This window comes from Natator depressus, chromosome 18 (assembly GCF_965152275.1).
Source record: "Natator depressus isolate rNatDep1 chromosome 18, rNatDep2.hap1, whole genome shotgun sequence".
Lineage (NCBI taxonomy): Eukaryota > Metazoa > Chordata > Testudines > Cheloniidae > Natator > Natator depressus.
In genome coordinates this window covers 13,308,367-13,450,714 of record NC_134251.1, presented here as the reverse complement: position 1 = coordinate 13,450,714, position 142,348 = coordinate 13,308,367, and the positions used below count along the sequence as shown (strand labels likewise).

Sequence of the window (142,348 nt, the reverse complement as noted above, 5' to 3'; positions counted from 1 at the left end):
TAGACGGGCAGAAGCACATATTGGCGTTGCAGATCTTAGAGCATCTGCTGCCGCAGCACAAGTAGCCACCCGAACAGTGGCGAAACAGCCTTTTCATGCCATCCCGCCTGCAATCAGGCAGGCTCAAGGGAATCTTTCATCAGTGAGTCACGGTCACGGTCAAGCTACTTTCACCGCTGGGAAACCAACAGGGCTGTCAAATCCTTAGCGCAAATGAGACAGACTTCAATAAGTTGTTTTACCTTTTCCATTGCAGCAATGCCCCCTCTGTTAGGGCATAATGCAGGACATTCAAACAGCTGGTGAATGCAGAAGTCAGAAGTCATCTTCGGGTCTTTCCATCTGTCTCACAACCAACCTCCTTCTTGGAACTCCTGCAGGTGCAAGACGAATCAGGGGTGGGGACCGTAAGCCCCGTTGACCACTTGGCACTTAGAGAAGACCTCCTTGGTAGTTTGTGGGAAGAGACTCCCCGCAGGGAGCAGAGCTCCGCTCTGGGTTAGAGGGCTGAGGTGTAGCCCCCATTGCATCAGTGATGGGGCCAAAAGACAGCATCCCCCAGGGGGCTAATGGGTGGAAGCCCCATCATTTGGAGCCTTAGAAACTGGACAAGTGATGTGCTAGAGAACACAATCCACTTACAAAAAGAAAAGGAGGACTTGTGGCACCTTAGAGACTAACAAATTTATTTGAGCATAAGCTTTCGTGAGCTACAGCTTCACTTCATCCACTTACAGCGATCTTTCCTCCAACCAGAGAGCGCTGGGTGGGACTGCTCTGGAGCACTCCAAAGTCACACTGGCCAGAGAGTAGAGTGGTTACAGAGTAATCCATTCCCTTAAGGGGCGGGCAGGGGCATGATCTGTGCAGCACTCAGGGTTAGCAGGGGCTGGTGTATATGCTTGGCTGCAAAGTCACTAACCACTGTCTTGCTGGGTGAATGTTTCTTTCTGGGAATCTAGGCATTGCTATGGTTGCGCTCGAGAACCCAGGGTACTGGGTGCAGAGATGTGGCTTCTGGGAGTGGCATTCCTGAGATGGCCTGGGGAACTGAGCTAAGCCCTGCATGAAGCTGTCCCAGCCGAAGGAGCACTTCCTTCTGCTATATGTCTGATGGGTCCCCCCCAGGGGAGCTGATCCACCCCTGCAGCCTGGATAGGTTCCTAAGTACTGGCACACGTAATGCACTGTGCTGCTGCGTGTCCAGCACCACGAAGGGGCATAGAGAGCAGGAGTGGAATCCGAGGCCTCTGAAGTGCGCAAGCACCCAGGGTAACTGCGCAGGTCAGGGAATCAGCCACAGCGTCTTCAGTGTATAACAAACAGCTACAGCTTGTGATGGGAGGCTACATGCTTTGGGGGAGAGGCCGACTTTGGTATCGAGCCTCATGTTCCAATCTTGAACGCTGGACAAACAAGGGAGATGCTCTAGATTTCTCTTCCATCTTCTCCACATATGCACGGAATCCGATGGGCTTACACCTGGGATGACTTTGGTCCATTGCATTCATTATGGTAAATCAGGCCACTGCCCTTCTCCCTCTTACAATTGCAGCCCCTTGGAACTCAGGGCGGAGGAGCTCCAGACAGGTCTCTGCTGTGAGATTCAAACCATCAGGTACAAATCAGCAAAACAAAGTGCCGGGAATTTCCTAGGCCAAAATTAGCCCTGCTGTAACGGCATTTGACAACAGAAGTTGTTATATCAAGGATGAACTTGACCTCTTATTAAATACGCCAGCCCAAAGCTGGTGTGAAACAGACAAGCTTCTCAGAACAAGGGTGCTGAATTACATGGTGCAGCCACAATGCTTCAGGCTGTCCTCCTCCACGCTAAGCAGGGGCAGGCTAGGCCAGCACTGGGAAAGGAGACCGAGTCTCAAGAGGCTGGTTTTGGGAGCAGTGTAGATGAGCGAGTGTTGAGAGAATGCTGAATTGGTCAACGCTACGCTCAGCGGATGTGGCAACTCATCGTGTTGGACGCCACCATATGGTCCAGGGACATCAGCAATACCAGGAGGGATGAGCTGAAGCACAGTGGGGAAAGTAACTGAAATATTTCCTCATGGATTGTATTTTCTAGATGAACAGCCAACCTAAATTCTCAATTACTGAGGGACAATCTTCACTCATTGATATACAGTATGTGCTTTCCACAGCCAACTCTCTGTATAACTTCTCAGGAGTGATATACCCGAATACTTGGATGCAAATATCTAAACTGTATTCTTCAATTTATTCACCTAAATTTGGGTTCCTGCTGATTATGCACTATATGTATCTTATGACTTCAAAAACAAACTTTGTATTTGTGGATAATCTAAGCACTATACCCAGATGTATAGACACTCTTTTCTCAACCTGTGTATTATATAATTTTAACATTAGCTTTAATAACATTTTTAAATAGTCCATATTCCTGCCCCCAGGTCTGATATGAGACAGAATCTGCCTGGCAGCCACATTTGTCAGAGTGCTGTATGCAGATGCTTGGCTAGTCTCACCATGCTACAATTGCCAAAGACATGCTTTGTTCTCCCTAAGGGCCATCTAGCTAAACACAAAGGGTTAAAAATAAATAAATAAAATCAAGGTTGATGCTGGTGGAAAATAGTTACATTGTCCTTTGTGATTTTTAAACCATATTTTAAACAAGGAGAACAGAGGAAATAAAAAAAATCTTCCAATGCGGGGAAATGGAGTGTCTCCCAGATCATTGCTAGCCCTCACTTCTATTCATCCTGCTGTATTCAACCCCCGCCAATATGCAGCAACTCAGATTCAGTTTCCAATCCCATCACTCCACAACTCCATCTCCAAAGAACCTGTTTAATATTAGCATAGAAAAATGGTCTCCCATGAGCTTTTGGGTCTCCGCTATGGCCCTGCTGATCTGTGGTGCCTCCCTTCCAAAATGGCTACGTAGCTAGTTAGCTAACACAGCATCCAGTGGGTATTATCCCCATTTTACAGATGGGTAATCTGAAGGGCAGAGAAGTTAAGTGACTTTCCCAAGGAAAAGGAGCGAGTCAGTGATGGAGCCAGAGATAGAATTCAGATCCCCTAGCAGATAGACCCCTGCTCTAGCCACCAGGTCATGCTTCCAATGGCTTATTCAGGTTGGCCTTGCTAACAATAGGGTGACTTCCTTGAGTATAAGGCTGAAGGAGCGAGACTTTGCACTCCTGCCTGGGTTAGTTTTCTTCCCTTCCAAGCCAATGTGGAAAAAAGCAGAGAAAATCCCAATAAAGCACTTTCTTCACGCTGCGTAAGCAGCTTTATTAATAGTACTACCTAGGAGTCCTTGTCAAGGATCAGGACCCCACTGTGCTAGGTGCTGTACAAATACAGAACAAAGACACTGTCCTAATCCAGGTACCTTGAAAGCTACAGGTCTGAATGGTGCAGGATCCCCTTGGTTACCACCCAGCAGACAAGTGGGGATCTCACCAATCTCAGCCATTGTCCTGCATGCAATGAATCTCTTTTCTATCAATTGCCACAGAGGGGACATCCAAAACTGCTCAATCCAAGGACCGCCATCCTCACTGACTGTCTGGACAGGCCAGCCAGAAGGGACAGCATACAGGAGAAAGCCAGCAGCAAGGAGATGAGGAGGAAACTGCTAGCAAGGCTGCTATAGACACTAGGTAGTGAAGGGTTCTCTAAATGGGGTCAAATCCTTCGAGGCACTGACATCCCTAATGCCTATTGATTAGAACGGGGGGCAGGGGGAGATGTTCAGAGTTTAGCATACAGATGGGCCATAGAGACCTTCACTTCCTAAGGGCATCCACTGGCAGTGTGGTCTACTGGATGGGGGCTGTGGGAGTCAGGAGATTGGGGATGTCAGTTCCAGGCTCTGCCTTAGATTCCCTGTGTGACCTTGGGCAAGTCACTTAGTCTCCCATGTGGCTCAGTTCCCCAGCTGTGAAATGGGGATAATACTTTCCTACCTCACAGGGAGGGTAAAAGCCATTCACAACTGCCAGGCACTCAGATACCTCGGGGCACTGAGGGACATGTAAGTATGTAGACCAACGCTGGCGTGGAACTGCCAGAGCTCGGTGCTCTGCTGACAGACTCCTTGCAACAGTGTTGTGCACTGGGGTGCAGCCCTGGTGAGACATCATCCACGGCGACAGTGAACGGGTTACATGGGGGGGAGGGGGAAGGGTGATGTCTCATCCCTTTTTAAGGGCTGCCACATTCTCTGGCTTCCTTCACTCCCCCGCATTTCTATGATGGTCAAGTCATTCTGGTCCACCAGGCAATAACCTGGTGACATGCAGACAGAGGAGAACAGAGGTAGCACCGTGGCTGTGTTCCCATCCGCTCTCTGCGGTACAGGAGCCTGCCCTTGCAGCCCCACGGAAGGAAGGGGGTTGTTCTGCGTAGGACACAGCAATCCTGTGCTTTCCAACTGAGGAGCAAGCCTCCAGGACAATATGGGGACATTGATCCTCTCGCCCGTCGGTCACTCACAAGCACAAGGCTCACACACACAGGGCTGTTGGCTAGTTGCAGATGGAATATATTGAGAAGAGCAGACTGGAGACCCGGCATCAGACACTCTAGACAGGTGAGTGGACATGAGATTTTTCCACTAGGTATCACGACCACGGAAATTAAGAGACAGCAGAAAACTCAGGGGGTCACCTAGCCTGTTCCTTGGTCAGTTCAGGATTGTTCCCAATCTCATTCATCCACCAGCCCGGTTTTAAAGTGGCCCAAGAGATGCCATGTCTACCACTTCCCTCGGGAGTGGATTCCACCCCCATTTAATCGATCTCGCATACTTTTACCCCTCCGGAGAAATCAATGGAGACACTGGTTTTCTTCCTACCCGAAGGAGACACTTTCTTTTCCCATGTATTTGACTGTAGTTTCTTTATCCCTTAAAGCACACAGCAGTGTCTGAGGTTTTCCCTAGATAGACTGAAAAGCATCTGCTCCCCTTCCCACCACCAGCACTGTGCCAGAAGCCAGGGCAGCATTTATAGTCCTACATGCTGCTGGCGCCCTCTGCTGGGACATGCCCAAATTGCACCATATCAAAAGAAGGGACTTGTCCTCTATGAGCAAGAAACCTAGTTTTCCCTCTCTTCAGCCTAAGTTATTAGCCAAAGAACTGTCCGAGTGTCCTTGCCCCAGTGTGTGCTTACAGTCACAGGGGTGCAGCAGGAAAGATGGGTTAATGCAGCTACACTGATCTCCTTTGGAACCAGAAAGGGAAATGAAGGGGTCATATCCCCTTCTTTCTGCTGCTGGCAGCTGTCAGCACTTCCCCGGCTGGGACTCTGACAAAGGGACACCTTCATGCGCGTCTCATTTTATGGCTCACCCGGTTACAGATGAATTTGGTCTGAGTGCTTCTGGGCCCATTTGCCACAGGGGCTGCAAGCATTTCTGCTCAGTGTTGGCAGAAGCAGAGGAGTTTGCAAGGAAGCCGGGGTGAAGATTAAGTTTCTCTGGGCACACACACGGTTATCCAGGCAGAGGTGCAGACACGTGCATATGTCTACAGGGCCTGTGCACTTATGAAGAGAGACAGGCTGATTTAGACACAAAGAGGGACAGGGAGTCAGGAGGGAGGGTCTCCAGCATTCTTCCCTCACCCACCCTTCCTGTCTATCTCTGACATCATCTCTGCAAGGGAAACTCAGCCAGCATTACCTATTCTTTATCCGGGGATGCTGCATCAGTCTGAGCTAAGGGGTTAACTCCCTTGTATGGCAGAGGGACACAGTTACCCTGCGAAAGGAGCCCAGTGGGCTCAGCACATTTCCCTCCCCACACCGCAGGCAGGCAGAATTCTGCTCAGCTAACAAGCTGTGCTGCCAAGAGGTCTGGCCTGGAATCAGCACCCGGGGACGTCCCCTAGCGAGGACGTTCTCCCCAAGTCCCTGCAGAATGCGGCTAGCAGGCCCTATGCTGTGGCACACGGTCCGTGGATCAATGGAGGCCTCTTGCTTCCAGAGCTCTCGGCATCCCACCTCCGGTGCAGCGAGGACAGTTAGAAGAGCAAAGACAAAAGGCTGAGCGAGAGCGCGGGCTCTGCAGATGCTAGTTCCCTCTGCAGCCCAACACCGCACCGTGGGGGAAGCCAAGGGCAGATGTGGCTGGTGTCAGTTCATTGAAAGGGGATGGATGCCCAGCTAGGGAGGAGCTCACACTTCAGCAAACCAAGGGGTGAAGGGAGACACAAGAAGGGACAGAAGAGGGGGTGAGGGGAAGCCTCTAATGCACACGTAGAACACAGCAGCCCTTATCTCAATACCACCTGTTCTACAGCAATAGCCTAGGACCCCATAGATCCTGCAGTCACAGCGCTCCAAGGGCATTCTCAGCCATTGTGACCCACAAGTAGAACACCCCCTTTCTATAGGCACCTTCTCCACAGCACAGCTCACCCGCCCTGACACACCAAGGACACTCAGCCTGGGACTGCTACTATCTCTAGCCAACTCTGTTGCTGTAGAAGGATGGAGCGGGAGGTGGTCTGAGTCTCAACCATTCCTCATGCGGCATGCAGCTCCCTCTCCGCCCTCCTCCCTGCATCAGACAGGGCTCCTGCTGCAGTGCCGGGCATCACAGGGAAATCATGCTTTGCTGGCTAGTTGGGTCTGCAAAAAGGAAGAGTGTTTGCATTCATCACTTCTTCTGCCCTCCTCTGCCCCCTCTGCGGCTGGTGACGTGCAGTAATTAGAGAGAGAAATAACTAAGCCGGTAGTTGCCCAAGTCTTATACTAAGGCTCCTTTCCACCTCTCTAGCAGTATAAAGAGGCATTACAGTGAGCGTAAGTATTTGATGTACTTTACTTTCCCTCTCCGCTGTCAGAGTGGCAGAAAGGGACCTTCGTATAAAAGGACAGTTCCACTGGGGCTTCAACCTTTTCCCTTGGTTTTCACAGGCAGGTAGATCTCATGATTAAGATTTTTTTTTTCCCTGCTATTCAACCTAAGGTCACCTCTTCTTGACCGTATCCCATGGCTCCTATTTGTGCACCATTGCAACAGCCAAAGAAACTCTAAAGGGGAGCCTCGGCTTACCGAGTTTGGATATAAACTTTCCCCCAAGCTCAAGGTCCTTTGGATCCAAGTTTTGCTCACGGTGGTCTCCTTGCCTGGAGCACCTCAAGTGCCTCTCCTTGGAGCGTAGCAGTCACTCTAGCCTAGCACTCTATCAGCTTTTGGAAGATTAGCATCATTCCCTGTTGTCGCACTGACAATGCTGTCTCACTGGCAAATCAGTATCAGCTAATCTAGAGAGAGCTTTCCGCCTCATATTTGGTTCAAACTCTGTTGAAGCACGTCCAGTGTGCATGCTTGTTCAGCCCTCAGGAATAGGATGTGGCTGTCCCTCAGGGGTTATGCCAGCATGTACCATTTAAAAAAGACCTGATCCTTCCCCAACCCTCAGCGCACCCCAAATCTGGCAGCTTCCCCGAAGGCCACAGATGACTGTCCATTTGTGAACATTTGTTTTATGTCCGGCACATGCACACTGTGGTCCAGACGCTACCACGAGGCGCTGGGTCTGCTCCACACCGACTGGTTGATTTTTAAAGGGAGGGATTGTCCAGAGGAAAATATTGAAGATTGGTGTTAGATTAAAAACCATGAACATTTTTAAGCCAATATTTCTTTCCACCTCCATTTGCGAAATACGGAAGCTGGATCATAGGTTAGTTCTGTGCTTTTAACACAAAACACATAATTTGTCTATACCTGTTTGTCAGTCCTGTGGTTTTAGACTGTAAGATTTGGGGACAGGGACAATTGCCTATCCTGTTCCCAAGGGACCCACAGCAACCTTGGTTGGGACATTTGGGTGCTACCAGAATACAAAAAACAGACTGCTCTGTTTCTAATGACTTTCACTTTCTGGTTCTAAACAAAGGACAGGGTTTATCCTGGGCAGCGTACCCAAGAAATATCCCCTTGACTCATTTTTTTCTTTAGCTATGTATAAACACAGCAGGTCACTTTACGCTTATTACAGGAAAGCAAGTTGCAGTCAGAAGTTCTTTGTCCCAGTTTCATATACACACGATTGTTATTTGTTGCAAAAGATTGTTGAGGTCGATAGAAATAACGTTTGCTAGCTCTCAGTGGTTCTCTCCCATAAATGGGGCCCCTCTCTCTTGGCAGGAGATGAGGGGAAAGGCTAGAGAAGAGCAACTGGATGGCAAGCCTGCCACAGCTTAGCACTCACAGCACAACCAGAGATTCTAAGGGCTGAGCTGGAAAAGTTAGCTCTGAAGGACATTTAGACCCAGGCCTGGGAATAAAGAAGAAAACCATTAAGATTTTTGCAGGGTTCCTGCATCAGACAGAGAGGGGTAAAACGCCATTTACCGTAGCTGCTGAAGTACTTTTTGTAAATTTAGACAGTGGTGCATCACGCTGCACAACTGAGACAGCCAGTTTCTCCCTCCCACTCCCTTGCATCTGTGATCACTGTGGATTCTGCAGCAAAGCAGCCAACTGGAAGAATCTGCAGAGGTTTTGAGAGAAGTGGCACTAAAAGCTCACTTCCCTTACCCCTCCCCCCCCGGCCCTGCTCCAAGCCTTTCAGGTTTGCGGGAGAACAGGCTGGTACTGGATGCATAAGCACCATTTAGATTCTTCATGGGAAACAGCACTGCCAATAGGCCTCTCATTTTGGAGAGCATTTAATAATCCCTTCTTGAAGTGGACAAATAGCCTCTCCTCTCCATGGCTGCTTTCACCCCCTACCTCTTTAAACCAGCTCTCATGGAAACGACTGATTTATGGACATGTACATTTGCTGCAGGGCTGGACAGTGCCTGGAGAACATGCTGCTAGGGGGGAGGGTGAAGGGGAACCCAACCACTCATTTATTTCCAAGGCATCCCCAAAGCCTGTGTGTAGCCTCTGGTTAGGCCACACCACACAAGTGTCAGCAGCAGCAGCGAGGGTGACAATTTATAAACTGCAGATGTACCAGAATATTTAAGGGGTACACTTCTGCGAGTGGGGCACCAGGAACAGCATCCATGACCTTCAACTGCAAAAACAACACAGGCGGCTGCCACTTAAACAAATCTCCCTCCACCATTTCCAAACCCTTCTCCCACTAGAGGTGGGGAGAATTACAAACCAGTAGACAGGAGTGATCTGCTGCAAATTCCACTCCTTAAACATGCAAACCAAAACCCCCTGGGCTATGCCAGCAGCCAGGTCAGCTATGACCATGCAGACCTGGCTCTGATCTCTCCTTGCCCAACCTCATCAGCCCCAAGAGGGGGCAAGGAGTGTGCATTGTGTGCACTTAATTTTGGTCAGCACTTCATGCTAGGACTTATAGAGAAGAAACAATTAGTCATATCTAAGAGACAGAGACTAGTGCATGGGTAAATGAAATGCCATAATAGTCCAAAAATAACACAGCTCACAAAAGTGTCACTCATTACACCACGAGTGTCGGCTTTAAGGATTGTGATTCAGGGTGCTACGGTCTCCTGCAGGTCGAGATTTTTAGGTCATGATTCCATGCAGAGAAGCATAGACTCCATGCCTGTGCTTAGAATATTCCGAATCCTGGATGGCTTTAGATTCATGTCAATTGCATGTGGATTGTTCTGTGTAATACCTATAGCGGGCCAAAATCCAAGGTGACTCAAAGGGTGCGCTTGGTTAAGGAGTCTAACTCGCACTAAGGACGGCATCCAGTAGGTGATCAAAGCAACCGTTACATCTACCAAAAGGGAAAAAGTACCAGCGGGATGTCAGATAAAGCAACCTCTGCTAAGTTATCTTACACTCCCCTAACAGTTTGTCTGCCGCATTTCTCCTTCTCCTCTGTTACATTCCCGTACTAGTGCACGTTGCACAGTGACAGGAGGCATAAATGGTTACATGTAACTCATCCGATTCTTCACCTCCAAATTTGGTCCAGAGACTCCAGTCTGAGTTGAACCTGCTTACACCAGTACTGAATTTGGCCCACCTTGTCCTCTATAAACCACCTCTCTTTTCTCTAGGATCTGAGGCAGGGCCATCTTGCCCTCCCTGCTGGGAGGCAGGAAGGAACAGCTTTCAGCGGGTATATTCTTCTAGAAAGCCAAACTCCTAGGCACATGGAAGCTGCTCTGCTCTCTGTATCCCCTGGATCTCACATGCTTTGAGTAGATGGGCATATTTTCCCCCTCCTGGTGGAATCCTCCCTTCTCCACGACTCTTTATAAAGGTATCTTATTTCATACGGCAGTGGCTGATGACAGAACCAGGGTTTGGTCCTACAGATTCTGCAGTGCAGCCCATTCTTTGGAACTCTGCATCATCAGCTCCGGCCCAGTCTAGGAAAGTCACTCATCCCATAATAGTCTGTCCCCTATTAAAAACCATCAGCCTTTATGTTAGTCACACACGTGATTACTAGTATACGGTAATTTCTCACTATGAATTACGCAGTGCCACTGATGAGGAACCACACAAATGTATCAGTGCATTAATATTTTTGAAAAGACCAGTCTTAATTCTTGGTAACTGTATGATAGTCCATGGGGACATTCAAGATACGCACTATGAGCCAGTGCAATCCAGAATTATTGTTTGCCATCATTTAATGTTTTCGGTACTTTAGCTTTTGATTTTTCACAGCACACAAAGCTGATCAGGTTCTTTACAACTTATCTAGGACTTAGCCAGAGATGCAGAGCAGACACGAGGACAAATTCAACCCTGATATAACTTAACATCTGCAAATTTGACCCGCTGTGCCTGAAGCAGACGTGTCAAACTCAGGACACCTTGGTTCAAGCCCAGCCTCTGCCACTGACTGGCTGCATGACCTTGGGAATTCAGCCTCTGATCCTCAGTTTACTCCTCTATAAAATGGGGCTAATACTTACCTTTTCCACAGATCTGGGGTTTACTTGATTGGCATTTGTAAACCATCATGCAATCTTCAGATGAAAGACGGCAGTACAATTGCCAGGTATTACTATGACAGATCAAAGACAAGTAAAGACACTCCTCTACTTTCGAAGAAGTTATGGACAAGAAAAGTCACTCAGCCGTCAGTGGAGACTCTTTGCAGAAACGTCCTCATTGGTGCCGAATGACATCACCAAAAATGCAGACAAAAACGTGGCCATGGCAGGCCCCGGCTAAATGTCACCAAGTGCTTTTTCCTACAGCAGCAAGGAACTAACTTGGTGTTTTCTAAAAACCACTTTCAGAGCAGCTTTTCTCCCCCTGATAGACAGGGAGAGTATGTGAAATATTTATCCCGAGAGATTTCAACCCAGCTGACTTTGCTGTTATTACATTTCACTAGAATTAACAACTGCTCAGAGTTCAATTCCTCTCCAACCCCCCCCCCCCCGCCCCATCCATTCACATTCCTATCAATCTCACAGAACTGGCAACTGACAAAATCTGCGCTAATTTTTAATTGAGAGTTTGTAGCTGTATTTTTGCACTGTGGGGAAGAAACCCGCATACTAGTTAAGAGAAAGAATCACGTCCCTAATGCCAGTTATTGTGGTTTATCTTTGAAAATAGACAATAAAGCATCATTCAAACCTCATTCCATTAGCAGATTTTGTCCAGAGTCACATCCCCCCAGAAGAAGATCCAGGTCTTGCACTGACTGTACCAGCACGTTCCCAAGATAAATTCTACTTTTCCCTCCCGTGGCAAGGCACTGATGCTCAGAGGTCATGCGGCTCTGTATCTCCTGATTTCATAAAGCAAACACGAGACACTTGTTTAAAAAAAAAACCAACTCAGTTAGTTAAACAGGACTGAATGCACCAGGCCAGGATCTTGCTGGAGGCAGGAGCTGCGGTCCAAACTTGAATAGGTCACAGCAGGACCTCCATTCCCTCCCTTGACATATTTTTAAAACAATAATAAATAATAATAAAAAGAGTAGGGGAAACTTGAGGCTGATCGTGCAAAGGCCTGATGGCTGCGCTTCCCTTTGCTGGCTGGCAGCCGTGGAGAGCTCAGAGCATCAAGGAAGGGGGAAATCCCCTGGCTGAGGCTGCTGCTGCTCCTCTGCAGATCACTTGAAGGAGAAAAGCTTTCGCATTACGGCACTCTTAAAGCGGCAGTGTCCAATTTCTCCTTCAATCTCCTGAATCTCAACCGGCAAGCGCCCGCACACAGGTAGGGATAACAACGGGGGCGGCTGGGGGAGGACATGGGGTAGAGAGGGACCCAGGAAGACACCCTCCCCGCCCCCCACGCCGCTGCCCGAGTGGGAAGGCAATGCATTTTGATGCACTCCTTCCTGCAGCCAAGGCTCTGTCTGCAGTTTGCCGGGGAGCTGGGACTGCAGCAGGACTGCATCAAACTGGGGACATAAAAATCAATCCATCCCCTCGGCCCAGAAAAATCAAACAGCGAAGATATTGCAACCTGGAAGCCCCAGACAAGCGGCCAACCAGTCTCAAGCAATGCTACAGAGCAGGCTTTAACATCCCAAATAATCCATTTCTGGACGATACTGACCGACCCGTCCCTGCACTGATCCCCAGCCAGAGTTCAAGGCAAGAAAGAACGGAACCGGGGGCAGCTCATTAGCAAGCGCCCCTAGAAAGTTTAAGGGGGGGGGAGAATCCCAGATCTTATGAATTTCGACAAATTGCATGAAATACCCCGACCCTTGGGAAGGAAATATGAACACTCCTTTAACAATGATCATTGCTAACGGGTGTGAAGGCAAAGCAACAACAAGCCACTGACTCCAGCCAAGTTCTGAATCCCCCCGGAAAGTTACCTCTCCTCTTCCCGCAGATCCGCTTTGCGCAGCTCGCTTCCTCGCAGATGGGTCCTGGCTGAAGCTGCAAGAGTCGCTGGCAGGCTGCTGCGGCTCCCAGTGGGGAGGCAGGACCTCCAATAAGGAGTGTCAGGTGGGTGCTTGCACTGAAATGAGGCCGGGAGAGGCCCGAGCTGCTCTTCTGACAAGCAAGCCAGCGGTGGGGGGGGAGAGATTGAAATCCCTGACATTGCAAGAACGCTGATCCTATAGGAAGGCACCCCCCCCCTCCCCGTTTTCTGGCCAGGTAAAGGCTCCATTTGATTGCCTGCTGGATGGGCTCACGTGGAGAGGCACTTCTGGCAAAGCCAAAACCAATCATGCCTGTGCAGAGACTGTGGGGCCCTTTCCCCTCCCTCTTGGGTCCACGTTTTGGGGGCAGGTTGGAACTTGTTCGAAAGTTACTCGTAGCGCTGGTGCTCAGGCCAGCAGGGGCTGGGGGTGGGGTGGAAATGGGCTTGACATGGATAATGGAACAAATAAAGAAGAGAGTAGAGGATATAAAGAAGAAGGGAGAATCTCATCCAAGTTTAGGAACGCTGCTAATCCCCATCTTCTCCCAGCCAATTTAGAAGGGCGGCAGGAATCCAATGAGAGGTTCTATCTGAGAAGAAAAGCCCTCCGCTCATCTGATTGCCCTATGTTTTAGTCCTGACGTGCAGGACAATACCAAGCAAGGTTCCAGACCTTGATCTGGTGTAAATCAACATCACTCCGTTGACGTCAGTGCTGGTGCTTTACAGCCTCTGAGGGTCTGGCTGGATTCAGCCCACACCAGCACTGGTGCAGCGCGTGATTTCTCTGAGCCGCAGACCCATTTTGTGCAAGGCTCTTTTTCCTCTTTTGGGTCTCAGACGTGGACAGGGAGAGCGGTGCAGGAGGCTCTCATTTCCAAGAAAGGGAAGATCCACTTCACCTCTTTGAATTGCTAAGATGATTTAGCTGCCCCCTTGCTGGCTGTGGGTCCATGGTCCCTCCACAGCACTGGGAGATGGTGGGTTAGCTTTAGCTCAGGGCACTCCAGGGCATGGTGTGTATATATGTGTATTAAACGGTGTGGCGTAAAATTCCTATCAGCTGGGTGAAAGCCCTATGCTAAGCCGTCCTTGATCAGACAAGCCCAAATCCTGTGTTCACCTCTAGTCAAAAGGCTTCTATTGTGGATCCTTCCATTCCATCTTGGATACATCCAGTTCCTCAAAGGTATGTAGGCTCCTTCCATTGAAGTTCGGAGGCTACATCCCTTGGAGGCCCTGGGCTGGTGTCTGAGTCTCAGTCTGGTTCCGTGCACTTACAGACGCTGCCATGTGGCGCGGAGGCTATTGCAGAATGCGCTGGGACCTCTTAGATTCAGCAGGAACAGGACTTCACGTGACTGAGCTCAGGTGACGGGAGCCCTAACAGGAAGGACACAGCACATTCTAAGACCCTCCAGCTCCGCCCCCCTCGGAACAGTAAATGCCTCTGTTAGAATGTCTGATTTGTAATGCAGCTGCCCAAAGAGGCCCCAGTCAGGTGGAATCCCATTGCACGAAGTGCTTCACAAATGTATAGGGCCCAAATTCACTCCTGTCTGTACCCTGTGGAGTAATTTACAGAAGGGCAAACCTGGGTGTGACGTGCAACCCGCTCAGACGGATTCCATTTTACACCCGCTCTGCGATGGTGCAAAACAGCTACCCAGGTGCAGGGCAGTGGCAAACGGGACCTACAGTGGGGGACAGGCTCTGCTCTGACATGCTTCCAGGCCAAAAGCCTGAGCCTGCAACTGGATTACACAGGTGGACCCCTACGGCTGCAACGGAACCCCACTGAACTTAATGCAGAGTGCTGGCCGGGTGGTGCCAGGTGCAGGAATGGGGTCTTAATTAAGGCAAGCTGCAATATGTTGGTGTAGCAAAGAAGCAGAGAGAGTGGGGGTGGGCGGGCCAGGGGGATAGGTTTGAGGCAAGACATTAACCAATTAAATACTTTTCATCCATAGATACCAAAGCCCTTTATGAAGGTGGATGGTATCTTGATGTACAGAAGATGCAGAGACACAGAGAGGGGGCAAGGCCAAGAGGACAGCCATCAGGAGTGCCTCCAGTTTTGGGTGCCCAACTTGAAATACTTTAGGCCAAGTTTTTGGAGGTGTCGAGCCCCTGCAGCTCCCAAATCAGAGGCGACTTTTGAAAATCCCTCCCCTGACTCTCATCATAATTGCACCCCCCCCCCTTTGGTAATTGGTTTTAGGTCTGAATGGTTTAATTTTTCCACCCTCCAATGCCATCTTGTTCATTTTTCATTCTGCAAAGCTTGGGGGAGGGGGTGTATAGTTTGTTATGAAAAAGCCAATGCACAAGGCAGCTATAATGCTGGGTATTAAATGGCCAGTAGCTGAAGATGCATGGGCCAGCGGTGTACCACACTGAACTACACCCCAAACAGGTCTCCAGAATCATGGCTTCTATGCAATCCTGCTTTCCCAGAGGCTCAGTGGAAGCGACAACAGACACGGTGCGTCTCCAAATCTCTGGGATCATTTATAGGGTGGATGCAATGCACCAAAGTAGAATCATAGAATCATAGAATCATAGAATATCAGGGTTGGAAGGGACCCCAGAAGGTCATCTAGTCCAACCCCCTGCTCGAAGCAGGACCAATTCCCAGTTAAATCATCCCAGCCAGGGCTTTGTCAAGCCTGACCTTAAAAACCTCTGAGGAAGGAGATTCTACCACCTCCCTAGGTAACGCATTCCAGTGTTTCACCACCCTCTTAGTGAAAAAGTTTTTCCTAATATCCAATCTAAACCTCCCCCATTGCAACTTGAGACCATTACTCCTCGTTCTGTCATCTGCTACCATTGAGAACAGTCTAGAGCCATCCTCTTTGGAACCCCCTTTCAGGTAGTTGAAAGCAGCTATCACATCCCCCCTCATTCTTCTCTTCTGCAGACTAAACAATCCCAGCTCCCTCAGCCTCTCTTCATAAGTCATGTGCTCTAGACCCCTAATCATTTTTGTTGCCCTTCGCTGGACTCTCTCCAATTTATCCACATCCTTCTTGTAGTGTGGGGCCCAAAACTGGACACAGTACTCCAGATGAGGCCTCACCAGTGTCGAATAGAGGGGAACGATCACGTCCCTCGATCTGCTCGCTATGCCCCTACTTATACATCCCAAAATGCCATTGGCCTTCTTGGCAACAAGGGCACACTGTTGACTCATATCCAGCTTCTCGTCCACTGTCACCCCTAGGTCCTTTTCCGCAGAACTGCTGCCTAGCCATTCGGTCCCTAGTCTGTAGCGGTGCATTGGATTCTTCCATCCTAAGTGCAGGACCCTGCACTTATCCTTATTGAACCTCATCAGATTTCTTTTGGCCCAATCCTCCAATTTGTCTAGGTCCTTCTGTATCCTATCCCTCCCCTCCAGCGTATCTACCACTCCTCCCAGTTTAGTATCATCTGCAAATTTGCTGAGAGTGCAATCCACACCATCCTCCAGATCATTTATGAAGATATTGAACAAAACCGGCCCCAGGACCGACCCCTGGGGCACTCCACTTGACACCGGCTGCCAACTAGACATGGAGCCATTGATCACTACCCGTTGAGCCCGACAATCTAGCCAGCTTTCTACCCACCTTATAGTGCATTCATCCAGCCCATACTTCCTTAACTTGCTGACAAGAATACTGTGGGAGACCGTGTCAAAAGCTTTGCTAAAGTCAAGAAACAATACATCCACTGCTTTCCCTTCATCCACAGAACCAGTAATCTCATCATAAAAGGCGATTAGATTAGTCAGGCATGACCTTCCCTTGGTGAATCCATGCTGACTGTTCCTGATCACTTTCCTCTCATGTAAGTGCTTCAGGATTGATTCTTTGAGGACCTGCTCCATGATTTTTCCAGGGACTGAGGTGAGGCTGACTGGCCTGTAGTTCCCAGGATCCTCCTTCTTCCCTTTTTTAAAGATTGGCACTACATTAGCCTTTTTCCAGTCATCCGGGACTTCCCCCGTTCGCCATGAGTTTTCAAAGATAATGGCCAAGGGCTCTGCAATCACAGCCGCCAATTCCTTCAGCACTCTCGGATGTAACTCGTCCGGCCCCATGGACTTGTGCACGTCCAGCTTTTCTAAATAGTCCCTAACCACCTCTATCTCCACAGAGGGCTGGCCATCTCTTCCCCATTCTGTGATGCCCAGCGCAGCAGTCTGGGAGCTGACCTTGTTAGTGAAAACAGAGGCAAAAAAAGCATTGAGTACATTAGCTTTTTCCACATCCTCTGTCACTAGGTTGCCTCCCTCATTCAGTAAGGGGCCCACACTTTCCTTGGCTTTCTTCTTGTTGCCAACATACCTGAAGAAACCCTTCTTGTTACTCTTGACATCTCTTGCTAGCTGCTGCTCCAGGTGCGATTTGGCCCTCCTGATATCTTTCCTACATGCCCGAGCAATATTTTTATACTCTTCCCTGGTCATATGTCCAACCTTCCACTTCTTGTAAGCTTCTTTTTTATGTTTAAGATCCGCTAGGATTTCACCATTAAGCCAAGCTGGTCGCCTGCCATATTTACTATTCTTTCGACTCATCGGGATGGTTTGTCCCTGTAACCTCAACAGGGATTCCTTGAAATACAGCCAGCTCTCCTGGACTCCTTTCCCCTTCATGTTAGTCCCCCAGGGGATCCTGGCCATCTGTTCCCTGAGGGAGTCGAAGTCTGCTTTCCTGAAGTCCAGGGTCCGTATCCTGCTGCTTACCTTTCTTCCCTGTGTCAGGATCCTGAACTCAACCAACTCATGGTCACTGCCTCCCAGATTCCCATCCACTTTTGCTTCCCCCACTAATTCTACCCGGTTTGTGAGCAGCAGGTCAAGAAAAGCACCCCCCCTAGTTGGCTCCCCTAACACTTGCGCCAGGAAATTGTCCCCTACGCTTTCCAAAAACTTCCTGGATTGTCTATGCACCGCTGTATTGCTCTCCCAGCAGATATCAGGAAAATTAAAGTCACCCATGAGAATCAGGGCATGCGATCTAGTAGCTTCCGTGAGTTGCCGGAAGAAAGCCTCATCCACCTCATCCCCCTGGTCCGGTGGTCTATAGCAGACTCCCACCACTACATCACTCTTGTTGCACACACTTCTAAACTTAATCCAGAAAGTAGGGGGGTTGAGAAAGTTAATCAGTAAAGCCTCCAAGCTTGCCCACGTATCTAGTGCTAAACTCAGCCTGCTGTAGCTGGGCCAGCATAAGGGAGTGTCCATGTGCCTTTATCTGATCTTTATTTCATCAGTAGATCTGTATTTTTTTCCAGTGGAACTGAGTGTTTGAGAAAAGTGCTAGCTTGGCACCTTGGGAGTCTGCAGCTCTCCAGGCACAGCAAGGGCATTAGCAGTGCAGGCTTCTCCTGGGCTGTGCCATCCGTGTGCCTGAGTCCATGCCAGGGACTGTCCTCCAGGGGCCAGACGGGATTTCATTCTCCATGGCTCACCAGGTCCCAGTCCTACAAGGTACTGACTGCCCGCAACATCACTGGGAGCCTAGGGCAGTCAGCACCTCCGAGAAGGTGCTCAGCACTTTGTAGGATCACACCCTTGGTCCTTGACCTCCCTGCCGCACTTTCAAATGAAGGTGCCAACGAGTGGTAAATGTACTGGTGAGTTTGTGATGTGTGCTCGTGTCCATGGGGAACTGGGCTAACACCCAGCAGCTCATGTAACATACTTAGAAAGAGACACAAGCTGGTCCAGTGGCTAAGGCACTAGGCTCGGACTCAGGAGACCTAGGTTCTGCTCTGCTGCTGACCAGGCATGTGACCTTGGGCACGTCACTTCTCCTACTCCTACCACCGTTTGTTTGTCTTGTCTATTTAGATGGTAAGCTCTTTGGAGTAAGGACTGTCTCTTATTGTGTGTGCATGTAGAGCACCAAGCCCCCTGGGGCTCTGATCTCAAGGTGGGTCCTCTAGATGTTATTGTAAGATAAACAATAAAATAGTAATAGCAATATCACCTTCCTTGAGGATCTCAAAGCACCTACAAACATGAAATATGCTTCACAGCACCACCCTGTGCAGTAGGTAAGGGATATACAGAGCTTGTCACTTCACCCACCACTGAATAACCAAACTCTTCTGGTTCACGGAATGAGATGGAGAATAACAACAGAAGAGAAGCTGGAGAATAATAAAGCATCACATCACTGCCACTGTGATATAGCTCAGCCACCTTGCTTCTGTGCAATACATTGAGGCGTGCATTTAACAGCCTGGACTGTGATCCAAAATCCTGCAGTGCAGCTCAGTGAAAATAACACAGCTGTGCAGTTTGGCCCAGTTAACATTGGTGTGAGGACTGTCGCTTCATTATTTTCTGACCTTGGTGCATTTTTAAATTCTCATCCTTAATGATGCATTAACATCAGGTTTCTTTGCATTAAATTATCACATGTTCAGAAGAGGCCATTGAGTTTCCTCGGCAGTATTCATGCAGTTCAGCTTTTTCCAAGTGCAGCACTGCGCATCAGATCTGCATTGTGGAATTCAGTGCAATGCAGCTCCCTGCAGCACCACGCCATCACAATGGGGACATCACTGACCTGCTGGCTTTGTGCTTTGTCCTCAAGGTGTTTCCCAGATATAATGCCGTTGTCTGTAACAAAATAATTAGCAAAACTTCTCAGACAGTACAAATAAAGCTACTGTGATTGTTAAACCTGAATCAGTCAATCAGAAATCAATACGAAAGTAGAAGCTGGTATTCAAAGATGCACTATCCACATGGAATAATAAAAATCTTGATTTAAATGGACACTGAGCTTTTTTAAAATCTCTCTGTATAGAATCTATGTAAATCCTTATTTGGGGTTTTCTCCCCATAATAAGTATGTCAATGCAGTTGTTTACAAGAAAGGAAGGAAGGAAGGAAGGAAGACCTCAATGCCAGCAAATTAGCCCTTAAGAAAAACTCTGCATCAACATTCTTTGGAAGGAAATATCCCAATCCTTCCCCCACCGATGTCAATGACAAAATTCCCATTGACTTAAATGGGAACAGGGTTGGGCCCAAAATTTCAAGACAGATATTTTTGCGTGTATACACATAGAATCATAAAATATCAGGGTTGGAAGGGACCTCAGGAGGCCATCTAGTCCAACCCCCTGCTCAAAGCAGGACCAATCCCCAACTAAATCATCCCAGCCAGGGCTTTGTCAAGCCTGACCTTAAAAACTTCAAAGGAAGGAGATTCCACCACCTCCTTAGGTAACGCATTCCAGTGTTTCATCACCCTCCTAGTGAAAAAGTTTTTCCTAATATCCAACCTAAACCTCCCCCACTGCAACTTGAGACCTCTACTCATTCTGTCATCTGCTACCACTGAGAACAGTCTAGATCCATCCTCTTTGGAACCCCCTTTCAGGTAGTTGAAAGCAGCTATCAAATCCCCCCTCATTCTTCTCTTCCGCAGACTAAACAATCCCAGTTCCCTCAGCCTCTCCTCATAAGTCATGTGTTCCAGTCCCCTAATCATTTTTGTTGCCCTTCGCTGGACGTTTTCCAATTTTTCCACATCCTTCTTGTAGTGTGGGGCCCAAAACTGGACACAGTACTCCAGATGAGGCCTCACCAATGTCGAATAGAGGGGAACGATCACGTACCTCAATCTGCTGGCAATGCCCCTACTTATACATCCCAAAATGCCATTGGTCTTCTTGGCAACAAGGGCACACTGTTGACTCATATCCAGCTTCTCGTCCACTGTAACCCCTAGGTCCTTTTCTGCAGAACTGCTGCCGAGCCATTCGGTCCCTAGTCTGTAGCGGTGCATGGGATTCTTCCGTTCTAAGTGCAGGACTCTGCACTTGTCCTTGTTGAACCTCATCAGATTTCTTTTGGCCCAATCCTCTAATTTGTCTAGGTCCCTCTGTACCCTGTCCCTACCCTCCAGTGTATCTACCTCTCCTCCCAGTTTAGTGCCATCTGCAAACTTGCTGAGGGTGCAATCCACACCATCCTCCAGATCATTTATGAAGATATTGAACAAAACCGGCCCGAGGACCGACCCTTGGGGCACTCCACTTGATACCGGCTGCCAACTAGACATGGAGCCATTGATCACTACCCGATGATCTAGCCAACTTTCTATCCACCTTATAGTCCATTCATCCAGCCCATACTTCTTTAACTTGCTGGCAAGAATACTGTGGGAGACCGTGTCAAAAGCTTTACTAAAGTCAAGGAACAACACGTCCACTGCTTTCCCCTCATCCACAGAGCCAGTTATCTCATCCTAGAAGGCAATTAGATTAGTCAGGCATGACTTGCCCTTGGTGAATCCATGCTGACAGTTCCTGATCACTTTCCTCTCCTCTAAGTGCTTCAGAATTGATTCCTTGAGGACCTGCTCCATGATTTTTCCAGGGACTGAGGTGAGGCTGACTGGCCTGTAGTTCCCAGGATCCTCCTTCTTCCCTTTTTTAAAGATGGGCACTACATTAGCCTTTTTCCAGTCGTCCGGGACTTCCCTCGATCGCCATGAGTTTTCAAAGATAATGGCCAATGGCTCCGCAATCACATCCGCCAACTCCTTTAGCACTCTCAGATGCAGCACATCCGGCCCCATGGACTTGTGCTCGTCCAGCTTTTCTAAATAGTCCCGAACCACTTCTTTCTCCACAGAGGGCTGGTCACCTCCTCCCTATGCTGTGCTGCTCAGTGCAGTAGTCTGGGAGCTGACCTTGTTTGTGAAGACAGAGGCAAAAAAAGCATTGAGTACATTAGCTTTTTCCACATCCTCTGTCACTAGGTTGCCTCCCTCATACAGTAAGGGGCCCACACTTTCCTTGACTTTCTTCTTGTTGCTAACATACCTGAAGAAACCCTTCCTGTTACTCTTAACATCTCTTGCTAGCTGCAACTCCAGGTGTGATTTGGCCTTCCTGATTTCACTCCTGCATGCCCGAGCTATATTTTTATACTTTTCCCTGGTCATTTGTCCAATCTTCCACTTCTTGTAAGCTTCTTTTTTGTGTTTAAGATCAGCAAGGATTTCACTGTTAAGCCAAGCTGGTCGCCTGCCATATTTACTATTCTTTCTACACATCGGGATGGTTTGTCTCTGTAACCTCAATAAGGATTCTTTAAAATACAGCCAGCTCTCCTGGACTCCTTTCCCCCTCATGTTATTCTCCCACGGGATCCTGCCCATCAGTTCCCTGAGGGAGTCAAAGTCTGCTTTTCTGAAGTCCAGGGTCTGTATTCTGCTGCTTTCCTTTCTTCCCTGTGTCAGGATCCTGAGCTTGACCATCCCATGGTCACTGCCTCCCAAGTTCCCATCCACTTTTGCTTCCCCTACTAATTCTTCCCGGTTTGTGAGCAGCAGGTCAAGAAGAGCTCTGCCCCTAGTTGGTTCCTCCAGCACTTGCACCAGGAAATTGTCCCCTAAACTTTCCAAAAACTTCCTGGATTGTCTATGCACCGCTGTATTGCTCTCCCAGCAGGTATCACACACACACTCATGCATGTACAGGTGTCAATGCCTTTTCTCACTTTGAGGTGCCATTGTAAATAAGAAACGGGGAGAATTATCTCCTGTAAATGTAAACAAACTTTTTCCTCATAGCGATTGGCTGAACAAGAAGTAGGTCTGAGTGGACTTGTAGGCTCTAAAGTTTTACATTGTTTGGTTACTAAGTGCAGTTATGTAACAAAAAAAAAAAAATCCACATTTCTAAATTGCACTTTCACAATAAGAGATTGCACTACAGTACTTGTGTAGGTGAATTGAAAAATACTATTTCTTTTGTTTGTCATTTTTACAGTGCAAATATTTGTAATCAAAAGTAATATAAAGTGAGCACTGTACACTTTGTATTCTGCATTGTAATTGAAATCAATATATTTGAAAATGTAGAAAAACATCCAAAAATAGTTAATAAATGTCAATTGGTATTCTATTAACAGTGTGATTACAACTGTGATTAATCGTGATTACTTTTTTTGAGTTAATTGTGTGAGTTAACTGTGATTAATCGACAGCCCTGATTATTATTTGTATTGTCATAGAGCCTAGGAGCCTGAATCATGGTCCAGGACCCAACTGTGCTAGGTGCCGTACAAACCCAGAACAAGAAGATGGTCCCTGCCCCAAGGAGCTTACCCTCTAAGACAAGAGACAAGAGCTAGATCAGGGATGAAAAGGAAACCATGGGATATGGGTCAGCCTGACAGGCAGTGATCACAGCACACCAGTAATCGAACGGTTGTCAAGTTTTTTGTAGGCAACATGGCAAAGGAGAGTTTGGAGGAGGGATCTGACGGTGGCTAACAAGGTAGCTTTGGGGAGGCTAACTGGGAGCTGTTCCCAAGCGTGTGGGGCAGCGTGGGCAAAAGCACCCACGGCTTTGTTTCGAAACTTGACAGGTCCTGTGGGCTCTCCAGCTGCTGGGAACTTTTGGAAATCTGGCCAGCTTCATTTAAGTGCTCAGATGGGAGCTAAACTCTTTGGGAAAAAAAAAACATCTAGCCCCTCTGAGACTGGAGCTGCCTCGCTTGGGGGCGGGACCCACCCTTGCAGCTGAATCCCTAAGAATCCACGTATCCAGTCTTTCTGCCCCCTCCCGCCTCTCAATAGCGGGAGCCAGTGCAGCGTGAACCATAGACTTTACTTGCAAGAGGAGGAGCGGAGCCCCGTGCGCCGGTGCGGGAGGCGGAGGCCGCAGCTGCAGCCGGCCCGGCCCAGGGAGGGTTTTCCCGTGGCTTGGCCCTCCGCGTGAGTACGGCGGGGAGGGGGCTCGCGCGTATCCAGGGCAGGGGAGGCTCTGCAGATCAGTGGGGGTCGCTGCCCGGCTGCTGCGTGGGGTGAGCCGCTGCGAAACGTGTGGTGGGAGCAGAGCCTGCTGCAGCGCCGTGCACTCTGCCCAGCGGGCAAACTGCTGGGGGGACCCAGGGGGCCAAGCAGCGCAGCGTGGGCTCTCCCGGCACAAGAGCACGTGTCCGCTGAGGTGCTGTGGCTCTGCAGAATTAGACTTGGGGGTAGCCCCACTTCTAGGGGAGATAGGGGTCAACTAGTGCTTTTGGGGCGGGCGGAATAGGGGAAAGTTCCTCCCCTCCCCTGGCTTGGGCTGCATGTGGAATAAAGCCCCATGGCCTCGGGCTCTTTCTTCTTGCACAAGTCAGTTTGCAGAGTGCACTTGGTTTCTGTTCCGTGGAGAATGCTGGGACCGGAGGAGGCGTGAAGGGGAGGAGCTCAGTCAGTAGTTTATGGGTAGAGAGATGGTGTGTGTGAGGAGTGATTTATTTATGGGGTGTGGGTTTTGGTGATGCCTGGGGGAGGGAAGGGAACAAAGTTATTTATGTGTAGGTTGTTTCTGGGGTGTACGTTACAAGACATGCCCCTCTTCTAAGGTAACTTTTCCTTAGATCTCACCGAAGGAAATACACTTCCCCATTTCTGCCTCTGTAACTCTGTGGTTTGTTTTTTTGTTTTTGGTAAATTGTTCGCTAGTTATTGCCCATGATGACACTGGTTACCTCTGTGCATGGTTCCACAACCTCGATGAAATTCTTCTCCTGACCTTTGGTGCTGAGGGGTTTAACAACTAAATTTCTGGGTTGGAATGAGCCTGAGGAAGGCGGATGAGGAGTAATTTAGATCTCCACTTAGACACGCTGGTTGGAGTAGCAAGAAACACACACTTCAGATGTTGGCTAACCCTTGTATTGCCAAGGGTTTGCCTTCTGTGTCATTGAGGAATAAATGCTATGCTGATTTGGGGTCTCTATAAATGCGAGACTGCTCCTCCTGCTTGCTGGAAATTCTGTGATTCAGTTTTCTGGGTCTGGTGGCCTAAGTTCTGTCTCCTTTGTGTGAGGGTTGGAGGTCACGGCTTTGTCAGAACAGTTAATAGAAAGGATCAAGTGCTAATTTGAATCTCTCCTTCTGTACTTTATGGGATCTTGGGCATTAAACTTCTGACCTCTCCAGGAACTGATGGTGCCGGTTCAACCCATTTCTAATACTCCCCTGTGCAGAAGGCTGACTTTTTATTCCTGATTCTCACTCCCCCTTGATGACGCTTTCCTTTATGTTTTATTTATGCCCAGCCTTACAGAAGGATTAAGCCATGCAGTGTTGTGCGGTATATCTCTTAAATGTTTTGCGGAGCGGACTGAATGCTAATTCGCTAGTGAAAACCTACCACTCCATGATCATTTTGTCATTTTTTCATACAGCAGTGAATTGGGGGACTGAGACTTCTACCCAGTCGTGACAGTAGAGGCTGTTTTCCCAAGGCTGTAGGTGCTTTTCTTTGTTCAGAAGACTGTGCTTTTCGTGTGTATGTGTGTGTGTGTGTGTTGAAAAGTGATTGACAGGTGATTTTTTTCTGCAGCGCTCTCCCAGACGAACCAAAATCAATCTTACTCCCTTAAAGAGCCCAGCACTAAAGACGTCAGGGTGATCTGTGCCCCACTGTGGGTGGCTTTTTGGTTAGCAGAGGCAGAGAGTTTGGGATAACATCTTTGGCCCTGATTGTTCAATCAGCTCCATTTGAAGGGGTCTGCACTAGTGGTCTGTAATGAAAAACTGGGGCCTAAGGCAGTCTCTCAGCCTCCCCTGGGTACCCCATTGGACTGCTAACCTAGAAGACAACCCATAGTTTGACAGATCATCGCAGGATGAGGGCCTTAATGTGTATGTCACAGTGGTTAGGGCCAAGTGGAATGCTCTCCGTATGGGTCCTGAACTGCTGCGAGCAGTGACATCCAGGGTGAGAAAGCCCTTGGGATTGGTTCCCATTTGCTGGTCAGTAGGGTCTAAGGCCCTCAACCTGCAATTGGTTGTGTGGTGGACTCCTGCATCCACGCATGGCAGCGTTACCCTCAATGGATTGCCTGAATGGTGCTATTGCAGGACAAGCCTTTATGGTCATGTTGTAAAATCCATTTGTTTTAATCGTGCTGTTTATTTTCAGGTTTGTGGCTGTCAGGGCGTTTGTTATAACAGGGTTTAATTTTGCACCGGGGCTGCCTTATGCCCATTTGATAGCAGTTATTTTGGTTCTTAAGTTTTGGGAATTTACCCAGATAAACCCAAACCAGCTATTCTTCAGCCAGAATAAGAGTGTCTGCACAGGAACCTGCACCAGTTAAACTAACCCAGATTTAAAACTGATTTAAGTTAAAATGTTGCAACTTTCTCATATAGCTAAGCGTTAGGTCACATGGGAAAGGAATCCTTCTTGGGTAACATAATCCTGTCTGGTTTTATTTTTACATGGGTCCTTTTTGTTATATGATATGACAGCAATAAACCAGGGGAACTGGGTTTATTCTGCTGGCTCTGGGCATGGCAGGGCGGTGTTTTGCAATTGGAAGTATTGAGTAACCAGTTTTTAGTTGGAAATGTGTGAGACTGTGTAATTGAATCCCCCAGGAGTCCGCTTGGCTTAAGACAAGTCTACGCTACCACGCTACGTTGGCGCAGCTGCAGCGCGTCTGGTGAAGACGCGCAGTGCCGATGGGAGAGTGCTCTCCCGTGGGGGTAATTACGCCACCTCTGCGGCAGGCGGAAGCTATGTCCGCGGGAGAGTGTCTCCCACCCACGAAGCACTGTGCACGCAGGCACTTATGCAGGCACAATTTATATCACGCAGGAGGGTGTTTTTTTCACATCCTTGAGCGACAAAAGTCTTGCCGACATAAATGCGAGTGTAGACGTGACCTAAGTCAGCTTACATACACTGGTGTAAGACCCTTCTGTAGACACACTTAAACTCGTTTAAAATATGCTCACAACAGTTTAATTCAGTTACCATATTGAGCTAAATTAGTATGATGCACTTTAAACCAGTTAATGTGTCTACAGTAGGGTGTGACTAAACTGACTTTAAATTGGTTTTAATTACATCAGTGCAAGTTGTCTAATGCAGTGGCTCTCAACCTTTCCTGACTGCTGTAGCCCTTTCAGGAGTCTGATTTGTCTTGCGTACCCCCAAGTTTCACCTCACTTAAAAACTACTTGCTTACAAAATCAGACATAAAAATACGGAAGTGTCACGGCACACTTACTGAAAAAAATGCTTATTTTCTCATTTTTACCATGTAATTATAAAATAAATCATTTGGAATATAATATTGTATTACATTTCAGTGTATAGTATATAGAGAAGTATAAACATGTCATTGTCTGTATGAAATCTTAGTTTGTACTGACTTTCCTAGTGCATTTTATGCAGCCTATTGTAAAACTAGGTAAATATCTAGATGAGTTGATGTAGCCCCCTGGAAGACCTCTGCGTACCCCCAGGGTTACATGTACCCCTGGTTAAGAACCACTGGTCTAATGCAGAGAAAACTCCAGAAGGGTTAGCTTAGCTTTGGATGCCCGGGGTTGAGATGCCCAAACTGTGTAGCGTGTCAGATTCTATCCCTTTAGGGGTGGTTCATCCTTCCAGTGTTGGAGTTGATAAATTATGCCCTGTAGTTTATGTGGGGGTATTTCACACACAGCCGGGGGCACAGTGGGGGAGGCGGTACCCCAGCCCTAACTGGATGACGCAGGATTGCGTGGGCCAAATTTAAGTGAGTGGTGTTGTGACCTGGCACACCAAGTTGCAACACCACTCAGATTTGGGGTGGCTGGGCAGGTAACCTGGCCCCCTTCCTTACACACCTGTATGCAGCTGAGATCACTGAGGATCCCATGGCTTTTTATTATAAGAGTTGAGGGCTGTGCCAGGGTCCTTAGCTGAAATCCTTGCTCACCCCTCCTCAGCTGTCATGCACTATATTGTGGTCTAGGTGGCTAGCCCCCTGCACCCCACAAGGTGGGAACATTTCAGTTGTGCTCTATCTAAATACATTTGAAGCACTGTAGAGGTCCTGAATAAAAGTTGCTGATCCAGGTATAATAATATTGTTCTATTATATTTCCATAGTGGAGGGAAAGACTATCATGTACACCTGCAAAATAATCTCTCTCTGTAATACCATAGGCAAGGGGATTATGTTTTATGCTTTTGGCCCTATGTGGTTATCGGTGCAATTTGATGGGTTACTTAAGTGGCTACATCGAGGTTAAGTAGACGATGGTGGAGAAGCAAGGAGGGAGGGGTAGGAGAGTTACAGTGGATGGCTGGGGAGAGATGATATGAGTTAGATTGATGAGCGAAGATATATCTTGTAGTAGCTCCCAGGAGAAAGAGAATTCATCCCAGATTGTCTCCTGAGAGAGCATTCCACACTGTGGTAAACGCTGAAGCTATCTCCTGTTTCCCTTCGCTAAATGTCGGCGCAGGTCAGGTTAGACCTGCTTTACCTGTGTTCAGCTAATGTGTGATATTCTTCCTCTGCAGCCACGGGGTGTTCTTTCTTGTGTTTGAAAAACGTCAAAGAAACGCCTTCTATGCTGCTCTGTGTGCCCGAAAACCCCACCGATCAGCCAGGGCTAGGGGGAAAGCACAGTAAGTAGCATTACAGTGGCACCGAGAGGCCCCTGCCGTGTCTAGGTGCCTATCGCGCGAGGTGCTGTGCGTGCCAGTAATAGGAGACAGTCCCTGCCCCAAAGAGCTGATGGACCAAAATAGACAAGACAGACAAAAGGTGGGAGAAGGGGAGTGGTGTTGTTCCTGTTTATGGCTGGGGACCTGAGGCACAGAAAGATTAAGGCCTTGTTTACAAATGCAAGTTATAGTGCTTTAACTTAACTGGGATAGAGAAAGCAGCACAGCACCCAGTGTGGATGCAGTTACGCTGGTGGAAAGGTGCCTTCTACTGGTATAGCTATTCCTATCGGGGAAAAGGAATGAACTATTCCAGTATAAGGCATCTTTATACCGGCATAACTGGTAGGGGAGATACCGATTGAACTATTTCATTAGAAAAATGACATCCCTCAAGAGGGTGACATTCTTATTGGCTTAACTATGCATAGACAAGGCCTCAAAGTGACTTGCCCAAGGTCATGTAAGGAGGCTGTGGCGAAGCTGGGGCAAGAACTCAGGTCTGTCTACACTAGTGCCTTTCCTCCATCTTTCCACACCATCTTTCCTCATCTGCAAATTCAACTCTGATCAAGGGCATTCAGAATCTCAACAGTATTAAACCCTTATTTTATTTTATTTGTGTGTGTGTATTAAAATGTACCCTTTTTTTCACTCAGTTTTTGTGACTTTGGGAAGTCTTTTCTTAAATCCCTCTTACTGAAGGCTCACTATAAGCCATTACCACTGTTTCTCGCTCAAGTGTCTTAACTAATCAGATGAATGTTTCAGAGAAAATTCTTGGGAAGTTGGACTTCCTGCCTGGGCCAGCATTTCACACATCTGCCGCTAGCCTAGGTGCAAGTATTTAGCTTTAACCTTTCTTGGGTTCCCCTCCCACTCTTTTAAATAAAAGATCAAGAATCCACGTTGGAAAAAAAAACAACTTTCCCTCCCACCCCCATTCCTGGACAGCTATGTAAAAGGAACTTGGTTGGACCAATGAATGTGAAGTGCTGAGTGGGGACGGGTACAGGAACGTTTGTTTTTTCTCTGCTGGGAATGGGAGGTTCAGGTTTGCCGTTTCCTCTCCTTTACCAGAAAGTGCTGAGCTGGCTTATCATTAACGAGGCCTCTTGTTTGTCTACCTATTGATTGGTTAGCTAGTCTTGTGTGTGCTGGCATAGCCTGTCTCTGGCTGCAGGAGAAGAAAGATCTGTGGTCAGGAGTTAACAGGAGGAAGTCAGTTTCCAGAGCAGTTTTCATGTGTTACTGGGGTGAGTCTGCTGGGTGAGACCAGCGTGCGTTTTAATCAGGTTTATTCAAGATGGGGCGGTGAGGATTTCCTGGGGCTCCCTGTGTCGATTTAGTGAAAACACTAGCGCTGAAGAGGAGACTTTTCCTTGGACCCTGTTAATACGGAAACCCATTAGAACTGTGCTAGGAGGGTGGGACCCGCTCAGCCATTTGCCTGGCAGGGGATCAGAGTCCAGGTCCTTTGGTCCAGAACCAGGGCCTGAAGTGGGGCTTGGGGAGGAGGAAGGGAAAGGACGTTGGTGCAAAGGTCACTGTGTGTTGGGAGAGAGGGGAGCTGTGTGCTGTCGCTAGCCAGGGATTCTGGGAACCTGCGGAGAAGCCTTTGTTTCCCATCTCTGCCCACAAAGTGGTACTTGGGTACTGCTACATCTCCACTTTCCATCCATTCTCAGTCATGCTGTGCTGGCCCTGCCAGAAACATTCCATTGAGCTGCCAAGCTCCAGGCAGAAGCTGGAGGAGAGGAGAGATTGCATGGGGATGGGGGTGGGGGAGTTTGGGTTTTGTTTCTCTTCCTTTGCCTTTATCCTCCAAACCTACCAGCTCTCCCTCACTCCATTCTCCCTCTCCCCTCCCTTCAGATGCAAGCCTGCCCACGGGGTCAGGGGAAGCTGGCGGCAGATTATATGAGGCTGTTGGGGGAACAGGAGAAAAATCCTAAATACCCAACGCTCCCATTTCATGCAAGAATCTTGACAAGACCGGTCCTTACATTTGACCTATATGGCCTGAACGGGGACTGTTGGGGTCACTGACACCAGAGGAAACAGGCTTAAAAAACCTGCATCCTTCATTATGGACCATTTACTGTGTTGGTGGGAACGGGTGTTTCCTGTCTGAGGAGAATGAATCAAATACCATGGGGTGATGCTCTCTGCAAGGTAGTGCAGAGCCCTGGTGCAGTATTGCTGTAAAAAGAAAATCGGGTTGTTTCAAACCCTAATGTGAATGGAAATATTGTCACCTGTTTTTTTTTTAATTTCTGAAATGATATTTTGCCAGGGGCTGGGAGGAACGAGGTATTTGGGGGATTTCTTGTTTTCATTTTTGACTAAAATTTAAACAGGCCCATGCACTGGAGAAATCCATCCTGACCAGCTGCTACAGGAGAGCTAGAAAGTGAAACCGACTAGTTTCACTGCCCCAAGTGCAGAACGTGCGAAAAGCTAATTGGGTCTGTGGGGTCAAATACGTTTCCTGTTTCACTGAGACACTTTAGAACCTCGCTCGTTAAGGCCTGGTGTAAACACCAGTTTTGTACTGGTGTAACTATGTCAGTTAGAGGTATGGGGTTTTTACCTAAGTAGTCAGGCCAGTACATAACCCACTGTGTGCACAGAGTACAGGAGTAACTATAGTGGTCTAACGCATTGTTATACCAATATGACTGTGTTCGCACTTGTGGGTGTTCTCATGCTTTAATTACACTGGTGTAGCTAAAGCGACATAACTTTCTGTGGTAGATACGGCTTAACTGTTTGAAATGCCATGAAAGCCCTGGGTTATCTCAACTGTGCTATCATTGTGGCTGCTCTCCAGTAACACACAACTCCAGGAAACTAGGTGAATAGAGCGAGATAACAACTGATGCAAGAGATTATGAATCAACCGTTGTGCTGTCCTCATAACTTGTCCTTCTGGGTTCTCTCTCCTGGTTTCCCACATCACTGCTGTGCACAAAGAACAAAACCTGTATTTTTGTCTAAAAAATTGCTTGTATTTTGGTATAAAGAAAACAGAAGCAAGAAGGAACAAAAGCTAAGTTTCTTTTGGAGAGCGGACTGTGTGCGTCTCTTCTGTTATAGGCTGTAGCAACTCTGGGAACAGAATGGGGGATCTCTGCAGACAGGCAGAGTGCTTAGAGATATAAAGGTGCAAGTACACACACAAAATGCATCACTGTTTCATAGCTACATATACCAGACTTGTTTCATCAGACCGATTGGTCCTTTTTGGCATAGAGCCTTATTCAGTGCCCTTCATTGGGACATAGTTACATGTAAGTCTTAAACTGGCTGCGTATTATGGAAGTGAACCAAAGAGCTAGAAAACTGGGACAACCAGTTGTGGTGCCTGTCTCTGAAGTGCTGTGACAATATTGATGCAAATAGGTGCCAAAATGGAAGAAAAGCCCCAAGCAGGAAGTAGCATCCTGCATGCCTTGACGCACACATTTGTTTGCAGCAGACACTGAAACTTGTGTAAGAATGGATTTCATTTCCACAGCTCAAAGCCAGCAGCTCCCGCTCAGAAACCTCACCATGTAGGGGTTAGTGCTGACACAGCGGGAAGGTCTCCGAGGCAGGTGCTGTGTTCTTCTTTATGTTTGTCCAGAGCCCAGTCCTGATAGGGGCATGTGAGCCCTGTAATGCAAATATTTGCTAGCAATAATCATACACTCTGGCAAACTGCAGGGAAAGTAACGAGGCTTCCTGCACTAATGCAGGATTCTTGTCCTGTGCCGCAAGCCCCACCCCCCCAACCTCCGGCAGTGCTAGCCCACTGGGGGCCCAAAGCAGGGATTTTTTGGGGGTCCCGCACATACAACACATACGAAAAAAGTGAATAGAGCAATTGCTTAGTCTGCTTATGCCTAGTGCCAGGTCTGCCCACCCTGTTGCTCAGTGCTGATGGCATTGATCCCCTCTAGCCCATGAGATCTGGTCTTCCTTGTTGACAGAAGCCACCTGGCTAACACAGCGTCTGGGTCCTCAGCTTTATTTGATGAAGGCCTTTCCTTAGTGAATAATTAGGGCTGAATCAACAGAGCTGAGATCACTCCCGCCTGTGGCAAACCAGAAGAGAGACTTTTGGGAGAGGAATCCAGGTGAAAATTCCTGTCTCAAGTGCTGTGGAAGAACCAGCACCCGGGGTTGTGTTTTGTGGCATCATATTCTGTGCTAATGTAGCTTGATGTTTCCCTTCTCTTCTCCGGTCCTCTAGGTTCCCTGGGTCCCTGTCTCCTCCCCCAGGATGCTCAGGGCAGCCCTGTGTGCCATCTTTCTCTTATGTGCCCTGCCATCATTGGCCAAGGAGTCCCGAGGGCATGTCTCCGTGGTCTTGCTGGGAGCCACAGGAGACCTTGCCAAGAAGTACTTGTGGGAGGGGCTGTTCCACCTCTACCTGGACCAGGTGAGCAGTGGCCACAGCTTCACTTTCCACGGGGCTGCGCTGACGGCACACGAGCCAGGGCAGAGGCTGATGTTTGAGGTGCTGAAGAAGCTGGCCTGCCCGTCAGATGTGTCCCCCGACAGGTGCGCTGTGGTCAAGGACCAGTTCCTCAAGCTGAGCCGGTATCACCAGCTGAAAACGTCCGAGAACTACACTGCCCTGAACCGGGAGATTGGGACTCTGCTCCAACAGGAGGGGCTAGAGGAAGCTGGCAGGATCTTCTACTTCTCGGTGCCGCCCTTTGCCTACGCGGAGATCGCCCGCCACATCAATGGCAGCTGCAGGCCGCGCCCTGGAGCCTGGCTGCGGGTGGTGCTGGAGAAGCCTTTTGGCCATGACCTCAAGTCAGCCCAGCAGCTAGCCATTGAGCTGAGGACTTTCTTCCGGGAAGAGGAGATGTACCGGGTGGATCACTACCTTGGCAAACAGGTGAGCAGACTCTGAATGACTCTGTTGCCATGCTGGATGGGGTCTTGGCGGGGTGGGAGCTTGGCTCGTGGGAGGTCCTTAAATTTCAGCCTTTCATTTAATGTGGGCAGCAGGCTGCCAGGTGCACCAATCACAGCCCAACTGAGCTGCTCACCTAGGTTGCTGGAGCAGTGAAGAGACCTGGAGCCTATTAAGTCTTCTTATCACTATTCATTTGGCTGGTTCCTTGTCCCCTTCACCAAGATGCGCAGGGCTGGAGATGAAGATACAGCTAGCTATGACCCAGTGAGGCCGTCTCGGTTCCTGTTGATCTGACTGTCTTGTGAAATGAGGGCCACATTGGCTCCTCCTCACTTATTAATACTACTGGTCATTGCCCAGCTGCATAAAGGATCCATGGCTGATATTCAGCATCAGCAAAATAAACCTTAGTAAGACTGGCTGGTGGGCCAAGCACATGGACTGTAAAGGGAAGGCAGGGAGGGGTCGGAGTGCAGGCCACAAGCTGGATATTTCCACCCTTCCTTTGGGTCTGAGAGTGCAGCAGGATTTTAAACATGCTGGGCAGAACCTCGAGCCTCCCCCCTCAAAATCTGCCTGGCTCCTCGTGTGCAATTTTTATCTAACAAATGTAGGGTTGGTGCAATAATGTTGTAAAACGTAGCTGTCGCTCGAGGGCCATGTCAGGTGTGTGTGACATCACTCGCAGGCCGTGATGTCCCATTCCCATCAGACCTATGGAGTTCTGAGACACTGGTTGGTGGCTTCATTGCTCCCATGTTTCGTCCTAGTGAATGCCAGCCTGCATGTCCTTGGACTGTGTTACCTTACAGTGCCATAGGTGTGCATGGAGCTTTGCAGATGCAGAAGAAGGCAAGGTGCCTGAGGAGTCGAGAGTCTGTTGTAGATCAGGGCATACAGACAATTAAGGACTAGGTGCAAGAGTACCAGAAGGTGGGTTACCAAGGTCTATGTTTTTTCCCCTGCTCCCACCCCAACCAATCCTGGAGGGCTTATAGCTACAGATATCCTTAGGCAGCTTCTCTCTTCCCTTTCTGCCTTCAGGCAAGAGGGTTCAGCCCCATCAATGAGTTTTGTGCTCTTGGCTCCTAGTTTTTGTCTTGATTGGACTGTCCTATGCTTAATAACGGAAGCAGGTTGGCCTTGTGGCTACGGCACAGCTACTGTGAGTCCGGACTCCTAGATTAGTTTCCAAGCTCTGCCTCCTAGAGGCGCCATGACTTGTCCTCTCTGTGCCTCAGCTTCTCCATCTGCAAATGAGGATGGCCCCTGCCCGCCAGTGGGGTCTGGAGGCTAAATGGATCCCTGTTTACGAAGCGCTTAGAGCTCTTTTACTGCTCTCACAGTGTATCTGGAACCTGCCACCCCGGTGTCTGAGGGGTCCATCTCTCCCCTTGGGATCCCAGGCAGAGCAGTTCAGAGCATGTTTCAAATCCTCCCCTTGCCGAAGAGAATGTGTCCAGCCCACTATTCCGGGCTGCAGCCGAGTGACCTTGCGGTGACTGGCCATTACTTTTCCCCTGTACTGCTGGCCCATCCCTCACCGAGGTGGGTGAGGAGGAGGGAAATGTGCAGACAGAGGCAGGACCTTTCCATGCCAAAGTGATAAGGGTCCGGCTCTTTGTTCTCCTCCTCCTAGCGAGGTGGCCACATATGGGGGTGTGTGTCAGATGCAGAATCCATCTGGTCTTCCAGTCAAGGTCAGGGCTTGTATTTCGCTGAGTAAGCAAACCCTTCCCTTCCAGGCAGTCCCAGCCTGTTAGCACCAGCTTCTAGAGGAGGCTTTTAATTTGATATGATGTGCTCTTGCTTGCTTTTTTTTTTTAAATGATCAGCCAATTTTTCAGGGGCTGGTGCATCTGTGCGAGTGACTGCAGCAGGACAGAGTGAGGAGGGGGTGGTAAAGGCAGTGAACGTAGCCCTGCGGCAGAGGAAGTCACGTGTCTCCTGCTCTCGGCTGGAAGAGGGGGTGGAGGCAGGAAAGGGGTTCATTGCTTGATTCTCTTGAGAATCAAGACTGTTCCCTCACCCCCACCCCCATGAGATCCTGGGCCCTGAACTATGGCCTGTATGCTCTCTGCTTTTGACTTCGTTTGTCCTTTCCCCTGCGCCAGATATTGCCAGATCCAGCAGGTAAATTACTGGTACAGACCCGCTTGGGATCAGCTCCCCTAATTGGAAGGCAGCTGACACATAATCCAGGTGATTGTATCTGCCACACCGGGAGACATCTTTCTCTCCCTGTCAATCCTGCGTACCCAGGGGCTCTCCTCTAGCAGTAGGTGGATGGAACAGGGTTCTCTCTTGGATCTGCTGGGACCTTTCTGGTAAGGAACTAAGAGGGGATCACCATTCTGGTGGTCCATTGTGCCACTACCCCATCTTTTGAACTATAAACATGAAGTAGGGAGTGGTACCTGATCAGGATCCATCCTGAGCTGGGAGATCAGTGTTAACATCATACTTGAGAACCAGTCCACAGATGCAGTGCTTTAATGTTTCCCATTTTGTCCTCAGTTTCTCCTGCCTTCTCCCAGCGGTTCCCAAGCAACTCCACATTATCCACCATCCACCTACAGTCCCACTTCCCACCGCCTGTTATCCCTGTAAACCATTAGTTTGGGAACAGCTGGGTTGCGCCAGAGATGTGATGGTTAGCTTTATACGGAAGTTTTCCTGACTTTGTGTCTCTTGACCTCCATGGGTTTTCAGCGTGTCTAGCTCTGATAGGGCTGGTCAGCTAGAGATACTGGAGTCCTCTACATAGAGGAGGTAAGTGTTGCCATCCACACGTTACAGATGGGGGAAGGGAAGAGATTGGCCCAAGGTCCTCCAGCAGGCCATTGTCAGAGCCGGGAACAGAACCCAGTTCTTCCGACTCCCAGCCCAGCCCCAGATCCACTAGACCACAAGTGATTCGAGGGCCACGATGCTGCGCCTTCCTTGATCAGGTTGTTGAAGACCTCAAGTGACCTTTCCCTTCCCTCCCCTTCCCACGCAGCCTTCCTCAGCCAGCCGACAAGGTGTCACTTTCTGTAGCTGTGGAGCGGGCTGAGCTGACGTTTCACTCTTGACCCCAGAACACAGGGCTCTGAGAACATGCCGCTGCCCTGTCCAGATATGTCTGAGCAGCTGCACGGCCCCTCAAGGGAACACGTGTGAGGTGGACGCACTGCCCTGGCCTCGGTGTGCTGTGACATCTCCTTTTCGAAATAGCCTTGTTCCATCCATGGCCCCACGTCCCGGTCACAAGGGGGCGTGTCTGACTGCAAGGAGAGCATCTCGACTAGAATTTGTTTTGCCCTAAGTGAGAACAGATGGCTCAGTGATGTACGCGGCCCCTTTGATCGACCTCAACTTCCCTGGAACCCTGGCTTGGAATCCTAGCAGGGTCTGACTCAGCCATTTGCCCTTCTGAGGGAGAGAAGCTGAGTGTCTTGTGTTTTGTGTGCCAGTCTCTTTCTGATGAAACCGTAAAACGTTTGCCTTGTCCAGGGAGGCCTTTCATGTTTGTCCCACATGGACATTAGAGACCCCATGGTACTTTCTGCAAGAGTCAGGCTTTATTTACCCTGCTGTTTTTGTGCCGATTTCTTCTCTTCCTCCCTGTGCTGGGTGCTCCCTAGACCTCAGACAGGGCAGCGTTTCCGTGCTGGATGGGGCAGTGGGATGGGAGATGCTCTAGAAATGCTGCTGGCTTTGGATTTTTGTTTTTAATGCTGATCTTTCCCTCCCTCCCTCCCTTCCTTCCCAGGCTGTGGCCCACATCCTGCCTTTCCGAGACCAGAACCGACAGTTTCTGGACCCAATCTGGAACCGGCATCATGTGGAGAGAGTAGAGATTGTCCTGAAGGAGACTCTGGATGCTAAAGGTCAGGGAGCCTGGGCTGAGCTAGCCAGGGGGAATCTCTCAGGACCTGGTTGGCTTTAGTGTATCTGTGTGAGAGCGACCCCTGTGGCTGAATGTTGCAAATGCATGAGAAGGAGGCCAGGTGGGTAGCTGAGTGGTGTCGCTCTGCGTGCGTGTGTGTGTGTGTGTGTGTGCGTGTGTGTGTAAAACTGATCTTTATTTTCCAGAAATATACAAACTTATTCTCTCATTTCTTCTTCTTCTACTCTGATGGGTACTTGAGAGGCAGAAATGTGATTCCCAGTCATGGCTGTTACCTCCCTCAGCTGGAGGGGGAACCTGCCCCTTTCTCCTGCTGCAGAGGTCGGGAGCCTTTCCCATTGATGCCCAGAGACCCTGGGTTCTGCTGCAGAGGGACTCGGAGAGGGCCCGGCTTGGGTTCAGGTCTCATTTGGTGCTGTGGCATGAAAGTTTAAATCAGGGTTAGGCTGCAGCTTTTGCCTGGGGGAGCTACTCGCACCCACCAGGCTGTGCTCGTCCATCCCAGCACAGGGGCATCTCCCTCAGCAGCTGTTCAGAGAGGGAGAGAGGAGCCGCGTGCCGCGGGTCTGTTGCTGAAGGACGTGGCTGCAGTCCCTCCCTGCAGTGCTACAGCCCCACGCTGCAGTGCTGAGCGGAAAGCACTCTGGTTTGGGCTGCCACCGGCAGCAGTTCTGGGCACGCCAGGTGCCCTTATTTCTGCAACCTCAGGATTGTGTCTCTGCTCCCCTTTCCTTCTCCCTCCCCCGCCCCTAGCCACCACACAGGCAGTGTTAAATAAGGTAACTATTAAAGCCTGGTCATTGATCATTTGACACTCCCCCCACCCTGCAGCCCAGCTTCCAGAGAGTCTGCAGCATTGATTGCGTTAACAAATGTGCCTTTGGATTAGACAGAGGGAGACAAACTATATCAAACCAAAGGGGAAACCCAGGGCAGGGGCGCGGTCTGCAGCGCTTTGCCTGCCCCTGAGCAGCTCACTGGAGGCTTTGGTTTGAATCACCTGCATTGAATAGGACATGGTCCTTCTCCCTCCCAGCCCCAGTAAGAAATCAGCCCAGGGCTGTATTGAAGCGGGTAAAGCCCAACCCCTGCAGACAGGGCAGGGCTTAAGTTGATGGTCCGGGGGAGTATTCAAGCGCTCGGAGTGGACTATGCACCGAGTGGTGGATGGAAGGGTCCCAGTGTAATGCAGACAGCTGCTGCTTTGTTGACCTGATCCGTTGCTGCGGAATCGCGAGGGGTCCCTGGGTTTGTTCTGATCCGTCTGTTAAGGCTTTGATGTGGATTCACACCCCAGCTAGAGACCCCAGGCTCTGCTGCCCTCCCTCCTGCCCCTTGAGATGTGCCCATCGTTGCTGGGGTGAAAGAGATGCCTGGCCCTGCACAGTCTTGTGTTGCTTTCCCAGTACATCGGCTGGACGCTGATCCCAGGCCCAGACTGAACACACGGACTGTGCTGCCGGCCTGGTCAAGCAAAGCCCACTCCCCCACCCACCCCTGACCCCGGTCTCAGGAAGCCCCAGGCAAGGCTGTAATTAGGGTTGCCTTAATTCTCCATTGGTGCCTGAGGAAAGACCGGATTTGCTGCCTCCTCTCAGCCCTTCTGCTCACCCAGCCCCCACTCTCCCGTTCCGTTCCTTCCTCCAGCGGAGGTCCCTCCTGCTGCTCCAATGAGGGCAGCTGGTCTCCTGGGAATTTTTTATCAGCTGCGGCAGCGTTTCCTGGAAGGCCCTGCTGCAGTGGGCGAAGGGGTTGCGGGGCTGAAGTGGTTTCTGAGGTGCCTGCAGAGGCAGCTGGCCTTGTACCCAATCTGGGGCTAGAGACGGCTCTGTCCCTGGGCCTGTCCCTTCATTCCCTCGGGCACCAATATTCAAGCTCCTTTCACAAGCTGGGGGCTGCCGGGGGGTTTCTTTTTCCTGCCGCTCTGACTGCTCGTCTTTCGCCTCCTCGTCGCGCTCAGGCCGCACCAGCTTCTACGAGCAGTACGGCGTCATCCGTGACGTCCTCCAGAACCACCTCACCGAGGTCCTGCTGTATCTCGCCATGGAGCTGCCGGCCAACATCAGCAGCGCCGAAGAGGTTCTCCAGCGCAAGCTGCAGACCTTCAAGTCGTTGCAGGGCCTGGAGAGCACCAGCGCGGTGCTGGGTCAGTACCAGGCCTATGCTAGCCAGGTGCGGGAGGAGCTGCAGAAAGCCCAGGACTACGTCAGCTGGACGCCAACCTTTGCAGGTGGGGGCAAGACCCAGGCTGATGACGTCATAGGGCATAAAGGCTGAGGCAGGTGGGGTGTGGTCAGAGTATGGGACTAGGCGACGGGGAGCGGCCAAATCCTAATCCCAGCGCCGTCACTTCCTCTGTGGCCGTGGGCCAATCACTTAACATCTGTCTCTGCTTCCACAGCTGCAACACGGGGACAGTAGCTGCCTTGTTTATTTCTAGGGCCTCTGTCCCTGTAGGACTGAAAGAGCCCAAACGTTTTCAAACTGTCCAGCCTCCCAGGGACCTATAAGGATCTGTTGGGCCATGAAGCCACAGGTGGAATTATTAGTATAAATGTCTGAGTTATTTTTAGGAATTCATTCTATAGTGGCTTAGCTCCCTCCCTTCACTGTATGGGGATGGGCCGTTCCATGTCTCCAAAAGGTAAGAAGGGGGGGGTTTCTCTGGGGCTGGTGGATCTCAGTTCATCACAAGGCCATCTCTGGCCACACTGCACGTGCTCAGTGTTTTGATTCTTGGCTAGGGAGTGATGAGATGGCTCATCCAGAGAAGCTGCTGTCCTAAGGGGAAGCTAGGCAAGCTGAGGAACGCGGTGGGCTAATTGGGAGGGAGCAAGGCAAATCCTTGGGGACCTGGCAGGGTGATGGGGAGGGCTGATTGTGGCGCAAGGGAGGCTCCGGATGCCAGGATTCTTGGGACCCACACAAAAGAACAGTGCTTGGGCTCGGGCCTGAGGTTCCCCTGTCATTTCAGGTGTGTTGATTCAGCTAGACAGCCTGCGTTGGGAGGGAGTCCCCTTCCTCCTCACCTCTGGCAAAGCTCTGGACGAGCGGGTAGGCTACGTCCGCGTCCTCTTCAAGAACCGGGCCTACTGCACCCAGCGTGAGAGCCTGAGGGAGATGGGGAAGAGCCAGTGTGGAGCCAAGCAGATCATCTTCCACATCGGGCACGGGGAGCTGAGCTGTCCTGCCGTGCTGATCAGCCGGAACCTCTTTAAGCCCATCATGCCAGAAGGCAGCTGGAAGGAGGTGGTGGATCACCCACAGCTGCACCTCTTTGGGCTCCCGCTGTCGGATTATTACGTGTACAGCCCTGTGAAGGAGAGAGAGGCTTACTCCGTCCTCATCTCCAGCATCTTTCACGGCAGGAAGGACTCCTTCATCACCACTGAGAACCTGCTGGCGTCTTGGGAGTTCTGGACCCCGCTGCTGGACAGCTTAACCCAGCAGGTCCCGCGCCTGTACCCGGGGGGCCTGGAGAACCAGCACCTCCTGGACTTTGAAATGGTGGGCAGGGAGCTGTCCTTCACGCTGGAGGAGCCGGTGGAACTGCTGCACACCGATGGGCAAACGCCAAGTGACTACAGAACCATCCAGGCCAAGTTTCGGCAAAGCCCCTTGGTTTCGGCTTGGCCAGAGGAGCTGATTGCCCGGTTGGCGTTGGACATTGAGACGGCGGCAGCCAAGGCTGTGGCACGCTGCGGTGAGTTCCACCTGGCCCTGTCGGGCGGCTCGAGCCCCATCGTCCTGTTCCAGCGGCTTGTGAGACACCACTACGGCTTCCCGTGGAGACGCACCCACTTGTGGCTGGTGGACGAGCGCTGTGTGCCGCTCGCCGACCCAGAGTCCAACTTCCGCAGCTTGCACGACCACCTCCTCCAGCATGTCCGGGTACCCTACCTCAACATCCACCCCATGCTGGTGCACCTGAACCGACGGCTGTGTGTGGAGGAGGACCAGGGGCCAGAGCTGTACGCCAAGGAGATTGCAGCGCTAGTGACCAACGCCAGTTTGGACTTTGTGCTGCTGGGGCTGGGCTCCGACGGGCACACGGCCTCGCTCTTCCCGCATTCATCCAGTGGCCTCGAAGGGGCCAAGACGGTGGTGCTGACGGAGAGCCCTGTCAAACCCCACCAGAGGATGAGCCTCAGCCTGCCTCTCATCAACAAAGCCAGGCAGGTGGCTGTGCTGGTGATGGGGAAGGGGAAGCACGAAATCACAACCCAGATCAGTAGAGTGGGGCAGGAGCCCAGAAAGTGGCCTATTTCAGGGGTCAGCCCCAGCTCTGGCCAGCTGGTGTGGTACATGGATTATGATGCTTTGCTTGGATGATCTCTTGGTTTATTCTCCCCTCACACCTGTCCCGTTGCCCCCTGGAGCCTGTATTTTCCAACTCTGCACACAGGCTCCTGTGTTTACAATAACAGCTCCTGCTCTGAACAGTTTCTCTAACTTTTGTGAAGATCCGTTGGCTGTAACGACTCTGTCATCTGAGTCTAGAAAGGGGGGCGGCTCAGTGCTTGGAGATCAGCATTGTATTCCTGACTCTGCCCCTGACTGCTTCTGTGACCTTGGGCAGGTCACGTCGCTGCTCTGTGCCTCAGTTTCCCCCACACACCATGGGGTTAATAATACCTACCTACCTCGCAGAAGCCATCTGAGACAATTCTGATTAATTGCCTGCAGAGCTCTTCAGGATTCTCAGAGGAGCGGAGCAGAGAGAAGCCCAGTGTTACTGACTGTTAATGTTCACCTCGGATCAGACAGGTTGACAGCGTCATTTTCACGGTAGCCAGAGGCCCAGGCCCAGTCCCATCACAATTGTGCTGTAGTCCTGTATGTGCCACCCTTTACTTCAGCAAAATGCTGACCATTTTCCCACTCTCTTCCTTATGGAGCTCTCCTAGTCTGTCTTCTGGTGCAGTTCCTGTTTTAGACCTCTCCTGTATTGGCAGGTCTGAGGCCCTGCTTCATTGTAAGGGCGACTGATGCGTGGCCCTGGCTCCGATTCAGCAAAGCACCAAAGAATTTGCTGATCAATGGGACTTAAGCGCGTGCTTTGCTGAACCAGGGTCTAGCCGTGTGTTGCTGTGTGTAACTGTAGTATCCACCCTGAGGCATGAGACTTTTAATGCTGAGGAAGGGATTGGGCTGTAGTCTAGATCAGCCCCTTGGGGTGCTGGTGAGCAGTCACTAGCTCTTGCAAACTTGGCAAGGGGGGTGGCCGTGATTGGGTGCAGTCATCGGGCACTGGAGTTTTCTAGACCCTGCCTGCTTGCCTTATGCCATCCATGGGATTCGTCTCATTTTAACCTTTGTCAATTGCATTGGTCCTGTTATTGATTTCCCCCCTTCCGCTCCCCCGGCCCCCCAAAAAGAAAAAAATTAGTCCCCTGCCCTACATGGGTGTGTTTATGCAGCCCTGGAAGCTGCAGACACCCAGGGACTATCCCTTGTGTGACCGACACTGCCCCCTCCCTGGCACTGAGCTGTGTGCTGAGTGCCGGTCTGAGGCTTTAGAAATTGCCCTGGTGCACAGGCGCAGTCATCAGTAGCAACTGCTGTTCTTCCTAAGTGGGGAGCCAGCACCACAGGGGGGTGGAAAAGGCAAGGGATGTTTAGGCTTTCAGGATTATGGGGATTGGGCTGAGAGCACTGCAGCTCAGCGCCTGTTATTCTGGAGATGTCGTTTGTCTGCAGCGTGACGTTACTGCCGGATGAAGCTTCCCTTGTCAGAGGATCAGGGGTGGAGGGCAGAGTTAGCTGAAGATGGAATTGGGTTTCCTTAAGTATCCTGAGGCGTGTTTGTGTTATAGTCCCCGGGAAGAGCCCTCCTCCGCCCGCGTGGGCAAGTGCGGCATTGTTCAGCGGCTTGTGACCTCTCCCTGCGAGGCAGCTGTATCCAGTACTACTGTCTTCAGCAGTCATGATCCAGCGCTCACGGCAAGGATACTGCAGTGACTGGGGCTGTTACTCCCGGGCATTGGGGTGCTGTGGGGTAAGGGGAGGGAGTTTTCTGTCTCCTGGGTGTTTTCCAGCCAATCCACACGTTGCCGTCACCTCGTAGGGAGGACACGTCCTCTGAAAACATTGGAGGGGGTCAGAAGAGCGTAGACCAACGGCACAAAAGCGGGGGGTGCAGTCCTATTTAGTAAAGGGCAGAAGAATCTTTAGAACTCTCTTTCCCCCACTGCCTAAATTCCACCTTGCCCGTGTGCAGATTGTCCTTTATATAAGCCTTTGCCCCATATACTCTAGGGATGCTATGGCCTGCTTTAGTGGGCTATTTACTGTGGCGTGCAGGAGGAACGTTCTTTTTTTAGATAAGGAAACCCAGATTCTGCTGACTATACTGGGAGATGTTGAGCTGCCCTGTGATCTGTGGGGGTGGAGGACAGAGGTAAATCCACCCAAGCATTGCAGGGCCAGAAGTACAAAACAGAGTCGTAGGAACCCAGAATAGGGACATTCTACCAGTTCCTGGCAAATCCAGATCTGCTGGTGTCTGATCCGCACCCAGCAATGCCACATCCTTGACCGGCAGAACTGGAGAAGGGAAGTAAGTGACTGTTTTCAGAGGGATTTTTAGGAGCCCCCTTTTGGGAAGGGTGAATTGCTGGCTGCTGACTCTCTGATGTTTGCAGCTAGTGAAAGAATTAGTTGTCCAGTGGTCCAGTCTTGTCGGAGTCCAGGTGGATGTCGTCAGTCAGTGACGGGTGCGACTGCAGTTCAGTGTAAAAGCTGGAGTCTGACACAAGGTGGCGCCAAGACCAAGCAAACCGAGTGGTGATAAATGGTGTGTGTTTTCCAAGCACCAGTGTTTGCGCCTGAAACCACGGGAGGCTGCTCCTGTCCTGCTTTCGAGAGTCTCAGGAGCCAGCCCTCGTGACTGACACAGATGTGAAATGCTGATGGAATGGGGAGGGAGGAAAAGTCTATCCGGGGGTCTGGGAGGTGGATATTGGGGCCAGATTCTGCCTGACTTGCACCCCACTGAACTCCATGGAGGTTGGTGGAAGAGGGCAGTCAGGGCAACAGTCAGACAGCTGGCCGTGTTGATGATGCATAAGCTGGGAAGGAACTGGGTTCACTCTCATGGCTGAGGGGCTAGCAGGAGTAACAAATTTGGAAAACCATATGGGTCACTAAAATCAGCAGCAAGGATTCAGAGTATAACAGGGCTGCAGGACATTTCACTCTGTTTTTCAGAGTTGGACTTCACTGTAAGCTGATTTGGAGTTCTGAGAATATATATTTGTTGCGGGTGTGGTGGGTGGGTTGTCAAGATGTTTCGAAGAGGAAGGCATACGGCTAACAAGAATATCCAGTGTTAGCTGAGTTAATACCAAAAAAGCCTTGGAAGGGATGTAAAACCCCTCCTCTGTAGAGTCGAGCCAGCCTCAGACTACTAGAGATTGGGATGAGATGTAATGTGGGGGGTTAGATTATCCCACATCTGTGCGGGTCCCCTGCACCTTCCTCCAAACCATCGGATGCTGGCCGTGGTCCGAGACGGGGGGGACATGGGTCTCATTCAGTCTGGCAGTTCCTGTGCACCTGTGTTCCCACTCCTGGTCATTCTGAATGGCTTTTATTGTAGCACGCAATCCTCTTTTAATGGTGTGGATAAAAATAAAATGGGGAAGCTCTTGAGAACCAATTCCTTATTTTCAGACCTAGGGTAGACTGAGATAGAGCAGTAAGCTGTGGTGGGAGATGTGTTCTAATCTCAGTGAAATTCAGAGCTGAAGCCTATCCTCAATTAGGGCTGCTTTGATTTCTGCCTCTGAGGTCACTGCACCAGTGCAAGCACCAGTGCAAGCATCTAGTGCAGAAAGACCAAGCTGCAGTTTGCACGGGTGCCTCTGACCAAGCTGGGATAAATTGCTCTGGTGCAAGGAGCTTTGCTTGTCTACATTAGGGAGGTTGCACTGGTGTAGCTACATCATCGGCTGAAATCCCCAGAGGAGACAAAGGCTGTCTAGTCAGAGATGAGCGTGGGTTGGAATTACCTCCTCTCTGGATTATTATGGCAGGCGGGCCTACCTATCGGCCTCAAAACAAAGGGTAAGCGTAAATTACTGTGTAGTGGGGAAACCCTGTTGGTTGCTTTTAGGAGGGGCGATGGGCCAGGGGTGCCTCCTGCAACTTTGGGGGCTGTGGGTCCCCAGTGGAGGAAGCCAGGGGGAGCTGGACACCCGCTGCTTGGCCTGCTAGGCCAAGCCTAGCCTGGGTGGCCACTGGAGGATTTGGGATGGTCCTGAGGGCCAGCGGCTGGGCGCAGGGGGTCTGAGCGACTCTGTGCGCGTCCACCCTGGGGCTGGGGTGCCTCCTGCAGCTTTGGGAGCCGTGGGTCCTCGGTGGAGGAAGCCGGGGGAGGAGAGGGGAGGGGAGCTGGACACCCACTGTTGGGCCTGCTAGGCCAGGCCTCGCCTGGGTGGCCGCTGAAGGATTTAGGGTGGTCCTGTAGGCCAGTGGCTGGGCGCAGGGGGTCTGAGCGCAGTATTAGAAAATGTTTGTGGTCTTCCTTGTCTCCATTCTGTGTCTCATATCATCACCTACATTGTTTTCTCCAGACAGAAAATCCTCCAGCTTCTGAAAGCATTAACACAGACTGCCTACCACCATCAATCCCCCTACAATAGGACCTTGTCATGGGATGCTCCCTTAGCTACCCGCTGTGCCTCACTTCCTGGCCTGCTTCCTTGATCCCTCAGTCCCAAACCAAACAGAGGATACAGGTATACTGCATGTGGGGCTTTCCATACATCTGAGTTCCCCCCTTCCCAATCCTCCCATTACTGCCAGTTATTCCAATTGCCTAGTAACTACCCCCCAGGTGCTCTTAATCTCCTAATAGAAAAGTGGTTAATTGCTTCCAGCTGAGCCTGTGGCCTTTCCTTGTCTACAACATTGTCACTGCTCAGGGTGGTGCTGCTAGCCGGCTGTCACAGACCTAGAAAAACACAATTCCGCCTGCTCTTGGCTGGCTTGAAGTGCCAGGTCGCTAACAAACACTGCTAATTCCAGAATGTGCCCCTGTGGCTGAAGCAGCTGTGTAAAGTAGGAGGTTTTTAGGCCTGGGATGGCTGAAAATTCAAAGCTTCATTTTTCTTTGCTAAACAATATTAGCCGTGTTGCCTTCAGCTTCATTCAAATGGTGTGTGTGGTGTAACAGGTTTAATGTTTTAAAAAAAAAAGGGGGGGGGGGGAATTCCAGGAGAATAAATGTAATGGCTATCAGCAGAATTTCTCTCCAGATGACAAGGGGTTGTGACATTGCAGGGGTTAGGGGTGGGGTGTTTCCTTGGCTCTTTTTTGAAGAATTTGGCTGCAATTTTCTAAAATGACTAGTGGTTTTGAGGTGCTCCACTTTACACCTCAAAGAGGCCTGATTTTTCAGAAGTTGGGTGCTCAGCTCTTTCTGAAAATCAGGACCCCTTAAGATATCTTAGGTTGGGCACCCCAAAACTGTAAATAAAACCTCAGGTTTCCCTTTATAAAATTCCAATAGAAACTTTGTATGTAAGTGTATCCTTAGTTAGTAATTGTGCTCTGGAATATATCTGTGTTCTTCACTGAAGATCTTTCAATGTATTTCTCAGAGCGATGTCTTTTTCAGAAGCATCTGTTTTAAACTCTTTAATACTTTGTTCATATTTGCCAAATGGAAAATAACAGAGTGGGGATAAATATTTTTAAACCTCCAAAGTTTACCAGCAAGAGATTTGGGGAGCAGGATGTGAGGGAGGGAACGTGAAACTCTAAAATAAGTCTGACACTGAAAAAGACAGTGTGGTAAAGAGCTACTTCAATCTAGGCAATGGAATCAGCGTGCTAGTTACATTTTGGGAAAGCTATTAGAAACTGTTGATTTTTATTTTGAGGGAATAGTGAGCTAGGAATGCTGTGTGCAGTTGTGTTGCTGAGTGAATGTGTGTTAAACATCCTTGCAAAGAGGAGCCCATTGAGTGACTTTTTGCAGTCATTTTATCACACCACCAATTATTTGTATTGTCACGGCGCTTTTTTTAAAAGGAAGAACTATTTCTTAACAGTGTTCATACAAAGCAATGATGTGACCGTTTATATGTATTTACAAAAATCTAACACTGGAAACAGGCCATTTCTCACATGGTTTAACTTTTATGAATCAAGCTGTAAAGAGTTATTTTCCTGCTAATAATGAACCATAAAATGTTTGGGAATTGATGGAAATTTATTTTTAAAAAACAAATATATATTTTTGAATAATAAAATCTTTTTTTTGGCCAAAAGCTGCCTTTCATTCTACTTTTGTTTATTCTCTGTTTGGTGATTGTATTTAAATGGTACTGGTTCTTACAAAGACAGTAGGCCTAAATTTACAAGAGTTCGAAGAGAGTAGGTCCGAATTTTTGATATGAGTATTCATTTTGACTCTCTCAATTTTTGCCTTCCTAACCTGAGCCATTTTAAAAGGGCCAGGGTTTCAGAAAGTGTTGAGCCACCCTCCTTCTGAAAATCAAGCCCTTTTTAAGGTGTCAAGTCGGGCTCCCAAAATCACTAGTCTTTGAAAACATAGGCTGTAATTCCTGGAAGCAGCTCTATGCTGCTTGGGGAAAATCTCCACTGATCTATTGATTTATTCTATGCATTTCTGTAGAAGCCATCACCATAGTATATGGTTGCTTAGTAACTTAGGCTTTTATTGTGTCTCAGACTCATTCAGGTCCAGCGAATCAAGATTGTGTAGCTGAATTTTAAAGTGAAATCTGTAGACTTGTCTTCTACAGAATATGTTGTCTACTGAATAAGAGAATTCCAGTGCTGGTGCCCAAACCAGCTCTGTGTTCTCTGTTTCCCTGAATTCCTAACGGCCACTGCCTGGAACCAGCCCCCTCCTTGGTTAAGTGCCATCACTTGAAAAATTAAATACATTATAATATGTTAGTGAGATTTTTCTCTCCATTAGCAAAACAAAAAGGCGTTGGACCTAGTGGGGGGGGGAAGGGAAGAGAAGAGAGGAGCGGAAAAAGAAACTACATCATTTGGGGATGGGGAGGCAAAACATAGCAGTTTATGCCGTTGCCCCTTTTGGGCCCAGCAGTTTGTTAATGTACGGGGGTAAATTGTTTTTATTAGGAGGAGAAACGGATTATACAAGTCAGGTATTTCTTTAGTGCAATCCTGCTCATTTAAAAAGAGTGTATGTAAAGTCCTGTTTCCCTGAACACAGTAGAAACAAAGAGCAGCAGGCTGTTTCCTTGCTCATAAATCCAAGTCTGCTTTTCCATCAAGTACTGTGCCCAAAAGCATCTCTGTCTCTCAATTCCCTCTGAAGGCCACACTCACCACTGCTTTGCTGGTTTTCTGCCTCTGTTACATACAGATACCTACTGCAGCCAACCAATCCCCTAGTGCCTGCATTTTACAGTCAGCCCCAGGGAAACTCCTCAGTCAACATGGCTTAACTTCTTATTGGACTTATCCTAAGACCCATTGTTTTGGGTGGTGGCTTCCTCTTGTTTGCAGCTATCACTACATAAAGGTGCATTTAACGGCTCCTTCCATTCAGCCTGAAAGAATGATGCACAGCACATGTATCATCTTTAACCAGGCCAGTGATTGTCTACAGATCAAAGACCTGCTTGATGACAGCCCATGACCTCTTCCAGCAGAATACTGTACCATCTGAAACACACATTCGACTAGACTATGGAATAGTCTCCCAATGGAAGGAGGGGAAACTTTCTGACTTGACAAAGGGCTAGCTTCTGTGCTGCATCACGCAGGAGGATGGGTGACAAGTATGAGTTCATGGTGCCTGGATTCTGGGTTGTTGCAGGGGCCAAAATGACCCTGGGGTAAAATTAGTATTACAACAGCCACCCCAGAGCTGCCCATGGGCTATATTGCAGACGGGGTTCTCTGTAGCACTAAGTACTAGGAGGACTTCCCCTTCTGCCCCCAAGACTCCCTCTAACATGCCTCTACGCCAAGGCTTGCATGGGAGGGCAGCATAGGGCCCTTACAGCTGCCTTATGCTGCTTCTGCACTTGGGGAATTCTACCCTGGTCCCTTGCGCCTCAGTTTCTGACTCTATATGTTGATGGGGCAGTAAGTATGTGTCAGAACGGGGTCCAGAATTGGCCCCATAGTATGAGAAAACGTGGAGTAAAGGAACAGTGCTGCACTGGCCAAGGTGGGGGGGAGTGATAGCCACATCCTAATAGCCCTTTGATGTCCCCCAGACTGATGTCTAACCGTAACTAGGGCCACACATGAGCCTCTCACGGACATGCTGAACGGAGATAACAGCCTAATACATTAGGATTCAACAAAACGTGTAAGTTGATAAATCCAAATCGATTATTGAAAACCTATGTAACAGCTCAGCCGCACGGGAGAGATGTCACTTCCCCGGTCAGTCACAGACGTTTTTAAATCCCTTTTGGAAAGGCAATTCTTGTTCAACGCATATCGCTGACAGTGGATGCTTAAAAATACTGGCAGGTTTTTTCCAAAGCCAGGTCTCCTCCCCTCCCCTGCCATTCACAGAGGCAGTACTGATGGAAAGGATTGAAGCTCTGAGACGCTTCCCCATAGTAGCATCTTAATCATTTCAGAAATCAATATCTCTTTTAATGCTCGCCTTGGCTTCTCCGCAGTCAACTGCTAAGGTTGTCCTTTGCAGATCTGGAATTCCAGGCTCCTCTCTCTTCTTCGTGATGGTTTGATTTCATTTCCCCTCCCCTCCCTTCCCAAAATAGTACAATTGAAAATGGCTCTTTCATAAAAAGGGGAGGAGAAAATGCAGAACAAAGGAGGAAAAAAGTGACACATCTCAGGAATCCCTTTGATTCCTAAACAAATTGGTGGATAGAATTGTCTGTGTGTGTTTTAAATGGATACAGTTCATCCCAGGTCCTACCTCTGCAGAGCTGGCATGTTATCCTGTAGCAATGCAGCACGAGGCTTTCCTGTGGGCACTGCTGCAGACTCCGGCAGGCCCGTGCCCTTACAATGCTCCTTCCGTTGGGACGCATTGGCTCCCCCTTGACGAATTGCTCTTGGGAAAATGTCCTTGGAAAATATGTCCCTGTAATGCGCAGAGCAGACATGGCCTCATTTTTTCCTTCATCAGGGCTCCCTTTTGTAGGCATCAACTTGTCCGCAAAACAAGCTGTGTCATGTGTGAATGACACTGGGTCGGAGGGTCATTCACCATTGTTGAGTTCGAGCCTGGTGCCGAGACTGAGGTGAATAAGCACCTTGTGGACATGCGTTTTGGGGAACACGCTGTAGCAAAGCAATGGAGCAGGGAGTGCGGTATGTTCGAGAGGGGCTGGAGCAAAGCTGTGTGCTGAAGGGAGGGTCACAGGGTGAGCCAGCTCATTGAGAGATTTGGGGGTTCAGCTGCCTCACTTTGCCAGGCTCAGCTCAGCTCCCCAGGGGAAGGGAATGAGTCCTTGGGTCACGTGGTAGAAGCTGAGTGGCTCAGGCTGCCCTTTATCCCAGGGGCCTGGATCTGAGGGCAGGGAGATAAGGAGATAAAGAGGCTCTCCTTTGTGGTCAGGTAGCTGGGCTGGGGTGTGAGGAGATCGGTGCCTGCAGGAGACCCTGGGTCAGAGGCAAGGGCGTGGTTGAGAGGTGGAACTTAGGTTAAACTTTTATTCGGAAGAAATAAAACGCCAGCCCTGAAGTAAAGGGACTAAAATTGTGTGGCTACTGAGTGGACTTGATGCACTGGCTGGTGAGTTGGCCCGCTGGCTAACCAAGGGGGAGAGGTGAAATGGAACCAGGCCCCCTTACTGATCTTGACGTGACAAGTTGTCTGGGGGGTTAGAGCAGAGAAATGGGAAGTCAGGTCTCCTTGGTTCTGTTCCCAGCTCCAAAGAAGGAATATTGTCTGACGGTTAGAGCAAGGGAAGGCGGCCAGGATTCAGGGAGGGCAAGTCATCTAACTCGTCTGTGCCTTGGTTTCCCATTCTGTAAGGTAGGCAATTTATTAAAGGCTTAGTGAAGATTTGTAAAGTGCTGGATCAAGGGTGTTAGATGAAGGGAGAGCATTATTATAGAGTCCTTGGGGGGTGTCTGTGTGTGTGTGTAAAGACACATTCACCATAAAATACCAACCAAAGTACTAGAAGAACAGCAGCAAGCAAGATCTTTTGTGTGCCTTGCCTGTGTATTTCCTAGCTGCTGAGAGCAGATGCAGCTTCTTCTCCAGCAGCAGTATTCTGCCATGATGGTCAGACCGTCTATTAAACAAACCGCCCACACGCTGCAGTGTTATGACTTGCAGAGGGACCTTTTTACAGATACTTTTCAAAGCTTGAAGCTGCAGCCTTTCTCCAGGCACTCCAGGGTCTGGAGGCAAATGTGCTTCTGAGTCAGGCATCTCGCCAGCAGGGGGTGCTCTTTCCTAACTCAGAGAGAGCAGGACACCGAACCAGTTATTTTCTCCTCCCAGTGCTGCAGTGCATTGTACACAGGCCGTGCAGAGCGCAGCTGTCGGCGCGTCACTGACAGCACAATTACTAGAAATAAACTCCTCTGGGCTAGGCTGGGACCCAGTGTTTGCTTTAGTGGCCGCTCTTCTGTGGCAGGTCCCAAGCAGCCTGTAAGAGCACCATTGACTTTCTGTGGCTCCCTGTGTTTCCTCTATCATTTTGGGTCAGTAAGACCAGAAAATATTTTCTCTATTTCACATTCATACAGACTCCTTGTGCACGAACAAGATGACTCTGTGTGCAGGCCGTGACAGTGGGGTCCGCCTCCTGTGCACAGACTGGTGATGGTGCTACATAATAATGGCTGGGACAACGCTATATGCCCAGGGGATAAAGGAGGGACAGCTGTCTTAGCTGTTAAGGTTATTGCAAATGCAGCGGTGATGATTAAAACCGTGTGCTTGTGAAGGGGCCCTTCTCTGGAGCAGTTTATGCATCTAGGCCAGTGCCTCAGGAATGCACACCCATTAAGGAGTCCAGAAGGGGTGTTATGACTGCTGCCCATGCATCCCAAGTTTAACTGGCTGGCTACCCGTATAAAAGATTATTTTAATTATCTTTGATGAGCATCTTTTATGCAAAGAAGTTTAGGGCTCTAGATGACCAATACCAGTGCAAAGTAGCCAGCGGGCATATGGTGCCCTGTGCAACCGGGGTGAGCAAGAGGAAATGGTGATCCAGAACATCAGTGCAAATCCCAACTCTTAAGAGTGGTGCCATAAGTGCTTTAGTGTTTGTGCAGAGTAGACAGGGGCTTCCTTTAAAGTCTCGCTTGAAAAGAGCTTGTGTGGAGCTTCGTTTATTTGCTTGGCAAAGGTTGAAGTTCTGGGTTGACCCTGTTGGGATCTGAACCTGGGACGTGCAGGAGGCTGGCTGGCTGAAAAGAGCAAGGATTATGTTTGGCCTGCAGGAGTTCCCCTGGGATTCGCCATCCCCACGCCCTCATTTTTACTTCCTTCTCTATCACAATGACCCATCCTCTAGCTGAGGAGGTCTTGCTGATTGCATTATGAGCAGCCTTGGCAGGAATTCTACCTCCTGGGGATGCTGCTGTTTTAATAACGTCTTTTTCCCTCTGTTCAATAGAGTACTAGGTTACTCTGGCTCCAGCGCTGTACAATACAGACCCTCATTGTTCCGCCTGTCAGATTGTCTCCCTAGATTCCCACATGCAGAGCCTGCATGCAGCACGTAGATGCTTCCGGGCACTGCTCAGCCTTGCTGTCCCTGGGAACACCACAACTGTCCCCAGGCAAAGGGGGGTGGGAGGCTAGGAGAGATCCGGCTCCCTTAAAACAAGCTACATGGCTGCTGGGCTGCAGACTCTTTACACCAGGAGCCAAAAGGCAAAGTGCTGGGATTTATTTTAGATACAGTCTCCCAGCCTTCTGCTGATGGAGTAACTCCCGCAGGGCAAAAGGACCTCTATAAATCATGTAGCAGCATTTGGGCCAGTGCTTTCAAAAGCGAGGAGGGATAGGGTTGCCACCAGGCAGGGTTTTGACTCGCTTCTCCAGGGACTTGCTGGTTGACAGAAAATGTCATTTGCCAGGTTTTTTGCTCCATGCACATGCAACGGTCTTAACTACTGGCTGGACGCTTCGCAGCTGGGAGTGCACCGCAGCTGCCTGGCTGGCACCTGGGTACTGCTCTGCATGCATGTGGTGTGCAAAGGGCAGATATCAGCTAATGGGGAAGTGGTGACCAATCCCAGTCCCAGATCTCTCCAAACCTCATGTCATTTTCCGAGAGCTGAGCCTCTTCGCTGCAGCCCTGGGACCTAGCCTCTCCCACAGACCAGCCCCCCAAGTTGGGACCTGACCTCACAGCCAATTTTGCTGTGCCTCAGAGGTGGAAACACCATAAGTGATTTTGGGATCCCAACATGAGACACCTTAAAGAGGCCTGAATCTCACAAGACAGGTGCTTCGCACTTTCTAAAAGCCAGGCCCTTTTAAGGTGCCTAAAGCCAAACATTGAGGTACCCGAAAGAAGTAATAATTTTTAAAAATCTTGGCTTAGGCCATGGGTAGAGCTGGAGAAGACCTGTTCAATCAACAGGGTCCACTCCCCAGCCAAGGCAGAGTCTAGCTCTTCAAGCAGATTCAGTTTTAGGCAGTGGGCAATGGAATTTGTCAATTATCCCTTTCCTCCATTTTTTTCATTCAAAATTGAAATGTAGAGGGATTTAAAAATAAAACAAACAAAAAAGACCCCTCTCTTAGGAGCTGGTTGGATGTGAATATTAGTGATTCTAGCAAATAACTCAGTATCTTCATGGCCCTTGAGGATGCAGGAGAGTTAAATGTGACAAAAGTAAAGTGCACCTGAGACCAATTCTGTAGAAGCTGGAATGTCATCTGGAAAGAGGTTCCAAAATCCCATCTGCTCCCAGAGAAGGTGTCCATCTTCAGAATGGACTGGCCAGATGTTCCAGAACCGTGTTTTCACTGTTTGCAACCTGGTATTTCCTCCAATCTGTCTGCTCCCCTTACCCTGCAGTTGTACCCTTCTTGTATCTGTAACAAAAAGCTAGAACTGAACGTTTCTATCACCACCACATGCGTAACAGTTCTCCAGCAATCTGCAAATCACAGCCAAGTGAACACAAAAAGAGCAGGACAGATTAAGGGTGCTTAGCTCGAATATGCATTAATATCTGTCTGGCTAAGACCCCCTGGAACAGAACACCCTGGGCCTTCCCAGCTGTTAATCCAGAGATAACAGTATCTTTTGGTTAGAAACAGCAGGAGACCTTCATATGCCAGGAACTGCATCAAAAGGACATCCAAGGTTTGTGAGACAATCCCTCAGAACGAGTAAACTTGCACAACAGGTCACAAGGGGATAGTGATAAAGCCCTCTCTAGGGTTGTCTTTGACTTAAGAGCTGAAGACACAGGAGCTGGTTTTCTTCTCAGTAGCAGCATGTGGCTTGTCTACCTTGCTGAAAATATATGACATGGATATGTGACATGTAAGGGCAAACTCAACCCCCTTGTGGGGCCTGACTTTATTTGGGACTCAAAGAGCAAGTATCCTAGGAGACCTTGTTTCTGTTTCTAAACCCACCCATGACTAGAGGGCTACCCCCATACTTGCTTATATCACTGAAGTTAACGTGCTGCACCTGCCATCGTGAGTCAGCAGAATTTATCCCGCAGCTTTGGGCAGGCTTCTGAGTCCTGGTTACAGGGTGAATCAGTGAAGGAGCCCCGCATCCCTATGGGAGTGGGCGAGAAAGCCTACTAATCACATCCACGTAGCCCTGCTAATCACATCCGTGTAGCCCAGCGTGGTGTGGTTGCACCCAGTGTAAATCAGAGGAAAAGTTAGTCCATATTGTCTACAGAATAAGAGGCCTCATCTGGCTGCTGTGTTCTCTTGCAGTCTATCCATGCTCAGAGGCCAGATATTAAGAATAGGGTGTCTTGAAAGAAGGTAATAATTAATAAAGTGACATTTACAAGTGTCAGCGTGAAGGCAGCATGGTGCATTATCATGAGAAAGAAACTTAAGTTCTCCCACAGAGTAGGGGCTTATTTTCTGCATGCTGGTTCAAACAGTCCTGATGGAAAAGTGTCCTTTTTCGCACATGAACTGGTACAGCATTCCCCCTTCCAGGCTGGTGCCAACTGCTTTACCTTTGGTCTTTCTGGGCAATACCCTTTCAGACTGAGAGTGGGGAGGGTTTTGTGGTTATTAAGGAGCCAGACCGGGCCTTGAGACCTGTGCTCAATTTCCCAGTCTGGTGCAGACAGTATATGACTTCGGACGTGTCATTGAATCGCTCACTTTGAAAAGAATACTTCTTTACTTACCAGGGATATAATGGGCCCTCCACAAGGTAAGTGAGGGGGTGCATATTGCATCAATTTAAGTTTTGGAATGGATGTAAAGGTTAGCCCCATGTAGAATGCATTGCAACAGCCTAATCTCAGTGGCCCAAAGCATCAAAGGTATATAGCTGCCTAACTCCCATTGGTAGAGCCCTGCATGGATACAAAATTTGAAACCACATCCGAGCCACAAACGTGGTCCGTGGATATAAAGCGGATATTTGCAGGCCTCTACCCATTGGGGGTTAGGTACCTAAAGATCCACCTTTGAGGCTCTGGGCCAAGTGACAAAGGCACGAATTGTCCAAGGTCCCACTGAAAATCTGTGGACAAGCCTGGCATGCTGACTCCATATCCTGTGCTAAGCATTACAGTGCCTTCTACATATAAGGTACTACATTTTAAAAAGTGACGAGTGATTTTGGCTGTCCAACTTTCAACATCTTAAAAGGGGCCTGATATGCCCACATTGCTGAGTGCCCCTGCTCTGAAAACCAGGCCCTTTTAAGGTGTTTCCAGTTGAGCACCCAAAATTCCTAGTCACTTTTTAAAATGTCAGCCAAGAAGCAGTGTCTATTAGGAAGAGGAGGGGTGGAATAATTTCCTTAGCTGTCTCTATTTTGCATCCTGAAATCCGCCACTGCACTCTCTGCGGGCCAGATGCATCCCCACTGTAACACTCCTGAAGTTATCCAAGGTACACCAGGGATGGATTTGGCCCAGGGATGGATTTGGCCCAGTACATCAGGAAAGGGTTTTTTCCTTGTAGCTTGTACTAGGTTGGCCTCTCCAGTGGGTCTGCCCTGACCTCATCCTGCAAGAGAAAGAGCCACGAACTAACACATCCTTCTTGCCATTTTGATGCGTCTTGTGCTGCACACCCCGGCAGGTGGGTTAGTTGAATGGGATCCCCTCATGTCCGCTGACAGAGGAAGCCAGATCAAATTTCAACTCCTGTAGGGATTTTCCCCCCCCTCCTTCTCTCCAGCAGGCAAAAGGACTAGTAGTGTCCATCATACAGATTAAGAGAATCTTCTAACAAATGCCTAGTGCCTTTTCTCTCTGCTCTCTTGGTGAGTGTCTAACCTTTTTTTTTTTTTTTCCAGTTAAAGCCTTATTACTTCCCTTTCACTGTCCAGTCTTCCATGGAGCTGGTATCCCCAGTGTGTACATTGGGAGACCTGCCTATTCCACTGGAGAGCAGCTAACTAAGCCGTGGAGTTCACAGGCAGATGGGTGGTGTCTTCGCTGTAGAATTCTCCCACCTGAGTAACTTATTTTTGGGAGTCATCAATGACTTGGCCTCCTTCTCTGCAGGAGGTGCAAACCTCACACTGGTTCACAAGGCAGCAAGGGAGCAGTAGCTACGGGCTCCTTCGGAATCTCCATGCAAGAGCTTTTAAGTTCACGCAGGGGCATGGTTCCCCTCCACGGTGCTGCAGCACTCTGTTGCCTCAGCTGTACTTCCCCTGGGGCACAACGCACATGCGGTGAATGAGGGACTTTCCCAACCCCTACGGTTAAGCATCAGTAAATCCAACGGGCTCTTTGTAAGCGATAGGGACTTAGAATCATAGAATATCAGGGTTGGAAGGGACCTCAGGAGATCATCTAGTCCAACCCTCTGCTCAGAGCAGGACCAATCCCCAATTTTTGCCCCAGATCCCTAAATGGCCCCCTCAAGGATTGAACTCACAACCCTGGGTTTAGCAGGCCAATGCTCAAACCACTGAGCTATCCCTTCCCTCGAAGCAATGGGTCTTTGGAGATTTGATCTCTAGTCAGTAGTAGATATTAAAAGTTTTAACCTCTTGATGGCTGTTTGGTGGCTTATGTGAAATGAGGTGGTAGGCTTCTAGCAGACACGGTCAGTGGAACCCTCACTGGCAGCATCAGGAGAGTCCAACAGAAACCTGCTCAGTGCCACATGTGGGACCTCCAGGTCAGGCTTGCAGGGAGACTGGCACTGCTGCTGCCCTGGCTGTATCTATTCTGGGGGCCAACCAGAGACCTCAGACCTGATCCAACATCTTTCACAAGCAAAACATTCCAATAACAAATTAAACAGTGAGCTGAAGGTGACACAACTACCCCTTTCTGGATTACAAGGCCTTTTCAGCCTATGTTAACTTCCATGGGTCAGATATGCATTACATTAAGACCCCATTGACATCTTTCTGATAGTATAAAAGAGCCTTAAAGTAGGTGTAACGTAATTTAATGATGTCTACACTGCCAGAATGGTGTAAAGAAGCCTCAGTGTAAATGAGAATGAGTTAGAGTGGTATTGGTGTTTTTAAATACCAAAATAAAGATAGCCACAGTACTGAGCGTTAGTATCCATGCCACAATTTTCTGAGCAGAAATTTCTGCATGGAGATGTGAAATGCATGTGGGGCAGGACAAGAGACTTTAACAGCTGCAAAGAATTGATTCCCAGACAAAGACGGATTAGCTCAGGCGGCTGTCACTGCAGTCCTGGCTAAACTTGGAGCTGTTTACACAGGGCAAAATCTTGCACTCCCTACTCATTCCTTCTTCAGGCAAAACTCCCACTGACTTCAGCTGAGTGTGGAACTTCAGGGCTTGACCCACCACCTGTTCAAATAAAAAGCACACAGGGGGAAAAGTATGTATGTGGGATTTTCAAATCATCTCAGTGCTGCCACGGAAATGAACAGAAAACTTCCATTGGCTTAAATGTGGAAGAGTCAAGTCAATACAAAGTGGTTTTGAAAATGCCACCTACCTATATATTTTTAACATTTGTTTCTCCCTTTTCTTTCCTGCAATACAGCGTGTTAAAGGATTTTGTGCTTTATCTTTAAATTCCCAGGTCCTACTAGGCCGCTAGAATAACTACCTTCATGTCATGTAAATGTACTCTACTCCTAAACTCACCTAGTTACCTTGCAGTAAAAGCTATAGTGATTTGTCTCCACTAGGATTTTATAGTGGGATATATATAGTTATCCCACTGTGAAAACCTCCTCCTTTTTTGCAGCAAAGACAAGCCTATGATGTGCACAGAAAAGAATCCCCTTACGCGCTTCTGAACTTCAGTCATCACTAAAAAGAGCACAGCAACACTAACAGGAGAAAGAAAAGGAGGACTTGTGGCACCTTAGAGACTAACCAATTTATTAGAGCATAAGCTTTTGTGAGCTAAGCTCACTTCATCGGATGAAGCTGTAGCTCACGAAAGCTTATGCTCTAATAAATTGGTTAGTCTCTAAGGTGCCACAAGTCCTCCTTTTCTTTTTACAGATACAGAGTAACACAGCTGCTACTCTGAAAACTAACAGGAGAGAAAGTGTTCTAACTTAAACTGCATTTAGGTAGGCACAACACAGTTACACAACTTGAAGTATGATTCTTAGTTAAACGAAGGCTCTGCAGTGTAAAGATGCCTGAGCATAGATGAGAATCAGGCCCTTTCAATTTAGCCAAGCCATAAGGACTAACACTGTTTTTCTTGGGGAAAGTGTCATGGGATCTTTAATGACCACAGGCGGTCAGGACCGGATTTGAATGTCTCAACTCAAAATCCACCACCTTCTGCACCAGGATGGGGTACTGGTTCAATACTGACTCGGATGGCAGAGTGCCACCTACTGAACCATTCAGACCACTTCCTGCACCCCCTAGGTGGCCATTGGAGGTGCTCCATTCAATACTGATCAAGTTCAAGCTTGCTTAATTTATGAGAACTCATAAGTTCACAGCCCTAAATCGTATGGTTACAAACAGACCTTTTGCTTGGGAATACTGAAAATGCACCTCTTAAAAGGAGACCATCAAGTCAAATTTGTCCCACAATTTCCATTTTTGGAGAACCTAAAACCAATAGAATTGTTTTCATGATTTATTTTTTAATTAAACTGCGTTTTTTTAAATACACCTTCCACTAAAGTGTTTGCAGTGACTAGACAGTTCACAAACAAAAGTGGAACTGGGTTTATTTGTCCACAAATAAATAAAAATAAAGTGTATAAATAGTAAAACAAAATGCTTTGTGCATTAATAACGTAAGGTGTTATTTGTGACATAGGTAAGGAATTAGACAAGTAGAAATTTTTACCCTGCAGTGTTAGAATCACAGAATCATAGACTTTAAGGTCAGAAGGGACCATTATGATCCTCTAGTCTGACCTCCTGCACAACGCAGGCCACAGAATCTTACCCACCCACTACTGTAAGAAACCTCTAACCTATGTCTGAGCTAATGAAGTCCTCATATGGTGGTTTAAGGACTCTGAGGTGCAGAGAATCCTCCAGCAAGTGACTTATGCCCCACGCTGCAGAGGAAGGCGAAAAACCCTCTGGGCCTCTGCCAATCTGCCCTGGAGGAAAATTCCTTCCCGACCCCAAATATGGCAATCAGCTAAACCCTGGGCATGTGGGCAAGACTCACCAGCCAAACACCCAGGAAAGAATTCTCTTTAGTAACTCAGATCCCACCCCATGTAACATCCCATCACAGGCCATTCGGCATATCTACCACTAGTAGCTGAAGATCAATTAATTGACAAAATTAGGCTATCCCATAGAATCATAGAATATCAGGGTTGGAAGGGACCTCAGGAGGTCATCTAGTCCAACCCCCTGCTCAAAGCAGGACTGATCCCCAATTAAATGATCCCAGCCAGGGCTTTGTCAAGCCTGACCTTAAAAAATCATCATATCATCCCTTCCATAAACTTATCAAGTGTTGCCAACTCTCATTCTATTTGATATTTTTCTCAAAATCCCAACTCCTGGAATCATGTGAGTAGGCGAGAATCTCTGTCTCTTTTTTTTAAGCAAGCCTCTCGCCTTCATGGCAAGAGTGAAAGGTTTGAAAATGTGTCCCTAGGGTAACCCAAAAGGTCAAACAGGAGAAAGCCAATAAAAAGAACTGGCAGTGTATTATTTTTTAAATCTCATGATTTTTAAGCCATTTTTCTGATTTTATGGGGCCTGACTTGTGGCGTTTGAATGCTTGGGGCCGGCAGTATGCACTGCAGCCCCCATCCTGCAAACGCTTATGCATGTGCTCCACTTTTGCTACCAGAGGTGTCCGGAAGACATCCGTGGAACTACTCAGAGTAGTGTAGTTAAGCGGGGTGCATAAGTGTTTACAGGATCTAGCGCTTTGGCTTGCAAACTCGTCAGTATCCGTTTGTAGGGTGCCTGGTACAATGGCCTTTTAGACCCCACCACAATCTGGTAAAAATCTGGATTTACATCACTTCCTAGCCCCCCCGATCCTACCCCCAGTTCACAGAGGCATAGAAACGTACGGCTGGAGGAAGGGACCTTGAGAAAACCGTCCAGCCCCCTGCATTGAGGCAGGACCGAGTAAACCTAGCCCTAGACCATCCCTGACAGCTGTTGGTCCAACCTGCTCTTAACCCCCCCCCCCAGTGAAGGGGATTCCACAGCCCCCCAGCGGGGAGGCCGGGTTGAGAAACTTTTTCCTGCTCTCTGTAGCTGGGTGGGGGGCTTTTCTCACCTCGGCACACCCAGCCCCGCTGCAAAGGGCAGGCGCGGCGCAGCGGGCCCGGGCAGAGGGCTCTTCCTGCTCCCGAGCTCGGCGGCGGGTCCCCCCGCCCCGCCGAGAGGAGGGGCCGGCAGCGGGGCGGTGCCAAGCGGCAGCTGGGAGCTATTTGGCCCATGTGATCCGCCGGCCGGAGCTCTTCGCGTCTGGCGCCCAGGAGGAGCCCGGCGAGTGCGGCTCCAGCCCTGACATTGTCCGGGGTGGGGCGGGGCGGGCCCCCACGAGGCGGCGGCCGCCCAGGAGGAGCCGGGCTTGCGTGCCAGGGGTGGGGGGCTGGTTTCCCCCCTCGCAGTCGCTTGGGCATCCCAGCGGCCCTGCCCGGGGAGGACGCGGGCGAGGCGCCCCGAGGGAACCTGCCCGAGCTTCCCCCCGAAGGACCGCGGAGCGGCCCCCCGGCGGAGCCCGGAGCGGGGAGAGCCCGGCCTCGGCCGCTGCCATGCTCCGCTGCCGCGCCCCGGCGCGATAGGCAGCCGCCCTGCTCGGGGAGGAGGGCTCGCATGGTAAGAAGCGGGGCTCCCTGGGGCCTGGGCTGGGGCTGGAACTGGGGGGGCGGCGGATGTGCCCCTTCCCCAAGGGCCAGCGGGTGCCGGCGGCGGGCTGGCCGAGCCTGCCCCGGGCGCCCTTGGCGTGCAGCGCCCCGGCTGCGGCCGGGCGGGCGGCCCCCGGGACGAGCCACCGGCTGTCTCGCGGGGCGGGCAGGGTGCTCGTGGGTGCTTGGTCGCCCCGGGGGCAGCCGCCGGGAAAGGGGCCTGCCCTGAAGCTGCAGGGCGGGGGGGCGGGATGGAGGGTCCGGGGGCGGGGTGGAGTAACGTGGGCATCCCTCGCCCGTCGCAGGAACCCGTGAGCAGCCCGGGAAAGGCGGCGTGGAGCCGGTCGGCTCCGGCGCGAAGGGGTTAATGGAAACTTGGCGAGGGACCGGTCCTCTCTTCCCACCTTCTGTGGCTTCAGTTTCCTGTGGAGCGGCCCACGCTGGGGTAGAGACAAGTACCGCGCTTGTGTGCCGGCCCCTCTCTCTTCTCTGCCGCCCTCCTCCCCCAAAACGCCCCGCTTTAAGGGAGCTCTCACCTGTGGCGCTTCTGCTGAGCGGGTGAATTCCCTTTCCTGCTCCATCTCCTCACCTTGCCAACAGTTAATATTTCTCTTCTCCGCCCTCCCCCGCAGCACCTTAAGATGCAGCTGCTGTGCAAACACTGGCTGTTGAAAACTTAGTTGGCATGTGGATTTTTCCTCCCTCTTCAAGTTCACAGGGAAGAACTTCTTTTTTTTTTTCTTCTAGTAACTGAACTAGCTCAATGCAAATCTTAAAAAAAAGAAAAGAAAAGAAAAAACCCCAAACTAAACAGTACATAACTCTGATTCCTCTACGCTTTATGCCCTTATTTGTGCAACTTAAAGGAGCTGTTGTAGGTGAACTGCTCTGTTGTAGCATCTTCACCATAGGGCAAAAGGGAATGGCAGAGTCCTTTTCAGATGCAGATTAGTTAAGATTAGCTGGGCTAATGGTAAGTGCCAGTTGTCAACAGAGCTGTCAGCTGGGGACCTGGGCAAATGCTTTATTTCCTTTATCAGAAAATCAAGTGATTGGGATGCAAGGAAATGTTTAACAGCCAGAGGTCATCTTCTGCCCTGGGTGTGTGTGAGAAGGGCAAACACTGATAATGTCGATTTAAACTAACTAAGGAAATAGGTTTGTTTGTTAAGTGTATGCCTTACAGCGCTGCTCTGAATGGTCTGTGGAGCACACCTTGCAAATCTAATGAACATGGTTATTTTTACAACATGTCATCTTGGTAGTATAAGAAGACCTCAGCCTGGTCCTAAATAGTTGGTGTCTGTCATTTCCATGACAAAATACTCTTGACAAGTAAAGATGAAATGCCGTTAATTCGAGACACCAGGTGGGTGAGGTAATATTGGACCAACTTCTGTTGGTAAAAGAGATGAGCTTTTGAGCTTTCGCAGAGCTCTTCATGGTGGGGTGGGGGGGGGAGGGAATCTCCTAGTTTGTTTGGCGTTTGTAGCTTCCTGACTGAGCCAATGGCTAGTGAACAACCGGACACCTCATAAGCTACACCTCAACTAAGTGTTCATTGTAAAAGGTCTACCTTCTGTCCTGCTTGAAGCGTCCTTTTGGGTCGGACTTAGGGCTGCTCTACACTGGGAACTTGCATTGGCATAGCTCGTGCCTCAGGGATGTGAAAAATCCACACCCCTGAGAGACATAATTATACTGACCTCAGCCCCTCTGTAGACAGGGCTGGGTCCATGGGAGAATTGTGAGAGAGCTTTCCCACTACTGTTTCTGGTGTAGTTGTCTACACTTGAAACGCTACTTGCAAGTATAGACAAGCTCTAAGTGATTGTTGTCATTTTTACAATCAGCCTTCCTGAGGGGGAATTGAGCTTTTTACTCCTGTCAGCAATGCAGGACAGATACAGCTTGGGGAGGGGAAGGGTTGATTTAAAAAAAAAAAAAATTATGTATATGTATATGTTTTGCTTCATCCATTCAGAATGTAACCAGCAGGCTCTGTAACAGAGAAATACTGTTTAAATTATAGATTTGCAGCATTGCTGTAACCATGTTGGTCCCAGGCCATGAAAGAGACAAAGTGAGAGAGAGAATACCTTTTGTTGGATTAACTTCTATTGCTGAAAGAGCAGATGTGAAGAAGAGCTCTTTGGAGATTGAAAGCTTCTCTTTAACCAACAGAAGGAGATTGCCTCACCCACCTCTTCTCTCTAATTTATAGCCTCAGGTTGAAGGCCTGATCCTCTGAGCAGTCCATGTGCAGAATTCCCATTCACTATAACCAGGGATCTGTTTACATGGGACTGTAGAATGAGATGGGGGATGACAATTGTAGGGGTGGGTGAGGGACAGCCCTGTGAGCAGAGCCGGTTGATATGAAGTGCATTGGGAATAAGATGGAACTATTCCACTTCTTATAAAGTAATCTAAAAGTTAAATGGCACCTTCAAGAGGGACTTAAAAATTGATACACGGAATACACTCTTCCCCCCCCCCCCCCAATAGGGTGACATTTAAATGGTAAATACACTGAACTGCTCTGTCAACCTGCCTAGCCGTGCCTTGGCTGTTCTGGCTTTATCAAGAACGAAGATGACTGACCTATTGAGGTGTAATTTATTCCTCCCTCCTTTTGCCCATTCATCTTTTTGGTATGGCAGAGGCAATAGGAATCATAATTGTTTCACAGCAGAGTATTCCCCTGGAGGGGGACTGTGCTGGTGCAGCTTAGTGCATTGTCTCCGTTTCTTCAGAGATCACTGAAGTGCATTATAATGTGATTGGGAGTTTGTTTTTTTGGATCCCGTATGTTGGATGTGTCTAAGCTGTGGTCTGATTTTCCGGGAACTAATTTGCTGTAATGGTGTATTGTCCTGTGGAGTCAGGTGGCTTCACGTGGATCGTGGGCACAAAATGAGTTGGTTTAATATTCAGTCCCTCCCACCAGTAAGCTATAAATGGTGCACTTTAAAATGGGCTGGTTACGAATTGATGAAGGCATTTGATTTGTAGCTGAGCCAGTTAGTACACTGGGATTCCTAGCCCCATGGATTTGTACATAAGCTGCTGCATACTATGGCACTAACACTGCATAAACTGATTAATTTTCAAGTTCAAGGAGTCTTGCATTTTAATCCAGTAAGTTTTTATTTATTTTATTTTCATAGTTCAGTGGTATTTACAGGGGACCCTGAGGATATCTTTATTTGTATTAGAGTGTTTGATTCATAGTTCATGGGGGGGGAAGGGGAGTAGAATTGTTCAACATTTCCCCCAGAACTGTTCAGGAAAAAATCCCATAAAGCATGCATTCAACCTGATGTAATTATGACTGACAATCTCTTTAACTTTCAAGACTCAGTTTTGTCTCCATTTCTTTTATCTGGTCTCTGGTCTAACACTGCAGTGTATTGTACTTCTTGTCACACTTTTTTCCATGAGTTTTTAAAAGTGAAATGAAGCATGGCCACTGAGGACAGTGTCCCCATTGTCTCCTGCCCGGTGCAAAGATGTGGGCTGCTTGCCCTGGAGGTCTTGCTTGTCTTGTAAATGTAGCTGAAGATGCAGCTGATTCTTCAGCTGATATGATGCTGTTCATTCATGGGTGCAGCATTTGCAACAAAGAGGGTAGCAATGGCTTCTTCCTCTGTGTGTGGTGGCGGGGAGGGGAAGGTATTACATGCCGGTCTAGGTTCATGTGGTAGGCTGATATGGTGAGTGGTTGGAGTACTCAGCGCTTACCTATGCTCTTCCTGCACCAGCAGCACTTACTTCAAGAGTAGCTGGATGGAAGTTAATAAGGATGGAAGCAGGTTCTGACTTGGAACTCTAAACCAGCCTAAAAGCAGGGCTCCACTACTCACATGTAAGAAAAAGAGACAGGGGTTGGGATGAGATGAGAGTTGCTCCCAGTCCTCGAGGGTTTGGTTAGATGAGGGAAATCTGTGCCGATGTGCATGCCTCAGGCTCTTTCAGTCCAGCTACGCCAGTGCAAAGCTCTAATGTAGATGCTGCACCAGTGCAGTTTACACCTGGTGTTTAAAGGGGTAAGTCACAACAGTGTAATATCTACAGGAGAAGCTTGCACTGATATTGTAGTAGGGGCAGTGGTACCACTAGAGCTCCCTAACAGCATGGATGGCAATGATTGATTTGGTGCTAATTTCCCTGACATAGACATCACCCAAGATGGAGACCTGTCAAATGAGCAGCCCTGCTCTTCATGTGAGCAGACTAATAATGGGAGAGTTATTTAATCTCTCCCACTAGTGGCTCCTGTAGAGGGCTGGGGCAGGGCACTAATTAGTTGCATTAGTTGCATGATGAGCTCCTGAAGAGATTGTGCAATCAAGGGCAATGCTTGTGGGATATAAAAAGTGCATAAGTGTCTGAGAACGGAGGCTTCCAAACCGTGGTCTGTGGAGTTCTTGCTGCTGGTCTTCAGAGTTGGCTCGTGTCAATGTGCTGACACACTTCCAGCTATTACATTGTATTACACAGCAAACTACTTCCCTAATGACAGGTTTCAGAGTAACAGCCGTGTTAGTCTGTATTCGCAAAAAGAAGAGGAGTACTTGTGGCGCCTTAGAGACTAACCAATTTGAGCATAAGCTTTCCGGAGCTACAGCTCACTTCATTGGATGCATCCGATGAAGTGAGCTGTAGCTCACGAAAGCTTATGCTCAAATAAATTGGTTAGTCTCTAAGGCGCCACAAGTACTCATTTTCTTTTTACTTCCCTAATGTTGCTCTTCCATGTAAGCAATTGCTGGAGTTACCACAAGGATGATGTTGTTGCACATGGGCAAATGGGGGAGTGACACATGCTATTGCAAGTGGGTCTGTCCAAGAGACTATATTTTTATGGAGATGCAGTCCAAAGTCTGGAGAAAGCTTGAGGACCTTAGAACAGGAGTGGAAACCAACCCAGGGCAAACTCTTGCCAGATGATTGTAGTTACCTTAAAGCCTACTGGCCCATTCCACTAATGCCACAGGAAACGTTGCTCTATCAAACAATGCCTTTTGCTGTGGGAGGAATATAGGAACAGGCTTCCAAAGTAAGTAGCTAATAAGTTTTGTACTGGTGAGACCCACCTATCTGAGCTGAGTGGCTTGCTGGAGATCTTGGCAGCGGCATGATTGAAGGAGACTTTTGTGTGTAGAAGGATGTTTCTAGGGACAATTCATGGTGGGTCATTGAATTAAATGTAACAGAAAACTGTTAAAAACAAAACAGGAAGTCTTGAAACTTGGGGCTGGAAAAGAACAAACCCACTGAGGCTGGATAAGAACTTCAGTAATGGGATATTTAAGACCACAGACTTTTTTTTTTAGCGTGCAGTTGTGTCAAAACAGCAGAACACCTAGTTCCAGTGTGCAAGTAGGTGATGGACTCTAGCAGCCAGGATCCCTGGGCTCACTTTGAAATGTGCAAGTTTGGCATTGACTTTCTCAGTTTACAAATAATTGTACAAACCACACATATGGGCACTAAATACTGTCGCTAAAAGCAAAAACCCTTCGTAACAAAATCAGGAAGGGCACACAGCCAGATTCGGTGCAGATGTTCCACGCTCAGAATACTGAACAGTCTGCTGCATGGGCTTCCGGCCCCTTACCACATCAGATTTGAGCTCCTGTCCTTCACTTTCAAGGCCCTGCACAATCTCTGCTCTAACTTCCTCCTGCTGATATCTGCCTCTTAGGCTGTGCTTTCACTGCAGAAAGGGTGAGTGTGGCTTTTTATTTTGCATCAAGGAAGCAAACAATGTAAAATCCCAATGCAGACAAGGCACAAGTAGTTGCCTTGATATGGCAAGTTGAGGTCAACCCTACTTAACCTCCTTCCACTACCTTCCATCAAGCTATCTTGATGTAAAAACCCTCTTTTGCTTTTTTGCAGTAAAGACAACCTCAGGTTTTGTGGCTTGTTTTCAGCTTGGCCTCTTCATGCTGCTCCCCTGTTTGGAACTTACTCTCTATTTTTGTAGGGACGAACTCACTTTGCCCTCTAAAGCACATCTTACGCTAGTATAAATCAGTAGCCATTTTAATAGCCCCCCGTCTCCTCATATGTTGACCAACACGTTTCAGTGACTGAGGAGAGATGCATAAATGTAGCCTGGCACGTTTCTTTTCAAGTGAAACTACACAGGCAAATCTGTGTCGAAGCAAATCTGTGCTTGTAAAGCCGAAAGCGAAACTTGAGTCACTGTTAGAACTTGCTCCAATGCCTCTCTCCCTTTGCTCAGAGTCCCATCTTAGTGGCTTTTAAAGCCAAGGTAGAGTAAAGCAGTAGGTCCTGCATAGCCACGTGATCTCATAGAAGACTATCCAGCAGATAGCATGTGCACTAAGGCAAGTTTAGGGGAATTAAACACTAGCAAGCTTCCACGTTGTATGTGATACAAGAAAGGAAACTGGAACATCTGGATTAGGCTATTATATGCCTAATCTTGGGTTTGGGGTCACATGTCACATTCCCCTGACATGGCCCTATCTGTTACCACACTATAAACTTGGCTGCCATTCTTCAAATGCAAATGAAGAGGGGGAGGAACTTAGAGCTAATTATATTGCATCTCACTACTGGGTTGATTAAGTGCTCATTAGTATGCTTGGCCATAGGCCTGTGAGGATCTCCACCCCCTGCCAAATCAGTGTGTCTTGCTTTGTCCTGATATAACCACATTGTGAACTCTCGTTTCTTGGCTGGAAGGAGGCTGCTTTGTGCCATATGGTCACAGTACAAACAATTTTCTCAGTTGAATGGGGATCAGATAGGCTTCCAGGTTCTTGGTCCTTGTGAAAGAGTCATTGGAACCTCAAGACAATAGGTGCTGTCCTTGGTACATCTTCTTAAATAGCTGTGGCAGCGTAGCTGTAAGTGGGGGTTGGGAGACGTGTTGCACAGCTGCCCTGTGTGCGTGCATGATGGTAATAAAAACAGGACTTTAGATAACTGCCTCCCAAAACATCTGGATGCAGAGCTGGAGTTGTACTAACTTGGGGATCGTAGCCTTCTTGAAGTGTGGGTTCTGAAGCACGGAAACTGCCCAGGGTTTTTTTTCCAGATGAGAGGGGCATGGTGGGAAGGAAAGAAGGTTCTCGTATGTTTAAAGCATCCTTTAGGACAGAGGGCTTTTCTTCTATTGGGTGGGGAGGGGATGGGCAGAAGTGAAGATCTGGTCTAAATTCAGTTTTCCCAGCATAACTATTTTGGTTAGTGGTGTGACTTTCATTTGACCAAAATAGTTGTACCTGTACAACCCCTAGTAGGGGCATAGCTATATTGGTATAACTTATTCCGGCACAAGAAGGGGGAGTAAACTGGAATAAATCACTTTTATATTACTGTAACTGTGCTCACATTGGGGAACTGCTTTAACTGTACTGATGTAGTTAAAGCCGTACAAGAGTAGATAAAGCCATGGATAATTCTGATTGACACAAGTTTCCTGGAACCCACTTCCTTACTTCATTTTGATGAACAGTCCTTGTGTTCTCTGGATACTACGGTAAAAAAATGACCATTCCTCCTTCTAGCCACCAGGCAACAAAGTAGTGAGAATAAGTCTATTCTCCTTCTACCGAGATCTTAAAGATTTAGGGAGTTATTTCCAGCAGAGCTGGTCACATGTGACTTCCAGACAAGGTTACAGCTGCTTGATTACTTAGCAATCATTTATTTATAGGCTAATGGAAAGAGCCATACTCATTGACCAGTTTCAAGTTATCCTCATGGATCGATTATTCCTGCTTTCCATCACAAAGAGCTTCCTCAGCCAGTGCCTCTTGCGTCCTTTTGGTTTATGTTTAGCCTAGAACTTCATTCAAAATACTAGTCAGTGGTGGGGCACAGGGCTGGAGCCACTGAAAAATTTATAGCTTGATGTCTTTGTTAGAAGCAAAGCACCAGCAAACTGTGGCTGGGGAAGGAATGCCCTTGTGGGTGCAGGCTGATAACTGAATAGGGATAATAGCGTTTTGCAACAATAGTTCTCTGGAATCTGAAATGGAGTGGAGAGAGATGGTTGAATTTCATGTCTTTGTTGGTCTGATAGAGTGTGTAAGCCAAGGCCTGAGTGGTGCTTGTGTTTTGGAGATTCTCAGACAGTTTTCTATTCCTTTGGGGTTTTGTTAACCTTATCGGGTTCAGCAGCAAGAGCGAGGGCTCGTATGGATGTCCTCTCTCCTTAATGGATACTGCTGCCTTCAGCAGCTCACTTAGCACTCATCAGCTATAAATAGCCTGGTTGGTGGGAGGCTGCCAGGATCAGGGAGCCATTTACCACTGCAGTAAAAGCCCTGATACGGGTGCTCCCCTCTCTCTCTCTCTCCATTATTGCTTAATCTTATCACTGAGACTTTGTTTTAACAAGAATGCTCCTCTGGTTTCACTTAAATCTCTTAGAAATCCTTGTGTGGACACACTTAGTTTGGCTTAGGTTAAGTCAGTTAGGAATCTATTTAAGCTGAAATAAGCCACCCCTAAACTGAAGCGCGTGTACACACAGGTTGCCCCAGTCGAACAGCCGTAAAAACGAGGACAAGGCCTGCGTTTCAGTGGGAGGTTCTGCTGGCAGCTAGCTCGCTCCAGCTGAATGAAGAAACTCTACCAAAATGCAGTGGGTCTGTATATTATCCAGTTTGTGAGGCCTCTTGCGTGTGTTGGGCAAGCAGTTGTTTGCTCTGTGCTGAACCTTGGACGTGGTTGTGAGGGGGTAAAGAGCACTAAACTGGGCTGCAAGCCAGCTCTGTCCTGTTTAGAGCAAGCTTTAAAAATAAGCTGTTGTTGATGATAGGTAGAAATGCTCTGTCGCCATTCTGTGGGGAGGGAAAGAATATCACGGTCAGGGGGATGTCTGCATGGCCCTCTTACCTCAGAAATGAGTGGTTGGGGAAGTCTGTTTTTCAGAGGGGAAACTAAGTCGTAATAAGTGACTTGCCTGACTTCACGCAGGAAGTTTCTGGCAGAGCTGGGAATTGAACCCAGATCTCCACAGTCCCCTGCCTTAACTGCAAGGCCATTCTTCCGGTGTCGGACACCCCTTCCCACAAAAGGCTGGGAGAACTGTACTGACTCACAGTGTGCACATTTTTTCCCATCTCCAGCTCTTGCTTAGTCACAGTCATGCTGCTTGACTTCTCCTCAGCTGGAAGTATAGGGTAGCAAGTTGCTATTCCAAACACTTCATCATTTTCCTTGAGTCCAGTGAGCTTTAAACCTATGTTTCCTAGTGCTGGCTTGTCCAGCCATCTCAAATAGATCGAGGTTAAGTGTACAGCCATTTAGTTGGCTCAAACTGTTCATCAGGTCAGCCTTTCAGCCAAGCAAATTTCAGACTGTTCTGACCAACGTTCTGCCTGTCGGCACCTACCTTGCTAGTTTGGGAAAATCCTGTGTGACAAACCTTATTGAATTAAGTTTAAGTGTTTTAGGAGCTCATTGTATTGAAAATACAAATGTTTGTATTGTTGTAGGATTGTGTGTAACTTCTTTAGGAGATGTGGCCAGTGTAAACCTTTGGGAAGTGTTATGAGCTTCAAAGGACTCTGTGAAACAATGGGCTAGACAGACCAAGCAAAGTGGGATACTTAGGAAGTACTTGGGAGGCCGGGAAGGTAACTTTGGGTTTCTCCTCAGGGAGCAGGTTCCATTGTCTGCTGATCACCTGTTATGTACGGACAAACTCAAATGCTCAAACTGGATAAGAGTGCTTCTCAGATTCAAGTCCGTGCTTGCCGGTTATGTACTTATGACCTCAGAAGGGCTTGGTGTTTGAAGGACCCGTTCCGCATCCCAGAGCCCTTGCTGCAGTCAGGGGTGATCTCTGGCAAGCTATCAGCTTGCAGGTAGGTTTTTATTGTTAATGTACCTTGTCTAATGCTGGTACATGAAGAATAACGCTTAGAAAGGGCTGTGTGGTAACTGGGATAATTACACTGTTCGTAGCCTCCAAGGAAGGAAGGCCAAGCAGGCTTGCTGTGCAGTCAACTGCTGGGGATTCGATTCACAGTGTAGGCGGTGAACTGACTGGCCCATTTCCAGGCTGCACAGAAGTGCGGGAGGAGACAAGAGGAGCCAGGCTACTAGAGCAGGTTCCTTTGCTGGGCCATAGAGGGGGAAATACGGGTGCAGTTGCCCTGAACCGTGACATGGCATGTTTGTCCGAACTCTCCCCTTTCCTGCAGGCCTCTTGCTGTGCTGACCAGGGCTTCTGGAAGTGGTGCCTTCTCTTAGCAACTGAAGAGGCTCTGTTCTTTCACAGCCTAACTGCAGAGGCAGGAGAGGAGAGCTCTAGGGTGTCTGAAATGACTAGGATCCAAAGAATGCAGCCTTGCGCTACACGTGGCTTTGCATCTGGTATGTAAAGGAGGAAACATGCCCACAGAATTACTTAATTTTTTCAGCGTTAGGCGCGTGTGACTGGGAACCAGGATGTCTGATTCCTTTTCCTGGGAATGGCTCTCCTGTGGTGTGACACCGTGGGAATGGCTCTCCTGTGGTGTGACACCGTGGGAATGTCACTTAATCTCTGTGCCTCAGTTTCCCCGATTGTAAAAAGGGGTTGGTGTATCTGCTTCACAGGAGGGGTTGTGGCAGTGTTTGAAAATGACTTGGATTCTTGATTGAAAGGTGCAGCGGTAGCATTTAATAATTAGCTTGTGTGTGCATGCATTCTGTATAAACCACTTCACAACAATCTGTGAGGTAGGCAAATATCTATCGGATGTTAAACTTGTCTGTTTCCAGACTTAACTGGTGGGTCTGGAGCATTGGGGGGGGCTGTTGGCCCAGCCAGGACTAGTATGCCAGGAGGTCCTGGCTTCCATTTCTGTGTTTAGAAGTAGCATGGTCCAGTAGACTAATTTTCCATGCTGAATAGGATTGGCGTTTTCCCACAATCTTACCTAGTATGTTTACACTGCACAGTACACGTGTGTCGAAATAGTTTATAATATGGCTTTGCTAATATGCAATTATGCACTTATATAATTTTACTGGCAGAGGTGATGCAAGGTAACTCAGGGTATGTCTACACTGCCAAGACACAGCCTGCGCCAAAAGATGGGGTTTGCCAGGCTGTTTAGGAACACCCCCTCCCCGAGTGATGGTTGCTAACTTGACAGAAGCATTCTGGGCCCTTGGGTTTAGGTCTGGATAGCTATGGCACTTGTGGGGGTGTTTCTTACCCCCTGGACTGACATAGCTATGTCCACCTAACTTCAGTGTAGACTAGATCTAAGAGTGAATTCCTCCTGCAAACTACACTCCAGCGGATGACTGGCTCCAGTGTTGTGTGTCCCAGATGCTGTAGAGGGGTATCATTCCTGACCAGTATAGGGCTGTGCAGAGCAAAGGCCATTGTCTGTTTAGCATACAAAGGAGTTTAGAAGTTCACTGTCAAGATGATCCTAAGTTGCACCTAGTTGTCCAGCTTGGTTGACTGGAATAGAGGGAAACTGAGACTTGCTTGGAACGAGATACAGGGAGTTGGTGGCACTTCTAGACTTGGTCGCTTTTGGTCTGACCAGTGGACAGGCTTCATTTCCCTCTGAACTTAAGGTTTTCCTGGCTCTGATGAAATGTGGGTTGCAGTTACTCTGTATTGTGACAGGTTTACATGGTGGCAGGCTCCATAGTAGTGACACTCTAATTAGCTTCTCCCACTCTAGTCATAACAATTCTGCAGTCTTGGAAACTAAAATGTTAATGCAGCTCTGGTACAATCTTGAGGCAAACCCTACCGGAGTTAACAAATGAGTGCTGTTGAGGCTGGCGCCAGCCTGAACTCTGCAGGAGTGCTCTAAGAGTGAAGAGACATGAGTTCGGCTTACAGTGCTCTTTCAAAGATGTATGATCGGGGCTAGGAGTGGTTCTAGTCTGTGGAATATTGGAGGGGTTAAATCTGTGATTTTAATGCTGCTGAAAGGGGCTCGATCGATGATGCCATTTTCTGCACTATTGAATCTGCAGCAACATGAGCTTCCTCAGCCCTGACCTAGAAGGATCATTTCTAGGGGTTGAAGGCTACTTTGACATCCTTGACCTCTCCCCAACAAGGCTGACTGGTGTTAAAGGCATATGCTGGGCTCTCACACACACCGCCCAACTTGGTGAATAGCTACAGTACAGTATCAACTCTGTCCCTACCAATCTGGGTATAAAGCTGTGACTTAGAGGTGAAAAGCTGCATAACTCATCATCAGTCCTCTGTGCCATCAGGCTGCCTGCAAACTGGCTCCTGGTGTGTTGTTGATCTGGAAGGGGAGCATGTGCTCATAAGAGGGGTTTCGTTGGTGGAAGAACCCCTGTATGTGGAGGGAGGTCAGGGATGCTGCTGCTAAAGGGACAGACGGATGCATGAGAGAGATGCTCACTCAATCGCCAGTGACCATCGCATTCGCAGCGTGGTGCTGTGCCTGAGATCGGGCTTTAGGTCCAGGGTTCTCTGGCCACTGGTGCTTGTAGCATTCTGGCAGCATTAGCTTGCCCCAAGGGAGTGTGGTTTAGTGGATTGAGGACAGGGCTGGGAGCCAGGAGGAATTGTAGGCTAATCTCAGCTGTACCTCTGACTTGCTGTGTGGCCTTGAAAAGGTCCCTTAATGCGTCAGCCCTGTCTTTACAGAAGGAGAAATCTGCTGAGCCAGGCTGTTGGGAGGACTGAAGTTGATATGCTGCTGATTTGCATGGCGTTGCCTTCTGGCTAATGCAGGAAGCAGCGTTGCTTGATCTTGGTGGGCGATTTCTCATGATGTGTGGACTCATTTTGACTGGGTGGGGGAATGAATCAATCCTGTCGACACCCTGGAAATGCAGGAGCTGGGCACTGTGGCTAGAGCATGCTGCCTGGAACTGCTGGTGCATGCCGGAAGCCTTTCCACCCTCATTTCTGGACGCTGGCTCATGGCAAGTCAGAAGCGGGAAGGAATTTTTTTTGGATGCGTTCCTGACATCATTCAGAGGAGATAAGCAAGGATACTTGCAGTAGAGGCTTTCTTGGATGTCACCTGCCTTCTAGCCCTCCCCTTCCCTATGGATCGTGAGTCATCAGCATGGCTGGTGAGTTTCTGCGGCAGCCTCATCATTAAGCTGCAAAATAGCCATCCTGAAGACTGAAACATGTTACTTTTAATATTCAAAACCTTCTGACTCAGTGCAAGCCTTAACAATAAACTTCCTTTGAAAGGAAACTGGGATTGATGCCTCAAGCAAACATGCCGATAAACAGAACGTATAAATCCTGGCGTAGCTTTTAATTCCTGGCTCATATGTTGCTTGGGTCACAAGTGCGCTGAGTTTGAGCCTCTGTTGGAGAACCACTGCACCGTCAGCCCTTGATAGCCTGTACTAGAAAGGGAGATGGGAGAAGAATGACAGCTGGTGTGAGACTGGCTTCAGGTGTCCGCAAACTTGCTCAGTGTTTGCATGGATGTAACCAGTGCTGTTGGGCCTGCATTTCCTGGTGTTCAACACTCCTCTTAAGGGAGGAAAGTGGAACTTAAATCCCCAGCCATTAGCCAGTGGAAGAAAAATCTGAAGACTTAAACCAGGCTGCAAAACTCAACATCTGAGTTACTGTTACTCCTCTAACCAGAAAGCTTGGACCACTCTGCATTTCCCTTCGTTTTAAAAGAAGGCCCTGACTTCAGAGGATGGTTGAGCTGTTGTCATCCTGAAGGTTCGTTCTTCCTCCTTTTCCCCATTCAGTCGTGATTCTGATAGATCAGTAGCAGTGCCTTTAGGCTGGGTACTCCTGGCTGACACCCCTTGTCTCTTATAAGCACCTTATTCCCAGAGGAATAGCATCTAATGCAACCTTCTGTGTATGATATATCTATCTTAAAACTCAGGGTCCCTCCAGAGCTTAGAAGTGACTCTGATCCCCCAAATTAATGGGTTTTCTTCCTGTGCTAGGCTCATAAAATCTAGTGGCATCAAATGCTTGTTGTGTAACATGAGGAAGCTTTAACTATGTTGGCTGGAGTAATTCTGCCATTGTCCAATATCTGGAGAGTCTGCTGCTTGTAACTTTCACGTCCAATAATATGGACAACTACCTTGTTCATGGAGGTGTATGTGGAAATGCCAGGGTGAGACAAACAAACATTTTAGGAATTAGAAGTGTACTATTTCTAATGGGAAATTATGTGGAAGGGACACTGAAGTCCACGCAGGTTATTTTAAAAACAACTGGGTGAAAAAGATAGGAAAGTGGGTGTGGGCGCACAAGTTTGGTTTCTCAGTGTTTTAATTAGAGAATGGTATCCTAAACTTACAAGGAAAAGGTCTTGTTCATTGCTGAATGAATAATTTAATTATTCTTGTTTGTTTGTTGCACATGCCTCTCTGACTGGCTTATTGTAAACGTCCAGCCATTGTACTGACTGTCCACTCCAGCACACATCTCCTGCATAAGCCCAATATAAAAATGTAGAGAAGCCATTTTTCATGTGCTCTGATTGTTTTATGGTCTGTGCATGGCTGAAAAAACGAAATTTTCATGTATAGAGAAAATCATGCTTGAAACTAACTCCCCCTTGAAGCAAGATAAAGTTGATGCGATTATAAATCAGTAAACTGGCTGCAGGTTCTGAGTATATCGGCCTGTGTCTGTAGAAGCCTGTGAATATTGTCTTCTCTCTTTTTAAAAAAAAAAAGAGGCCTCTGATCTTCCTTAGTGCCTCTTGGGCATGATGTGGATGCTGGCTTCTGTTCAAACTTATGCAGTGGCAACAGTTCAATATGCTTTTCTCCCACCCTTACCACAGGCAGCTGCGTGAGGGTACTGTAGTACTACACTCGTATTGCCAACACCTGTCAGGTTAGAAAAAACTAACCCCTGCTGTCTGTCTGGGGTGGAGTTTAAACTAGGCCCTTCACTGTGTGTTTAAAAAAAAAAAATTGAATTTTTTAAATGGGATTGAATCAGGGGCCTTGATTACCCTGGAAAGCTTTGCTGTGGTGGGGGGGCAACAAAACCACCAGTGTAGATGAAGTCGTTGGAGCAGGGTAAAACTTTTTGACAACTCTCCCCCCCCTCCCCCCCCCCCCCGGGCTCCCCACGAACTGTCAATTCTGCTGAATTGTTTCTGGTCAGAAAACAACATAAAATTTAAAAAATGTCAGTGATTCGAAATTAATTTCAACTTAAAGGAAACGTCTAAACACTTACACATAAAGCTCAGTCAAAACAACAATTGGTTTTGGGCTTGAAAAAAAATTTAGTCTTGACACACAATTTCCCCCTCCAGTTTTTTGGAATTGCCTGGAAACTGAAAAATCTGCTATTCTGACTGCTCTAGCAGTTAAACCAGTGTAAGCGCTTGTACTGGTTTAACTCATTCTGGCTCAGGAGGTGGAAGAAGCTATGCTATAGTATGTAAGTTATCTTTACACTGTTATAACGGCATCCATCCTAGAGCTCTTAGCAGGATGAATATTAGCTTTAAAACAAACCACCCATAACCAAAATAGTTATACCAGTAAAACTTGTAAGCGTAGACCAGGCCAGCATGTCCAGTGCCTGTGCTGAAATGTTTGCAGTCTGGCTCAGACAAATACAATATGACAAGGCTTGGCAGGATTAGATTTCTATCAGTAAATGTCAGTGAACATCAGTTTGACTGTGTACATGCAAACCAATGAAAAAAGTCCATCGATAATTAAAACTCACAAGTGGGCAAAGTAAGCAGAATGCTTCTAGAGAACTTGTTAAAGTTTGATTTAAGGATATTTACTTTGTATATTTTGATGTGATTTTTGAAACTGTTAATGTTTATAAAGTTTTATTTTTTTAGTCTTGTCTGACCCATAACTTCCTGCAACTACGAAAACTTACCTCGATAAAAATAGAACTTAATTTTGATGGAGAACATTGATGTTTATTTTTGTTAAAAAAACAGCAACAAATTCTGTCAAGCCCTACTAATATTAGTTGAATTACAAAGCATGGAGTTTTAAGGAGTGGGCTGAAAGACCTCGAGAGCACTGACCAAAGTGGGAGACTGGGTATTAGGTTTGCTGGCCTTTATTGTGAAATGCCTTGCACTTCTCAGGGCTGCACTATTAGAATATAAGAACATAAGAACGGCCATACTAGGTCAGACCAAAGATCTATCTAACCCAGTATCCTGTCTTCAGATAGTGACCAATGCCAGGTTCCCCAGAGAGAATGAACAGATAATCCTCAAGTGATCCATCTCCTGTGGCCCATTCGCCTCTGACTACATAATAATTTAACAATTGATTTCCCTTGATTTGGGATCCTTTGCCACATTAGGCTGATGTTTTGTATCCCTTCACGTGGAGCCCTGCAAAAATTAGACCCAGACTTCTGTTAGGTTTACTTCATGAAGTTAGCCTTGTTTGCAAGGGGACTGATGGGCTGCAAAGGGGACAACCAAGGAAACCAGCTCTGCAACAGCTCTGTTCCCTGCCTTTTGGACCATGCAACAGAAGGGCCCCTGATAGGCAGGTGGGGCCCAAAATGAAGGCACTTTTGCTCTCTCAAACTGGATTCTGCTAGAAATATTTACTTAACTTTTAAAATAAGTGAAAATGAGACTTTGGACTTCAATGTGCTGCATTCCCCTACGGGGATAGCACTGCAAGCCCTGGGCTATTGGTGCTGGTGCATGATAACCTGAAAGTGAAACTGGTTTAGAAGCCTCTTCATTGTCTAAGCAGTGTGAGATGCAAAAAATAAGCAGCATATGTAAAAACAGATTAATTCTTATTGGAAGATATCAATAGCAAGTGAAATTGTTCCGGGAAAAGTCTTCTCGCCATCTCTCGGCGCTCCGCACATACTAAAGGAAGATAATTTGGGTTTTAAAATATATCATGTGTACAGTTCCTGCCATTCTAACCCAGGCTTCCTTAAAAACTGATGAACAGCTGCCTTGTGAGCAGGACCTTGGCACCAATGGTAGGGTTACCATCAAATGAAACATTTGGTAAAGGAAATGGAGCTTCTCTCCACGAGAGTTGGACAGTCTGGATTGATCTGGTGCTGCACTATATTTTGGTGTGCCGTCTCTTCCCTGGGACACATCAACATAGCTTTGAATGGGAGGGGAAGGCATCCCTTAACGCTCTAGCTGCTTCTTTCTTGAGCGTAGAAGGAATCTTTGCTGTATGTTCTCTCTAGAAATAATCTCAGGACCGCTTTCAGCTGCAGACCCTACCAGGGCCAGGCTGCTTTCCTTCCTGACTCATGCTGGAACGGTATAGGCCATCCTTAGTACATTTGTGCATTGTGGCTATTCTGATCTGGTGCATCCCTACTTGCTCTCAATTGTAGGCTCTCCGGGGCAGGGACAGCCCTCTTGCTTATGAACTTAATGCAGCGAGCGGCCCAGTCCCTTTTGGGGGTTTGTGGCTGTTACTGTAATATAAACAAGCTTCAGAAATGGGATCTTTTCCCCTTCACAGATGTAGGAAAAACACAGTGTGCTACTGGCTCTAATTCTTTCCCAACTCACATCCAAAAAATTCTTCCCACTATTTTCTCACAACTTCAGTGTCGTTCAGAGATCTTTCACATGTGAAGCTTACTTAGTCTCGGGACTCATTAAATGGAGCACCAAAGAAGCTCTTCAGATGAGATGCTTTTCCCAGTCTTCATGCAGAAATTGGCATCTGTATGCACTTGGTTTTATTGCCATTACCAGGTTGCAGAGAGCGCTGTTGACTTCGAGCAGACTCCTTTTTTAAATTCTCTGAGGTTTAGATCGTTGCTCTGCTATCAGACTGCAGAAGCAGGCAGCTCGCTATGGTAGCCCTGCTAATATATGAAGTTGTCTTGTTAGGACTTGGGATGGAAATGGGATTTTACTCTAAATGTACAAACATGCCTGCTTCTTATCTGAGGGCACTGGGGCAGAAGGTGGCTATGTGCTAGAATATGGAGTTGCCAAACAAGGGCTCTCTCTCCCAGGCTGGGAAGGGAATTTGATGAGAAGTCTTCTGTTCCGCAGCAGTTGCATAGATGCCAGAGGTGCTTTCTTTGGATCTCTGGCATGTTGCCATGTCAAGAATCTATATCATGAGGAGATCCCAAATGGGGCCTTGACACCATAAATGTACAAAGCCAGTTAGTAACTCTATGATATTCCTTCTAGGAATGACTGTGTTTTAAAGAGAACTCAAGCCACAAATTGTCAACATCCAACATAAGCAAGGGAAGGCTGAAACCAAGCCCTTTTCTGCACAAGAAAGCAGCACTGGTTTAAAATCTCTCTTTAAAAAGACTTACTCATTTAAGCTGCTGCAAACCCGTGTGGACTCTTCTCTGGCTTGAGTGGCATTGTTGGGTTAGTTGAAAGAGATTCCTAATAAGCTGAGCCAAGCTAAAATAAGCTTTGTTTCAGCAGAAATCAGGGTATCTTTTAATTATAACAATGCAACTTTATGTTGACCTGCCCCAACTTTCTAACTCATGGATTCCAGAGCCTACCGGGACCTCATGGTAGTGAAGCTTCAGCTCAGGTTGTACAACTTGTGCACAATTCAGTTGGTTAAATCTGCAGGGGCACAGAGCAGTCAGGCCCCAGGACTGTGTATCTGCAGTGCCTACTGAAAGAAGGATGAGTTGGTGAGTTGGGCCAGGCAGACTTTAAATGTTCTTTCCAAGCTGCTGATTAGACTCCCAGACCAAGGATGCCAGAGCGAATTTTTAGCAGGGGTGTTGAAAGCCATTGAGCAACACTGCAAACCCTGCATATTATGGAAGCCACGCTATTATTACTTTAAGCTGCTACACCATTCGTTCCGGTGCCCCTGACCTTGTCCAGTCCCGGTGGAGCACATGCCTTTGGAATGTTGAGCCGGTGAGGGGAGCAGCCCGGTGTAGCTGAACAGCGTCTCATTAAGGAGGCAAGGTTCTAGTGTTTGTGGGGGGTGGGCTCAATAATGTGACCATCCAAGTGTGACCTGGTTTAACTTCAGTAGCATTTTCATAAGTGCCCAGGCACCCAAAGCCAGTGACTCAGTCTCATTTGACCAGCAGTAAAAACGAATGTTGGTAAAAGTAATTGCAGAGACTGACACTCAGGGCTTGTCTATGCTAACAATCCCGCTGCTGACGCGAGCGCTTCTCCTATTGGCGTAGGTACTCCCCTTCCCCAAGAGGCGGTAGCTAGGTGGATGGCGGAAGCCCTCTTTGACATAGTGCTGTCTAGGCCAGGGGTGAGATCAGTACAAATCTGTTGCTCAGGGGAAAATCCAGACCCTGGAGCAACGTAGTTCTACGGACAGAAGAAGTGAAGACCAAGCCTCAAACTGGCACCCTTCTCTCTCTCTCCTGATAGAGCTGCCTCTGTATGCGCTGTGTCTACGTAGCTCTCTCAATGTGCTAGGGCAGGGGTGGCCAACCTGAGCCTGAGAAGGAGTCAGAGTTTACCCATGTACATTGCCAAAGAACCACAGTAATGCGTCAGCAGCCCCCCACCAGCTCCTGCCTGCTCCCAGCGCCTCCTGCCCACCGGCAGCCCCGCCAGTCAGTGCCTCCCTCTCCCTCCCCACACCTCCTGATCAGCTGTTTCCTGGCACGCAGGAGGCTGGGGTGGGGGGGAAGAAGAGCAAGGGCATGGTAGGCTCGGGGGAAGGGCTGGAAAGGGGTGGAGTGGGGGTAGGGCCTGTGGCAGAGCCAGAGATTGAGCAGTGAGCACCCCTCTGGCACATTGGAAAGTTGGAGCCTGTAGCTCCAGCCTCAGAGTCGGTGCCTGTAAAAGGAGCCGCAGCTTGGCTGCCCCAGTACTAGGGACTTAGACACAGAGTAAGGCAGGTCCCTGGTCAGAACAACTTGGTTTAAATGGACTACGTTCAAAGGAGGCTAATGCATAAAAAGGGGGCACAAAGGAGTACACAGGATATGCTAAGGGTAAAATTGGATTTGGGGGGGGGGGTGCGTGCACGCACACATGTGCCTGCATTCCAGCTGGCTCCTTGGTGAAAGATAGTAAATTACCACTTGTTGGAAGAAGAGATTTCTACATACCCGTAATTCAAAAGGCAAATCTTAAATGTGACCAACTTTAAGTCCCTGTAATCTGCTCCAATTGTGAATACTATACTTAAGGACAGCTGTGAAACGGTTTGGTTTGGTTTGGTTTTAGCAAGCTTACTGAAACCATGTCCCAGAAGAGTAACCAATCAGAATAGCCTTTCGCTGATCTGCATAGGCACATCACAGGAGCGTTAGCTGCTCGTCTGCTGCTTTGTGAGCTGCGTGACTGTGACTGTCTCAGTATACAGGAATTGTGATTTCTGAAGTGCTTCAGAGTGAGGCAGTTGTAAACATCAGTCTATTTTGCCTCTGCAGGAACGGAGGCGATGGGTGTGTGTGGGGGGGAATGTTTCTACATGCCAGCGGTTCAAAACAAAGCTGCTAGATCAATCTCCTCTGGCCTTCCTGTAAGAGAACTCCTTAGAAAGCGATTTTCCCTAGGTAGTCAGGATCAAACCAATCACAACCCAAGCTGATTGGGGAGGGACTGCTCTGGTGTTTTGGACTAACCTAATCCCCGAATAAAAGTTCACCCAAAGTAGATTTGTGAGATTCCAGGCCAAGAAATAAAAAACCTGGCCAAGCAGCCAAGGGATAAGCTGAACTGGGAGCCCAGGCAAGGACTGTCTGGTTTCTAGGAAGCTCTGGGCAGCTGCAGGACAAGCCTACTCAGATTGCTGTGGGCAAAAGCATTAGTGGTACAAGGGATGTGTAAGTCAGGCTAGTCAGAGCAGGGCTCATGACCGCAGACTAAGTGAGCTGTAATGTTCCATTAACAGCGAGGTAACTCCAGGAGCAACTCTTCAGCTCACTGCTTATCGTGCTGGGGAACATGGTCAAATGATTGCTTGCCCTTGCTGGGGGGCGAGGGGGGATTTCTAGTTACCGAAGCTCCCTCAAAGAGGGGGATCCACCAGCTCCCAAACTATGGGCCTGCCCCCCCATACTACCTCTTTCCCCGGGCTGCTGCCTGTCCTGCCTCTTCCCCCCGAGACTCTTCCCACCCATTGCTTGCCCTTATGGCTGGTAAAAAGTGATGGGGCTGTGGCCCCCTGGCACTAGATAGTTACTAAGGGTAAGGGCAAGCTTGGGACCCCTCTAGAGGACTGGCTGAGATAATTGCTGCCATCAAGAAAGGACTCCTTTGTCGGATGCTAGGGTAGGAGAGTGGCCAGCCATAGTGAGAGCCCCTGCTGAAGCTCAAGTCCCGTGGGTCCCCTGGAAGGGGAGGAGTGAAGGTGAGCTTAATGGGATATTGAAATATAGACATTGTGTTCCAGAGGACATGGTGATGTAGACTCCATGTCATGTTGGGCATTCTAAACACCAAGTGTCTGGTGTAAACGCCTCTTCCTTGGCAATAAACAACATCTTCTGACTTCTTCAATGTCCCTGATCAGGAAACACAGAAGAGCCAAACACAACTCAAGATTCCACCCTGCTCTCAAACAGCTTAAAGCAGAAGTGGTTTTCCTGGCAGACCACTCAAAAGGGCCATGATTTTTGAGGGAACGTCCTGTTCCAGATGATAGGAAAGAGCGCTACATTCCAGATTAGTCCCATCAATATTCATTGGGGGAGGGAGGGGGAAGACAAATGCAACTAAGCTGTAGCAGATGCAGTTGAAGGCTTGCCTAGACTAGGATTCGTGGTGTGATATTGGCACATGCCAGTGTGTTTTCAGGAACCTAGCATAGGTAGAACAAGGCAATGTAAGCTTGTGAAGCTGGTCACGTTGACTCGTAAGCTCCCCATTAGGCTTTACTTGATCAGTTTAGTATGTGTAAAAGCAGTGTCCCATGTCTCCACTGACTTCTCAAACATGTTGGTGCATGCTGGCTAACATGCTAATATCACGCCTTGAATCCTAGTCTTGACAAGACCTTAGTCACCTGATTGGTTGGCTCCCTGAGGTCCTCCCAAGAATCTACAATCAAACAGCAGAAGGCCTCTGCAGTAGCATTTGTTTCAATGTCCTATTCTGTGTCGTGGAATCTTGTTCTCTTGGCACGGTTGGGCCACCCATGAAAGAATCAGGTGAAATCTTGTATGTGTCAATACTGTGCTGCTGAGCCACTTGCTAACATAGGTTTTCCCATGAGTCCTGAGCAGACAAGGCAAATGGCCCAGCAGGTGGCAGGCAGTCAGCAGTGAAAGAGAGGGCTTTGCAGACCGCTGAAATTAACCGTTTTGCCTATAAGGTGAATATAAAAGTTGGCCAATCCACCTCATGTGCATCTACACAGAATCGTCTGGGGTGCAGATCTCCTTAGACAGCCTTTGGATCTGTGTGTGGAATGATCAAAGCTATGGGGGGATGGGGTTTCAGGGTGTTTTGTGTGAGAGCTGTATTCCCGTGGTGGAGGGTTTGATACTGGGATGAACCGACAGCAGCTCATCTTTGCAGATTGAGAGCAGTTTGGCAGTCTCCTGGAAAGCCACTATGTAATAGGCCTATTCGTGTAGCACTTAAAAGTGGCTGCCCAAATTAGACTGGTATCCCAGCTGGGGCACAGAAAAGACATTGCAAAGGTTACTACTCTGTTGTTATTAGTAGCAAACTTCCTGAACGATGCTGCCACTGACCTTCTAAAGCTGTCAGCCAGGAGTTCGTCATGCTCTGCTTTGGCACAGATGCTCCGTGCTTGGGCGGCAGATGCTACGGTGTGTCTGGTTTGCACCTGTTACCCTGCCTTTCATAATGGGTCACCCCCTTTTTTTGCCGATCTCTAAATACTTGCATTAGCGGAGAGCTCTTCGCTTGGCTCGGAGCAGGGTATTTTAATTCTGACTTGGGTTCAGGCGGTTGGGAAAGATTCTTCTTTGAGGAGGAGGCTGGGATGTGAGTACTCTACTGCCCCCGAGCTTCAGTTCTTCTAGCCCGGCTCCCCTTGTGCAAATAGGTCTGTGCCAAGCTCTGGCTTCCTGTGAAGCCAATCATCTAAATAAGGGGGTGTTCATCTAAAAAGGCCCCAAGTCACAATCTTGAGACTTACTGGACACCTATCAATTTGCTAGTCTCCAGAAATTCTCTAGTGAATCCACTCGTGAACTAAGAACTTCTGTTCAACATCCACTTGCTATAGATTATTGTGCTGTTGGCACACAACCAGTCTAAGGTGCTTAAAAGGCCCTTTGTAGTTTTTCAGGCTACCACTTTATATGAACTTTTTTCATATAGCCCCTTCTTCGAAGCCCCTTTCAAGCAATACTTAATCATTCACCTCTGCTCTAAGCTGGTACGGTGTTGCTTTGGAGGCATAGTTCCTGGAGTAGTAATGACAGTGAGTCTTACAGTGCTTTTCATCAATAGATGTCAAAGTAGCTTAGGTGGTCAGGAGCCTTATTTTTTAGCTTACAGATGGGGAAACTGAGGCACAGGGTGCAAAGTGACTTGCCTAAGGTCACCCAGCAGGCCAGTGGCAAAACTGGGAATAGAATCCAGGTCTCCTGAGTCCCAGTCCGGTGCTCCTATCTTCTAGGCCACACTGCCACCCCTTCCTTTCATGTTAAATTCTAATGAGTGGAGCCAAACTTTATTCTAGGTCCCAAGGATCTAGCCACTATTTCCCTGCCTGTTTAAAATATGTGCTCTCTACTACAATATCAGGGCAGTAAGGTTAATCCAGGATTCCTCCTGCACTGGAGGACTGAGGTCTAATATTTTAGTACACTTCAATACACGAAACCACGCTTTTCTTAAGGGCGCCCTAAATCTGCATGTGACAATGCAGTGACTTGATTGCCAAAAATGACCAGGACTCCAAGCTTGTCTGCTGTGAATTCCCTTAAGGGCAAGAATGGCCATACTGCGTCAGGCCAATGGTCCAGCTAGCCCAGTATCCTGTCTTCTGACAGTGTCCAATGCCAGGTGCCTTAACAGGAAAGAGAGTGCACCTGTAATGATCATTAAAGGCGTGTCCTAGGCGATAGCCCCTTGGTCACATTCCAAAAGCAAAGGTGATCATTCTGCACTAAAAAAAGCCAACTATTCCTTATCTGTAATGACAGCTGGGAATCAGGATGTGGGGGAGGTGTCCCATTCTGTGCGTGGTGTTAGTAGCAAAACAAAAGTTTTAGCACTGTAGGAGTGGCTGTTGTAAGTGCCTCGAGAGTCCCTCTGACAAAGGGTGTGCTGCACTGACAGGGCTCCAGGCCAGCACTGTGCTTGCTTGGGCAGCGGTGTGTGTGGAGGCTGGCCGGGTTGTCCCCTTTCCTCTCTGCTAGCTGTTGAGTAGGCTTACTGAGGCTCTCCCTCCACCCCTGTAGGATTTCTCTCTCTGCAACTGCGGTGGTTAGTCTGGCTCTTAACACATGGGTGTCTTAAAGAACCAGTCCTGTGGCGTCTCTTACTAGCAACTACCTCTGGGCTCTTCACTGTGAGAGAGACAACTAGAAACGAAGAGCTGGCAGGCAATAACCTCAGCCCAGTGAGACAACCTCTGAACAACAGCGGTTGGACAAATGTCTTGGAAGTGCGCTAGTTCCTTGTAGGAATCTGGCTGGAAAGAGGTATGTTAACTTGATAGGTTTCCATCATGTCCTAAGAAGTTGGAGAGCAAATGCAGAAGTCCGCCCTAACCTCAAATGCCAGACTGTCACACTTAGCTTGGCGTAACTTCAGTTTTTAGAAAGGCTTTAAATATTGGTTTTGGTGTTTTTTTTTGTTTTTTTTTTTTGTTTGTTTTCTCCCCACTTAAGAGGTAAGAGTCTGCCCCTTCTCTGTCCAGTAGCCCCTATTGTAATGGTGGCTTCTTGAGGAATGCTGAACTCTACTGCAAACTTGTCTGAGTTGCTTTGGCAAGTGTTAATTCCTTTGAGGGTGGAGGGGAACCACATCCCTTTACTCAAGCCTGTGATCTGGCTGGGACCAGGTACCAGACTTCTAAAACTGGGGAAAATTGTCTGTGCCAACTATTGTACTGCAGAGCTGATGTAGCCTAGTAAGAAGTCCTGATGGAGAAAGCTCCTGAAATGTGTGTGATTGGCAAGAGACTTTAACCTTTTGATCTAGAGTGGATGCTTCACACCCAGTGGCAACTTGAAAACGGGTAAATGTTCAGTGTGCTCTGGGTGGATGAAACCGCTTGGCTTGTTGAGCCCCTGAACCAGTCTTAATAAAGACAGAAACCTGAACCTAATGACCTAGCATATCCATCGGGTCATGTGCTGTTTACTCATCTCGCAGAAGTACTGACTAAGAACACAAGATCTGGTCTAAATTCCTCACTTGGTGCTAGGAATCAGTTTTAAAAATGACTCTTTGCTTAACAGCAGGTCTCTTTTTGGCTGTTTCCATGTCCGCCGCTTTCTTTAAAGAACCCAAAATGCCCTTAACATGTTTTAAACTTGGTCTCCAAATTGGAAACTTTCCACTGATGTCATGAACTTTCCATGGCCCACTTCAAATGATTTGGTTCACCAGGAAGTAAGTGACTATATAAACATTTGTATTAAATGTTTACTTAACGGGTATGTTGATTTATGAGGACTTAAGATGACTATGAGAAGACAGGTTGACTCTGGATATTTTTTGCCTTGCCTTTGAACTGTTAAAAACAAAAAAAACAAAAACAAAAAAACTAGCGGATGTGAAATGCCAGATAAGAGGATTTGGGGTTGGTTCATGTCGAACATATTTGCCCTCTCTTTGACGCTCTTGTTTTTCTCGCTTTGGCTAGCTTTTTTTTTTTTTTTTTTTTTGCATTGGTAATGATGGAGAGGTTTCAGACAGCCACGTTGGAACAGTCGTGGCATAAAGCAGCTAGCTTAATACAGGTACTGGAATTCTGTCCTTTCTAAGAGGAAACCCACAGTTTAGTCTGCACAGGAGTCCCAGGGAGGGCATGGTGTGTATGCTTTCATTTCAGAGGCTTCCTCCAAACACCGCTTAACACAGGACCCTGAAGTATTGTTGGTGCACTTGGAATGTGAAAATGTAAGGGGCAGGCTAGTTCTTAAAGTTGCACAATGCAGCATGAAATAGATCTGACCGTGTGTTTTGGGGAAACTGTTCTTACTTTTATTTTGGAGGGTTGAAGTAAAATTCCCTGTCATTGGAGGGGAGGTCCATGTGAAGTTATGTAGGCAAAGGTTTTTTTGCCAATTACCCTATGGACAATGTGCACTAGCAGCCTGCCTTCATTGGAGACTGTCTTGGCAGGTAGCTAAACAAAATCTATACCATCAGTCGATGTATTACAAGGCTAATTAAACTCTGGTCTTAATTTCCCTACCAAGCATGCATACGTTCCAGTACAGGAAATCCACAAGTAAGCCTTATCTGCACTTGAGATTTACAAGGGAAAAACAAGCTCAAACATCCAGTGTGAGCTAACTCCAGTTCCTACAATCTTTTTGCTCTTCCTGACAGCTTCACTAGCCCTCACTTTTGACTACTCCTGGATTGGCTGGAACGACTTTCCTTTAACCTTAGGCAAGTGTCTAAAATATGGCCATTTTTAGGTCTTCAGTCTTACTGCCAGGCATTCTTCCCATTGTAACCCCCCAAAAAGCCTGTAAGGAAAAAAGCAAATTCCTATAGCCTTCGTGTGCTTAGCATGCAATATGTCTTCTAACCAGCTGATCTAAGACTGCATGAGGTTATGCAAAGGAGTGTGTACAGTAAGTTGTCTGCTGTGATGGTATCATCGTGTTAGTGCCAGGAAGTTAGAGACGCAAGGTGGGTGAGGTAAGATCGTTTATTGGTCCACATTCGGTTCGTGAAAGACAAGCTTACACAGAGCTCTTCCTCAGCTCTTCAGGCTTGTCTCTCTCACTAGCAGAAGTTGGTGGGTGAGGTAGTCTTTTATTGGACCATATTGTCACTCTAATACCCTGGCACTGACATGGCTACGAGTAATGCAGTCAAGTTACGCAGGTCACGTTTGCTGCCCTAGGGTGGTGCTCCTGTTAGGTAAACTGGTCCAGGGAATGCACCACGTGGGGAAGCCTAAGTTGTTAAACTCCCTTAAGTAATTTAACAAGCTGGGCACAGCTTAATGCTGACTTGAAGGGGTTTGGAGAGGCAAGTACTTGTTACGATGTCTTGCAATCTATATCTAGAGCTGGTGCCGTTCAACTCAGTGGGAGCTGTGTCAGGCCCATAGTCTTTCTCCTCTTTAGATATCTCTATGCTACAGGCACGGTGCTGCTGTAGTGTAGACTCAACAGTAACAGGAGAGGGTAGTAAATCCAAACCCTTGAGAGCCAGTAGGTGGGTCAATAGAAGAATCCTTCCGTTGAGCTAGCAGAGTCTGTACAGCTGGGCTGAGGTTGGCTTAGGCCTTGTCTACACTACAGGGGAAATTCGACCTAAGTTACACAATTTGAGTTAGGTGAACAGCGTAACTCAAATCGACGTAGCTTAGACCCACTTCCCGCGGGGTCCATGCTACGCGATGTCGACAGGAGAGGATCAGCGGTCAATTTAGCGGGTCTTCACTAGACCCGCTAAATCGACCGATGCGTTGATCCCCCGGTAAGTGTAGACAAGCCCTGAGTGACATCTCTCCAGAGGGAGGCGGGAATAAACTTTTTCATGCCACTGAGTGACATAGCTTGGTGGATCTAAGTTTTACATGTAGTCCAGGCCTCAGTCTTAATAGGAAGTAAAGAAGTACTTATGGCACCTTCTCTAAGGTGCCACAATACTCCCTTCTTTTTGCGGATACAGACTAACACAGCTGCTACTCTGAAACCAGTCCTAATAGGCTCTCTGAATGAGGGAGGGCTATCTGACAAGCAGATCCCTCTGGACTATGTTGGAGGAATGAAGACTCAGGGCTGCTGTACACTAGAAAATTACATGGACACGGCTATATCACTCAGGTGAGTGAAAAATCCACACCTCTGCACGGTGTAGTTAAGCTGACTTCAGTCCCCGTGTAGACTGCTAGGTTGACAGAAGAATTCTCTGTCAACCTAGCTACCGCCTCTCGGGGGAACTGGATTTACTACAGAGACGGAAAACCCCCTCCCATCGCCGCAGTGACGGTCTGTGTTGAAGCGCTACAGCGGCGGGGTTGCAGCACTGTAGCCGTGCGGCTGTAGTGTTTCCAGTGTAGACCTACCCCCTAAGGGAAGCCCAGTTGAATCAGTAGCTTCAGGTTTTTTTGTACATGCAAATTTGAGGTCTGCTTGTGTCCTGTGATGCAAGCTGCTTTGCATAAAACTACTTAAATTGGCAAAGCTAAAAAACCACCTAGACAAATGGACAAATCTAGCTGTCTTGTCACTGACCCATGTGGTAGCTTAAGCTCTTTGCAATGCTAGGTGATGTAAGAATCCAAATTAATCATCCTGTAGCCCCACCCTACTAAAAGCACTTGACAAACATGATTACATTCTCATAAGCCTCTCCGGGTAGGGTGAAAGGAGTCCTGTATTATCTAATGAGTCCGAATGGTTGTGCAGAGCTGTGCTCTTCACTGAGGGGGGGGTGTGTGTGTGTGTGTGTGTGTACTGCCTGCCATATTTCCATTTAAAAATAATTGGACTGAAGCATTCTGGTAAACACAGGGTTCAACCACCTCTTTGACTAATGAAGGACCAATGAGCTCTAGTGAGGTATCTGCCCAGCATGCTTGGCGAGGGAGTTTCTGTGTATGTTCCAGTACGCCAGTAATCTGAGCTGCCTTTTGAGTAGTCTTGAGTTCTCTCAGGAATGTCCTCTTACTCAATAGTTACTGGGCAGCCCATGAGATGCTGTGGAGTAACTTGTCACTTCTGTGTATTCTGGCAGTGGTATTTGCGCCAGTGTGCTATGAGATGACGGAGAATCATCTCAACGTTGACAGAACTGCTCAGCACTTGTCTATGCCACATCTGGATGAATCCTGTTTGGTTCCCACATGTAATTTTCAAATGCTTGTAGACTTTGACAGCTACTCTGGCAATGGGAGAGGCATGTGTGTACCTTTTCAGTAGATGCTGCAGATGGATTGAGAGTGGGCTGGCCATCTAGTGTTGAACATAAGAACGGTCATGATGGGTCAGACCAAGGGTCCAGCTAGCCCAGTATCCTGTCTTCTGACAGTGACCAGTGCTGGATGCTTCAGAGGGAACGAACAGAACAGGGTGACTGAGTGATCCACCCCCTGTTATCCAGTCCTAGCTTCTGACAGTCAGAGGCTTAGGGACACCCAGAGCATGCAGTTGCATCCCTAATCATCTTGGCTAACAGCTGTCCTTGGCTATCCTCCATGAATTTACCTTTTTTTTTTTTTTTTTTTTTAAATCCTGTTATGTTTTCATCCTTCAACATCCCCTGGCAATGAGTTCCACGGGTTGATGGTGTGTTTGTTTTAAACCTGCTGCCTATTAGCTTCATTGAGTGACCCCCCCTGGTTCTTGTGTTATGTGAAGGAGTAAATAACGCTTCCCTTTTCACTTTCTCCACACCAGTCATGATTTTATAGACCTCTATCACATCCCTCCCCCCTTTTAGTAGTCTCTTTGAACTTCTCCTTGTTTCTGACTGCTGGATACTGTGAAGATGAGAAATGAGTACACTCCAAATGCAACTGCTGGAGCTGCTTCAGGGATAAGAAGCAACAGAAGCTGGAGGGGGAGGTCCATGTGACCATTTCTACTAAAAGGTAGTTCATGCTATGAAAGGTGAGGGAACACCTGTACCTAGTTCTTCAGCTATGGAAACTTTTTTGAGGGAAACCGCCTGGCCTGATCTCTCAGGTGGCCGGGATGCCTCATGGACAACAGCCCCATTAAAACGTACCGGAAGGAAGACCTGCCTACTTATCCCAGAAGCATTAGAATAGCTTTTGAATCTCCAGGTTCAATTATAATCCCAGCCCATTGCTTTGCAAATGCCATACGAAAATAGTAGCAGTGCAGGCAAAATCAGCAAGCAAAAGTGTTTTGTGTGGTGATTCTGCTCCTGGAGAGGGAATGCTGGACTTTGGAGACCAGTAAATCCTAGACAGGGCAAGCTTGCCCTGCCCTGCCCACTTGTTTCAGTTCTGCAGCAACCACCTCGAGGGGTGAGCATTGGGTCTCGCTGGCCCATTCAGTCCTGGGAACCTCTGCTGAGATTTGACAACAAGGGGGACCAATATAGTGGTGGAGGCTTGTCCGTGGGAGGCTGCACTGAGTCCACTAAATGCCCCTCACAAGAGCCTGCCATGTGTAAAATCCTGGGTTCTTAAGGCACCTTGGCTGCCTCAGTCGGCCCCTGGTAGCACAAGCGTAAGCTCCGTTGTGCTGGATTAACCTGTATACTAGGGGTGCTGTGTGTCCAAGGGGGTACTGGCAGCTGGGCTGCGGCAGGGTAAGGGGTGGTGGCCCCTCCCTGGAGTGGGGAGGAGCTGTTACGTCACTGTGTATCTGCAGCTGGGCAACCCTTGTCTATTCATACTGCAGTGTTGGGCTTGACCACAGTGAGACATCAGCAGTGTCTAAATACTGTATTCTGTCATGTCCCAGCAAACCCATGATGCTTCACTCTCCTCTAAGAACAGGCCGTTCTAGGCAGAGGAAAGATGCCAGTGCTTTCCCTTTCCTTACTGGCAGGGTTGCAAACCTTCCATGCCAGAAAAATTCTGGAGGCGCCCTGCCATCGTATGAAACTTGACTTCCTTTTTGCTGAGGGAGATCCCTAGGAAACTGCTCTTATTTTGGGGGCTGGGAAAAATCTCTCCAGACCCCAGCAAGCAGAGGAGCTATAGGCACCAGAGGGGACAGCAAGTTTGAATCTGTCTCCACTTCTTACCTTGCCTGGCCATTGATGCCGTTGGAGAAGAATAATTGCCTCTTCCCTTCCGGCTGTGTTGCTGGATTTGGAAAGGGTTTTTCCACAGCTCTTGTTATGTTTCTTTCCCAGCTCAAACTTGAAAAGAAAACATGAGACTGCAGCCAGCTTTCTGTCATAGACACCTTTTATCTTGTGTTCATCTCTTCCAAGCAGATGCTGCTTTCATTTTGTTTTGGTTGCAAAGCTAAATTTAACAGGACTTTCACGTGGGGGGAGAAGGGAGTATTTCAAAGCTCCCCATCCAGACAGCTTTGGTAATAAAATATCCTTTTTACAGCAAGGTGAGCCCTGTGATGTTCAGCCCCCTCCCTAAAAACTTGACCCTGCAAAGCAGCTGGGACCACACTTGGGCCAAGGTTTCAGCTCTCGTAGTCTGTTTCGCTTGGCTGTTTCTCTGACTGATCTGCAGCATGCTGCCTCTTTGCTGAGGGGCAGGTACAGCTTGAGCCAGGAGGCTGGAAAATGAGGGGTTAAAGGGGAAGTGTTGGTGTGAGGGACATCACATGTTGTACCGACTGTTCCTGCAACTTGTTCACCTCCCAGTTGATTCTAGGCTTCAGTGCAAAAATGATGCTACCAGTATCATGCCATTGGTGTGGTTCAGCCTGGAGCTCTTCCCTAGCACAACAGTGGTAGGAAGCCGGGCAGATGAACCTCAATCTTGAGAAGACCTTTTAACTGTGGCAGTGAAGTGACCTGTAGCTGCAAGCCTGGTAAGAGTGCATCTTCTCTGGTGGACCTGTTTGGGTTTCCCTGCATGGGCTGCACAGGTGGCGAGGTGTAAGGTAACACCCTGCTTCTAGTCCTGGCTCAGTAGCTCGCTTCCTCTGCAGCTGTGGGCAAGTCACTTGTCTAACTTGTCCCTGCGTGTATAATAGGGCTGGCGCTGTCCACAGAGGGTGGATGTTTTCAGCTTCATGCTTTATAGTGCCATATGCGTGGGTAGGCTCCTTACCAGGAGGCACTCTAATGCTTGAGCACGTTTTTCCTTTCATTGGTGAGATAACCCTCTGAGTCACAGGACGGAGCTGGGGATGCTGTCCAGCATGCCTACTACTGGGAAACTTGGCTAGGTTCCTTCTTCTGCTTCCCTGACCCTATGCCATGGCTCAAAAGCTAGTGTTTAATGTGCCATTGAGTGGCTCAGCTCTTTTTCCCTCCCGCTCCCCAACCCAGCAGTTCTTTACTTATCACTGAGCCTTACCAATGTACCAGTATTGGTTATGAATGAAGGACACAGACCAGAAGTGAGGACTGTTCTCCTTCAGCTTGGAGTCCTGGCTCATGAATCAAAACCAGTATCCTACTTTTTAAAGCTGACTTGTAAAAGGCTTTTGCTTTTTAAAATGGAGTTTGTGCCCTCTTTTTTTTCACAGCGGCCTAAGGGGGGTTGTTCCCCCAGTTCCTACGAGTGGGTCTCTAAATCTCCTAGTTGGTCTAGAAAATGTCACTACGTATTGCATGATGGTCTTAGCGTTTTTTAAAAACGCGCGCCCCCCCCCCCCCCCATGTTTTTGTAAGATTAGTAACATGAGGAATATCAAGTATGGTCTCCCCAGGCTTGGAAAGATCTCCTGGGGCTGGGGGTGTGAGCTCTCGCACTTTAATTGCCTGTTAAAGGGTGTTGACTCCTTAATAAGCACTTGGCAAAAGGGGGGTTGTGTTAAGTATTGGCGTGAACAGAAGCTGTTTTAAAAATCACTCCCTCGGTTACTCAACTCTGTTGCGTCTCGTGGGGTTTGTTGTAACTGCACATTCGTCAGTGTACGTAGTCTTCAGGGCAGGAAGAAGCTGAGTGGTTAGTGTAAGCAAACATCTAACATCCTTTTGGGCCTTTGTGAATCAGAGAAGCAAGACACAAGGCACCCGCGCGTGCACACAGCCCCCCACCCCACTGCCATCACTTTTTGTCAATAACTTCTTAAAGAGGGATAAGCGATCCTGACAAACACCCTGGAGGGAATTCTTAAATGCTAGGGGTTGGTGTATCTGATCTTGGCATATGGTGAAACTCCACTCAGGAATACCCATATACATACCCTTCTCCTTAGACCTCTGCTCTCGGCTCTTTGCACCTGGCCTATTAGTGCAATTTTGCCCAAGCAAGTAGCTCATGTATCAGGTAAAAGTGAAATTCACTGGTTTGTTGTGATTCAGTGGACTGTTAGAGTTGTCTACATTGCAATTAACCCACAGCTGGCCCATGCCGGCTGGCTTGGGCTTGGGCTGTTTAATTGCAGTGTAGATGTTTGGGCTCAGGGATTCTGTGAGGTGGGAGGGTCCCAGGGCTCGGGCTGCAGCCTGACTCCAAACATGTACACTACAGTTAAACAGCCCCTTGGCCCAAGCCCTTCAAGCCCACGTCAGCTGGCATGGGTTAGCTGGGGCTTTTAATTGAAGCACAGACATGCCCTAACTAGACTGGCTCAAAACTAAATCATACACACACTGGAAGGTGGCTTTGTGCTGTCATGCATTCAAATACATCTATGGAGCGTGGCAACATGTATTTTTAAGGGGAAGCTGCTGTGTTTCGCTTGTGGAGCAGTTGATAGTTGTCCTGTGATTTTATTTGTAGGTGGTTTGCTTTGACCACTAGGGGTATGTCTTCACTGTTGTCCCCTTCCTCCTCACTCCCACCCCCCAAAAAACCCAAGTAAAGAACATTGAGGTTAAAATAGCAGCGAAGATGAGGCTGCTTGAGTTCAACACCAGACTCCCTATAGACTTGAACTCTAGCTGCTAACAAGTAAAAAGCAAAGGTCCCTTGTCTTCAGTGCTGCCTGCCCCGGGGTTCAGAACATCTTTTATGCAGTGAAGACATACCCTCTCTGCAGGATAGCTAAAAGCTTTGGAAGCAGGAGGTTTGGGGCGTTGGAGGGAGGAGGAGTGGCAGCTATACAGTGTATCATCAGCAGTATGCCAACAGATGTTGACCTCTTGCATGCCTAGGCTGCATTCTGGGATATTGGCTGCTTGTTTCCCAGAAGGAAGTTTTCGTGTGTTCTTCCTCCCACATGCCCCAAAACAATGGGCAGACTAATCGTTTGGGGGTGGTGATGTTGCAACGTGACATTTCAACTATCCAGACCATTTGTCCGAGGGACTTTCCTCGGTTTTTGTCTGGCTTTGGGGTACTTCAGACGTTGGCTGCAAATAAATAAAACGCCTTGTTGATTCATAACGATTGCCTCCAGCACTAGCCTTGCTAATTCCCGTCAGTAGGGCTGATTTGCCTTACCGTCAGACAGTGGGGTCCTTTCTCTTCTCTCTCACAACAGGCTAGTCCTGGAAGGATTCTGAGTCTCCTAGACATTTGCACAGTGCCTCCCTTCATCTCTTTCCCACACCTGAGTCCTCATGCTCTGGAATCAGGAGGTTGTTTCTGCTTGGCTGAATGCTGGGGGCTTTAACTGATCCCTGCTAAAGTCTGTGACTCAGGGGAGGGTGTCGGAGAGGACAGTATAGAGCCTTTCACTGACCTTTGCTAACAACAGTTTTTCTCCACTTCAGGGAAGACTCCAGCAGAGAGAATAAGCAAAGATGTAGAAGCATCTTTGTGTGGAAGTGGCTTGAGAACTTAATGGGTTAGTGGACTAGCAGCTCTCTAAGCAAAATGGGGTTCCAGTTTTTGTTTGGGTCACAGAGTGGAGCAAGGTCTAATTTCACTCCTCCAAGGACACTTGGCCCTATTACAAACTCTCAGTACAGCTTGGCATCTCTTCCTGTCTAGGGCTGTAGTGGCAGCTGCATTGGTTGTGAGAAGCTTAGCCATTAAGTTCTTGATGTGGTCCTTTTTTTTTTTTTTAAAAAACTCAGTGCGGCTGCATTGACATATGGTATAAAAGGAGGTGGGATCACAGATGGACAACAGACTAATACGATTGGACAGAAGGTTCTTCTGACTCTTCCAGTAACCTTCTCCCCAGAGCTGAATAGCCTTATTAGTCCAGAGACACACTCTGCAGGCTTGTGCATCACACAACTCAGTCTTGTCTTACTGAGTAAGTCAGTATCGCTAATAAGTGAGAAGCATTTCTTTGTAATGAGAGGAAGCAGTTCTAGGCTTGATACTCATGCTGTGTTCCTGGGGGCTAGTGTCTAGTGTCGGGCTCCCAGTCTAGCTGTCTCTTTTTGACTCTGTCCAAATGGAGATCTTTAACCAGGCCCATCCTGGAGATCTCAGAGGGTACTTCTGTACAGCAGTTAAATGCCCGCAACTGGCCTGGGTCGATTGGTTCTATATCCCATAAGGTGTCAGCAGGTATTTCCTGCCTCATTGGGGACGGGATGGGGAGAAGAAATATAGGAACCTGAAGGTGCTTGGGTACCACACTACATATCCTGTTTGGATACGCTATTAGTAGCTTATTGGGATAGCAGCAAGGAGACTCCAGAAAAGGCTCAGGCTCTCAATCTCTGTGACATGTGCTGGCACAGGGAGAAAGAAACCTGGTATGGAAGGGCTATCCCATTGCTGCAGGGAGGGGGTTTTGGCTGTACTTGGAATGGAATTGCTGCTTACCGCATTCTTCTTCTCCTCCTCCCCCCCCCCCCCCCCCAGCAGTCTCGCTGGCAGAGTTGGCGTCTTTCCACCGGAAGTCTACCAGCTATCCCCAACAGAGGGGAGAGACGAGCATGTTAAGCTGGATGCACAGGGAAAGAGCAGAGCACAAGTAACCTCAATCTTTAAACTGCTGCTAGAGCAGTGTGGAGAAACCTTCAGTGCATGCTGATGACATGGGATGCTGTTATGTATGGGGGTCAGGTGCTGCCTGTCTGGTCTTCTGGGTGGACTGCAAGTTACATTTAGGAAGGGGATTGTATTGTGTATCACCTTATCCACTTCCTGTCAAACATGCTCTCAATCTTGTGCTGTTATGTCTCAATCTCCTTCAGAAGGCTATGAAGAAGTATCCGCTATTCAGAGCTTCCGAAAGGTGTTCAATGTATCCTAGAGATGTTCCATCCTAAAATGACATTCTTGGTGTCTGACTTAATAGCTTGTTTTCTCGATTCATGCAGCTGCTCATAACAGAGCTAATAAAGCATTCTAATTTTTTTTAAATTCCGCAGGTAATTGGGAAATCATTAACTGTTCATTTAGAGCAGTTCTTTTATAGTTCCTGAAACCTGCTGCTATTCATGTGTACAGGAACTCTTTTATTTCAATCTATAACCCCCTCTCCTGACCATTTAATAAACACATGGGCTTGCTGTGGCTGGTGATTGTTCTACATTCAAATTTGCACTCTAATAACAAAAGGTGTAAATTAAAACGGATTTGGTTATTCAGGTGCAAATCTTCATGAGCGCTCATTTGCAATATATGTAGCTCAATTGACTTTGCCTAAGGCTTGTAACAAGCCAGTTTTAGCTATATCCTCTTTAGCCAGTTTTCAGAACAAGAGTGCAGAACCACCTATGAACGCTAGTTTAACCAAAGGTGGTGTTAAAACCAGTGCATCTTTTGTGTTCAGATCTGATCAAACCCAGAGCAGCCCCTGTAATAAGTGTAAACCTACAGTGGCAGTTGGCCAGCAAGGCTGGAGAGACTTGGCCCAGATCTCACTCCACAAAGCTGAGTGTCCATTTTACTGAACACAAGTAGCAAGGTGTAAACCACCGGAGACTGGTGAAGCCAGAAAAGCTCAGTGTTGGCCTCCTAAAGGAATTTAAGGTTGGAAAGGAAGGAAAAGAGAAACTGTAACTCACATCTGAAATGTGGCTTTTGGGAGTGTAGGATGCCAAGGAGAGAGCAAATCAACTGTAGTGAGTGTGCTGTGTCACCGGCCTCGAGAGGCTAATGGAAGGGAGTTGATGAGTCTTCCAACTACAGGCATTTCTGTATCTATCTAGATCTATCTGTATCTATCTATCTGTATCTCTTCCTCTTGTGAGAAGGAGTCTAATTTCTCCTAAGAAGAGACGTTGCTCAGGGTTGGGGTGGGAGGAACTTTGATACAGGTTCTTCCTCTCATTTAATAATGCCTAGCTGTTATACAATGCTTTGATCCATAGATCACAAAGGAGGTCACATCACTATACCCATTTTGTAGATGGGGGAAAATACAGGGAGGAAATTGCCCTCCCCCACAGCAACGCAGCGGCAGAGCTGGGACTCGCAGACTCGCACCCAATCTCCTGATCCGACTCCAGCGCTTTATCGACTAGGCAACCTCGGATCTCGTTGCAACTAGCTGAAGGTGCAGCTTGTGCCTTCTAGTCCTGCAGAGTAATGTCCTCTACTCAGCCTCAGAAAATGCATCATTGATTCAAGATTGCACAAACATATGCAGTCCCAGTATGCCTCTGTTCTGACCTGGAGAGACCCCCTTCTAGAGGTGTGGGTGGGAACTCAGTCTTTGTGGCCCAGTCGCTCTTTGGGCCTGTTGGCACAGGCTGCCAATAAATGGAAGTGCCCCCTTTATGCTCCTCAAAATTTCCCCTGACCTCTTTCTGCGGGAGAGCAGGTGGGAATGTTTGTTGGGGGTGGGTGGGGTGTGGAGGGGCATGTGCTGTCATAGATCAAGTGGAATTAGCTGGCAAGTGTTTTCAGACCATGCTGCCTTCCTAAACAGCTGAGCGGCATTGCCAATGCTAAGTCTACGTTTAAGCATTGCAGCTGCGCTGCTGTAGCACATCTGTGTAGAGACACTCACTAGAGCGATGGGAGAGGTTCTCCCGTCAGCAAAGGGAATCCATCTGCCCAAGAGGCAGTAGCTAGGTTGATGGAAGAAGCCTTTCAGGAATAAGGTTGGCTTAACTACATTGCTCAGGGGTATGGATTTTTTCACACACTGAGGGACATAGGTGGCCAGACCTGGCCCAAGCATCCTTGCCATAACTTCCCCTTGGACAGAGACTTTACTGATGTAGAAGCATTTACTGTAGCTCTGTGTCAGACTCAACAAAGCCTTAGAAGGGAACAGGCTGAGTAATATAGTGCTTCATTGTGGGGGATTTTTGCTCTTTGGTTAATAGTGCTTGTGACCTGGCTAACACAGCTTAAATGAAAAGAGGAAGGAGGAGGTTGCAGTTTGGCAGCCTTAGTCTTGTTAAAACAGCTCAAATTGTAAGGGATTTTCCATCCAGAAGAGACGGTCTGCCTGTGCATATGGAGCTGCTGTTGGAACAGACTTACTGCTCCTCTAACTTGAATCCTGCTTGGCTGCTCACAGCACCGAACCATTTCTCTGTCTCTTCTTGAGTTGGCGAAGGGCTGCAACGGTGACACCTCCAGCTGTGCACTAACAAGCAAAAGTGCATGTTCACTGCTCCAGACCTGCTGCTGCTTGCAGAAGCCGGTGGAAGGCTCCTTGATCTGCAGCCAAAGCAGAACACCCAAGGAGGTGGAGAGTGGGAACGCTCTGCCGGGAGTGTCAGTCAAGTGCTTCCCTGAATGAAATACTAGCTGGGGTGGAAGGACAAAGCAACTTAATGGAGAGTAAGGTGGAATTGTCTTGAGTGCCCGGGGGGAAAGCAAGGTGATGGAGAATGAGTGTGACTCTTTTCAGCATTTTTAGGGGGACACTGCACCAGTTAAAATTCAAAATTGAAGATAAAATGTGTAGGTGAGCAAACTGTCTCAATCTTCTGTTTTCAAAGATTGAACTTGGATACATCTGTCACCCCAAAAGTTTTGAAGGGCTTGTTGCCTTTGCCTGGTCACACAAATATTCTGCAGTCTGTCCAGTCACTTCATTCTCCTGCAGGTCCCAGCCTTGGAGGCAGAGGTTTGGTTTTGGATGCAGACCCATAGTCATGTCTCGGACATCCCTTAAAGGTCCGACTGAGGGCATGTCTACACCACAAACTTTTGCTGATGCAAGTCACATCAGCATAAAGCTGTCAGTTGAGTAGACTGCTCGTGCATGTGCATGCTTGGAGCCTTGCCTTGGTATTCACTTGCTCATCAGGGTGCTGGTTTCGATGCACAGTGCAGTGCGCCATGGGTAGGTATCCCAGTATGCAACTTGCCATCATCCAGCCCATTGACTTGGGAAGTTTTGGCAATGCCTGGTGGGTCAGAAATGCGTCTTGAAGGGATGACTGGGACTGAGGGGGTCAAGTTCCCATGATGCAGCTTTCTCCACCCAGATTGCCACCTGTGATTTTCATGCCTATTTTGACAAACGCATGAACCTTATATGGAACTGGTTCGTTATCTCTGACAGAAGCATGGAGCTGAACAGCTCTGCCCTATTGTCAAGAGCATTACAAACAGAGGAGAAATCTCTGGTATTTGCAGAGATGCAAGAAGAGCCATGTGGAAAATGACTGACTGTTTCCTGGAGGTCAGATTGTTGTGGGATGGAATGAGAATCCATTCAAGATTGTCAGTAGCATTCACGGAGCAGCTGCAAGAGGTGTGCTGTTTCTGGGCCCAAGAAATGAGCACTGCTTGTTGGGATCGCATCATAATGCGGGTTTGGGATGCCGAGCAGTGGCTGCAGAGCTCTCAGATGCGCAATGCCGTGTTCCTGGATCTGTGTGCCGAGCCTGCACCAGCCCTCACAACGCAAGGACACTAGAATGAGAGCTGCACTGACTGGAGAAGCGAGTGGTGGTCATGCTGTGGAAACTTGCAATACCAGATTGCTACGAGTCAAAGGAAAGTAATTTTGGAGTTGGAAAATCCACTGAGAGGTGGCCATTGTCTTGCAAGTATGCAGGGCCGTTACTCATCTCCTGCTACAAAGGACTGTGACTCTCGGCAATGTGCAGGATATAATGGATGGATTTGCAGCACTGGGGTTCCCAAACTGCTGTGGAGCGACAGATTGCAAGCACATCCCTATTTTGGCATCGGAACACCTTGCCATAGAGTACATGAACAGGGAGGGTTATTTTTCTATGGTTATGCAAGTGCTGGTGGATCACTGGGGATGCATCACTGACATTAGCGCTAGCTGGTGAGGGAAAGTGCATGACACTCGCATCTTTAAGAGTCCAGGACTGCTCAAAAGCTACAAGCATGGACTTTTTCCCAACCAGTAGATGACTACTGGCAATGCTGAAATGCCAGCAGGATCCTGGCAGACCCAGCCTACCCTTTATTCCATGGCTCAGGAAAGCATACACTGGCCACCTCAACAGCACCAAGGAAACAGCCGTCTACTTGCTCAGCAGGTGCAGAATGACAATGCCCTTTTGGGAGATTGAAGGGGCACAAGATTGGATCTCAATGAGAAAAATATCCCAGTAGTTCTGGCTGCCTGCTGTGTCCTGCATAACATCTGTGAAACAAAGGGGGTGGGGGACAAAGGTGGAGCGGCTATCGGCTGAGTTTGAATAGCCAGGTACAAGGGCTGTCGAGCTCAGCATGGACCTATACAGCTCAGGGGGGCTTTGGAAGAGCACGAGAACAGCGAGCCATAGTAATGCATTGTGGTGCCGCTGCTGTACCTGGCCTTCTGTTTGGGGGCCTTTTAAGAATTTTGTGCTGGTTGGTGCACATGTATGATTACACTGTCACTGATCCTGTGAGTAGAAATCATCAACCTCATAAAAAAAAAAAAAAAAAAACTTGCACAGATACAGACGTTCTCTTCCTCTCCCAGTGCAAACAGATGGACTTCAAAAACAAACTTCAAAGAGAAACTGCAGAGCAATTTGCAAATTTAACACCATTAATTTGGGCTTGAATAGGGACTGGGAGCGGCTGGCTCACTACAAAAGCAATTTTCCCTCTCTTGGAATTGACACTTCCCCCATCAATTATTGGGAGTGGACCACATCCACCCTGATTGAATTGGCCCTGTCAACACTGGTTCTTCACTTGCAGGCATTATTATACATGAAGAGAAGGGAGTTACCTTACATCTGTAATTTTCACTCCATGCATCTGAAGTGGGTTTTTTACACACAAGTTTATGCCCAAATAAATCTGTTAGCCTTTAAGGTTCCAACTGGACTCCTTGTTGTTTTTGTGGATAGGAACTAACACGGCTACCCCCGATACTCGATCCTATGAGTTGTGTCAAAGTGTACGATCACAAGTCCCACCAGCTGTTCTGCAGCATATGCTGGGAACTAATAAAGACTAATTTATTTTCCAAATAATAGTTTTACTGAGTAACAAAACCACTTAAATTCTGTGCACGTTAAAAGCAAATGCATTAAAATCTTAACAAATTCATGGAACAGAGCTTAAAGAAGGACGGAACATTCACTTCTATTTTAGCTACACATACATCTACTGTGGCTCTCACAGGCAAAAGTGAAAGTAAGCTGGTACAGTACAGAGTACCGGCAAGAGCAGGTTCCCCAGGCTGGGGGCAGGGGGCAGCTTCCCCAGGCTGGCGATTTAAAGGGCCTAGGGCTCCTGGCAGCGGCCAGAGCCCCAGACCTTTTAAATCCCCACCAGAGCCCTGCTCCTGGAGCCCTGGGGTAGCAGCAGTGGCTGGAGCCCCAGACCCTTTAAATCACAATCTGAGCCCTGGGACTCCTGGCCGCTACCGCTACCATGGGGCTCTGGCAGGGATTTGAAGGGCCCAGGGTTCCTAGCTGCTGCTATTGCAGCTGGAGCCCCGGGCCCTGGGGATCTGAAAGGCCCTGCTCCTTCTGGTTGAGGCCCCGCCTCCCTGCTCAGGACTCCGGCCTTGCGTACCAGTAAGTCCTTTAAGTTACTTTCACCCCTGCTCACAGGTGAGGGTATGTGAAGCTGTGGTTGTCCTTAATGTCCCCCAATATGCAGTGATAAGGGCAAGGGGGTGCTGTACTAGAGTTCTCCATGGACTGCAAAGGGAGGTGAGCCTGGGACTGAACCTGTAGCTCCCCAAGAGTCTCTGTAGCATTTGTGTTTGCTGCCAAAGAAGCCCCATTTATGTCCTGGTGCCTTTCTCCTGTCCACTCTTTCCTTCTCCATACAGTCTGCAGTATTCATCCTCCAGGCTCTCTGTTCCTGGTCTGATGCAGCCCTGGCTTGCAGGACCTCGTTGAATATGTCGTCTTCCTCCTCATCATCATCATCATCTGGCTCAGGCATTCTGCAGATGTGGAAAAAAAAACCCTCAAGGCCACATCAGCAGCTACAGATAAAACACACAGGCACCATTGTCTGTCTGTATAGGCACAACAGAAAGTGAAAGCTAAGATTCAGAGCTCCCTTCCCTTGCTCCCCTACAGTTTTAAACAAGGCGTTTTTATGGACACTTCTGCGTCAGACTGCTTGTGCATGGTCCGCTCTCTGCTCCAGCCACAGTGAATGTGGCTAGTCAGGGATGAGGGAATTGCTCAGTTGCAGGAAACTATAATTATAGTGCAAAGGCACAGAATGCTGGCATCATTCCCCCACCTTCGGTTGTGTTTTTAGTTGATCCCTCACTCCTGAGAGTAACACAAGGACAGCTGCCGCTGGCATCCCAAAGCTGGCTGTGCCTGTGTGCTGCTAACCCGTTAACTTCAGCAGGCACCGTTGCAGAAAGCCCCAGCTGGCGTGGGAAAGTCTTCCACTGCAAAGGAAGAAATGAGGCTGCCAGCCCTAGAAACCTTTTGGGAAAGGATTGCAGAGTATCTCCGTGGACGTTGCACTGAGAGAGTTCTCAAGGATTCCAGGGACGTCCCTGTACAGTACAGTACATGAACTGCTCCGCTATTTTCCTCCCCCCCCGACCCCGCGCCCGCCTGCATGAAAAGCAGATAATTCTACTTTTGTTGTCCCAATACCTCTTCATAGTAGGAGTACATTCATGAGAAGTAGCTAGTTGTCTTGCTAACTTGAAGGTGCCATCACTGTAATGGGGGATACATTTACACACATTCACCCCAAGTTCCTTCCCTTGCATCGGTCTCACCCGTGCTCAACTGACTGGGCTGCGGTAGAGTCTCAAACAGGTCCTGGCCTGCAGCATAATTGGACCCTCCAGTTGCCTGTCCCCCGTCCTCGCTGTTCACACCAGGGGCCTGTGACTCTGGCTTCCCAGAGGTGCCCATGGGGGGTGTGGGGGGGGGGAGGAGATGTTTGGGGTCTCCGCTCGCAGCTTGGCACTGGATAAGCTGTAGGTCTCCCTGGCCTTCTGGTCTGTCTGTTTGCCTGCCGCAGCGCCTTTGCTTTCTCAAGACACTGCTGCTGGTCCCTTCGCCTGCATCCCCTGTGCAATCTGCTCGTAGATGTCCACGTTTCTACAGCTGGTCCACAGCAGTGCTTGCACAGCCTCTTCTACACACAGGCCCAGCGGATCCAATATCTCCTGTCTTTCCCAAGCTAGAGCATGTCTGGCGCTGGTAGCCATCAGGGTCAGCTGAGCAGTTACACACAATGATGGAGAGCAGTTAGGTGAGCTCACCAAACTGGACAATCGGGAAAAGGCATTTCAAAAATTTGCGGGGCTGTAAAGGGGATGGGGCACTTCCGATTTCAGTGACACCTGGGCGGTGGAGTTTACAATTGTGAGCAGAGTGGCTAGTGTCTGGCATTGTGCAACAGCTGCTGGAGGACTGTTAGGTTTGACATAGGTACAGTGTCTACAGTTGTATTACATTGACCATGGCTCAAACCTAGTGGGGTGGAGGGGGGTGTTACTATGCATTTGCCCTTCTCCAGGTCCTAGCTAGTGGTGGCTTTTCTGTCATGCTGGATGGAGCCTCCAGGCTAGTAGTTTAGGATGACCTGGTATTCTAGGTGTGTTCAGCTACGCTTCTGTGGCTAGGGAGTCATGGCTTTTCTAGGATCCTCTGCAAGATCGACACATCTTGGCAACATCAGCTGTGTGAAACATTTTAACCTGGAAACTAAATTTTGTCCCCTTGATTTGGGTGCAAGGGACTTCTGCCAAAAGCAACCGGAATCTTAAAGGGAACGGCTGATCCCCAGCTAACTGGATGCTCCCAAAGAATGTAAAGGTAGTTGGGTCATACGGAATTTCTCTCCGCTCCCCAAGCCTCACCCATACACACAGGAGGCTTGGCAGCTTCTGGCTCAGCACAAAAACATTCTTTTCCAGGTGTCTGGCCCTGTTGCCTCAGTATATATGAGCAAACACGCTCCTTTCCAGCCTTTGATTTTCCCCCTCAGCATTCCAGTGGCTGACTAGTACAGATTGTCACGGGGATCGGAGGCCTGTCTTGTGCTAGGCTGCCTTGTTCAATCCCTGACAAACTTGCTGTGCTCTCGAAACAAGTGGTAACAAAGGCCAAACAAGGGATTAACAGTGACAGGGCTCTCGGCTTTGTTCTGCAGGTCTGTCTTTCAGATCTGTGCTGACTCCTGGAACTGGAGACCGTCATCTAGTGGCTACAGCAGGCAATAGAGAGACCTGGGTTCTAGTCTTGGTCATGCTAACGACTCATCAGAACAGCATGGGAACCATGTAGCTGGGGTGCTAGTGTGGAATGCACCTTTGCTTGGCTTTTTGTAAGGGAAGGAGAAAATTAATTTCCTCAAATGCTGAGGCACAAGGGGAGACCCACCTCTGCTCTCTAGCTGTTCAGTCATCCTACAAGATCCTGGTAACTGGAAAAGTCTTGAGTGTCTTGGTTACTAGTTCAGATCCAGCCGAGGTTTGTAGTGTCTAGCAGTAGCCGTCCAGCTGCTGTTCAGAGGTCTGTCTGAAAACGAGTGAGTGACTTCTGCCTAGTTCTAGTCACGAAGGGTACATCCACGCTGCAATAAGACCCACAGGATGGCCGCGGCTGGCTAGGGTCAGCGGACGTGTCCTGCAGGGCTAAAAGTACCGCAGTGTCGATGTTTGGGCTCCAGCTGTGGCCCAGGCTCTGAAACTCTCTGCTGGGGGGGGGGGGGGGGGGGTGTCTCAGAGCTCAAACTCCAGCCCAAGCCCAAACATCTATACTGCAAATTTTAGCCCGGCAAGCCAAAGGGCTCGTCTATGCTGGCACTTTACAGCGCTGCAACTTTCTTGCTCAGGGGTGTGGGGGGGGGAAACCACCCCCTGAGTGCAGCAAGTTTCAGCGCTGTAAAGTGCCAGCATAGACAGCACTCCAGTGCGGGGGAGCTGTGCTCCCAACACTGGTAGCTATGCCCCTCATGAAGGTGGGTTTTTTAAAGTGGTGGGAGAGCTCTCTCCCAGCGCTCTGCCCCAACTACACAAGCCATGCGGCCAGCGTCTGTGTTAACAGGCTTCAAGAGGAAAGGAGAGTGCTGTTACGAAAACCTGGGTCCTGATGGCTTGTTTTGTTGGCCCATCATGCTGTGTTAGCAGAAAAGAGCTTCTGATATGGGAACAGAAACTCTGGATAGTGATAGAAACAAGTTTCTTTCCTTCTCTTCCCCACTGTCTCAAACTGGTATGGTTGTCCAATAATGACACAGAACTACAGAAGGTCATTTAGGCAGATAAACACACGTTGCCAGTGTAGACTAGCCCTTAGTAGAGCTGGGCTCTGAGGCTCGGTGTCGTGAGTTTTTGTTGTTGCAGTGTAGACGTACCCTAGGCGTCCACACTGGTTGGTTGGCAGGCGTGGCAGATAGCCAAGGACTGAACAGATGGAGACTCGACTCCACTGTTACTAGCTAGTGCTGCCACGGCAGGGCAAGCTTGCACACAGGGGTGTGGGAGCCTTAAGTTTCACCACTGCCTCTATTGTGATTGTCCCTGTTATCAACCCAGCCCCTTCCTTCTACCTAAGAACAATCTACCCCTCCCCCCCCCCCCCCCAATGAAACTGTTGCTCCTGTCTCGGTCCCCTGGGCTTTCAAGCAGTCGTCTGTCTGCCCCACTGTCACTTGAAGGAGGGGGTTGATGATATTGTACAACTTTAACATGGATTCCTTCCACCAGTGCAGCTGCCGTCACCATTAAACCACAGTGACTCAGTGTTAACAGGCTTCAAGAGGAAAGGAGAGTGCTGTTACGAAAACCTGGGTCCTGATGGCTTGTTTCGTTGGCCCATAGTACTGTCTCAGCAGAAAAGAGCTTCTGATATGGGAACAGAAACTCTGGATAGTGATAGAAACTTGTTTCTTTGTCTTCCCCACTGTGTCAAACTGGTGTGATTGTCCAACTAATGACACAGACCCAAAGAAGGTCATTTAGGCAGATAAACACACAGGCTGTATGGACTGCTGCATGGGCTGTGAATAAGTAAAGCGGGACTAAATTAGACTCTGGAGCCCTGGCAGTGTAAGGGGAGCTTGGTTTGTCTAAGGATTAGGTGTGTTTCTTTAATGCAAATAGCTCCAAAGGTAAACATCTGCTATTTTAAATTTATGGTGGCTTAATAGCAGAGGGAAATACCTTTTTTAAAATGCAGCTTGTCCTGATATGACAGCTCCTGGGTTCAGAGAAACCTGATATGGGGAGTGGTTAATCGTGCAACACTTCTTACTGAGGGGGGAATCTGTGTTGAGGGGGGTGTAGAAGGCACCAGCTGTTCGGAAGCTCCCAAGACCAGGCACAGAAAAGTTAAACACATTGGAACTGGGGCTAACCTGAGAGCCTCTGTCAGCTTGCTGCCCAATAACTGTGGCAAAAAGTTACTGATAATTTTAGGGGGAGCATCCCTGCCCTTCTCTATTTTTCGGTTGCTACAGGGCTGCCTGATTCTTTATTCCACCCCCACTCTCCTGCTGTTTGTCTCCTGCCCATTTAACCTATGGGTCTTGCAAAAGAGCAGCTCCGAAAGCTGTCTCCGATGCTGCACTTTCCAGCTGGCTGTGTTCCTGGAAGGGAGTGACAAGAAACCAGTGACAAGCTGTCGGAGGTGAGGGTCAGTGGTAGGGAAGCTACCCACCTGCTGCTAAGTGCTCCTTTATTCACAGGCACAGGAAGCTTTCCAAGTCAGAACAGCTGCTCTGAGCTAGACTAGCAATTTCAGTAAATCCAGTAATGTGTCAACTCTACCTTGATGGCTTGAGTGCACCATCCCAGAAGTGGAAACTTGGCGTGGCCCCGAAGGATCAGTCTTTCACCCGCTTAGCTCACCAGCTGGGTGTGTCTCAGACCTGTCAGCTGTATTCAAAAAAAACATGATGCAATTTGTATCAACCTAGTGGTCTCCGTGAGTTCTTAGTTAGGCCAGGCCTAGACTATGACTGTCTGCTGTGAAGTTGGGCAACTATGCATAGGATATTATTACTGTGGGGGTGTAGAAGCATGTTGGAGCTCCAGGCCTGGACCAGAATCCTATCGGGCAAGGTGCCATGCAAATACAAAACAGAGCCTCTGCCTCAGAGCTTCCAGTCTAAGGACATAGGAACCATGATGCAGCATCCATAGAGACACAAGCCTGCCTGAGTGCCCTACTTTTAAAAAAGCCTCTCTTTAAAGCCAGGCTTGTCCTGTGTGCCGAGCATGTGACAGAACCGGGAAGTGTGAAGGTTAGCTTGTAAAAGCAGGGAGAGGCTCCCAAAACAAAGGTGATAAAAGACAAGCTCTGTTAATAACCTGGATGACAGCATGGCTGGTGCCTCTCACTACAGTCTCCCAACTGCCCAAACCAGTCTTTCCAGCGCTGCTAAGCTGTGGCTTTGGGATCTTTGCTAGCTATGACGCAAGCCAAGCCTGGCACAGCCCTTACTGAGCGGTGTGGGGGAGGCGTGCGCGAGTTTTTCAAGTCCTGGCAGTGCTAGAAAAGCGAACTTCCAGAATAGGGCAGGTATGTGGGGAAGGAAGGGGAGATTCCTAAGGAGAGGGGAAGTCCTCCTCTCCCTCACTGGCTCTGCGCCCACACCATACTGACTGGCAAGTGGTTCTTGAATCCTGACCCAGTATGGGCCCTGGAAATATTGTGTGGGTATAAGAAACCATAACTGAGAGGTTCTGAAATGCCTGGGCCCTTTAGAAGAAAGTACTGCACTCTGGGGCCCTGGTTTTACTCCATCGACTTCCGTCCCCCTGAGTTGTTGACTTTGGCATGAGGGGCTGCAGATCCAACCTGTGAGCTTCTCTCCACATGGCTCTGCCAATGAACCTCAGTCCTAGTGGACTCTGCACCCTCAGGTTTCAGAGTAACAGCCGTGTTAGTCTGTATTCGCAAAAAGAAAAGGAATACTTGTGGCGCCTTAGAGACTAACCAATTTATTTGAGCATAAGCTTTCGTGAGCTACAGCTCACTTACAATCATAGAATATCAGGGTTGGAAGCGACCTCAGGAGGTCATCTAGTCCAACCCCCTGCTCAAAGCAGGACCAATCCCCAATTAAATCATCCCAGCTAGGGCTTTGTCAAGCCTGACCTTAAAAACTTCTAAGGAAGGAGATTCTACCACCTCCCTTCATCGGATGCATACTGTGGAAAGTGTAGAAGATTTTTTTATATACACACAAAGCATGAAAAAATACCTCCTCCCACCCCACTCTCCTGCTGGTAATAGCTTATCTAAAGTGATCGCTCTCCTTACCATGTGTATGATGATCAAGTTGGGCCATTTCCAGCACCCTCAGTGCTCCTACTGAGGAGATGAGCAGCTGCATCGGCTCTATGGTGTGTTAAATGTCCCCAAAGGGCTTGGCTTAGAAAACCACCTGTCTGCGAGGTGCAGAACCAGGAGCTCCTGACCTCTAGTCCTGCCTTTTGACAAACTATGGCAAATGACGCTAGCTCAGGTGCTCGGAAGGCTTGTTCTCCTGTCTGGGGCAGACGCCTGATCTAGCCAATCTACTTTCTGAAACAGTCGGTTGTGTCCCTTTCGCACCTAAGAACATGGATCAGTTGTCATGCCACCAAATGTTGCGATTGACTCTGTGGCCCTGGCCAAGTCACTTAAATCTGTGACTGTTTCGTCATCGGTGAAATGCTTACACTGCAGCATGGGAGGGCTGATGACTAATATTTGCAAAGCGCTTTGGAGAGGAATAGCTCTGTGTAATTGCCTAATTACTGCAAGGACACCTTGTTCTCTCTCTGCACCTCCTAACTTCCCTCTCCAAGGTGTAACAGCTGGGATGCTCCAGACACCCGTCTTTTTGCCGCCTCCGACTGGCCTTGGAGCAAGGGGGAAAATACTGGACAGGAAAATCCGTGCGTAACACGATGTGCAGGTGCCATCTCAATGCTGCCGGATCCGCCAGACCCCAACTTCTATGCTCTTTCCTCCAAAAGAGACTGTCAGGAGTTCAGAGCTATGGCTCTTACTCTTAACTCACTGAATATGATCATCCTCCTTGTCAGTGATGTCCCCCAATATAGCCTGTCTGCAACCCTTGCATAAAAACAAGGTATGTCTGCAATCCATCCGTAGACGTTGCCAGCTTCAGAAAGAGCTGCGGACAGATGGCTGGATTAACTCTCTCGCTGGCAGGCAGCATCAGGACATGTGACAGTCTGGCTTGTGGCACCGAGGGTGGTTTAGACACCACAAGGTATACCGGGAAACAGAGCTGATTAGACCAGCTCTCTGATTTTTAAGACTGCCTGGCAGTTCTTGTCTCGCACTCTGTCATGTGCACTCACATCAAATGCTTTTGATCAGCAGGATGTTGGAGAGGAGCAAAGGGGAGAGTTGTGGGGAAGGTCAGGGCTGCAGCTGCAAACTGGGGACATGGGAAGGGGCTTTTGCTACATTTCTCAGCACTCTGGCAGAGACATAGTGCAGTATCAGTTTAATAAAAAGAAAAGGAGTACTAGTGGCACCTTAGAGACTAACCAATTTATTTGAGCATGAGCTTTCGTGAGCTACAGCTCACGAGTTGTAGCTCACGAAAGCTCATGCTCAAATAAATTGGTTAGTCTCTAAGGTGCCACTAGTACTCCTTTTCTTTTTGCGAATACAGACTAACACGGCTGCTGCTCTGAAACCTATCAGTTTAATGTGATCTTAAACATCCAGGGCTGTATCCTGGGGAGATGGTCTCTAATAGTTCACTTCTCCACCGACTTGGATCCTGCCGCTGCTTACAGCGCAAACCTACTCAGTGACCTAGCTATGGCAAACTCGCTGAAATATCCCCATGTCCTTATTTCCCCTCTTATCTCTCTATTAAAGGTACCTTCTAGAATATAGAGTGGCTAAATTTGCTCCACAGAAGTCATTCTGCAGAGCTGCTTATCCCTGGGCCTTGGGGTTCGAGGGGTATGGGGTAGGAGTTCCATTGGGGTTTCTATTCCTGGGGATAGTTAGGAAAAAACTTCCTCATAAATAGGGCATTGCAAGGAGTAGAGCACCTTCCTCTGAAAAGCTGATTGTTGACCAGCGTTGGAGATAGATGCTAGATGAGATGGAGCCCTGGTCTGGCAATGCCACAGTAAAAAAAATATATTGCACAGTTTGAAACTTAGCTGTCTCTCTAGTGTAGCTTTTGTTGCTGTGGGGAGGGAATGGCTGGAATCTGCCTTCACTGAAGCAGGCTATTTTTAAGAGCCTTGAGCAAATGCTGTGTCTGTACGTGCTGCTTGAGTTGCAGCTGGCACTGGCGAGGAATCTGAGTTTTCTTGAGAGCTGCTGACAATCCAGTGACCTTTTGGGCACATCCACTGAACTTTGATGCAGGATTCCCCTAAAATCTTAAGATATGACCTGGCCTTTCTGAGACCATTGGCAAATGCCGATACGAACATTGCATCCAGGAGTTTGACTTAACTGACACTTGCAGCTGGCCTGTATAATCCAGGGGAGTATCTCTGGCAGGAGCAGGAAACCACCTTCTTTCAGACATGTCTTCCTGAGTACAAACCTTCAACAAAGCAAATGTCTTTGTCTCAGCTATTGGCTGCTGTGCAGAACTCCCCTGATGACCACAGCGCTTCAGAATCTGTTGACTAGAAGTTTAAAATTGGATTTTTTTTTTTCCTAGAAGCCATGCCCTAGGAATTATTTTGGGGAAGTTCTCTGGCCTGTATTGTACAGGAGGTCAGACTAGATCACAGTGGTCTCTTCTGGCTTGGAACCTATGAATTATTCATCTCCTCCTTGGTTGTAGGAGTGCTTCAAGACTTTCCTGTTGCTAGCTGCAGAGCTTCATGGCTGTTGTCAAGGTTCCTTCCCCACTCTGAACTCCTAGGGTACAGATGTGGGGACCTGCATGAAAACCCCCTAAGCTTATTTTTACCAGCTTAGGTTAAAACTTCCCCAAGGTACAAACTGTTGCCCTTGGACTTTATTGCTGCCACCACCAAACGTCTAACAGATTTATAACCGGGAAAGAGCCCACTTGGAAACATCTTTTCCGCCCAAAATCCTCCCAAACCCTACACCCTCTTTCCTGGGGAAGGTTTGATAAAAATCCTCAGCAATTTGCATAGGTGAACACAGACCCAAACCCTTGGATCTTAAGAACAATGAAAAAGCAATCAGGTACTTAAAAGAAGAATTTTAATAGAAGAAAAAGTAAAAGAATCACCTCTGTAAAATCAGGATGGTAAATACCTTACAGGGTAATTAGATTCAAAACATAGAGAATCCCTCTAGGCAAAACCTTAAGTTACAAAAAGACACAAAAACAGGAATATCCATTCCATTCAGCACAGCTTATTTTCTCAGCCATTTAAAGAAAACAGAATCTAACGCATATCTAGCTAGATTACTTCCTAAGTTCTATGACTCCATTCCTGCTCTGTCTCTGGCAAAAGCATCACACACAGAGAGCCTTTGTTTCTCCCCGCCTCCAGCTTTTGAAAGTATCTTGTCTCCTCATTGGTCATTTTGGTCAGGTGCTAGCGAGGTTATCCTAGCTTCTTAACCCTTTACAGGAGAAAGGGTTTTTCCTCTTGCCAGGAGGGATTTGAAAGGTGTTTACCCTTCCCTTTATATTTATGACAGCTGTGTTGGGTAGGCTGAGAGTGGAAACTTAACTTGGAGATTGGATTCCTACAGGTGGTTCCTCAGTTGTGGTTTTATAGAGACATTGGGCACGAGGGTGGGCTTAGCTAATTCAGGGCACTGGCTCATTCAAGTTCACAGCCCTGCTGTGATTGTGTTTGGAGAATTGAACAGTTGGAGAATGAACTACAGCACGTGAGATGCCTGCAGTGCATTTCACGTCCTACCCAAAATGCACTGCTTTTGCAAAGCTTCTGCTGGGAGAACTGTTCCTAGGCCATCTCCTGAGCAGGGGTTTTCCGAAAATTCCATCTTGTAAAACAGCTGGCTTTTAAACTGCTCCAGTTCCTAGCAGTGCCATAAAATGGGTCTTTCTGAAAAGATACCCCTCCTCGTACCTGTAGTGGAGACCCCTCTTAGAGGAATGAGGGTAGGTAAATCTCTCTCTCAGCATCTAGAAGAACTGGGATGTAGCTGCAGAAGTCTGTAGGCATAGGGTCCATAACTTTGCAGAAGAATCTGGTGCTTGGCTTAGGAACGTGGGTTGCCAGCATTGCTTTTGGTGGAGTACTGCTCTGTTAGGCTTTAAAGAGGCTTGTTCTCCCCATCCCCTGCAGATCTGTAGAATACAGCTGCTTGTCAGGGCCTCTGTTCTGGAAGAGGATTTTCTTGCTCAGTCTGTCTGCTAGGACATGTGCCATCTCTCTATTGCTTTCCTCCTGCTTTCACGTGCTAAGGCAGTTTCACTTTTCTGCAGAGGGACTGTAACAGCCTTTCCAGCAACTGAACCTTTCTCGTCAAGCTGCCTCTGCCAGTGGGTGGGGTTGGGGGAAGTTGCCCCCTCGGGCAACCTCTTTTTGTGGTCTGTGAGTCAAGACTGAAGAGGGGCGGCAACCAGTGCCAAAAACTGGTGCTGGGCAATGATGATTGTGCCTACCCATGTCTGCTGGGCTGACTTGCAACACTTCAAAACTAGCGTAAACCGGGTTACTAATGCAGCAGTCCCTGTGTGCTACTTAGCAGCTGCCAAGCCAAGTTCTGGGGCTGGCTAGCGCTTGCTGCACACCGACTGGCTTCCAGGGCAGCAGGCAAAGGCTCTTTCTGGCAGGTAGGTGAGCTTGCTGTTTCAAAGAGTTGATTAATTGTTGGCGGCAGTAGTTGGGCCTCCGGAGAATTTCTGAGTGAAGGGGGTGTCTGTGCATTGGGGGAGTAGCAGGACTCTCTCCCCTGAGGTTGCCCTCTGATTCCCTTTGTGAGCAGACTGAGAATAAAAACAGTGCTGATAACTTTCTGCTGAGATCAAAGCTTAACTGTTGTGCAGATTTCAGTTGCACTAGTTTCACAGGGGAACTTGAGTGGTGTGCTTTCCCTTCAGGTTAGTGTTACTACAGTTGGCTGCGCTTTCAGTCCAGCGTAACAGAGGTTTTGTGCTCCTGGACGGTGCTGACTGCTGAGAAAAGGAAGGATTATTGTCGCTTTGGATTGAAGTAGCCCTTTGGCATGTCTATGTGGTAAACACACACCTGCCGCTGGGCCGTGTCAGCAGGTGTGTATATCTACTTCTAGAAGCCCTAGTTGAGACCAGGTTCCATTGTGCTAGGCGCTGTGCAGACAGTGAGGCCTTGGCCAAAACAAAGGAGTGATAGGGGAATTGCAGGTAGAGAGAGAGGGGAGTCAATTGCCCAAAGGACAGATTGGGGGCAGAGCTGGGACTAGAACCAGGACTCCACACACCAGTCCAGTGCCCTGGTCGTGATGAGTTCCGGGTCTCTAACAAGTAGGAAGAGGGACAGTGTTGACTTAATCCCTAAAACAAACCAAAAGGACTTGCAAAATCAGTTTTGTTTTTTTTTTTTTGGTTTTTTTTAAAAGAAAGACATAAGCCAGTGTTAAAGAATGATGACAAGGGTCATACCAGGCAGTTAACCAAGATTTTAAAAGAATGATTTTAAGTGCCTGTGCACAGCATCTCCTCTCCCGCTGCCCCTCTGTATGGGGTCTCCAGATCCTGAGCTCTTTGGGGTGGGGCCAGGACTTTCTCCTCATACTCTGGGTGCTTTATAGATGCCTGACCTCTTCCCCCGTAGAAACTCTGTGTAAATACTGTGGGAAGAGAGTGAGCCAGAGTAAACTCTCCCTCAAACCAACCACCATAGAGCAAAACTTACATGGGAAGCCAGGAAATGGAGAAAAGCATGTTGGGGCCTCTGTGCCTGGTGACCTGGGAGGTGTCCTCCATTGCTTTGCAGCTCAGCATGGCCAGAGCAGCTGTGCGTGGCTTTGAACTTCAATTGTCCAGAACCTTTCAGAGCTGGCTAGAGGTGCCTTTGGCTTTTCCCTTTCTGCAGGGCTTGGTTCCTTTTCAGTTCCAATCTCTTGTCTGCGCTGACACCAGTACGACCCTGCTGTTAGGCTCCATGCAATGAGTGCATCGTAGGGGTCCAAACTGGAGGTGCTTTCCTGTCCGAACATCCCCTCCTCCTGCTTCCGTGTTTGGTGACATTGTCCCAGAGCAAGTGGAGACAAACGAAGTGGAGAGGTTCTGCTTTTTCCTCAATACATCTCTTAATATTGGCTTTAACCCTTGAGAGCTCCGGGCAAGACTTACCGCAAACTTGATAACCGCAGTTTGGGGTGGGGTTGGGGCAGTGGCACCAGCAGTGTCTCTGTACCCCTTTGTAAAGCTCCCAGCACCGAGTCCTTGCTTTGTGCAGAGCCCACGCATGCTGATACTCTGCAGACTTGCACTGCCTCCCACTTAGCTTTTGGGTGGAGTTTGTCGTAGGATTTGACCTTTTTAAAGCCCCCTGTGGTTTGGAATGTGACTACCTGAAAGGACCTGTCTGTGTGATAACACTGCCATTTGAGCAGTCCTCTGGCTTTAGACTGCGCAGGGAGAGCTGGTGGGAGGACCTCTTGGGTGAGAGCCTCTCTTCCTGAGAACTTCTCCTCCTGGTTGTTCAGACGGCCCAGGTTTAACATGTATCGTGCACTACACAGCTCATGACCAGAGAGCACAGTGGGTTGAAGGATGGAGTGGGTGGGGCATGTCTATGAATCTGTGGGGTTCCTCATAGCCTGTCTGGAGTGTAGTAGTTTGACTTTGTTCTCGGACCTTGCATAAATTGTTGTGAAACTTCCGGACCTATTCGGGGAGTGCTTTAAACAAATCAAAATGAGATTCCTGGAAAGAATGAGGCACACATTTTAAAAAGAAGCATTGAGCCAAAGAAAGGGGAACATCACTAAAATTTGTTCTGCAATTAGTTGATGACTTTTATGCTTAGCCAGTCAGTAAATGCTGGAGTGTGATTTAAGCTGTCCTTGCAAGTTCCCTAGCTTGTCTTTGGGTCCCCCTGTGGATAATACTGGATGATTGACTTTTATAGTAATTATCCTCCATTTCAAGTTTTTTATCACCAATGTTATCAACCCTGGTCTACAGCCCTGGAGTTTAAAGCACTTCTGCCCCATAGAGCAGAGGTCCCTGAAGAGAGCCCAATATAGTACTTGAGATGTAGGATAGGTCTTGTTGTTTCATTGACACTGTCTCTTAAATGGTGACGCGTGCGGCCGGTGCAAAACCGTAGCAGAAAATGGGTTGCGCATCGAAAGGCAGAAACCATTCTCCGAGGCAGCTGGTTTTTCTTCCATCGCTGTCTAACAAACTAGGGCAGGCTTGATTGGGAGTGGTTTGTTCCCTAAGAGCAAACCTCCAAGAGTCTGACAGTCAGCTCACCGGTCCAAGGCAGAAGAGAAATGTGTAAGATCTTCATGGCCAGTGTACTATGCCTGCTGTGGTGCTAACTTCTTGGAGATGGAACTTTGGTTAGTCTCAGAAAACTTGACAAACCGTGTGTGTGGTTTAGCACGCTAGGCAAATAGCCACAGAACTGCAGCAACCCCTGGACCACAGGCACCTAAAACAGCAGAGTAGTCTCGGCAACTTTGTTAGCATAAAGCTTAGGGGAAGCTGATCAGTCTGTCCGTGGTGATGATGCCCATTACAGCCTCCCCCCATTGCCTCTAACTGAAGTGCTGCTGCTTATGTCCGGTAACCTTATATCTATATTTTTTTTATACAAGATCTGATTCATGCACCGTGATTTTTCCATGCCAGATGAGGTCCTGGTCATGAGTAACGGTTGTGACTGTAGCTGGCAGGAATTCTGGGTGATTGCCTCACTCCAGGAAACGTTAAAACAACACTTTTTTTTCTTAGAAAGCTGGTTCCCTCCCTTCCTATATTTTTATTTTCCTAATAGCTGCCCCTGCTCTGGTGGCTCATAAACAGAGGGTTGCTTGTGTAGCTGAGTTAGAGCAGATTTGCTTGGGTGGACACAAGGCCACAGAACAGTGCATGAAGGTAGCTGGTCTCTAAGCAGATTGGCTCCTCTCGAAATGAGTCTGTCTGAAGCTTGGAAGGAAACTGTGAAGCTGTGCGAAGAATCCTGCTCCTTTCTCTGGACTCGGAGTCTGCTTCTGTCTCCCTGGGAAGAGCAGCTGCCCCAGTGATGCAGAGAATTTGAGACTAAACGTACAAGGAGGGTTTTTGTAACTGCTGTCTGGATTCCAGTAACTCAATGGGAGCTCTGCTGCCAAGCGTTGCTGGAATGTGGGCCTCCTGAGGCTGGGCCGAGCCTGTTTGCCTGCTCCTTCAGCTCAGCAAAATCCGGACGCTTCCAAGGTACTTCACAGTATTGAGGGGTCGGACTAGGGAAGTGCCGGGGGCCCAGGGGACAGATCCCTCTCCAGACCTGTCCCAGCGGAGGGTATGCTCTCGAACTCTGCCCGCTGTTCAGTGAACAGTTTCTCGCCATCTGGGGCTTTCCCTTACTGCCTGGCCCTCTCCCTTGTTTGATCACTGAAATAGCTTTATTGCTCTTGGGAAGTAGCCATGTTTAAAGCTTTTTCAGGAGCTGCGTTTTAGAGTGGAGCTGAGGAAGGAAAAGCTATTCGAGGCTGTACCAGAGCAATGAGCCAACCTGGCCTGTGTGTTTGCATTGTGTAATCTTTTCTCCAGAGGGTGCTTAGAGCCCAGAGGATTCCCTCCCACCCCAGAGCCTTGTCACCCACGGCAGCCAGCCAAGGAAGGCTGGATCCGGCGCCCTTGGCCGGCTATAGCTACTCCAGGGAAATCCGTGCAAGTCACTTCCCCACCTCACATGAGCGTGTGCTTCCTCTGCTGTGCTCTCAACCCTTCCTGAACCAGCGAGTGGGACGCACAGTGCGAAACTCCTGCAGGGTAGCATAGACAGCAGGCTCGGCCAGCCAGCCCTGTAATATCCCAGCAAGTGCTAGACCTCTTCGCAGATTGGGATAGTCTTCAGCCACCTTTATTATTTAGTGGCAACTGCCTCTGTCTGGAGGTTGGTTTTGTCTTATCTATTGCAAAATAAGACCAGGGGGTCGGGATACAGGAGGCTTGTGCTGCTAAGAACAATCTAAATACCGAACTTGCAGTAATCCCTGGACCTTGCCTTTAAGCTTGAGTAACCAAGTCCAAATAAGCAAGCTCAGTTCTCCCACCAAAGCAGTCTCACCCTGCATGATGAAAGCAAGCTCCTTCTAGGCACTAAACGCAACTGAACTTGGGCCTACCTCTGGGAATCGCTTTGCTACAAGGGCTCAAATAGCTGCAGTAGTTGTCTGGGGCTGTTCAGGGATTTTTCTTTGCAGAATGTTAAATGCTTTGTGTGTGTTGGCTCCTTTCTGGGCAACTGTAGAGATTGCTTTGACTGTTGTCCAGCTGGAATGCAATTCCAGGGCCTTTATAAGTATCTGGAAAGATACACACAGGTGGATGGTCCTGGCAGTGGCTGGGGTGTCTCGTGCAGCTTGCATCCATGAGAGTATCGGTTGGGGCTGAGATGAAGCAAGGCTATGCTTGCTAAAAGCTGTATCTGCTACAACTCAATGGCCTGTTCAGGGCCATCAAGGAATTTCTTAATCTCTGCCAGTATCTCTGTATCAAGCTGTAACTCTTGTGCCTATGTATGCAGCATACAATAGAGTACTTAGCAGGAGTGACTGGAGATTAAATGCAGGGGATACCTATGGGGAGGCAGCATATTAGAGAAGCCCTGTGTCTAAAAGCTTTATCATGGTCCAGTGACAACAGGGTGGTCCAGTCCTTGTAACCCAAGGGAAAACCACAGCTTCAGTGTTCTTAATAAAAAGAAAAGGAGGACTTGTGGCACCTTAGAGACTAACCAATTTATTTGAGCATAAGCTTTCGTGAGCTACAGCTCACTTCATCGGATGCATTCAGTGGAAAATACAGTGGGGAGATATATATACATAGATAACATGAAACAATGGGTGTTACCATACACACTGTAAGGAGAGCGATCACTTAAGATGAGCTATTACCAAATAAATTGGTTAGTCTCTAAGGTGCCACAAGTACTCCTTTTCCTTTTGCAAATACAGACTAACACGGCTGCTCCTCTGAAACCTGTCAGTGTTTTTAATGACGTCCACAAAGGGCCAAAGTCTGGGTTTCTCTATGCATTGTACATCACAGTACATAGTCGTCCTTGTAGCTCGTGGGAGGTTGGGTGTGCTTAATAAGGAAGCTGGAAAAATTTAAACTTCACCCACGTGAATTGCCTGGCAAACTCCCAGCCCTTACGGTATGTCCACACTGCAGTCAGAGGTGAAATTGCATCATGTGGAGACCGACCTGAGAGAGCTTTAATTCAGCTAGTGCTTAGTGCAAGTCCTAATAGTGGTGAAGCTGCAGCAGCAAAGACTTCAGCATTGGCTCACTGCCTGGGTAAGTACCCAGGGTCCCAGACAGGCGTAAGCCTCCGTGCTGCAGTGGCTTCACTGCTGTTGGTGCTCTCACTAGCTAGATTAAAGCTAGCTCAGGTAGGTCAAGGTATGCTGCAGTCACACCTAGTCCTGCAGTGTAGACAGAACTTAAAGGTTCCTTCTAGAACACGCTGCACCTTCCAGTGTGTGGTGGTCCTGTCTCTGGCTGTGCAGGGTGCATGTGAGTGCCCTTAGGTGTGACCTTTGGTCTGTTTGCCCAGACAACCGGGTGCTGGAAATTTTGTTTACAGGTTGTGTGCTAATGTTTAACTCTCCTCCTTTTGTTTTTCTTTTCCTTCTTTTTCTTAGGCAATACTGACCAGTGCACATCTTGTTAAGGTCTCCTAGCAATCTCTTCTGCAGGGCTGAATGACAGCCGGAGGGTAATTGATGAGCTTGCCCTGGGAGTCTCTAAATACCTGAATTCAAAACACAAGATGGGTCAGAAGGTCACTGGCGGGATAAAGACTGTGGATATGAGAGACCCTGCATACAGGCCCCTCAAGCAGGAGCTCCAGGGGCTGGACTACTGCAAGCCCACACGCCTGGACTTGCTATTGGATATGCCTCCGGTCTCATACGAGGTCCAGCTACTGCACTCGTGGAACAACGACGACCGCTCGCTGAATGTCTTTGTGAAAGAGGACGACAAACTAATATTTCACCGGCATCCGGTGGCTCAGAGCACAGATGCCATCCGAGGCAAAGTTGGATATACGAGGGGACTGCATGTGTGGCAGATCACGTGGGCCATGAGGCAGCGGGGCACGCATGCCGTGGTAGGAGTGGCTACGGCAGACGCGCCCTTGCATTCTGTAGGGTACACGACCCTGATAGGAAATAACCATGAATCCTGGGGCTGGGACCTTGGGCGGAACAGACTATACCACGATGGCAAGAACCAGCCGAGTAAAACCTACCCTGCCTTCTTAGAACCGGATGAGACTTTCATTGTGCCGGACTCTTTCCTGGTGGTCCTGGACATGGATGATGGGACCTTGAGCTTCATTGTAGATGGGCAATACATGGGTGTTGCTTTTCGGGGACTTAAAGGGAAAAAACTGTATCCAGTTGTAAGCGCAGTGTGGGGGCACTGTGAAATACGCATGCGCTACTTGAACGGGCTTGATCGTGAGTATAACCCTCTGCAGCTTGTTCTGAAAATGCAGATCTCTGCATGCCTTCCTAGCCCCGCTGAAGAGATTGAACCACATATCCACACTCCCTTTCCAATAGCTAGGTACCTGAAAACTCTGGCTCGTGCAAACCGAAATGACTGTTGGGACAGCAGGGCCTGTTAGGGCAGCAAAGGGTTTGGGGGAGGATGGGGTTTCTACTTCAGATTAGTCTCTTCTGATGGGCTGTCTTTGGAAAGAGTAGTATTGTTTCTGAGTGGATCTGGTGCAGTTACCAGTCCGCCAGATTGTCCCTATAGCAGGGTAACCCCAACTGGTCTGGCTACCCATCAGCATACGGTGCCTCAAATTAGGAATGCAGCTTGATAGTAAGTAGGTGACTGTATAGGGTGGAAACTGTAGATTTTGGGCAGCCATGCGGAGAGGAAACCTACTGCTGGGACTCCAGCCATCTGCATTAAGTCTGTCTGGAAAGATGATGTTCTCGTCTTCCTCCTTATTGCCAGAGTCTCCAGTGCCTTGCTATGGATTTAGGCCAATGGACGAGGCAAAATCCTGTAGCACTCTACCTGAAAGGTGACCTCTCGTCCATGTACCCTTTATGTAGGAAAACAAGTTTTAAACTCGCTCTGCAGACAGGTGCGTAGGAAGCTGTGCAGTCATTAGCCTGGAACCTCATCTTGTTCAGCAACTAGCTTCTGTCCTTTTCCCTTCAAGGCTAAAGAACGCTGTTAAACAGAGTGGGGTTGGGAGCCAGGAAACCCTTGGTAGTTCTGACAGCTCAGTGTAAACTCAGGATGGCCATTGGTCACCAAGCTTAGTACAAGCTTCCCAAGTTCAAATTGGTCATGGAAAAAAAGCCTCTCTGTCTTTGGGACAGAGGTTCCCAATTGCACCAGAACGTGAATTAGTCCATTAGGAGGAATGGCTTAATCTGCATTTGCTGCTACTGAAATTTGTCAGGTTTAATAAGGGAAGGGATCGCATGTTCACCCCAAGCCCCAGAGTAACATCTGTCTTATATTGTTGCAAGGTGTTGCAGAATACTTTCTTCCTGTATTTGGGGGGGTAAATATACTTACTCTTCATTGAAGCCATGCAAAGGTCACCCAGTGCAATGATGGAGCCCTTTCAGAATTGAGTATAGTATTAATTAATGAATTAATTTTAAGCAGTATAGTTCACTTCTGTAGAATGAAATGCAAGTGCCTAATAATGCAGACTTGACTCTCCTTGCCATTGTAGCTATTAAATTAAGGCAGTGGGTGGTGTTTGTATTGTAGTCCCCCCTATCCCACGGGAGCCCCTTTCATGGAGCAGGATTCTGTTTGTACTAGGGGTTGTACAAACAGACCAAAAGGCACAATGTTTTTGAACAGTGAAGGGTTTTTTTTTGTTTTCGCTCTGCATTAAAACTCCTCCTAGTTTTTGCTACCTAGGTTGGACTGCAGAGACTCAATCTTCCGGCTTTGGTGTTTCTGCTGCTCTATTATCTAGCCAAACCTGGCAACCCATCTACATGCAGTAGGGTATTCCTGGCCTGACACAGAGCTGGTGCTGAGTCACAGGCATTGGAGTGTAATGTTTGGCCTGCCAGTTTTAATTTTATTCTGGGGATGTGTGTGATAAGTCTCACTTCTCCTAATTTGCCCTGCTGTAAACACCTACCGTTGAGTCTCTTGATTTTCAAATTTTACTGTAGAGGGGCTCTGAGCAAACCTGGCCAGTGGTGCAGTTGGGTATGTAGCAAGCTCTGAGCATTTACGTGACTACAGGGACAGCTGCGGATTAAACATATCCAAACTCATGTATTTTTACTCTACACTTTCAGTGCACTGTAACTGCAATCTCCGTAATGATCCCCCTTCCCCCCCCACTCCGGTACATATCACAGCAAAACATTGACCTAGCTGTGACCCACATCAAGCAAATGCTTAGCTCAAAGGAAGGCTTTGCCCTGCACATCAGCGAGGAGAATTCCATGGCCCAGGACCCTTTTCCCAAAACTCACTCCTCACTTCCAGGTGGTGTTGGTTGGAGAGAGCTTTCCAGCTAAGCCTGGTAGCTGCTGCTGCAGCACTTTATGGGGATGGTTGGTCTCCTGGGTACCTAGGTCCCAAACCATGCAGAAGTAGGTAAGACAAAACAGGCACTTCAAATGACACCCAGGAGCAGACGGGCAGAGATGTATCCCTCTCCTCCTAAACAGTGATGGGACTAGACTGGTCTAATTTTGAGGTGGCCTAAATTGAGCTTTGTGACACAGGAACACAGATTCTTGTCTGCACTGTGGTCTTTGCCAATCACCTTATCAAGTCTTCTGTATCTGAAAGGATTCAACCAGAGACCATGGTTGGGAATGCTTTGTATTTACTTGACAGGCTAATAAATGAGCAAGAGCCCTTCACTTGCACTAGCTCTGAGGGTCCAGGCATAGGGCAGGTGCATGTATGAAGTAGGGAAAGGCACCGGGTAAAGGTCAGGTGTCTAATCTCCATGCATTAGGTGTCCCTTCAGGATGCTGGTGCTGAAACTTGAAAATGCATAATGTCAATGCTTTCCATATAGACTGCCTTCCACAACTAAACACTGCCACCTAAAAACCAGATGGCCCCGCAGCAGCCACTTCCTCCCGGCATCCTTGTCTCTAAACAGGCTGGCTTGGAGCAGGTCCGGAAGGGTGCCCAACCCTGGAGGGCACGGGATCAAGCCTTGGAATAGAGAGCTCTTGGCAATGGTGCCCTGCCACTCCACCAGAAGGGACTCCAGCTCAAGCACATTTGCTATCCAGCATGGCCTAGGGGGGAGGCAGTTGCTCGGGTAGCTGGGTTTCAAACCATTCAGTGCCATCGGGGTGAAGCCAATAGGTAGCCAATATAGACTGGAGTTTTCAGCACAGAACTCCACGTAGCAAGCGAACAGGCATATTCTGTCTCTGCTTCAGTTGGAGCGGGTTCCAAGATGTAACGTACTCGATATGGGGCTACTGGAGCCTAGCCTTGACCGTGGAGAATGGTAACCGGGTCAGAAATGGTCAGACACCAGCTACCAGGCACAGATGGAACAGCTCCTGGGTGGAGTTGCACTGGAGTACTTAGTAATGATCCTGGGTCGAATGACACCATGCTCATGAACCTGCTCTGAGCAGTGGCTGCGTTCTCTGAGTCAGCGGTTCGGATACAAGCATGGGTGGTTCTTTTGGGTGTTCCTTTCACCTGCCAACAGAAGCTCACTTCTGGCTCCTGTGGAAGCTGGGTGATCTTTACGGGACTGTTTGGGTTATCCAAACTAATGTAGTTAATGCAATTTAACTGGATTAGTTTGCATCCAAATCTTCTTTTGAAGACCATGGCATTGGCATGTTTCTGTTGCAGTGATGCCACAGGCCCCAAGGAGGAGGGTCAGGGCCCTATTGTGCTGAATGCTGTATAAACAAAGACCCAGTCCTTGCCCTGAAGAGCTTACGGGCAAAGGGACAAATGAAGTGCACTGGGGTGGGGCCTGAAGCAGGAAGTAGAGTGAGAATCAAATGCACAGTATGCACCCTTGCCTTTTAAAATGACTTATAAAGAGTCATGTCCCCATATGCCTCGCCACATAGCCGTTAATTAGCTGATTTATCAGCACTGCAGCTGAGCTGTGTGTCGAGAGAGGGATAGGGACCTTCAGGCTTAGTGCAGGGAAGCCCTTGCATAGAGGACAGCATGGACAAAGGCGTAGATTCTAGTGGAAAGAGCAGAGACCAATCGGTGGACAAGGCTGGCATCGCTGGCTAGGCGGAGAGGCTGTGTCATGGGGGCGGAGCAGAGATGTGTACAACCTTGGAAGGAAGGGTTGGAATCTTGAACTTGATCTGACATGCAGGACACTGAATTCTGAAATCAAGACTGGATGCCTTTTTAAAAACTATGCCCTAAGAATTATTTCAGGGAAGTTCTCTTGCCCGTGTTACACACGAGGTCAGACTAGATGTTCCCAGTGGTCCTGTCTGGCCTTGGAGTCTATGAAGGGATTCCAACCGAGCTGCTAGGAAAACTCTACCACAGTTTTGTCCATGGGAAAGCAGAGGGTGATCGTAACAAGCTGTCCTGTGAATGGATTGAGATGAGTATTGGGAGGCTAAAAGGTGGAAGCAATGGCTACAGTAATCTGAAAATGGGGTGGGAGGAGACCTGACTGAGCGTTGCTCTGGACAGAAAGGGAAGGATGGATCTTAAAACTCTTATGGAGTGGGAAGAGTTGGAGGAGAGATGCAAGAGGGTTGTTCGTTTGGTTGGTTTGTTTTTTCTTCCCTGGAATGATTCTGGAAGGGAGCATGAATGCAGTGACCCTTAAGGTCAGAAAATTGCGGGCGGGGGGGGAAACTTTGCCTCCCATCTGGTGGCAGGATGAACAGGGCCGATAGCTTAATTTTGGCTTGTTCCAGAGTTGGCATTAATCTGTAGTCAACTCCTGAAAAATTGGCACTTATTGGCCAAGATTTGCAACGTCCCTGTTTTTGGGTTTCCAGCTGGAGCCTGGATTTTTAGACCCTGTTGAGCTTTTTTTTTTCTCAATCATACCCCCTTAAGTGTCAAGTGAGACAGCCCAAAACTGAGTCACGCCTCGTCCCTTTTGAAAACCTTTAACCCTTATTTACAGTGCTGTCCAGATGAGCTTGGAAAACTTCATCAAGAAAAAGTCCTGAAATTCAGATTCTTCTCCTTGTGTGCAGCTGTAACTTTGGTTCCTGCTGTCTGCTCCGTCAGAGCACAAGAAGCCAGTCTTTCCTCTGGAGAGCAGTGAAATAGTCCTAGTCAATATTAATTTTAGTCTGTGTGACTGCTCGTGCACGCAAGTCGCATCTCCTACTTGCTGTTCATGCATCTGAATGCAGAGTGTTCTTGAGTTTGGCCTATAGAATCCCGAACTTTTTCAGGGCTATGAATTTTCTTAGGCAGCAGAATTGTAACCTGGGAGGTAGGGAGATGGCAATTTGGATCTTCTGTCTCTAAAATATCAAATCTTAATCTCGATTTCCTGTGCTCACTGTGCTGAAAACTGGGCCTTTGTAGATCCTCTTCCTTCCTGAGAACTAGAGACAGCAGCTCCCTGCTGCATGGACAGGTATGGAGCCCTAGGTGCAGATGCAGTTGTTTGAAGTGAAAAACGTTTCCCCAGCTCTTCATTGCTGGGGTACTGCCGGAGTCTGTCAAGCCTCACCTGAAAATGTAACTTTGGAGCTAAAATGAAGCTGGGCTTTTGACTACTGGCTTTTCCCCTTTCGTGGGTCTTAATCCTGGTTAGTGAAGCCAGCCACTCTTGCGCTTTCTCCTTTCTGTATTATTAAAGCATTTTTGCAAGAATCGTACTTGCAGATCTTCCAGTAGAGCATGTTCTGTCCGCAGTGGGGGAGACTCTCTGGGAACACTCTCTAGGGTTTACGTGGGCTTGCCCCCTTAAATATAGGTATTTAAGCCTGGTTTGCTGGAGACATTATGTAGGTGGTTTGGTTCTCATCTACCCCTAGATGCTGAAGTCCTGACCTAGGCAAGTGAGCTCAACTTGCTCTTTGGGGGTGTCTTCATGTTAGGCTTTGAATTTTTCTCAGGGTGGCTACCATTAACCTCTGATGGAGACTGAGGTCTTGAGCTATCTCATTAGAAAAATCTCCCTGGAGGGGAAACTGGCTAGAGATCTGCTGCAGTGATGGTTTTTGGGGGTGGGTGGGGAGGTGGGCAGGGTTGACTGCAGAAGAGAAATTATTACTCACATCAGTGATGTGTGTTCAGTGCAAGCACTGGCTTTAGCAGCCAGGACACCTGCACCCTTCATCGCATGGCGCTTGCATTTCAGGAGTGTTAACTAATAGGACCTCTTTAGGCCCACCGTGGGGGATGCCGTGCTGGCACAAGGAACTTGCCCAATCTACCAAGGATGCATAGAAAGACACCCCAGTAGAACTGGCTGTGTGAGCTCTAAATAAAGCTGGCTCACTGTTAAGGGCTATGAAACCTGCTACGTGGATACTGAACTAATGGGTGCAGGTGTGTAGTCCCGTCTTGTGCTGCTGGATCAGGTTGAAGGGGAAATCTCTGCTGAGGCAGGCAAATATAGTGACTTGTGAAGCTTGATGGAGCTGGCTTGTCTGTATTTTGGGGGTGGGGAGGTCAGAAGTAAGCATGTGAAGGCTTCTGGGGTGCCTAGAAATGTGAAGAACAGCACATGGCTTTGGGGTATCTAGAAATGGTAAAATCATGCTGCAAGATGCAGTCCTGTGTTTAAACAGCTTTCACAAAGGTTCCCACATTGTGGTATCTAAAAATGTGGCATCTCCCACCTTAACTGAATGCTGCTACACCTCCCTAATTACTTATGGGGGATTCCAAGGTCTCCTTTCTTACCCGACCATGGGTATTTCTAGGGCATGCATCACCTTCGGCGCTTGCAGCAGATAGTTCACAGCTTTCGTGGCCTACTGGGACCCCCTGCACAGTAACCTAGAACTGCTGCCTCGCTTGCTGAGGGTCATGGATATTCAGGGGCTCCCGAACAGGCCAGGGCCTCAGTTTCTCTCGAGCTCCTCTTGAGAATATCGGCTACTGTAACTAGCACTGCAGCCACCGGGCTCTAACTCGTGTTCCAAGTTAACGTGTGGCTTTTTTGTCTTGCAGCCGAACCACTGCCTCTGATGGACCTGTGCCGGCGTTCTGTGCGGCTGGCTCTGGGCAAAGACCGACTGAGCGAGATCCAAGCGCTGCCGCTGCCAGCATCCCTCAAGAGCTACCTTCTCTACCAGTGACCTAGAGGATGCCGAGAGAACTGAAACAGCGGCTAACGATTTGGCGCTGACCCATTGGACGGTGGTCCTGCCAGCCTCTCCCCATCGTCACTAGTTTTGGACATCCTCGGCCCCAGTACCTTCCTCCAATGCCAAAACCAAATATGCCCTCTAAATGGCTGTTTTCAAATATCCTTGTTTCACAACTAAGATGACCTTTGCTGATGAAGGTCACATCACATCCCTGCATGCTTCCAAAAAAAACCACCCCAAAAACACAACCTTGCAGAATCTCTCTGCACATCCCTTGCTGCTTTCCTCCCAACTCCTGGCAAACCGCTGTAGAGCATCCTTTGAATGCCTGCAGTCCAGGAGCAAATTCTGCCCCTTACGCCAGCTGAAGGAGAGTACATGAAGCTTGGACGGGGAAGCGTTGGGAATGGCAATATGTCAAATGCCAGGTGCTAGATGTGGAATGGCATGAGATGGGGGGGCCTTCTGAAAAACAAGAACGTAAAACACTTCAATGGGAAGTGAAAACACCAAAAAAACTCCACATGGACACTTTTTTTTTAACTTGGATAAGGTGGTTATGTAGCTGATGTCAATGTCGCGATACTGTCTCACCCTGTCTTAATTGTTACTTTATGTAGATTGAATCTCATTTCTCTCACCATCACACTCCATCTCTCACTCCATTTTTTCTGCATCTTGTCTGTCTTCCTTTTCACTGGATGTGACGCTAGGGGCAGATAAAGCCTGTGGTGGATGGGGAAACCAATCCATTGAGCAGCCCCTCTGATGTCTGTGTCTCCCCCCTCTTTCCTTGTGTTCACTTTAACCTGCAGCTTTTAGATAAGGTGCCATTTCCCCCCTCCCCCCCTCTCCACTGGTGGTGAGTTTCCCCCTCCCATGACGCGTTGGCATGCAATATCATCCATGGAGAGCCAGCCACTCGAGACCGATTTATGTTGATTGCAGATCCTTTACAACCACAGATCTCTCCTTTCCCATGTCTGAATCATGCATATTCCACTCCATGTTAGCACCCCTGAAGTGGATCTGCCAGGGAATCTTCTGCTTTGATAAGCTGCTTGGAGTAGTTCACATCAGAGCTTTTCAGTCTGCCATTGTCCATCAAGATAATCTCCTCCTTGCTCTCTGGCAGGAACGACCCTCTCTCTCATCCCTGCTAGTGGACAGAGGGATGACAGAGGAGGAAGGGTGTGAACAGTATGTTCTGCAGGCCAGACATCTAGAGGGTAATGTGATGGAAAGTAGTTTGACGGGAGGCTTGACGGTGCTCTTTTGATCCTTTGCATGGACAGCAAAGGGAACTAGCATGAATTACAGACAAGGAAAGAGGGGAAGAACCACCATTGTGAGACGTTTGGTTTTTTTTTTTGTTTTTTTTAAAAAAGGCAAAATCCTTGCCCATCCCAAATAAAGATTCTCACCTCAGTAGCCAAAAAGAGAGGACCCAGTCCCCCACTGTCAACAGGAGCTGCTCTCTGCTGGCCTCTCCAAATAGCAGGCTATTAAGCTGCCTTCTCTGGGGTTATTTTGCACATTTCTTTTTTGTCTTGAAAAACAATGTGTGTGGTTTTTTTGCTTCTGTTTTGTACAGGTACAAATGAGTTTATTTGTTGAAAATGTTTAATATATATTTGTGGTGTTTGTATAATCCTGTTTTAAACAGCTGCTGTAGGGTACCTTTTTTAAAAAAAAAAAAAAAAAAATCTACTGGCATAGTATATTTTTTAATGCACAGAATTGGTGCCAAGACTGGGTGGGGGTGCAAAGTGCCCCTTTCTTTCTTTTTTTTTAATGTAACCTGGATGATGATTTTTATGTAAGGATTTGTACAAGCTTCTGTTACAGGGTGGGACAGGTACAAAGTTGCACAAGAGAATTCAGCATGTACAGAGCCTCGCTTGATTGCCTTCAACTCTACCTGCGTCTTTCACTACTCCTGGGAAGTGGCCAACTTCTGCCCTGTTTTTGTGCTTTTAGCGCCCCCTTTGTCTCCACTGCCTCTTCGCTGTCCCCAGTGCATTGCTTTGTACAGTTTTAAACTCTTCGCTTTCTCTTTTACAGCTGTAAATAATATTCAGTAACCCAATACAGAAATAAAGTTTATTAAATATTGAGCAGGAGTCATGTTTTACTTGTGCTTAGGGCAGCGCTGCCAAAATCAGAGGCCAATTGTGCTCGGGTCTCTACATATACAGACCAAGAGACCTGCCCCAAAGAGTTTAGTCTGAACAAAACAAACAAAGATGAGAGCGTGAGTTATGCCCATTTTACAGAGCCCATTCTGAGGCTACCCAAAAAGTCTGTGGCAGAGTTGGGAATTAAACCCAAATCTCTAGTGCTATAACCCCTAGACCATCCTTGCTCTTCAGGTTGACAAACTTCTTCCATCCCCCCTCACTTGCAGAGCTGTCATTACAAGTTGCGCTTGTGCTTTTATGCAAGCTCACCTGGTATGGTCTTGTGGTGGTGCTCCCCTTCTGAAAGCAAGGTGCCTGGCTGTGTTGGAGGAGACGTAGAGGTGAGAGGGGAACGGGGTTGTGTGGATAGGAATCTGAAGTGGCATCGGTGAAAGGCCGGAGTATCTTATTGTAGCTAATGGAAGAAAAACGTGGCACTGGGGGCATAGGGTCTGGTCTCCACCTGACCATTGGAGCCCATCACCCTGTTGTCCAGACTCTGGGCTCCTTGCAATCCATTGCATGCTTCCTAGCAGAGGCACATAATGGACAGCTATAGGCTGAGATGGCTCAGATTTTATTTTTATTGTTTTTAATATATTGTAAGGCCAGAACGGACCATTAAATAACCTAGTCTGATTTCCTGCGTATCATGAGTCATGGAAGTTTTACCCCTGCATTGAAACCAACAATGTGATGGGTTAGAGCAGATCTTCCAGAAAGGCATCCAGTCTTTGAATTGAAGACTCCAAGAGTCAGAGAATCTACCGTTTCCTTTGGTAGCTTGTGGTGTTGCATCATGGTGGTGTTGCACTGTTTCCACCTGTGACAGCAGATACTATTTGAGTTCAGGTCTCCACAGTTGTTTGTCACCTGGGCTCAAGCCTGCAGCCCTCTCGTTACATGTAACTTCCTTCCAAATACCGAGTAGGAGGAGGGCAGCAGGAGGCAGGCCTAGAGAGTGGGGATGTGATGTACGAGAGTTGCAGCACTTCTGTTTCCGTGAAGCATTGGGGATCTTCAGCTAACCAGTGTGTTTAGGCAACCTCATTAACTTCTTAATGCTTATGGGACCCACATCTGCCAGTCATGCCTGGAAATCTCTACTGCACATGTGGTTGGAATGAATATCTCTGAGATGAGATGGCGGTTTTGGCAGGGAAGACTTGTTACTGGCCTTGTACTTAGTTCCTTAAAATGAACCCAGGTTCACTCATAGATGCTTTTTTTTTTTTTTTAAGGCCTTAAGGGCCCGTTATCTAGGCTGACTTCCTGCATAGCACATGCCAGAGAGTTTTACCCAGTGATTCCTGTATCAACCCCATAACTTCTGAGTGAGGAAAGATGATCTTTTAGAGACACGCAATCTTGACTTGGACTTTAAGTGACTGAGAATTCACCACATTCCTTAAGTTCCAATGGCTAGCTCGCCTCACTCTTTTTAAAATGTGTGCCTTATTCACACTGTAGTGTAAGGGTAAAGAATCGCAGTGTATATGAGCAAAATGTAATGGGCAATACACCATAAATATGGGAACATCTTTTTTTTTTTTTTTCCTTGGGTTACTTGAGTGGGCTCTTGAAAGTTGTAAAGAAAAAGTGGAGAGGCACAGAGGAGGAAATGGAATGAGGGAAGGGAACTGGATAAATAGAGAAGATCATGGCCTATTCCAGCCAGGCTGTTTTGGGGTTACATGAAGTATTGAGATTCCTGTTTCTCCTCATTCACTTAAATGAGGGTCTTTCGGATGGGGTGGGAAAGCCAAAGAGCACCACCTTGCCCCTGTAGATTAATGTAGCACATGCCCCTGATGCAGGGGACTGATGGCTCTGGAATCTGTAGTGGGATGCATAAAGCCTCTTCCCTCTAGGCCGCTGACTCCTACCTAGGTCAGACCTAGTGGTGATGAACTGAGACCATTTGCCATTAGGTCTCAGTCTGGTACAGCTGTCCTTGCAGTTGGCTGTTGGAGGCCAAAGACTTAATTTGGTGGTCTGGTGGTCCTCCAGCTCAAGGCTGAGGCATTTGCAAGGGGCAGTGGGTGGAAGTTTACACTGCCTCTGCCCACACAATGCACTGAGGCCTTTTAGCTACAGGGCTCTTAACCTAGCACCTTTCACCAGTCCTAGCCGTTCTGCTTTGATTTTTGGCTCAAAGCACTAAAGGGGATGCAGTTGGGATGATCAGTGCCCACCCCTCCCTCTGACTACTTGAAATGACACTACATAGGCTTTGGGGAGAGGTTTCACGCCTTGGAAAGAAGGCCCTGTCTAAAGAAGGTAGTTCCATGGTCCCAGAAGTGGCATCTTGCAATGCCAGTGCCATGGTGGTTGAGGTGGTTGCTCTGTCTAGTCCTTTGTAGCATGCTATAATGGCAGTTTTTCCCTGGTAGACTAGTGTGTATGCGACTTACTGGGCAGGGGTTGAGCGCACCTGTACTACTCTGGGGCAAGCCTCGCACCCTCTTGCGCCAGCTGCCAAACTGGGTGGGGTGGGTGCGAGAGGAAAACTATCTCTGACAACTCCAGCCTGCAGAAAGGGTCTGTAAAACTGTGCTCAAATCAAGGTTGCAATACACCAGAAACTGCTTCTGGCCTGGGCAAGGAGCAAATGTAATCAGTGAGGGGCAGGAGCCCTCAGTGCCATCTCTTTATACTTAAAGGAAAGCGCTAATGAAATGATGCTAAGTGAAGGCAGCCTGCACACATGGTAGCAATTAATCTCTGCATCTTTCTCATGCTGCAGGTAACAGGGATTCAAAGAGAGATATTAATTTCTGACCATATGTGGGCAAAGCTTGCCTCCCTTGCAGCCTGTCCCATCAATGTTCTATGGAATGTGAGCTCGAGTGAGCCATAAACTATATGGGGAGGAGCACAGCAATGGGCTGGGGTTGCGGGGACAGAAGGTGGGGTGGGTGCCAAAGACTGAGAAATTTGTTCATGCTCCGCTCCAGACACCCAAACAGGCTCATGTTCCAGCTGCTGGGAATATTTGAAATAAATGACCTGCTCGGGGCCTGGAGTTTGCAGTGTTTATGTACATCGCCCTAGCAACCATGCAGAAAGTTATGAGATGTGGCCTGGACCTGATGGAATCAACAAATGATGTCACGGATTAGCAAATCCTAATGAATCAGTGGAGCCCTGTTTCCCCTGCCGTCGCATAGGCTTGGGTGCTGGCCCGCAGCAGCCAAGGCTACTCCCACCTCTGAGGAGTGTGAAAATTACAAGTTCCACTTGCATCAGGGCCTCCTTTAAGGCCAATCTTGGCTTGCTGGACAATATCGCTTGCCTCCCTTCTATTGCTGACTAATCACATTCATCTGCATGGAATTTTGCCTTTCCATTTTATTGCTGTCTATCCTGCTTTGCTGTCTGAGTGACACAGTCCAAGGTGTCTGATGCTCCTCTCCCCATAGACTTTTAGTGGTGATCGCTGAAAGAATCTGAGGTATCCTCATGATAACTTCTTTCCCCTGCCACCCCGCCCCCAGAAAAAAAAAAAGAAACCCAAACAAACCCAGAAGTAACAAGTCAAGGGGGGTGTTTTGCCTTGGTGGCTATGGCACAGATGCAGGGCTTCAGCTGTTGATGTCCAAGCTACTTTAGAGAGGAAGCTTGTGTCTCATCCACAAGGAGGTGCAGAGGGGTTGTGGGTTGCCCGAGGTCATAGTGATTCAGGGTGGAGTTGAGAATACAGCCCAGGCCTGGGTATCCATCAGTGTCCCTTCTGCTACACCCATGCAGCCTCCCCACATGGCAGAAAGTAACCTAGTTAAATAGGAGCCAGGTCAAAAATTTCAACTTGCTGCCCTTTTTAGAGTCTCTTCAAACATGCCCACAGGCCAGAGTCTTAAAAGGATTTAGGCACCTCATGCACTGAAATCAAAGGTGTCCAAGATACCTTTAACCACCTGGCCCCCCAGCTGCTATAGCTCCCAAATCCCATTTTCAAAAGTGACTTAAGCGCTGAAGAGCTACTGACTTTCAGTGGGGTTTAGGTTTCTAAGTGCCGCAGGAGCTTCTGAAAAGGGGACGCAGCGTACGTGTACGCTCGAGCTGGAGGTGTCGCTTCCAGCTCAAGGAAACGTACCCGCACTAGCTCTGACTGAGCTCCGCAATAGAACTAGAAGCGTAGCTGTGGTGTTTCAGATTGCCAGTTTTGGTTGGATGTGTTCCCGGAGGTTTCATCAGATGATGTAAACTTTTCTTAAAGATTAACCTTTAATTCCTGGAGACTTCAAGACAATCCTGGAGGGTTGGCAACCCTAGTGGCAGTGCAAGCAGCAGGCTGGGTTAGCTGCTTCACATACACACCTAGGGTAGGGTTGCCAGGCATCTGGTTTTCGACTGGAACGCCTGGTTGAAAAGGGACCCGGGCGGCTCTGGTCAGCACTGCTGACTGGGCCATTAAAAGTCCAGTTGGCAGCGCAGTGGGGCTAAGGCAGGCTCCCTGGCTCTGCGCAGCTCCCAGAAGCTGTCGGCATGTCTGGCTCATAGGCACAGGGCCTCCGTGTGCTGCCCCCACCCTGAGTGCCGGCTCTGCAGCTCACATTGGCCGTGAGGCACGGCCAATGGGAGCTGCGGGGATGGTGCTTGTGGGTAGCGCACAGAGCCCCCTGGCCTCTCCGTCTAGGCACCACAAGGACGTGCCAACCGCTTCCAGGAGCCTCACCGAGCCAGGGCAGGCAGGGAGCCCCACCAACCGTGAGACACCTGAGGTAAGCGCCGCCCGACTGGAGCCTGCACCCCAACCTTCTGCCCCAGGTCAGAACCCCCCCTGCACCCCAAAGCCCTTCCCCAGCGCTGAGCCCCCTCCCACACCCAAGCTCCCAGCCGGAGCCCGCATCTCCTCCTGCATCCCAACCCTCTGCCCCAGCCTTGAGCCCTCTTCTGCATCCCAAACCCCTCATCCCTAGCCCCACCCCAGAGCCTGCAGCCCCTCCTGCACTCCTGCCCCAGGCCTGAGCCCCCTCCCACACTCCGAACCCTGCAGCCGCATCCTGGAGCCCCCTTCTGCACCCTAAACCCCGCATCCCTGGCCCCACCCCAGAGCCCTAGCCAGAGCTTGCAGCCCCTCCTGCACCCCAACCCCCTGCCCCAGCCCTGAGCCCCCTCCCACACACTGAACCCCTTGGCCCCAGCCCAGAGCCCCCTTCTGCACCCCAAACTCCTCTTCCTGGCCCCACCCTAGAGCCTGCACTCCCAGCCAGAGCCCTCACCCCCTCCTGCACCCCAATCCCTTGCCCCAGCCCAGTGAAAGGAAGTGAGGGTGGGGGAGAGCAAGTGATGGAGGGAGGGAGGGGAGATGGAAGTGAGCGGGGCCGGGGGCTCGGGAAAGAGGCAGGGAAAGGGTGTTCGGTTTTGTGCAATTAGAAAGTTGACAACCGAAGGTAGGGTCTCGGCCAAAAGGGAGTAACCCTATTTCCTTGTTGTAGATGGGGAACTGAGGCACAGATTCAGTGACTTGCACAAGGTCACAGAGGACATTCAGTGTGAGAGCTGAGAACTGACTACAGATCTCCTGAGTCCCAGCCCTATGCCTTAACCACACCCAGCCTTCCTCTGCTGCCTGATGCAGTGAATGTTCCGGTTTGGGTGCAAACAGGTCTTCTCTATGGAGGGAGTGAAGTTGTTCTGAAGCTAGGAGTGAAAAGGATCCCCTCGTGTGCTCCCCCATCTTATACTGCACTGATAATCTTGATCCCATGCCAAAAGCTGGCTTGAATTTGATTGGAGAGGGAAATATTTGGAAATTTATTTAATTATTTTGTTTTTAAAATTTCCTTGGCCCAGAAAGTGGTGCCAAAGGGATAAAGGCTCATCCTAGGGCTGCACAAAGCCCCCCCGGGGCTCTGTTTTGATTTATGAGTCTGTTGCAGGCTTGTCCGCCCTTCAGACAGAGAACTATTTGAAGCAGCTGCCAGATGTTTTGTCTGACTGGTGGTTTACAACTTGCTTACTGTTTAGCAATGCTCTTCCCGCCAGAGTTCAAGCTGCCCTGGTGCATTCTGTTCTGCTGCCTCGAAATGCTTGTTTCCCACCCAAACCACAGACACACATAGCATCTAAGAGATACCAGCTAGAGCTCATCACGAAAGCATACGGTAATGCACATTGACTGTCTCACTTGCTGTTCTGATCTCGAGGGGTACAGGACTCGCCCAGTTCAGCCACGTTCCTCCATTCACGCATTATAGTATCACATAGATGTTAAGGTGGCTTACAGCCATTTGTAAAGGCAACTGGGTCCTGTGGGAACAGCCTGGCCTGGGCCTACGCTTCCTTAAATAGACTAGCACCGAATATTAGGGTTGGTCGGAACCTGGAATCCCCAGTGGGCAGGAAATTCTGTGATCGCTGAAAAAATAAGAATTCTGCACTGGAACAAAACTGTGGTTTCAGAACTTCCTGCGGAACAGAGACAGCCTGAAATTTCCAGTTTGAAAAATCAAAATGTTTCATTTTGACTTTTTCTAAACAAAACTCATGAGGCTCCTTGAGCTGCTTGGCGGCTTGCCTGGAGGGGTGACCAAGAAGCTGGGAGCTTGGAAGTCCTGACAGCCCCAGCTGGAGCTGGGGCTCCCAGGGTCCCAACTCTGCAGCAGCCTGCCAGGTGGGCAACGTGGCAGGAATGCTGCCTGGTTTCAGTCAGAAGATTTGCTGACATCAGCATACTCCTGCCGAACATTTTGATTGTGATGAAATTGGCTGTGAGCAGCGGCTCTGCTTGACTAGCTGTGAGCTTGGCCTGAGGTCTAGAACTTCTTCCGTCCTCCGGGAACCCATTTGTAAAACGGGGATAGTATTACAGAATGGGGAGAAAACAATGCAAGTGCCTTTGAAAGAAAACCAAACTAAGTGAAAGTCCATTTGTGTAAGTATAGATGGGTAACTGGGTATCAGGCCTTGGCTCTGAGCGTCCATTGATGGTAGCCCAGTGGGACTTTAATCAGTACCTCTAAAAAGTGTGTAGAATCAGTACTTCTCCCCACTCGCCCACCACTGTTTTTCCCCCAGAGTACATGTGGGTTGAGTTTTTTAAGGCATCCTCTTAGTCACGCTGTTCAGGCAACAGATGGCGATAGCTCAGGAAGGAGCTGGTTGGGGTATCTAATAGCAGAGGGGTATAGGCTTGAGTGGGGGTGGTGTTGCTGTATAAATTTCTAGAAAATGCTTTGTTTGTCCTGAAGGGCCGCAAAGTGCTTCGTTATAGTGCCTGTTCGTACGGGAATCTCTTCTGCCCCTGAACTGTAATCATCTCTTGCCTGGGCAGTAAGTACTATTTAGCAGGGCCTAGCAGGACTTCACCCCAGTTCAGGACCTGCACAAGCAAATATGCTATCCAGTTCACAGTACAGGCCAGCCTAAATTGGCATTTGACAAGGACCCAAGGGTTACTTTTTCTGCCCCCTGCAAAAAGAAGAAGGATTGTGAGGCCAGAGTCCTGCTGTATTTCTTCACCAAAGCAAGCACCTCAGCAATGGGATTCTCTAGCACCATGCTGGGCAGTGGTTCACTGGTCCTTGGAGGCTGAGTGCTGCCCAATAACCCAGGGGTGTTTCCTTTGGATGTCTCCTCCCAAGTGCTGAAAGGGTCTGTTCCTCCTTCAGTCTGTGAGGCCTGCCAGACAAGGTTGAGGAGTAATGGCTGTTACTCCAAACATAATCTGTATATTTCAGATGGCCTGGCCCTGGACCCATGGGTGAGTTGAATACACATAAGAGCTAGTTAACTGTGTTCTCGTTTGTGTGGGGCCTTTTCCTGTGCAGCAAGCAGAGAGCTGTGTGTGAGCCCATGAGAAGGTGGGGCCACAAGCTAGCAAGCCAGGAAACCCCAACACTAAGACCAAGGTTTTCCAGGTTCTTCACTGCTGCTGTCTGGAGTAGATAGTTCATGACCCTTGGATTTTTAGTATGTAGCTTTACTGGATGTAGTGAGAGAGAGAAACTGGACTTTGATGATTGAACCTCTGACACGTTGGGTGCAGCAAAGCTACAGACTGTACAGTGTTAAGGTGGCTTGGTTTATTTGTGTGATGTTTGCTCTGCAGCCGTAACGAGGAGCACTAGGAATGGAGTGAGATTCAACGTGCTCCAGGCTACTCTTAATTTCCAAAGCCTCGTGGATGCTTTTTTGCCAAGTTCCTTCAGAGGGAGTGGAGGGAGATGGATTACACAATCGTGTTGCATGTAAAAACACACTTGTGTCCGTCCAGGAATTCGGGATATTGCCAAAGTGGACACAGTGTTCAGTCCCTGCTCACGCCTGCCAGTAATGTGATGTTTTGTCCGGCAGAAAAGAAAACATCCTTTCCTCTCGGTGCTTCAGAATTTGGCTCTTCAGACTCTGAACTCACCAGTGTTTCCATAGTAAGATAGGTTTGGCAATACTGGATCCAATCACCCTTTGCAGAAAATGCCTGAACTCTACACAGCTGAGCGCTGCTGTGGCCATGTGCCCATAGTCAGAGGACTATAAGGAGCGTATTTGTTATATAGAATTGTGTTTAACACCGAAGGGCTCCAAAGAGACCAGGACCCTATTGTGCTAGGTGCTGTCTGTGTGTGTTGTAAGAGAGAGTCTAGAGCAGCGATTCTCAAACTGAGAGTCCGGACCCCAAAGTGGGTTGTGACCCCCATTTAATGGTGTCGCCTGGGCTGACTTAGACTTGCTGGGGCCCAGGGCCAAAGCCGGAGGCCCACCGCCCAGGGGCTGAAGCCGAAGCCTGAGAGTTTCATCCCTGGGCAGCGGGGCTCAGGTTACAGGCCCCCTGACTGGGGCAGAAGCCCTTGGGATTCAGCTTTGGACCCCCCACATGGGACGGTGCAGCTCAGGCTTTAGCTTTTCCTCCCGCTCGGGCTCCCCCCCCCAACTACCTGGGTCGTGCAGTAATTTTTGTTGTCACAAGGGGGTTGCAGTGCAATTAATTTTGAGAACCCCTGGTCTACATTTTACATTCTTAAGTAGACAAGGGGGAGGGAGACAAGGTGGGTGAAGTAAATTATTTGATTGGACCTACTTTTGCTGGTGAGAGAGAGAAATTTTCTAGTCACACAAAGCGCTTCTTTGGGTCTGGGAAAGTGACCTCACCTGCATTTCACAGCAGGGAGGGTGGAGGTGGGAATTGAGGCCCAGGAAATAAGTGGCTTGACCAGGCCAATCATGGAGTCTGTAGCAGAGTTGGGAATTAAACCCAGATTGCCCAAGTCCCAGTACACCACAAGACCATCCTTCCTTTCAAGCTCTGAAGTATGGCTGGAGTGGTTGGCTTTATAAAGCTCATTTTGAGTCACTTTGCTGAATAGAACTAAAACCTATTGAAACTATTTACTGTGCCCTGGTTTCTCATAAATAATTGTGAGGACTGTTCACTTTATCAACACCTGGTGCGTGCTGCCTCTCTGCCTGTATTGGCCTTAAATGGCAAATTTCCTTGGAGGTTAGAACCATCAATGAGTACTTGGAAACAGTAGGCTACAGATTTCACTCGCAGGGTGACATTCATCACCCAGCATTCAGGTACTGTGCACTGCATTCAGAAGCAGAGTGCTCAGTTACCACAGGGACAGATGCATTAAAAATATCCACATTCGATTCCAAACCTATATATTATCAAGGCTTAAAAAAAACCACCTACAGGCTATTACTGCTCTCGCTGTCCTTGGATACCACTAACATGGCCTGCAGCAGGCATGTGGTTCGATCCTTTACAGATTGTTTTCTGAGTAGCAGCCGTGTTAGTCTGTATTCGCAAAAAGAAAGGGAGTACTTGTGGCACTTTAGAGACTAACCAATTTATTTGAGCATAAGCTTTCATGAGCTACAGCTCACTTCATCCGATGCATGCTCAAATAAATTAGTCAGTCTCTAAGGTGCCACTAGTACTCCTTTTCTTTTTACAGATTGTTGTTTCTCCTTTCTTTCCAGACCTTCAAGGCTTTGGTACTTATTAATTGCATAAAATTCCCCTCCCTTATCTTCTACCCAATCAGTTTTTTCAGATTTTTACCCCCTCTTCAATTTTGGAACGCTAACTCTTGCCTCTGTCTGACCCCCACAAAGACCTGCTGGTTTCAGCCCTGGCGCTGTGATTCTGTCCTGTGGCCTCTCCTTTACTTATTAAAATCTTCCTGTCTTTGGAGAACTGGAGTAATTTTCCAGCCAAGCTGCTGTGTGTTTGGCCTAATGAGTCATTTACATTAATATGAGCTTTCAGCTTCAACACAGAGCCCGTAGCTCTTTGTAAGAGGGGTGGTCTCAAGCCTTCATGTGGTTCCTCTTTAAAGTTCTACACCTGTTGTTAACATTATAGGGTGGCTCCATCAAACTCTCTTTATACGCTCCCCTGGGAGACTGTGTGCTGCTCATTCAAGGAGAGGGAGAGGGTGGGATCCAGAAATTTATTTTGCTCTGTCCATGCTGAATTTTAAAAGCTATGTGACTGGAAACCTAAAATCTGTGAACTGGAGTGGAAACAGGGTGTTATCTGAAGGCAGGCAGGTACAGTGTCCTGCAAAAGTGCTACTCCAAAATGGGGCAGGCATGGATTGCCCTGTAACCTCCACAGCAGAGAAGGAAGGCTGAGGACTCCTGCTTCCAGCTCTCCCCTCTTTTTGCATGTAACTTATTAGCCGGCCATCCCTAGTCCCTTTCTCCACATGAACACAGAGTGACCACTGGTCCCCAGGCTTCTTGTGGAAGGGTGACACCTGCTTCTGTCCATCCTTCCTTTTCAATTGAGTGAACAGAGGCTTCCTTGTGGGGACATGTTGAGAGCAGCTGAGTGAAGACGGGGAGGGGAGAGAGAGAGGACATTTCGCTGAAGCCAAGCTGACTTTTTTGTTTTGTTTTGTTTTCTGTAAAAACATCTCTGTGGCCAAGACAAACGAAGACGCCCGCCCTAGACGTTATTACCTTTTGTCTCCTCCGGCCCGGTGTCAGTTCCCAACTTATTTTTATGAACTGTTTAATCTCAGGGTTTTTATTTCTCCTGGTAAATAAATGGTATTTCAAATTCCAGGACGGCTTGAGATGCTAATACCAGCTGTCTAGACAGAGCAGCCACTGACACAACCATAAATAAAAAGTCTTGGGTTTTTCGGGGTTTTTTTCATTTTTTTGCCAGAGTCAGCCTGGAAACAAAAGGATACGGGGGGGCTGACTGTGTGAAGACAGAGGGTGTGTTGGTCCTACCTCCTTTGCCATCTCTTGACAAGTGGGATGGCACTGTGTTGGGTAGTTGGTTTCATGAGCATGCTCTGTATCTGTAGATAGACAACTAACAGATAAGGAGCCAACAGATAGCACTCAAGGCTACACAGTATCATTGGGTTTTGTGTGGGACCAATGAAACTTCTTGTGTGCTGCAAATGGCTTCCTCTGTGCAGCTCCTCCTGTCAGCTCTTAACATGGTTTCAGAAGTACAATGGTTCTAGCTACTTTGATTCTTCGTTGTGGCTGAGCGGAGGCATTGAGTTGTGCTGTGCAGATCTTCGCAGCTGGAACTCCAGTATGTTCTGCAGACAAGTAAGAGATGGAGCAATTTTTCCCTGAGCTTACAATGGAATGAGGGAGTTCAGGCATCTCAGTCGTGGCAGAAGGGCCTGCTCTGGAACAGGGCACTACATGAAAGCAGTAACTTCTTTGGGGCATTGAAGGAGGTGCAGGGGTCTTCTCTGCCCAGTGTTCTCTTCCCCATACAATTCCTTATGTGTGGACCTGTTTTTTCACTTGCTGTGATTGTCGCTAAAGTCCCTGTGGCCCAACTGTCTATCCCAGCAAAGGTGCAAGGATCATGCATGGACGATACAAGGACAAACTCAAGATTTAATGCAAGAATGGGAAGAGTCCTGCCCAGCTGAGGATACCCTTGAACATTCCATGCATCTTGTAGGTCCCTTGGACGCCGCTTCCATGATCTTGTACATTTGTTATGCATGAGGGTTTACAGCCTTCTCTTGACAAAACCACTGTGCTCATTGATCATTAGCCAAGGGAAGCTACTTGAGGAAGAAAGGGGTGACATGCAATGAATTGTGGCTTCTACCTGCCCATGCAAATGAGAGAGGAACTTGTGGTGCTGCCTCCAGAGCAGCAGGTCCCATTGCTGCCATGTTTGGAGACTGTGGGGCTGGATAGTTTCAGCCACACCTCTTCTGTTCTGCTGGTTGAAGAGTAGAAACCACTGGCTGCCATTGAGTTAAAGGGGAGTATAGAATTGCACAAGAGGCTGGTAATCATCCTTGTAAGGCATGCAGACTCTGGCTCCCAACTCTGTTATAAGAAACCAGGGCAGCTAACACACCTCACTGGAGCTGGAATCTCCCAGTACCAAGAACAACTTCCCAGGCAGAGGGAGTGTAGGGGTGTGGTTTGGACCCTTTCCAGCAGCTGCCGCCTCCTTTTCTGACTAAGGGGGTTTAGTTATTCACTCCTCTGCTCCTCCCTTCCCAGGAGTGCAGGGGCCACAAGGG

General features: G+C 48.4%; 2 protein-coding genes across 4 annotated transcripts; both read left to right on the top strand.

The window, feature by feature from the left end:
• Positions 1-23,540: 23,540 nt before the first annotated feature.
• Positions 23,541-45,389, top strand: H6PD (hexose-6-phosphate dehydrogenase/glucose 1-dehydrogenase). 3 transcript variants are annotated; one of them, XM_074975438.1, is made up of 5 exons: positions 23,541-23,555; positions 32,525-33,181; positions 36,957-37,074; positions 39,055-39,324; positions 40,069-45,389. In XM_074975438.1, exons 2-5 carry the CDS (start codon positions 32,555-32,557, stop codon positions 41,424-41,426), a joined length of 2,373 nt encoding a protein of 790 aa, XP_074831539.1. In that variant the 5' UTR covers positions 23,541-23,555; positions 32,525-32,554; the 3' UTR covers positions 41,427-45,389. The 3 variants fall into 3 exon arrangements, with proteins under 3 accessions (XP_074831539.1, XP_074831536.1, XP_074831538.1); XM_074975435.1 differs by lacking the exon at positions 23,541-23,555 and adding an exon at positions 28,166-28,248; XM_074975437.1 differs by lacking the exon at positions 23,541-23,555 and adding an exon at positions 29,475-29,543.
• A 15,921-nt stretch (positions 45,390-61,310) lies between these two features.
• On the top strand, positions 61,311-129,780 carry SPSB1 (splA/ryanodine receptor domain and SOCS box containing 1). The gene is made up of 3 exons (XM_074934116.1): positions 61,311-61,466; positions 120,070-120,891; positions 127,550-129,780. Exons 2-3 carry the CDS (start codon positions 120,198-120,200, stop codon positions 127,675-127,677), a joined length of 822 nt encoding a protein of 273 aa, XP_074790217.1. The 5' UTR covers positions 61,311-61,466; positions 120,070-120,197; the 3' UTR covers positions 127,678-129,780.
• Positions 129,781-142,348: the final 12,568 nt, after the last annotated feature.

Coding starts and splice junctions, on each gene's coding strand:
- H6PD (XM_074975438.1), top strand. CDS start 32,555: ATGCTCAGGGCAGCCCTGTGTGCCATCTTTCTCTTATGTGCCCTGCCA. Junction 33,182..36,956: donor ATCACTACCTTGGCAAACAG/GTGAGCAGACTC, acceptor CTTCCTTCCCAG/GCTGTGGCCCACATCCTGCC. Junction 39,325..40,068: donor CTGGACGCCAACCTTTGCAG/GTGGGGGCAAGA, acceptor CTGTCATTTCAG/GTGTGTTGATTCAGCTAGAC.
- SPSB1 (XM_074934116.1), top strand. CDS start 120,198: ATGGGTCAGAAGGTCACTGGCGGGATAAAGACTGTGGATATGAGAGAC. Junction 120,892..127,549: donor CTACTTGAACGGGCTTGATC/GTGAGTATAACC, acceptor TTTGTCTTGCAG/CCGAACCACTGCCTCTGATG.